The 144,179-nt window shown below is 42.6% G+C and overlaps 7 protein-coding genes and 1 gene segment (V, D, J or C); 4 read left to right on the top strand and 4 right to left on the bottom strand.

The window, feature by feature from the left end:
* plekha6 (pleckstrin homology domain containing A6) overlaps positions 1 to 49,610 on the bottom strand; it is a 77,332-nt gene extending 27,722 nt beyond the window's left edge. For 14 of the 19 annotated variants that reach the window (XM_085776637.1, XM_085776645.1, XM_085776639.1 and 11 more), the window contains exons 1-6: positions 24,398 to 24,444; positions 18,961 to 19,044; positions 11,133 to 11,247; positions 10,777 to 10,881; positions 7,190 to 7,262; positions 935 to 1,035 (exon numbers count right to left, since the gene is read on the bottom strand). In XM_085776637.1, the coding sequence (XP_085632763.1) occupies positions 935 to 1,035; positions 7,190 to 7,262; positions 10,777 to 10,881; positions 11,133 to 11,247; positions 18,961 to 19,044; positions 24,398 to 24,429 (510 nt within the window). In that variant the 5' untranslated portion in view covers positions 24,430 to 24,444. Of the gene's footprint in view, positions 1 to 934; positions 1,036 to 7,189; positions 7,263 to 10,776; positions 10,882 to 11,132; positions 11,248 to 18,960; positions 19,045 to 24,397; positions 24,445 to 39,666; positions 39,985 to 49,594 lie in introns of those variants that run through there. The other 5 variants (XM_085776641.1, XM_085776651.1, XM_085776657.1 and 2 more) reach the window with 5 other exon arrangements.
* Positions 49,611 to 56,828: 7,218 nt separating this feature from the next.
* LOC146987455 (uncharacterized) lies at positions 56,829 to 69,297 on the bottom strand. Its single transcript, XM_085776636.1, has 3 exons — positions 69,097 to 69,297; positions 68,936 to 68,951; positions 56,829 to 58,065 (listed from the first exon to the last, which is right to left on the bottom strand). Exons 1-3 carry the CDS (start codon positions 69,268 to 69,270, stop codon positions 57,014 to 57,016), a joined length of 1,242 nt encoding a protein of 413 aa, XP_085632762.1. The 5' UTR covers positions 69,271 to 69,297; the 3' UTR covers positions 56,829 to 57,013.
* Positions 69,298 to 72,253: 2,956 nt separating this feature from the next.
* LOC146987454 (uncharacterized) lies at positions 72,254 to 82,986 on the bottom strand. 4 transcript variants are annotated; one of them, XM_085778034.1, is made up of 4 exons: positions 82,720 to 82,986; positions 80,719 to 80,812; positions 80,484 to 80,590; positions 72,254 to 73,599 (listed from the first exon to the last, which is right to left on the bottom strand). In XM_085778034.1, exons 1-4 carry the CDS (start codon positions 82,910 to 82,912, stop codon positions 72,905 to 72,907), a joined length of 1,089 nt encoding a protein of 362 aa, XP_085634160.1. In that variant the 5' UTR covers positions 82,913 to 82,986; the 3' UTR covers positions 72,254 to 72,904. The 4 variants fall into 4 exon arrangements, with proteins under 4 accessions (XP_085634160.1, XP_085634162.1, XP_085634163.1 ...); XM_085778036.1 differs by lacking the exons at positions 80,484 to 80,590; positions 80,719 to 80,812; positions 82,720 to 82,986 and adding an exon at positions 76,538 to 76,809 and having other exon boundaries at positions 72,278 to 73,531; positions 73,577 to 73,599; XM_085778037.1 differs by lacking the exons at positions 80,484 to 80,590; positions 80,719 to 80,812; positions 82,720 to 82,986 and adding an exon at positions 76,538 to 76,809 and having other exon boundaries at positions 72,279 to 73,528; positions 73,577 to 73,599.
* Positions 82,987 to 87,418: 4,432 nt separating this feature from the next.
* Positions 87,419 to 93,448, bottom strand: slc2a10 (solute carrier family 2 member 10). Of its 3 annotated transcripts, XM_085776633.1 has the most exons (6): positions 93,323 to 93,448; positions 91,141 to 91,214; positions 89,004 to 90,233; positions 88,356 to 88,478; positions 87,877 to 88,012; positions 87,419 to 87,549 (listed from the first exon to the last, which is right to left on the bottom strand). In XM_085776633.1, exons 2-6 carry the CDS (start codon positions 91,142 to 91,144, stop codon positions 87,453 to 87,455), a joined length of 1,590 nt encoding a protein of 529 aa, XP_085632759.1. In that variant the 5' UTR covers positions 91,145 to 91,214; positions 93,323 to 93,448; the 3' UTR covers positions 87,419 to 87,452. The 3 variants fall into 3 exon arrangements, with proteins under 3 accessions (XP_085632759.1, XP_085632761.1, XP_085632758.1); XM_085776635.1 differs by lacking the exon at positions 93,323 to 93,448 and having other exon boundaries at positions 87,877 to 87,992; positions 91,141 to 91,437; XM_085776632.1 differs by lacking the exon at positions 93,323 to 93,448 and having other exon boundaries at positions 91,141 to 91,434.
* A 1,227-nt stretch (positions 93,449 to 94,675) lies between these two features.
* tp53rk (TP53 regulating kinase) lies at positions 94,676 to 97,833 on the top strand. Its single transcript, XM_085776631.1, has 2 exons — positions 94,676 to 94,933; positions 97,246 to 97,833. The coding sequence occupies exons 1-2, from the start codon at positions 94,702 to 94,704 to the stop codon at positions 97,719 to 97,721; spliced, it is 708 nt and encodes a 235-aa protein (XP_085632757.1). The 5' UTR covers positions 94,676 to 94,701; the 3' UTR covers positions 97,722 to 97,833.
* Positions 97,834 to 99,329: 1,496 nt separating this feature from the next.
* On the top strand, positions 99,330 to 106,481 carry LOC146987451 (Ig mu chain C region-like). The segment is given in 6 exon segments: positions 99,330 to 99,803; positions 100,726 to 101,058; positions 101,146 to 101,265; positions 102,160 to 102,495; positions 103,191 to 103,508; positions 106,134 to 106,481. Coding segments are annotated over 6 exon segments (1,845 nt in total).
* Positions 106,482 to 107,555: 1,074 nt separating this feature from the next.
* On the top strand, positions 107,556 to 129,134 carry LOC146987450 (uncharacterized). The gene is made up of 15 exons (XM_085777898.1): positions 107,556 to 107,604; positions 111,284 to 111,433; positions 111,650 to 111,769; positions 112,758 to 112,922; positions 118,089 to 118,238; positions 119,666 to 119,785; positions 120,563 to 120,727; positions 123,446 to 123,577; positions 124,360 to 124,692; positions 124,791 to 125,108; positions 126,963 to 127,277; positions 127,377 to 127,655; positions 128,315 to 128,647; positions 128,718 to 128,800; positions 128,902 to 129,134. Exons 1-15 carry the CDS (start codon positions 107,556 to 107,558, stop codon positions 128,950 to 128,952), a joined length of 2,763 nt encoding a protein of 920 aa, XP_085634024.1. The 3' UTR covers positions 128,953 to 129,134.
* A 6,986-nt stretch (positions 129,135 to 136,120) lies between these two features.
* LOC146987449 (scavenger receptor cysteine-rich type 1 protein M130-like) overlaps positions 136,121 to 144,179 on the top strand; it is a 22,636-nt gene continuing 14,577 nt past the window's right edge. The window contains exons 1-5 of the mRNA XM_085777897.1: positions 136,121 to 136,208; positions 138,108 to 138,140; positions 142,208 to 142,357; positions 142,574 to 142,693; positions 143,548 to 143,716. Coding sequence (XP_085634023.1) covers positions 136,154 to 136,208; positions 138,108 to 138,140; positions 142,208 to 142,357; positions 142,574 to 142,693; positions 143,548 to 143,716 — 527 coding nt within the window. The 5' untranslated portion in view covers positions 136,121 to 136,153. The remainder of the gene's footprint in view (positions 136,209 to 138,107; positions 138,141 to 142,207; positions 142,358 to 142,573; positions 142,694 to 143,547; positions 143,717 to 144,179) is intronic.

Here is a 144,179-nt window from a genome sequence, read left to right as displayed (position 1 = left end):
CTCCACAGGAGGAGGAGGAGGATGCTCTCTGATGATGAACCTGTAAATGGACTGAAATGTTTCTCACCTTTAAAGTTACAAAGCACTTTACAACTTCACCTCTCATTTGGCCAACACACACACACACACATGCCTCAGAGATGCTCACAAGTCTTTTTTCTTTTTTAGTAATCCCTGTCTCAACCACACAGCATAACAGCCCTGCTGCTTGAAACACTCAATGTCAAAAACACTCACAAGTTGTTGTTTTTTTAAAGTCTCAGGACTTCGATCTGAAGTCCAAGTCAGCGCTCTACACTAACAGTCAAAGGAGGACGTTTCTGTCCTCAAGACCAAGGTGTCCTCACGATCTACATCGATGTGAACAGCTTCACATCAACATTTTTATAAGAATGAGACGTGGTTTGAAAACACAGCGTGTACACAACATCATCATCTGAAAACAGAGTTATGGACTCTCAGTTCAAGGTCGCCTCTCTAACTGGGAAAAAAACAAACAAAAAAACATCAGCCCACCCCTCTGATGAGACGGAGAGCCTGCGTCCCCATGGGGCTCTTCACCAGTCATAAATAACATCATGTGACTGAGTCAGCCTCCATCAATCAGCCAGATCCTAACCAACACCCTGCTCTGAGCCACAGCCATGCAGCCAGGAACTCAGGCATCACTAAATCCTGCTTTTGCAATAAGCAGTCCCACTGCACAGGGAGGGTTCCTCAGGGTGAGACCAGTGGCTCTGTGAGGAACCACAGTCTCACTGAAACATTTCTCTATCTCTTGCTCCTTCACTTTTTAATATCTAAGACACTGTGCTGCAGAAAACTTTTCCACAATGTACATGGAACCAATACCTAATTTTACGCACATGACCTCATTAATGTTCTTACAGACATCTCAGCAGATTTTTCCCCCATCAAAAAAGATTTCACTGACCTTAAAGGCAAACTTGCGGGTGATGTTGTCCGAAGGCTGCACTCCTCCGATCCGAAAACTGAGCAGCGGCAGACTCCCTAACACCGACTCCTCCTTCTCATCTGTGGAGAGGGAGAACGTGCAAGGTGTGAGAACACATCCCGAGGACCCGTCAGAGGACAACAACAGTCACATCCCGATCCAGAACGTTTTCCCAGCATTCCCTCTGCTCCCACGGTGACAGCTGCCTAGAATAGATATCCATTATGGTCCGAGGGGTCCCTGTGATAAGCAGTGGTAATGGCTCTCTCTCCCCTCTCTCCCCTCTCTCTCACACACACACACACACACACAGAGCAGAATCCAGTGGTGATAAACAGGAGCACGGTGCCGACTAAATAATGGAAGCAGACATGAAAATTTCAGCAGTTAGAAAAGGATCATCCAGTGTGTGTGTGTGTATCTGAGAGCTCCTACCTCTGATTTCTCCAACGCTGCTGCTCTGCACCAATGCTCTCCCTCTCTCCCTCTCTCTCTCTCTCTCTCTCTGCTGCCGCTCACTGAGTGTGTGTGTTCATGTGTGGGTGTGTGTGAGAGGGAGACAGCAAACGAGGGCAAGGGGGAGAGAGAGAGAGAGAGATCTGAGGGAGGGGGAAGGGCTTGTGCAATCATACAATACACTGGAAGAGAGGGAGAGAAAGAAAGAGAGAGAGAGAAAGAGGGAGTGTGTGTGTGTGTGTGTGTGTGTGTGTGTTTGCGTGAGATAATGATCTGCCCATGTGACTCAGTGTTGCAGGAATCTCGGCCCCCAGCCAACTGTACCTGCTGCTTGTGTGCACCAATGAGATTTCATGCACACACAGAGACACACACGCCAGCGGGGACAGCAGGTAAATAGACCTGCCTCTCCCTGGCTCGTGTCTCACACACCCATCTGAATGATTTATTGTTGTCTGTATTTATAGAGTGAAGCCATGAAAACAGAAACACACAGGAAAAAACAGTGTTGACCAGAGGAAACGAAGATCGGCTTAACGATGTAAACACTTGACACATCAGATCAGATGATCTGTAGGATGTTTATTGTTTTGTTTTTAATCTATCATCAAGGTAAGGATGCATCCAGAAGGTTTCTGTTTTATTTGTCAGGGTTTGAGACAATGGATGCAGTGGTGCTGACAGCGTTAATATTTAAACAGCTGAACCAAGCCTCTGCAGAGATGGTGAGTAAGACAAATGTGTAACTTCCTCCTGAGCAGATCATAAAAGACAATAGTAATATTACAACTGAACACAACTCATTAATCCCAACATTAAAAGAATACGAATAAAAATAAAAATAAGAATAAGAATGACTTTACTAATCCCCAAAGGGAAATTAATGTGTCATTTTCATATATCATGTTATTATTTCTACTGCTGATGGATCACAGTGATCCACAGACTCACTGTGACTGTGATAGTGACTGAGGTGTTTTGGTTGAAGTCTGGTCACATTTTTCTTATTTTCAGTAAAATTCAGATCAAACAGATCTGACTGTCTCCTGATTAGAGCTGTGATTGATCTGAGTCCTCTGAGCTGAGGAGAGATCACACACACACACACACACACACACACACACACACACGAGAGAGATGCTCACAAGTTGTTTTTCAGTCTAAATCATGTTTCTTGTCTTTGATCTTCAGTCAAAGTCAAGACTCGGGACTCTAGACTAAGACTGATCCACCAAACTCCATCTGGACACAACATAACACACAACCTGCCCCAATGGTTCATCTTTTAATTTCCAATACTTTAATCTTGCTGATAAATAAACACTGATGAATACAGAACCACTTCACAAAGGCGTCAAAGAAAAAAGCCAAATCCAAGTTCCAAACTCAACAAAACTGTGCAGGGAAATAAAAAACCTGATAAAGCTTTGATGTCGTGATAGAACAATTCATTTATTTACCTTCATGTGTGTGAACTCGCCCAAAGGTTCAAGGTCTTTATTTGCACAACACTTGCACAAATAAAGAACAGTGGATGCTCTGCCGATGAGCAAACACTTCTATTACACGTCCTATCTCAAAATAGAAAAGACAAATTTTCTCACTTGAAATGTCAAAGCTGTTGTGCATCTGCATCCGACCCTTCAATCACTATAACAACCACCTTAAGCACCTTAACACCCTGCCCACTGTAACACTGGGCATCCTATAACACCCTCAACACTTTAAACACCTTGAAAACATATCAACCACCTTTAACACCCCATAAGACTCTGAACACCCTAAAACCAAGCATCCTGAACACATTCATACACTGAACACTTTGAATATCCGAACACTACCATAAACAATATACAGTAGTACCTGCCCTGAACACTCTTTACACCCTGTAACACTCTTAATATCCTAAAAATGAACATCTTGAACACCCGAAGACTCTGAACACCTTGAACGTCCTGACTCCTGACACAACAAACAATGAAGCAACTACCTTGAACACCCTAACACCGAGCACCCTGAACACCATAACACCATAACAAACACCTTGAACACCCTCATACTCTCCACTCCAGAGCGATTTGTCTTGTCAGTCATCGGTGTGTATTTGTCTGTAGAGACACACTGATGGAAACGCAGACTGAGCACCAGCCAGTCAGAGACAGGCCTGTAAAACACAGCCCACACAACAAAAGTACTGCGCCTTCTCTCCTCCCTCCTGCCCATTTTTTGGCCCTCGGTCCTCGCTGGCATAGCAATCACAGTGGTAAATTGCACTGTCACACATTCCTGCCTCCATCGCTCCCTCTCTCTAAGCCTCCTTTTCCAAAACACAGCTGGGCCAGGCAGAGAGGGAGGAGAGGCTGGAACAAATCAGACGTGTTCAGAATGAAGAGAGCAGCCCCCGGCACAAAGGAATAATGTCTAATAAGACAGAAAGGAAGAGCACTCAGAGGCCATGTGTGTAAAATGAGTACATCCTGAACATGGGTTACTGTTATGTCGTACATAGAGAGACAAGGGACAAAGATTTGTGTCTCAGTCGGCGCCACGGAAGAAGAAATAGCAGCAGCTTTTAATCCTGAAGGGGTTTGGGTGGCCACTCTTATCTCAGCTTGTTTTGTGACTTTGTCTTGTGTTCTGGCTTTTCTGCTGGAATTTGCTCAAGGTTATTTAAGGCTGAGAAGTGGGGGACAAACAGGACTGACAGAAGGTCGGGAGTGCCAGCACTGGACAGCAAGGAGGAGATAAAGACCAGAAAAACACAACACCTGCACCTGGATGATGAGGGGAGTGAACTGAAACTTGGTCCCTATAACCGTCCCACAGGGGTTTTAAGTTGCTTCCAGATAAACTTTTATCAGTTAAGAAAAATGAAAACTATTTTGGTGATAGACAAATAATGTAAATAACATTTAGAGCGGGGAAGTGGTATGGTATTTCTCCCTGTGCCTGTGTGTGGGCTCTCCAGCTTCCTCCCACCAACCAGGTTGATTAGCGACTCTAAATTGCCTGTATGGGGGAATGTGTAAGTCGTTTATTGGTAGAGCCAATGCATCAATGTCAATCCAGACTTTTCACAAAAACAGATGCTGCTAATGTTGGGGTAAATTATTGGGAAATATTTATATAGATTTAAAAAAAAATGTGATTCACCTTTGGTTTTCAATGGTGCAGTCAGAGGTACTTTCTCTCATTGAGCAGCTTAAATCAATAGGAGGTGGATAGACTATTGACTTAGTTTTTATGCTATTTATAATTATGACTGAATAAATATACATCAAGAGATACTGCATCTTTAACAATCATGACAAGATATGGAGCTGCAGCAGGCCAATGGATAATAAAAAGTAAGTAGTTTTTTTCTAGAGAGATCTATGTTAAACATTGATGACCAACATTACTGTCACATTGAAGGATAAACAGATAAGTACATGTTTCTTGTCAAGGCATTAACCAGATATTTACCTTATTCTCTGCAAATGAAATTATAAAAAACAAGCTGATGAAAATATAACTGAACATTTGAACTTTTAGAGGGAAAACTACAGTACAGATGTGTATTAGTGTGTATTAACCCAAAGACATATGTTTAATGTTTGCCATCTGAAGTGGAGATCTAGACGGTGTCAGCTGGTCTCAGAGAAAATCAGAGTAAAACCAGTGAAGTGAACTGACAGAGGTTAACGTTTTAAGACTTTATCACCTCCGTCTTGGGCCATGATTGGCTGTGTAACATCTGCTGCAGAAAACCACTGACAGCTGGAAAGGAGAGGAAATCCACAGCAGCGCAATAGGAATTGGAGATGTTGTGTCTAATTATCTTCCAAGCAAGAAGTAACAAGGCAAGGGGCAGAAATAGAAAGCTGATATTCAGATACAAGGGCCTCCGTGACCTACTCCGTGTACCTGGAGGACAGTTAGATATCACATGACACATCTGGGCGAGTCATGTGACGGCTCAAGTATCATCTGTCAGTCTCCATCCCCATGGCAACAGCTCCAGCCCGCCCTTTCTGCTGACATATTATCTCATCTTTGCCTCACAGGAGTGAAGTTATTAAAGTCTTAAAGATTCTCCTACAGCGTTTTTTTATTGTCAGGGTTCACTGGTAGGACCGCAGCCACCGTTACCATGGTGACGTACACTGCTGAAAAGAGAGCCACTGTTGTGAGGCTGCAGCCCCAGAGTCAGTTCAGTGACCCATTAATGTGTGTGTGAGAAATGCCTCACATCTCAGTGCCTGTGCATGCACGCACACACACACACACACACAGAGTAACACAGCTCTTTACATAAACAGTCATCAGCTGCTGTATGTTAACGCTCAGGTTAGGTTAATATCTCATATAAGCCATCATTCAAAAACATTCTCATAGCAGCACAACTGAGTGTTTTCCTGCCTTTGACACAACATAACATAAACTGACAGGTCGATCTATGGCGACTCTGAGAGCTCATCTTAACGCAGCTCAGGGAAAAAAAACACAGATACACACTGCAAATTCAAGTTGGCAGTACTGTGAAGGTGGAGTCCTTACCACAGCAGCCCGACTCATGTCCAACCCGTGGCCTACCATATCATCTCTCTAAATAAAGAGATGTTCAATAACTTAAAAGAATAACCAGAAGAATGAAAAGTAATAAAAGAGAAAAAATCTGCTGGGACACAAATTTACTGTCAAATTGGGCATAAAACCTAATTAAAGTCCAAGGAGTTGTCCACTTTTTAGTGTTCCCTGGATGTGTTGTCACATTGATGAATATACCAAATTTGTGTGTTTTCTTATGCTCTCTTTTTGAGCTCTCTGGGCCACCGTAGAAAAAAAACACTCAGGAAACACTACTGTCTGTAAGAAGAGCCCTCCAAACGGACAGGTAGAGGACGATGCTGTTCATAACATACAGTCCAGCACCAAAGTGCATTGCAGTTCTGGTTAAGGTTAGTTAGTGCAGTTAAAGCAGGTGCATTGGATGAAACAGAATTGATCCAGATGACCACAATGAAAATATCATCAGAAACTAAAAGATAATTATGCTAGGCATGTCACAATTACTTGTTTTCACAATTAATCGTGGTATTAAACGCCACAATTAATTGATCGTAAAGATTCCTAAATACCGTCACTTCACAAATAAGATTATGTTGGAACCTTATCGGCTGATGTGCGCAAAAAATAAAGGTGAATGCTCAGATACTGGTCCATTTAACTAACCTAACATTGAATCGGTAGGAATTTAAATGTTAGCGTGTCATTTGTATTAAAAAAAACACAAAATAAAACAAAAAAATGATTAAAATAAATGTAAACATTTGGTATAGATGACAATTTATGACCTGAATATTTCAAACATTTCCCCTGGGGATTAAGAATTTGTCCTATATTAATAGATACTTGAAATATTTTGTGTAAACAATGAGTAATGTAATTATATTTTGACTATATTTGATTTTACACATTCATAGTGTTGTGAAATTAATTAATGTATAATAATCGTGATAATCGTAGTACCGTGATTATTTCTCTGACAATAATCGTACCAAGAAAATTTGTAATCGTGACATCCCTATATGCAACTGACCTAACTGACTTGTATGTGTTGTTGCCCTGGTGAAGACTCCACTGATGAGCCGCTCTTGAGACCGTGACTCTTAACTCTTTGTATACAGAGCCTGTGACTCCTGCCACTGTATAATAGCAGCGTGAACAGATACCGCTCTGGGGTGAGGAAGTGAGGACACCTGCGGAGGAGCGACTGGAGGGAGGTGAAGCACTCACCTTTGTAATAGAAGAGACATCTGTCGGTGAGGACAAACCACCTCTTGTTCCACTGCTTCACTCCACTGCTGGCCTGTAGGAGCACACATCACACACTCTGTTATGTGGATGAGTCCAAAAAGAAAAAGGTAGGTAAGGTTGTAACAGGGTTTATTCCCACATGGTAGCACAAGCAGAATATCACCTTCTTTTTAGCTCCAGGATCATCAACTAACAGCCAGTAGTTACTTCCGCCTTTCTCTTCTTCACTCACTAACTCACAGTGCCTCCTAGTGGCGGAACATGGATGCAGGAATACTAAGTGAACACAACATCCCCCCTTTACTTAAGAACAGTTCTTCCTTCAGCTGTAATGTAATATAGAAAACATAAATCCTTTACTTGTCAATTCTTTCTCAAAGGTCTTTACACCTGAGACCAATTAATGAAATTAAGATTAATACACAGCATATGTTTCAACCTAGACTGCTTCTTTGTGTCAACAGAATCAACAACATTGTGTTTGTTCCTTTTAACTATTCTTCCTTTCTCACAACACAGTAAGAAGATCTAATAACATTCAGCTCAATCATTAATTTCTTTTAAGCAACTTATTTTGAACATTATCACAACACATCATTGTAACCACATTGTTCTTTTTTTTTTTTTTTCTTTTAAGTCTTATAGTCTTTGAGCCAAGCTGGTGGGTTATGTGCTCTAACAGGACGACTTCCGGTCTGTTGCACATTTCCAGGCTCAACAGTTCCTCCAACTTCAGTTTCTGACTGAGCCGAGTTTTCAGGAAGCTCAGCGGGTACTGAAGTCAGATGAGAAGCATGCCATGTTTTTCCATCATCCAAGATGTAGGTGCTCGGACCCACTTGCTTTTTGATCATGATGGGGGCAGAGAATTTCTGATGTCCCTTTAACACATGTACAGGTTTGCGCACCCGCACCTTGTCTCCCTCTCTGAATGAAGGAGTGCGAACTCCACGTCTGGTATCAAAGTACTTCTTCATGTGCTTTTGTCGAAGGGACACTCTCTGACGCAGCACATCATCACGTGCTGTCATGGCAGGAGGAGAAAGCACGTCGAGCTTTGTTCTCATCTTGCGGCCATGCATCAGCTCGAACGGTGATGCACCCGTCATGGCGTGTGGTGTAGCACGATACACTTGTAGGAAATCAGCTGTAGCTCTTTTCCATGCTTTGTTTTGAAGCATTGTGGCCTGGATGCAGCTTTTGAAGACTCTGTTAAACCGCTCTATTGCACCGTTAGCAGCTGGGTGGTACACAGAGGAGCGGATATGAGTGATTCCTCTTTCTTTCAGGAATGATGAGAATTCAGCAGATGTAAATTGCGGTCCATTGTCAGTGACCAGGGACTCTGGATCACCACACCGGCTGAACACACTGCTGAGAAATCCAAGCACAGTTACCGTGGTGACAGATGGTGCAAAAGCTACTTCGGGCCATTTTGAGTAGTAATCGGTGAGTGTGATTGCAAACCTGCAGTCGTAAGTTGCATTTTCAAAAGGTCCAACTATATCCATGCCCAATTTCTTCCAGGGGCCTTCAGGCAGAGACACAGGTTGCAGCGGTGCCTCAAAAACCTTTGCAGACTTGTCAGAGCTTTGACACACTGAGCATGCAGATATTTGAGAACGTACCAGTGCATCCATTCCAGGGAACCAGTACAACTCTCGCAGGCGCTGTCTTGTTCTCACAATGCCCTGATGACCTTCGTGAGCCAGAGCAGTGAGTGTGTGGCGCAAAGAGGCGGGCACCACAAGGCGCGTCCCTCGAAACACCAAATTGTCCTTCACACACAGTTCATGCCTCATCTTGAAGTAAGGCTGCAGAATTGGCTCCACGGCTTTCACAGAAGCTGGCCACTGCTGGAGGATCTGTGCACGCAGAGAAGCAAGTTCAGAGCAGGAGGAGGAAGCATCCTCAAACTCACCAGCAACAGCGTGTATTCAGGCATTTCAACCTCTTTCACGGCCTGAGTTTGCTGAGATTGACACACACGTGCAAAGTGTCCTTTTTTATTACAATTTCTGCACGTTACTTTGGCTGCTGGGCATTCACGTGAGTTGGCCAGGTGTTTTTGTGAACCACAACGGAAGCAAGCACGTGCAGATGAGGTCGAGGCAGGTTTATTAGCAGGTTTTGCAGAATAGCTCCTACGTGGCTGTCTTGGCCTGTATGCTGTATCATGAGCCTTCACAACATGAACAGGTAAGTGCTGATCACCTGCCATAGACTTAGCTTGTTCACTGGCAGATTCAACTTGAGTGGCTATTGTAATAGCATCAGTTAATGTCAGTTTATCTTTAAGAAGCAGTTTCTCCCTAATGCGGGGGTTAGCCACATGCTCCACGAGCTGGTCTCTAATCATATCATCAGCATTGGCAAATTCACATGTTGCAGCAAGCTCTCTTAGTGAAGCAATGTATTGTACAATTGACTCCTGGGGTCTCTGTGCTCTCTTCCTGAACGTGTGGCGCTCCACCACCACGTTAACGGAAGGCATAAAATGTTCATTTAATGCAGCAATGGCGGCTGCTAGGTCGTCACCTGTGTTCGGCAGAGTATGAAAGATCCGCTGTCCCTCCGAGCCCAGACAATGCAGAAGTAGCGCACGTCTCCTTGCTTCTGGCCACGCGTCTCCATTTGCACGGATGACCAGGAGGTAGTTTTCGAACATCCTCACCCACGTCTTGAAAGGAATGGCCGGCTCCCCCGGGCAAGGCAAGAAAAAATCCGGGAACGGCGCATTTACAGCCATCTTCCGCAAAAAACAAATGCAGGTTCGACTCGTCGCCAATTTGTTATGTGGATGAGTCCAAAAAGAAAAAGGTAGGTAAGGTTGTAACAGGGTTTATTCCCACATGGTAGCACAAGCAGAATATCACCTTCTTTTTAGCTCCAGGATCATCAACTAACAGCCAGTAGTTACTTCCGCCTTTCTCTTCTTCACTCACTAACTCACAGTGCCTCCTAGTGGCGGAACATGGATGCAGGAATACTAAGTGAACACAACACACTCACCATCATCATCATCACCAACAACATCATCATCATCATCATCATCCCCGGAGAGACAAGAAGCGATGACCTGATGTGTCAGGTGCTGCTCCACTGGTATCTAATACAAGTGTCCTACAGCTCCGTTGAGAGACCTGTTCTGTAAAAACAGGGTCTTGACCTGGCTTCAAATGGGAATTTATTATTCAACCTTTGAATAACTTAAGAGAAGACACTAACCTGGTGCATCTCCCTCTGTTTGTTTTACACAGTGTGACACGAGCTCTGATGCCAAGAGGTAGAAATTTAAACTCCTACATTTCAGTTTCTTTAGTTTTTAAATAAATCTTTATCCACTGATAACAGCTGTTTCACCGTCTCAGTGGGTCATTTAAATTCAGCACTGTGCTGATTTACATAAACAGCTCTTATTGTTATTCTCTCAGCTCTTCCTGTTTTATGATACTCTGTGAAAGGCTGATGTTGTTTATCGACACTGGATCCTACAGTTCCCATCACTCCCATAAACTCAGGTGAGCTCTCCCATAAAAACAGCGAGCAGAGAGAAGAGCTAGTACCTGCTTGCACAGCCAGCCCTGTTTGGCAACTGCTGCTTTGGGGTTCCTGCGCATTGAGTTGGAGCGCTTCCCGAAGGTAGCCGCCTTCCTGGGAGTACGAGACACCTGCGGGTAAGTGGACAAACAGAGGAACAAATCATTTTATTTCTATGTTATTTTCATTAAATGTCCAAAAAAAGCTAAGAGTTGATTAATTATTATTATTATTATTATTATTATTGTACAGTATATTACTATCTCCATTTCTTAGTATAACATGCAACTGTATACTCTACAGTTTTTATTCTGTTTAAAAAATGACTGGTTTACAGCTTTGCAGTTTTGTGTGTGTGTGTGTGTGTACGAGTTTGTCTCACCCTGGTGTAAGGCTGGGCCTCTGGAGAAAGGTCTGACACCATGTTGTTGCTCTTGCACTTATTAATCCTCTCAGCTGCAGTGTTCACCTTCACATTCATATCCAGATCACAGTTCCTGCAGAGAAAACACAAACACCCTGCAGTCAATTTACTGTCACCTCACAACAAAACTGTCAGACTATCACTGTGCAACCAGTCTGGTCTGGGCCGGACGAGGTCAGCTCAGCCTCCAGCCTCCGACACTGTTAGACTACAGGTACGTGACGGGGACATCTAGTGGGCATGTGGGTAGTGACCTGTCAGGAGCAGGATGACAGAGTGTGAGTCATAAAGCCATCAACTCATAAAACCTCAGATACGGACAGTTAGATAAATAATCTGTCCCACTGTGGAAACACCTGTGATATCATCTTTTGCACTGTGGCCCAACAGTGACTCTTCCTTCAAAGTCACTGACGTCTTTTTCCTCATGAATCAAAATCAGAATCAGCTGGACCAGATCAGTCAGTTCTTTGGGGGTTTAATGCATGAGTCACATAACATTTCAATTCATCTATTTCTATAACTAATTAATCTTCATTTTGTATTAGCACCATGTAATGGGCTTGTTTCTATCTATTTTCAGGACGAGTCGCTGAATCCTGCACCATATGATTCACTCTCTTCTCTCCTCTGATTCACTTTTATTATAGACGTATGAAGCTGCCAGGAATTATTAAGAAGCTGCTGTTGACACAGTAGCGAATAATAGGTTTAGGACTTCCCACCAGATGTTTGGTGAGGACTGTGAAGGTCCCTCTAAAAACTTCATTTGGTGTTTGTGTTTGCCTTGTTGTAGACATCAGAAAATTCTTGTTTTAATGTCTCATCAACACTATGATTCATACATCATCCACTCTATCCACAGCTCTATCTAGCATCATTTACACCACCGACAGCATCATCTACATCAGGGATGTCAAACTCACTCACATACATCAATATGACATTTTCTTGTGGGCCACATAAAATTGTATTGTGGGGTCAGATCTGGCCCCGGGCCCTGAGTTTGTTTCATATCATCAACAACAGTGTCATCCACAACATAATCAACAACAGCATCGTTCATAACACCATCAACAGCATCAACAGCAGAACCATCCACAGTATCAAGCATAGTATTACCCAACGGTCTGTTACATTATACCGTGGTTGTATGTCACAGGACAGTTGGGACTGGTTTTATTGATTGTTTTGTTGTGTATATTTTAGTAGAGATTTTATGCATGTTTTTATTCTCTTGTGTGTTTTAGTTATATAACTGTGTTTTCCCACTGCCTGTGAACCCACCATCTTGATGAAATGCACTGCACCTGCGAGGCTCTCCTGTTCTCCTACAGACCAATCATCGGCGGAGGAGGAGGGCCCGGACCGGAAAAAGACCGGAAACAAAAGACCGTGGAGCACCAGAACACGAGGAGAGCTTGGCTGGAGAAGTTGCCACGGGGAGACCGGACACTCGAGTCGGACGAGGAGAGAGACGAGAGGAAATCCAGACGTTACGACGTGTAACACTCGCAGCGGCAGGGCTTTAACGCTCTGCCTCGTGTGTGAGTACCCTTTTGGGATATTAGTAACGTTCTGGTGTGGAGATCGCTAAGAGAGCTTTGCCCATTTTGAACGTGTATACTGGCAGTGATCTCGTGTGTTACAGGTGGCCCTCCAAAGAAGGACGAGGCGCTGCGCACGAGTCTCCCCTCCAATCCCACTCGCCTCCAATCCCACTCGCCATCCCGGTCTGGCTGAATCCTTTTTAAACAGAGACTGCTCGTTTTATGGATTTTACCCCTGTTGGCTTTTAAACCCTTTTAACTGGACTACAGCTGTTTTAGAGGGTTTTATTCAACTGGGTCTTATTGTCATTTTAAACTGTAAATAAACCTTGTACATGCATTGGCATCTGCGCCCTCTGTTTTTTTATCTTCACTGACAGTGTGCTCCCACCCGATCTTACGAATCTGCAAATAATCCATAAACATTTATTATTCAATCTTTATTCACTATCCACTCCTTACAGTTTTGGCGTTGTCGGCAGGATCGGGTTTTAGAGCACCTGTAGTGATTGAACAGAGAGGCCACCATGATGATGCCAGTGTATCCAGGTGCCCCTTGGTTGCCAAAGTTTAAGGGACCAGGTGATGATGTAAAATACAGTGACTGGAAAGAGCAAATACAAGGTTTGTTGGGTACACAGGAGTTAAATGAAGCCAGAAAAGTTGATATTGTTTTAGGTGCATTAGCTGGAGAAGCTAAACGCCAGCTCAGTGTTTTAGAGGAAGATGAAAGGGACAATACCCGTAAAGTCTTTTTGTATTTGGATTCACTATATGGTGATAGAACTCCTACACCTGTGCTAAGGTCTCAGTTCTTTAGTTGTGTACAAAGACTCGATGAGACAGTACCCTCATACATACTTAGACTACGAGAGCTACATTGCAGGCTGCAGCGACACGATCCAGACAATGCCCCCTCCGATGCTGCTTTGAGAGACCAGTTGTTGCTGGGACTTCAGGAGGGCTCTGTGGCCCAAGCTCTGAAAGTGTATGCCCGTCGTAACCCAGATGAAACCTTTGCTGCCATTCGACAGGAAGCACTGCTTCTAGCATCAGAGTGTGGAAATCCTAAGCCAGAGGTAATGTGTGCATCTGTGAGTAACCCTTCTGTGTCTACTTCAACTCAGGATACCAACTGGAAAGAGACTTTGAAAAGAGAGATCATGGAAGATGTGAGACTGCAGATGTCTGGCCTCACGCAGGAGCTGCTGAGGGAAATAAAACCACTTCTCCAACCAACCAGCAGGGTGACACAACCCCCTGTACAACCTGCGAGAGGGCGACAACGGCCTTCAGTCTACACAAACGACTGGGATGAACAAGGTAGGCCCATTTGCCGTCGGTGCAGACAAGCAGGCCATATTGCCAGGTTCTGCAGACAATCTCCACCTGCTCAGCCGGCTTTAAACTAGCCATCCCTGCTGCTGAGGTCCGAGGGGCAGGGGTTGAGTGTGCGCCAGAAAAGAATAGGACCACTGAAGCATTTATTGGAAATTGCCCAAACATTATTGTCAAAATTGAAGGGGTTGAACTGTTTGGACTATTAGACACTGGATCTCAAGTCACCTTGATGCAACAAAGTCTTTTTGAACAACACTTCTCCCAAATAAAATGTAGTCAAACCCCTGTGTTTTTTAAACTACGTGCAGCAAATGGACTTGAACTTCCCTACACAAGCTATGCTGTGCTAGACATGGAAGTGGAGGGTATTACTATACCTGGACGGGGAGTTGTGATTGCTAAAGATGAACATTGCACACACCCACTTGTCATTGGAATGAACGTTGTGACATCATGTTGGGATATCCTCTTTAAACGGCCCGAGAAGTCTGGTTTTTCCCCACAGAAGTTGCAGAACCACCAAGCTTGGAGAGATGCATTTGCCACCTGCAATCGCATCGAGGCCACCATGAAGGAGGATGGATTGCTTGGTTATGTGCGACAAACTAGTCGACGCATAATCAAAGTACCTCCAAAGAGTGAGCTGCTGGTGTGGGGCCGGACTCGGAAGGGCCCCGATGGAAAAGACTACTGTGCAATGATGGAAGCCCTGCCTGGAGACAACAGCATTGGAGTGGCTCGGACATTGACGATGGTAAGAGACGGCAGAGTCCCTGTGAGGATTTGTAACCCCCACTCTTATTGTCTGACCATAGGCCGATATCAGAAACTTGGCAAACTGCATCATGTGGACGAGGCTGATGTGCATGGGCCGCAGAATTTGAACCTGTCCTTGAGAGATGATTGCGTCGTAGAAGTGGCATTGATGAGCACAACGCCTGATGAACCAGAGCAGGAACTACCAAAAGAGGTGAGCAGTCTGGCGAACAGACCAGATTTATCCAAACAACAACAGGAGGAGCTACGTGCTCTTCTACTAAAGTGGAAGCATGTTTTTGCACAACATGATGAAGACTTTGGATGTACCAACCTAGTACAGCACCAAATACACACCGGTGATGCACCACCTGTCCGGGAGCGGTATCGCCCCCTACCCCCAGCCATGTACAAGGAGATGAAGACACTCCTTTCAGGTATGCTTGAATCAGGAGTCATCAGAGAGAGCTGTAGCCCATGGGCGGCACCTATTGTACTGGTGAGGAAGAAAAATGGCAGCTGGAGATTTTGTGTTGATTATAGAAAATTGAATGCTGTGACTCATAAAGATGCCTTTCCCTTACCCAGGATCGAAGAGACTCTCACCAACCTGACTCAAGCAGAGTGGTTTTCCACTCTTGACCTGGCCAGTGGCTACTGGCAGGTTGAGATGGATGCCCTGGACCGAGAGAAGACGGCCTTCACCACACCGCTGGGCCTGTTCGAGTTTGAACGGATGCCGTTTGGCCTTTGCAATGCACCAGCTACGTTCCAACGGCTGATGCAGCGATGCCTAAGTGGCCATTTATCTGACTATGTGCTTGTGTATTTAGATGACATTATCCTGTACTCTCCTGACTTCACTTCTCACCTACAACACTTGGACAAGGTGTTAGAGAGACTGGGACAGCATGGACTGAAGCTGCGACTGGACAAATGCAAATTGCTACAGCATGAAGTGAAGTTTCTGGGCCATGTTGTAGACTCAACAGGCGTGAAACCTGATCCAGACAAAATCTCTGCTGTTCGTGACTGGCCTGTCCCCAACACCATAAAACAGGTACGAGCCTTCCTTGGATTAGCTGGATATTATAGACGATTTGTGCCAGGTTTTGCTAAAGTTGCACGCCCACTGAATCAGCTACTGACTGGAATCCCAGCTAACAAAAAGTCTGAAGCCCAGAAGATAAACTGGTCCCCAGATTGTCAGACATCTTTTGTTGAACTCAAAACAGCCCTGACACAAACCCCTGTCCTGGCCTATGCTGATTACTCTCTTCCATTCGTTGTTTACACAGATGCGAGCAACCATGGACTGGGAGCAGTTCTGGCCCAAGTCCAAGAGGGACGAGAACGTGTAATAGCCTATGCAAGTCGTAGCTTACACCCAACCGAACAAAATGATGCTAATTACAGCTCATTTAAACTGGAACTTTTGGCCCTCAAGTGGGCTGTGGCTGAAAAATTCAAAGATTACCTGACCGGGACGAAGTTTACTGTGTACACTGACAATAACCCTCTTGCCCACCTACAGACAGCTCGTCTAGGTGCAGTGGAGCAACGTTGGGTTGCACAACTCTCTTCCTTTGACTTTGACATCAAATATCGCTCTGGTAAGAGCAATGTGAATGCTGATGTACTGTCCAGATATCCTGTTAACCCTCTACCCACAGGTGTAGCCGACACATCAGTCGGGCCAGACAACACTCCAGTGATGGCAACCATTGAATTCACCCCAGAAGGAGGCAGTGAGGAGTGGGCTGGCAGTGAGTGGGAAGAGGCACAGTCCAGTGACCCAGACATACAGACTGTTAAAAGGTACGTGGAAACACGCGTGTTACCTGAAAAAACTGAACGTCAGGCCCTGCCTCTCAGGAGCCAGAGACTGTTGCAGCAGTGGAAGAGGCTTCATGTCCAAAACAACATTCTGTGTCGAAAAGTGTTTGATTCACAGACTCATGAAGTGAGGCACCAGATTGTATGTCCGAGTGCCAAGAGCAAAGAGGTGTGGGGGAGTGTACATGAAGCCACCGCCCATGCTGGAGTGGAGAGGACTCTTTCACGCATTCGCCAGCGCTTCTATTGGCCAAATATGGAGGCAGAGGTACGTCAACTCCAACAGGGATGTGTCGCCTGCAGCCTGCGGAGGGAGAGAGTTGAGCCTCGAGCCCCATTAAAACCAATTGAGGTATCATACCCCCTTGAAGTGGTAGGCTTAGATTTCCTCTCACTAGGCCGCCACACAGACACTCACCCAAACATCCTGGTAGCTACTGATTTATTCACCCGCTATGCTTGGGCTGTCCCTACACGAGACCAAACTGCTGACACCACAGTTAAAGCCTTATGGACCCAAATAATCCAGCCCTTTGGCTGCCCTGCTCGATTCCATTCAGATCAGGGACCAAATTTTGAGTCTGGGCTAATGAGACAGTTGTGTGATACCTATGGTATAGCCAAGAGTCGTACTACCCCGTACCACCCTGCTGGTAATGGCAGTGCAGAACGCTTTAACCAGACTCTTTTGAACATGCTCCGCTCCCTCGAAATTGATAAGCAAAACCATTGGCCTGAGTATTTACCCGAACTGGTACATGCTTATAACAACATACCCCACAGCGCCACAGGTTATGCCCCTTCATTTCTCATGTTTGGTCGACACTTGCGCCTCCCAGTGGACATTGGGTTGGGAGTTGGGCCCCAGCAGAGGAAGCATGACTTAGATGGGTGGGTTAGACATCATCAACAGAGGCTATCTGTAGCATACAGTCTTGCTAAGCAAAAGATGGACAATGCAGCTTCTCAGAATAAGCAGCGCTATGACAATAAGGCCAGAGCTTTACCTTTGTTACCTGGAGAGAGGGTGTGGTTGAGGAACAGGAACAGACAGGGACAAGGGAAATTGTGTAATTGGTGGAACCCAGAGACTTATGTTGTTCTTGAACAGGTTGGAGACACCGAACTTGTGTACCGTGTTCAACCAGAGAGGGGAGGCCGCGTACAGACTGTTCATCGTAACGCACTCAAGGTGTGTACGGCTCCCCCAACAGAGACTGTTCCACCAGCTGCCGAGGCAGCTGCAGAGACTCCGGAAGTTCAACTGCCGTTGATCTATGGATTTCCTCCGAGGCCTGCAGGAATTCCTCCTGCAGGGGAAGAACCTGAAATTGCTCCGCGGCGCTCCACAAGGGAGAACCTGGGACAACCCCCGGTGAGATACAGAGACTCGTGATGTTGCAGGGACTGGCAACATTAAAGTGTGGGAGAATGTCACAGGACAGTTGGGACTGGTTTTATTGATTGTTTTGTTGTGTATATTTTAGTAGAGATTTTATGCATGTTTTTATTCTCTTGTGTGTTTTAGTTATATAACTGTGTTTTCCCACTGCCTGTGAACCCACCATCTTGATGAAATGCACTGCACCTGCGAGGCTCTCCTGTTCTCCTACAGACCAATCATCGGCGGAGGAGGAGGGCCCGGACCGGAAAAAGACCGGAAACAAAAGACCGTGGAGCACCAGAACACGAGGAGAGCTTGGCTGGAGAAGTTGCCACGGGGAGACCGGACACTCGAGTCGGACGAGGAGAGAGACGAGAGGAAATCCAGACGTTACGACGTGTAACACTCGCAGCGGCAGGGCTTTAACGCTCTGCCTCGTGTGTGAGTACCCTTTTGGGATATTAGTAACGTTCTGGTGTGGAGATCGCTAAGAGAGCTTTGCCCATTTTGAACGTGTATACTGGCAGTGATCTCGTGTGTTACAGGTGGCCCTCCAAAGAAGGACGAGGCGCTGCGCACGAGTCTCCCCTCCAATCCCACTCGCCTCCAATCCCACTCGCCATCCCGGTCTGGCTGAATCCTTTTTAAACAGACTGCTCGTTTTATGGATTTTACCCCTGTTGGCTTTTAAACCCTTTTAACTGGACTACAGCTGTTTTAGAGGGTTTTATTCAACTGGGTCTTATTGTCATTTTAAACTGTAAATAAACCTTGTACATGCATTGGCATCTGCGCCCTCTGTTTTTTTATCTTCACTGACAGTGTGCTCCCACCCGATCTTACGAATCTGCAAATAATCCATAAACATTTATTATTCAATCTTTATTCACTATCCACTCCTTACATGTAGATTACTCACTGCAGATAAGAGTGTATTGGTGTGGGCTCTTCCAGCTGGATCACGCTCACTGCTGGTCCAGCTGGTCCACTGGGGTCATGTTGACTGAAAGAGAGAGAGACAAAGAGGAGAGGACGCAGGTCAGCACAGGGTTTTAAAAAGACATCATGGGATGTCAACTAGAGAAAAATGTATTACACCATGGTTAAAGCAGAAGTAAGTGGTCCGGTCGTTTTGGCTAATGCTGCGTTCCAGGCAGGCTTTTGAAACCGTAAATTACAGCTTCAAGTCACAACTTACGACTTTGTAGCGTTCCAGGCAACCCACTCGTGTTTTTCCGACCTGTTTTACCTGTGAAAGTCACTATAACGGCCACTCGTAACTTCCGACCTGTGAAGTCGTACCAGTTAACACGAGTTACGGGTTGCCTTGAACGCACCATAACAGTCCTCATCCCTACGTCACCACATTCACGCACATCCCTTGGCTGCACACACAGCCCTTCATGCCGTTCTCTCTCCTCATTGGATAAAACTTGTAGGATACGAGAAAAGTTTTCTATGTAAGTGATTGCTGTCGGAAGATAGAACTATTTAAGACTTATATTAACACAAAAATATCGCTTACTTCTGCTTTAAGACGTTGTTGTTTAGAGTTTACCCATCATTTCTGTCAGTGTTGAAATGAATGATGGACATTTGATGATGAAGACAGTGTTTCTGTTATAATGACAATACTACATGTTTATAATAAGACTGAATTATCTCTTGATAGGAAATTAAAAAAAAGAAAATACTGGGCTTGACTGGAGACAGCAGCACTGCAGCTGTCTGCTTGGATCAACCCACAGTGCTCTGAATCTGCAGCTGGTTCAGGGCTTCACACTCACATGCTGCTGCCCTGGAAGCTAAGGCTCCCTCAGTGTGTGTGTGTGTGTGTGTGTGTGTGTGTGTGCATACATGTGTGTGAGGATGTGTGCGTGTTTCATTGGCATGTGCCCTAGTTACCAGGCCTCTGCTAGAAGAGGAGAGAAACTGCAAAACGCAGAAGACGCATACTGAGCTGAAGTGAAACCAGAGCACACACAAGAGGAAAATAGCATAAACAAATCAAATATGTAGTTTATTTACTCGCTTAATTACTTAATTCCTCCTCTTTTCTCTGGTTTCTTGAGCGTCCCACTGGTAGATGAAACACTGCTGGGTTACCTGTGTGGCTACCTGTGTGGCTACCTGTGTGGCTCGTCAGCCTTGACCCAAAAAACAGGTCCTGGTTTGTGGTGGATGTCTGAATATGCAACGTACTTGAACATCTCTGAACTGATCTGAACTGAATCTGTCTAAAAACAAAATGTACTCACTATTTCTATATGGCACTCGTATTTTTATCAAGATGCTATGTGAACTAACAGCTCCCACTTTCTGATATACTATGTCAGCCAGACACACACCTATTTGTGTAAGTGGGAGAGAAAGGAAGAGAGAGACTTTGAGACAGAGTGATAACCTACAAACCCACATAGAGGAAGTTGCTGGGTAGAGAATAAAAACCTGACAGCAGGAACTGGACCAGGTGGACCTGCTGGAGGATTAACACGTACACACTGTGCTCATAAGAGTGACCGAGTCACAGCGGTCATAAACACAACCAAGCTTTGTCAAATGTAACTCTGATATACGCATATATTACAATGAATAGCCTACTACAGGCAGAGTTTGACATGAGCAGCAGCAGCAGCACAACATCACTAGAGATAAGTATCAACTACATCTTTCTTTCAGTTCCTGTGCAGCCCCTATATGTTCACAGTAAACCACTGAGCTGATGAAAGTATTAATAGATCAGTAAAGTGTTTAAATAGACTGAAGTAGAGTTAGTACCACTGAAGACCCACATGGATATATAGCGCCCCCCAGAGGGCAGCAGAGTGAACAGGTGATGATGACTGGGTGTGATGTGCAATGATGAACACTTTGTTGAATACCGTACTCACTGTACTTCACGTAAATACTTTATTTTACAGAAACGAACAACTTTTGCCATAATGCTATGAAGCACAGAAGCACTCTTATTCTGAAGGAGAGCTTTTCGTCAACATGATGTATTTTCTTTTATTTTGAAAATGTGATAGAAGTATTAGAAAAAAACAATCAGACCCAACTCCTCCACTGTCAGCTCATCTCAACCTGTCCTACATACATAGACCCCACGATCTGTTCTGAAGTCTGTTTGCAATATGCACAAAGAAAAATCTATTTAGAGGAGATTTGCAGCAGCTATTATTGATGGTCAAAAGTGAATTGCTAAAATTAAAGTGGTGGTTTGATGAAAACAAATTATCATTAAACCTAAACAAAACAAAATTCATGATATTCGGAAATCGTCCAATTAAGCAAGAGGTATGTTTGAAAATTGAAAATGTGGAAATTGAAAGAGTCTACGAAAGTAAGTTCCTTGGTGTCTTAATAGATCACAAGCTCTGCTGGAAATCTCACGTGAAATATTTGTGCTCCAAAGTATCCAGAAGTATTGGAATTCTGGGTAAAACTAGACATGTTTTAGATCAGAAGTCACTTCAAATGCTGCACTATGCGCTCATTGATCCGTACTTATCTTACTGTGTTGAGGTATGGGGAAACACATACAAAAGATTTGCATTTTACAAAAAAGAGTCATAAGGATGGTTCATCATGCTTGTTTTTAAAATCGGGTATTTTAAGATTTGAGGACCTAGTCAAATTCAAAACAGGTCAGATTTTGTTTAAAGCCTGGAATAGGTTGCTACCAATAAACATCCAAAAAATGTTTATGGTCAGAGAAAGCATATATGATTTAAGAGGGAACTGTAACTTTAAACAATCTACCATCCATTCTACCCTGAAAAGTTTTAGCATCTATTTTTGTGCTGTTAAAATGTGGAATAGACGAGATGAGGATATAAAAATGTGCAATAACTTAAAACAATTTAAAAGTAAGTACAAACATACACTCTTGGACAGCTATAAAGAACTGGACAGCTAATTTTACTCTTTTTATTTATAATCATGGTCTTATTTCATATTAAAGCAATATGTTTTTAATCTTCTGAATTGTATGGAACTACAGATGTACTGTATGACATGAATCACAATGTGGCGGGGGGGCTGAACTTGATAAGCTTTGCTTCCTTCAGCCCCTTCTCAAACTTGCACAGTATCATTATTGTTTTGTTTCTTGTTACATAGATTGTTTGTCTTTTGATGTGCTTGTTTGAGACAAATAAAAATCAAATCAAATCAAATCAAAGACTTTTTTTGTTGTTGTTGTTGACTGTGCCAAAAACAAACTTTACTTCTGACCAAAAAAAATACCTCCCATCCTGAGAAAGCCTGTGAAATAATTCCAAAGAAACCTAAGACAGACAGCTTATAGTTGTGACTTATATCCACATGTATCAATACTCCAGTCTGTCTGTTCTCCAGGCTTCAGTTCAGTCAGGTTGTTTCAGAGTCACTGGGCTCTGAACAACACATGCATTAACAATAAAATGTACTTTTGAATACTCAATATAATACAAATATAAAATCAAACACTCCTGGTATTTGTCCAGGGGATCAGTTCTCTGATTCAAGTCATGGAGCTGTGTGGACTGACATGTATTCGACATTAGAGCGATTTCTGCTGCAGTTGTGTTTATTGTCCAGGGTCCAGCGTGAATGGAGAGGAGCAGGGTAGCGTTAAGTGTGCTGCTGATTAAGAGTACATCTGGGATTAAGAGAATTAGAGTTAAAAATGTATCCAGCCCTCTATTATGTGCAATCATCACTCAGGCAAAAACTGCAACGAAAAAATATTTTTATTATTTGTTCCTTAAAAATGTTTGAAAATGATGTAAAGTGACATTACACATATAACACTACAGATAACATGAGGCACAATTTGGTGAAATGAGTCTTTGAGATGAGAAATCTGGACATCATCTCAATTCATCAGGCATAATAAGTGATATATTCTGAATAAAGTAATAAGTAAAACAATCAAAATGTTGTGGAAATGCTGTCTCCATCTCTCCAAAACAGTGACATGATATCAGACTGGAAAACTGGTTCGGCCTGTTTGGTTCTTGGATGGAGAGAATTGAAGAAAAGAAGATGAGACTACATTATGTGTATTCAGGGACTGGTCCAGTTCATCGACCTGAACACACAAAGTGGGTATAAACGGGCCGGCTATAGTTCAAGATGCACGGACGTCTCTCCTGCGTTCCAGCGTGACTGTGGGGGAAAATAAAGTTACATCGTTATACTGTATATCTCTCTTTATGTCTAAACTTAGTTTCAACACCATGTGACCTACTGGGCCAACTCTCTCCAAGTTTCTGGGGCCACAGGACCACATTGTCACCTACTGCATAACCCGCCACTAATGACAGCCAAAGACTTACACCCTATGTTATGCTATAAAGATACTGTTGCTTGTTTTGAATTATCACTTACAGTTAAATATGTCTCCATTAGGTACAGTTTACATACAATACTAATCCTAAAACAGGATGTAAGATCATGAATCCAACACTGTTGATCTGATATGAGCACTGACGTTAATGCAATGTATAATTATCTTTTAACTTTAACCATATTATAGCCACAAATGAACCTGTGATCATCTAGAAATAGGATCAATAACACACAGTAACAGGAGTGAGCTTGACTACTGTTGCAACTAGGAGAAACACACGGAGCAAATTCAGAAAATATATTCATCAGATGACACAACACGTGCTGCAAAGTCACACAACACAACAGAAGTGTTTACAGTAAAAAGTGATGAACCTGCTGGAACAATCTCAAACTGTGTAACTTATAAAGTTAAACACTGAATAACAAGTGAATCCCAGTGGGTTTTTATCACTTTCAGTCTGATAGAGGGAGTGTTGTATGACTTTGGCAGCATGTCTGTGTACGGTATGTGCATGAGTTTTCAAAGTTGCAGTGAGTTGGTTGTGTGACGTTGACAACATAAACACATTTCAATACACAACAACAACAGAAGCAGCATGAGTATTTATATATGATGTGATACTCACAAATGTGTCTTCTCTGTTCATGCTGGAAGCCACAGGGAGAAAATAGAGGCAAAACCAAACGGCCTCAACCTGCGTCCAAACCGGCGGCCGGATGTTAAAGTGTCAAAGGTGTCGATCACTGTGATGGTCGCACCCGCAGTGTGTCTGTCACGTGTTTCCTCTGTCCTCCACCCACGCCGTAAACCACACAGCCTAACAACACCACCACAGTCTGGTGGTGAATTTGCTGTGTGTGGCACTGCATTGCAGTCATCTCTGACCTCCAAGCTCATGGACACCCACTCCTCCGTCCGTCAGCCCCTCCCCTCCTCCTTCTCCTCCTCCTCCCTCTCTCATCCTCCCCTCGACCCTGCGTGTCACCTCCTCCTCCATCATCATGTGCCTTACACCTACCTGACTCTCCTGTCCACGCGGAACTTCAGCATCCTCCCCAGGATCAGTCATGTGCCGGCGGCGCAGGGGACGTCGGGGCGTACGAACGGAGGGATGGAGGAGAGGTGGAGAGATGAACAGAGAGGGGGAAAGCAGCAGCAGCAGCTGGAGGGATGGAGGAGGAGAGGAGGGAGATACCCACCGTCGTCCTCGTCTCTCTCCTTCAAACTGCATGACTCTCTCTCTCCCTCTGCTCATTTCCCCACCTGTCTCACCCTCCCTCTCTAGTTTTATCCCCCTCCTCCCCTCTCTCTCTCTCTCTCTCTCTCTTTTTCTCTCTCTCTCTCAGCTTATTGCCTGAGAACTGCAACACTCAGCTTATTCAGTCTGGCTGATGTACACTCTATCTCTATTATGGTCTCTCTCTCTCTATCTTTATCTCATTTGCTGGCCAACACTCTCCCTCCCTCTCTCTCTCTCTCTCTCTCTCTGCCCCCTTGTCTGTGTCACTCTCACTCTCTCTCTCTTTCTCTGGGTTGTCTCTCAGTGCTTCCTACACCAAAAACCCAGGTGGCCACAGCTACTGTAAGACCTCACAATGACAGCCTTCCTCCATCTGTGTGTGTGTGCGTTATGTGTGTGACCGCTTGGTCGGGACAGGAGTGGATGCAGAGGTGGGGGTTGGGTGGAGTGGAGGTGCTGTTAGTGTTGTAGTTGTAGTTGTAGTTGTAGTTGTCAGGAAAGCAGGAGGAGTATCATATGACTGCTGGCAGATACTGAATGAATGCCGCTCTGTCACACGGCCGCTGCTCTCCGTGACAAACATGGACGTTCACGTGGGTCGGCTGCGTTGACAACCACCCGCTCCGAACTAGGGATGTCACGATTATACATTTTCTTGGTACGATTATTGTCAGAGAAATAATCACGGTACTCCGATGATTATCACGATTAATATTATGCATTAATTAATTTCACAACACTATGAATGTGTAAAATCAAATTTAGCCTAGTCAAAATATAATTACTCATGTTTACACAAAATATTTCAAGTATCTATTAATATATGACCAATTCTTAATCCCCAGGGGAAACGTTTGAAATATTCAGGTCATAAATTGTTATCTATACCAAATGTTTGCGTTGATTTTAATTGTTTTTTGTTTTGTTTCGCTTTTTTTTTAAATTAAAATTGACACACTAACATTTAAATTCCTAACCATTCAGTGTTACCTTAGATAAATGGACCAGTATCGGTGCATTTACCCATATTTTTGCGCACATCTGCCAATAAGGTTCCAACATCAAATTTTTGTGAAAGTGACGGTATTTAGGAATCTTTACAATCAATTAATTGTGGCGTTTAACACCACGATTAATTGTGAAAACAAGTAATCACGACATCCCTACTCCGAACCAGTCGACTCTCAGGAAGTTTCCCACAGACACAAAGCCACAGTATCACATATATAGACTGAATCAGCTGACTGAGATTCCACATGAGGATGGGATTCAGTTACAAACTTTGTCAAAGATTCAGAGTTTGCAGGTCATAAAAAAATAAAATGATATGAATGTCACGGTTGTAGGAGGAAAGACCCAAATGCAGGAGCGTACAGGCAGATTTCTTGCAAACTGAGGATTTAATTGCTACAACAGCCAGGAGAACAGAACACCATGACGACAAACAATAATCCAACACGGAACTGAAAGAAACACGAGACTAAATACAACAGAACTAATCAAACCAACAAGCAGGTGAGGAGACAGGAGGGCAAAGAAACCTGATTGGTGGAGACACACAAGGAGCAGGGCTGACGATGTGAAACACAGGACAGGTGTGCAAGGAGATTGAGGAGGGAAAACACAGGAAGACAAGACAAGGACTTCAAAATAAAACAGGAAACTAGGACAAGACACAGACCATGACACAACACAGAACTTCAAAATAAAACAGGAACTAAACTAAACAGGGGAACACAGAAACTAAGAGTCCAATAACAAAACAGAACAGAAAACCGAGCCACTAAATGGCGGTAGACCAAAGGCCATGACAATGAAAATTGAAATGAATCAGCCTCGGACTGACTCGTTCTTCATCATGACTCAGTATCTGCCATAAATATTGCAATATAATTCAGAGCTTCTGTTCACACACAATAATTCAACATCCAGTCGTCTCCCTGTTCTCACTCTTCATCTGAGACACATCGGTTCACCTGTGGTATTTTATACTCTTCTCTTGCCTTCTCTCCTTCTGGTTCAACTATCCACACAAACAGTAAACAGCTCATGTGTGATCCCTGCTGGGCCACAGTCACATGTATCTGCTGAGGTTAGCATTAAAGCAGCCCCAGCAGGAGCCCCTGGGCCCAGAGCTCAGCAGGACTCACATATTAACATGTCATCTTGTCAGCACCGACCCCCCTGGGAGCCCACTGAAGCGTGTGCAGCTGGACAGTGTCTCTGCTCTGTACGGCTCCTCGCAGACGTCCGCCATTACACTGGACTGCAGCAATATGAAGCTACTGAATATCAGCTTCTTTCTGAGCAGTTACGACCTCCTGTGACGAGTGACAGCTAGTGATAGAATTGCGAACACAATAGCTCTGTTACACCTTGAGGGAATTTCTTTAGATTTGGTGAAATCATTCACCTGGACTCAATGAAAATTTGGCTAAAGGTCAAAGTTCGATGGTCAAGGTGACTACTCAAGCAAAAGGATGATAAATAATTTTTACTGTGTGTTTCCATCGTTCCTCCCTTTCTCCTCCTTAGAAGCAGATTCTCAGGTAATGAGGTGGACATCATTCAATTACAGCACTGATCTCAGTATTCTGTGACATAGCTATGTGTATTTTTCAGTAATAATAACTCCACTATTGGTCCTGAAGGTGTGAGGATGAATGTCATTATAGTCTTCAGATTGATATAAATGTAAAACCCAGCACACATAATAAAAAGCCTTTTACATGTAGTTAATTTATGACACAGTATAATCATGTAGTCAGGTGATCTCCCTGGGATAAGATGTTTTAGAGAGACAGAGCGTCACGGAGATGCCACGTTCAAAGTCATGAGTTATTCAGTCCAGTTATCACAGAGATCTCCATTAATTTGACTCAGACTCACAGCCATGAGCCTCCCCATCTGAGTTAGAGCCTTTATTCCTTAGGTCATCCCCATAGCAAGTGCCCATCAGTCTGCAGAGATGGCAAGGGGAGGGCCTCCTGCAGGAGGGTGGAGCTCCAGCTGAACAAATCCACAGTATTTATATGATGGCGATGAACCTCAGCCAAAAAGTAAGCAGCCTACAAGAGCAGATGCTGATGACTTGTAGGTGTTACAGTCATTTGATCTATTGTTATTATAAAATATTGATTCGAGCGGCTCATGCTGCTGTCACATGTCTGAGCATCATCACATGAAGTTGGTGTTACAGTCTGAGGTTGGAGGAGGATGCTGCAGCATGGGACCATGAGTTAGTGCCATCATTGTGTACAGAGCATGCTCAGTGTGGCGGACTGCCAGCAGGGAGCTGGCCACAGTCCAGAGCTCAGAGATAGCATCCTGCAGTGGCGGGGTCGGTGAGAGGGTGGGTGGTGGTGGGGGCAGTGGAGGGGCTGCAGCGGACTGGTCCTATGTAACTGTGAGGCTTAGATTACCAAACTCCTCACTTTTTATTCAAGCATAAATCATCCAGCAGAGCAGAGGCAGAATGACGTGCTGCTATAACGTCATATGTTTTACGACTACGACGTACTTTCAACTGAATGCCTCATTTTTCTTTAACTTTGTGCTGCCATTGACAGCCCCACTCACTGGCAGCTAAACTGAGCTGATAGCAGTGAGGGTCTGTACACTGAAGGGTCTCGTCCCTGACTTTATCTGTTTCCACTCTGGTTAGGGCTGAGGACATATTATGTAATCCATCAAACTTCTTCTACTTCTAATTATTGCCCCTCTATGAAAATTTCAGAACACAACTAGCCCTGCTTAAGAAACCTCAGACATAATGAATGGTGCGCTATGACCGTTCTTTGTGATTAAAGTTAGTATGCAACATAATTTTTCGTTGGAGTGTTTAAACAGTGATGAATCTCAACCATCGACAGGACATTCATCAGCCACTTTATTGTGTTTAGGCATGTAAACATGATCAAGATGATCGGCTTAGGTTCAAACAGAGCATCAGATTGGGGAAGAGAGGTGACTTAAATTACTTTAAATGTGGCATGGATGTTGCCACAGGCTGGGGTGAATATTTCAGACACTGCTGACGTACTGTGATTTTCACACACAGTGGTCCAAAAAGATGAAACTACCCAGTGAAACAAATTAGCACTTGTTACAACTGAGTTATGCAGAAGAGCTGAACACACAATATGTCATACCTTGAAACAAATGGGCTACAGCAGCAGAAGACCATGCAAGGGCCCAAGGCTGAGCATCTAAACCAACCGAGCATCAATTAAATGCACAATCCTCAGCCTTCCCGAGGATAGCTGACCATGTTCAGACCTTTATGACCACAGTGAGTGTAAACCCATCTTCTGGTGGCCACTTCCAGCTGGATCATACCATGTCACAAAGCTCAAACCATCTGAAACTGACAATGAGTTCACCATACTAAAATGGGCTCCACGGTCACCAGATCTCACTCCAGGAGGAAACCTTCTGAGGAGTTTTTCCAGTGCCCTGTTGCATTTATGCCACAAACAATTAAAGCAGTAAAGCGGTCAAACATGGTACAAGCAAGGAGAGTACAATATACCATGATGTCTTTGGACACCACTGTTCATAACTGTTCTGCAGTCTGGGGTTTTTATGTTGTATTTTGTGCTCCATTCACACCACACATGTTGGTTAACCTCAGTCCAAACCCGCATTGATGACCAAAGGAAAATCCCTGTTCCTGAATACATGGTCTGCATTTGACCACATGTTCATTCAGAACCTGGATCTGTCAGTCATATTAGTCAGTCAGTCAATCAGTCCATCTCCACTGAGCTCAGATAACAGATGTTCTAGATGTTGTACTGAATGGACCCTACACGTTTACTGACTGAACAATGGTACCTCGGTCTGTATTAATGATAACATTATTCTGAATATACTTGCTCTGCTGGAGCTCTTTAAAACATTTATTCAACCTCCCACAGGTAAATGAAAGCATCACACAGGCTGCCTTTTACAATTCTACTACAGTATAATTACGTCTTTTATTACAGTTCATCCAAATACAATGAAAATCACCATGAAATGACTATTTCATAAACACCACACGGCCTTCAAAAAACCAAAGGCAGTTAAATGAAAGTAGAGGCCAGTAGCCTAATGTAAAACTGAAACCAGGCACCCTAAACATTCAAATATACTGAGGATAAAAGCAGATCTGGTTTGATCTCAGCGTTTGGACTGAACCCGCTGTCTGCAGTCAGACCTGGTTTGACCCTCCCTTTGTGTTTCGGCCTGCCCCTCCTCACAGCGTTTAGACCTGGTCTGACCCTAACCTCTGTGTTTAAACCTGGTCTGACTCCCCTCCCAGCATTCAGACCTGGTCTGACCCTCCTCACAGTGTTTAGAGCTAATGTTTATGCATATCGATCCAGCCATGAGCCAACTGATTCCACAGCTATGCTCTGTCTGACACCAGTCTGATCAATAGACGTGGGCTGGACGCTGCTGACCAGTGTAATGCAGTGAGGGAGGTGGAGCAACGTTGGGTGAACCCCGGACATCCCACGCTCGGGCGACAGGAGCTACCACATAGTTAAATGATGTTTCTGAACTGTTAAAAAGCAGATGCTTTGTTAATCTGTTTCTATTTCTTACACACTAACTGTTTAATGCTGAAAAAAATGTCTATCTGTGCTCTAATGAGGTGGATGGGAGAGCTCTGATGCTTCATTAGCTGGTACTGATAACATGCAGGACAGCGAACTGTATTTAAGCAAACAAGTGAGACTGAGTTCATATGGAGAGGCTGACGATCCATCACTGACCCTCTCTATCAGTCTGAAATACCACTGAGGAACATTTCCAGGAACTGCATTATTAATGCTCATCTGCACAATCACTAAATGTCATTTTCCTCCAGTATTATTAACATCCTGTTCAAAACTATGTGGGAAATGTTCTGGCTGTGGATAAATATTTAAAGAATCAGGTTCAAACGAGAGACAAATTCATATTTAACCCTCTGTCCTGAACCTTGACCTCAGTGTTTGGTGCCTGACCATGATGACAATGTGACACAGATGAGATGTATGGAGGTTTTTTTGTTTCTTTGTTTTTAGGACTGATCTGAGAGACACCCAGGATCAGTTTGTTCCTCTGACATGACGGCTTCCCCACAGACTCAGACTCAGACACAGCTACAGTCCAGTCAGCAGGAGGCCAGACTTGTACAGGAAGCACCAATAGCCTCCACACCACCACCACCACCACCACCAACAACAACAACAACAACAACAACAACAACAACAACAGGCTGCATGGTCAGGTGGTTGTCTGATGCTGTTCTCCATGTACAACAGATGCTGCTCATGAATCACCTGCTGGCCTGGATTCATCACTTCTCAGCGGCTCTGCTCCAAACACAGGCTGCAGACGTCTGCCCCAGTTGGCAACAACCCTTGCAGCTCTCACAAGGTGAAAGAGTCTGAGCCATGCCGCCCCCTAGTGGACAGAGCAGAAAGAACTGCACAGTGATAAATACTGTATGTCCCATGGATCTATTATAAGATAGTATAATACACGGGTTCTCAACTAGTCTCACTCTGGGCTCCACATTGTCCCATGGTCATTAAGTCGTGACCCACTTTTATAGAATTCAAACCAAGATTTATTTTTTTTAAGCCTTTAAAAACTCATTTTGCTCTTTATTGAGCAAAGTGCATTTCAGAGCACATGAATGAAACTGAGGAGTTACCATGACACCTGCATGTACGAAAGTGAATAAAAAAATATCAAACTGCACAAAATGGAGACCAACAAAACAGTATATTTGATTTCTAATGCATCTCTGCATTCAGAGCATATTCACAAAAGTGAATAAATATCAAATTGCACAAAATAAAGACACACAAAACAAAACAAGATTCACTGCATTCAGGCCACATTAGAGCAAATAATAAGAAACTGAGGAGGAGCATTACAACTGCATGTGTTCACGTGACCCGTGCCTTTCAATATAAGTTATTTTTCAAAATAAAAGACATGTCTAACATCAGATGTGCATTAAATATTATTTACTTTTTTGATCAGCTGTCCGTGACCCATCCAGAACGGGTCCGCGACCCATCCAGAACGGGTCCACGACCCACCAGTTGAGAACCACTGGTATAATACATCCATGATATGTCCCCTTTAGGGTTTCCTCTGAGTGATTTTAAATCAAAGTCAACCTAAAACACGTTCATTTTGGCTGCTGTTGACTGACACTCCAACGGGCCGAGGTCTGTGATACTTCACTCTGCTACTACTCAGAGCAGAGATGAGCTCATTGGATGTGCAGAGGAACAGTGAGACCTGTAGGAGACAACAGCCTGAGGATGATATACAGGAGCTAAAGGGAGACGTTCGGCTTTTGCTTTGTCACGTTTAGTTCGGTGTTGGCAAATCGACTTGCATTTATAATCACATTCACCCATTCACATACAGATTCATAAAGCACTTCTGTACCTACCTATAACACATTTCTAACTCGCCACTAGCACATTTGTGCACCAATGCAATTTGGGTATGAACGGACAAACGGATTAATCCAGGTGTGTCTGAGTAGTCACAATGATCAGACACACCTGGATTAATCAGCAGCATTAAGTTCAGGAAGTAGTGGAGCTGTGCAAAGAGCCCATTGTGCCACTGGCCTCATCAATGGGCTGTGATGACTGGTCCCCCCGAAACATTAGTACAGTGTATGGCTACATGTGTGGATGTATTGTTGTTCGTTTGTTTGTGCTGTATTTATTCTATGCTAGCCGTACAACAAATTGCCCCGCATAAGAATAATAAAGTTTACTATTTTGTGTTCAGTATCTTGCACATGGCATGTAGACATGAAGCTGGGGATCGAACCACTGACCTTCTGGTTAGTGGGTAAACCTCCTGAGCCACAGCCACCCAAACGTGACATCAGAGTTTAGAGTAGAAGTAAGCATGTCTGTTTTCTGATGTCTCTATGTCTGATAATCTGCTAGTTTTGTTTATTTAAAACTTGAGTTGAGTGAACTCAGCAGTTCATGCATTCAGCTCTTTCAGGTCAAAAGACTTGAAACTAAAACAGAACTGACATAATAGATTGAGTTAATGAGAACAGCCAATTCCTTAAATTCCTGTCTCATGTATCAGCGTAGAGCTCACATGGCATCTATTGCAGAGGCAGCGATTATTGATTATTGGCTGCTAATTACATTGGTCCTGGTGCATGCCAACGTTGTTTTTTACATAAAGTCTATGGGGCAATCCTGAAACAGTAGGGGTTCAGGACATGGAAACCAGATGGAGCATGTTTTCAGGGATAATGCTCCTATTGGTTTTAAACCTGTTACTTTCACTGTGGCTTTTGTGTTGTGATTTTTTGTTTTAGAATCAAAGAAATAAACACATTTATTTTGTTTTTTGGTCAAATCAGTGCTTCAGTGCTTCAAGTTGTTTTAGAGTGCAAATGTGGAGCAGTACACACAAAGTATGTGTTGACATAAAACATCTGCCTTTGAATACTTCTGTAGTATTTTAACTCAAGTGAAAATGTGACTGAGCAACATTTTGTTATATTTGACTGGGAGGACCTGATGATGCTCCCAGACTTTAACCCTCCTGTTGTCCTGCTGGGTCAAGGAAGGAAGGACAAAGGGAAAGAAGGAAGGAAGGAAGGACAAAGGGAAAGGTGGGAGGAAAGAAGGAAGGGAAGGACGGAAGGGGAAAAGAAGGAAGGGAAAAGGAAGTAAGAAAGAGGAAGGGAACAGATCAGGTCAATTGGGTCAAAAAGGAAGGAAGAAGTAAGGACGAAGGGAACGAAGGACTGAAGGAAGGAAAAGGGAAGGGGAAAAGGAAGGAAGGAAATAAAGATGGAGAGAGGGAACAGATTAGGTCAAGGAAGGAAGCGGAAGGATGGACGAAGGGAAATAAGGGAGGAAGGAATTGGAAAGAAAGAAAGATGGAGGGAGGGAACAGATTGGTTCAAGGAAAGAAGCAAGGAAGGAAGTATGGAAAGGGAAAAGGATTGTGGAAAGAAGTAAGGGAGAAAAGAAGGAAAGAGGGAAGGATGGAGACAACAGGAGTGACATTTTAACTCAAAGAATCTCTACAGCCCATTGGTTGATCCGCTTAAACTCTTATGTAATGACCTGTGCTCACCTGTGGTAGTGTTTGTGTTAGTGCATGTAATTAAAAAAAGAGAGAGACTTTACATCCCAGCCAGCAGACCACTGTCATCTGCTTCAACACAAACACAAAGCACATGGTTTTATACAACAGTAAATACAGACTTGGTCCAGTTATCCATCTCAGTCTCAGATCCTATAACATCTTACATTATGCGGACTTCACGTGTTACGTAACAACCAGTAGCCCCTCTGATCACTGACACATGGACTCTGTTTAGACTGTGCATGTATGGGAGTGTGTTCATGTGTTTGTGTCTGAGTCTCATGTGTCATGGGGTGGGTGGGGTAGAAGGCCTGACCACTGTGACAGAAGGAAACAGAGTGTGTAGAAAGTGAAAGAAAGAGAGAGATGGAGTGAGTGAGTGTGTGTGTGTATGTATGTGTGTGACAGAGAGCAAGAGAGATAGAGAGAGAGTCACACACGCACGCACACACACTCTGTGGGGGATGTGATCCATATGTGTGGTATGATCGGCCTCAGGGGAACGGGAGCCAACTGGACTGTTTCTACCTCTCTCTTCTGTTTAAACCCTGGCTGCTGGTCAACTGTCAGCAGGAGAGGGAGGGAGGGAGGGAGGGAGGGGCAGGAGGAGAGCAGGGGGAGGGTGAGAGCGAAATCTGAAAGTGATGGAGGCCAGGGGAGGAAAGGAGGAGGAGGAGTGAGTAGGGGGAGGAGGAGGCAGGCAGTGAGTGCAGGGAGGGAAGAAATTTGGAGGGAAAAGGAGAGAGGAACGTAAACAGAGGTAAGGCTCATATACGCATATAGGGTGAATTCGCCTAATGTGGGACATTTTTTGCAATTTAGACTTCTGGTGTATTTTGCGATATGAAGCAAACACTTTCAATCTACATCCTGTACCATTCTGAAATCCTTAGGTTGTGATCTAATGGAATCCAAAGAGAAAATTAATTCTGATATCACACTCCTAAAAGAAATACCATACATATTTCAACTCTGATTGCAAAGTTTTTCGCGGCAATCTCCGTTCCCTAATGTGGGACAGTCATGCTCCTAATGTGGGACACTAAAAAGTCTGTTTAAAAGTCATCTTAATTTACATGATAAATGCTAGATTGCAAACCAGTGTTCAATAATATCACTTATTGTCCTAGTTCTGCTTCATCTTCTATAGTATTAATGGTTTTCTACCAATTGTGTGGTGGACGTGACCTTTTTCCCTGCGCCAAAGAGTGGACTTAGGGTCATTCCCAGCCCTGGTCAACAACTTCAATTGTGGGACGCCACCATCCTCAGTGATCTCCCTATATTCAGTAATGTCTCCCCTCATACTGTCTTTTTTCCACTGGTTGAGTTCTCTTGCTTGATTCTTTTCCTTTCTTTTACAATGTTTTCTTTCCCTGATTTTGTCTCATTGCCTTACTCTTCTTTTCCACTGTGATCTGAAATATATATAATTTAATTAATCAATAATGTGCTATCCTTTGATTACTTCTAAACTCAAACATTTTTCATGAACATTATCAAAAAAGACAAGATTTAGAAACAAGAAAGAAAAAAATTCAGAGCCATTTACCCCTTTAACAGTATTATGACCACTTCCAGTTAATAAATATACATTTATTTTGTTGTAAAATATTCAAAACAATGCATTATAACAATAAAACCATGTAAACAACCATTGTTATTGTTCAACCTATTAGAAAAGCACTGTCCCACATTAGGAAAAACCACCTGTCATACTTTAGGAAGGCATGTTTCCTAAAGTGGGACGTAGAAATGTTGATCAAAATTATAAATCTTGAGAATGGTTACACCATATTAAGATATATTTTAATGCATCAACATATTATAAACACATTTTGACAAAAAATTGCAATAATTTTGTTTTTTTAATAAATTATGGCCTTAACATTATTTTTGTCCAAACCCTACTAGCATGTTGGTGGTCTTCACACAGGGTGTCTCCGGTTTGAAGGCTGTCCCTCCCAAATCTATGATTGAACATTTGAGATGTCATGCGATTTTGATCATGCAATATCACAGCTTGTGTGAGACCACATTTACATTAACTTTCATTTCATTTCTTTCATTTAACACACACACACACACACACGTTTGTCTTGGTGTGCAATCCTTCAGACAATATGTCCAGTCAAAATCGGATCCTCTCATCACAGGTTTCTAAACCCAATCGATACCACTCGTAATGGTCCTAAATGATTAATTCTCTGGTACTTCCCAGGGTTAACTTTCATTAAGAGCCTAATTTAAAGATGTGCTCAGTCATGTTTCAAGGACAACCAGAGATAAAGACTGTCAGCCCATCTGTCCACCTCCCTGAAGGTCCTGTGGCACCTTCACCTTCCTCCATCCCACCTCAGCAGTGAATATTCATTTGGCCGGAGGAAGCTAACGCAGTTTAATCAGTTGCATCTGTGAAAGTGCACTTACATAAATGCTCAGGATGCACAGTTAATTCATAATGCATTTCAAAATGTCATGTCATAAATGAATAAGCTAAATGATGCCTAATGTATTTCGATCTGAGTTAAAGCAGAAGTAAGCGATCCGGTCGTTTTGGCTAATTCTGCGTTCCAGGCAGGCTTTTGAAACCGTAAATTACAACTTCAAGTCACGACTTACGACTTTGTAGCGTTCCAGGCAACCAACTCGTGTTTTTCCGACCTGTTTTACCTGTGAAAGTCACTATAACGGCCACTCGTAACTTCCGACCCGTGAACTCGTACCAGATCGATCTGGTACGACTTCACAGGTCGGAAAAACACAAGTTACGGGTTGCCTTGAACGCACCATAACTTCTTGTCAGCCGATGGAGTTAGCAGCCCCCGCCCTCGTCATGGATCTATTGGTCCTCGTCCCTACGTCACCACATTCACGCGCATCCCTTGGCTGCACACACAGAGAGGACTGCCCCTTTATGCCGTTCTCTCTCCTCATTGGATAAAACTTGTAGGATACAAGAAAAGTTTTCTCCTGGGCTCAGAGCAGAGCAGAGTGACTGACAGACCCGTGTTTCGGTCCAAACACTCTATGTAAGTGATTGCTGTCGGAAGATAGAACTATTTAAGACTTATATTAACACAAAAATATCGCTTACTTCTGCTTTAAGTTGATGTATAGTAAATTGAAATGTAACAATTGGTGAATTGGTTCATATCGCAAGAATGTGATGTCACTTGTGGTACAGTAACAGCTGTGAGGAATTTCTTCCAACAAACCACAACAAAGATATCTCCTGTATGAGGCTCTGGATTATTGACACCTGAAGCTGAAGCAGACAGCCACAGTTACTTTATAAAGACTCTGAATGACTGTGATGAGTCTGTTTTCATGACGACAGTGTAACCTGTTTCACTCGTGGCGTTGTTTCAAATTAACACCGAGCACAGTTTGTGTTTCCATGCTATGTAATGTAATAATAATGATAATGATAACAATAACTTTATTTTCTATAGCGCCTTTCAAACGTTTCAAAGGTTATAAAGTGCTGTGCAGAACAAAGGGAAATAACAAGCAATAAAACCGATAAAAGAATAATAACTACACAGAGGACAGACCAATAATGGAACCATAGGAACTATATGCTTGAAAAACAGGTGGGTTTTTAACAACTCAACAGACTCTAATCACTAAATGAAGACAGGTCAGGAGGAAGGGAACCTCAAGAAAACAGTCCATTATCTTTGTTTTCCAATACATTCAGGGATTGACAGAAGGCCTTGGTCAGTGACCTGAACTGTAAACTAAAGATCTCACTTATTCTGAAACGTAATTGATGAGTGACAAATGTGATTTTGTACGATGTTTTTCTATCATGCTGAATATTTCTCACAGCATCGCTGAGGCATAATAAAGGTGTGGAAACATCAGAGAAACAAGATGTGCCATAGCAATAAACAATGTTGTCACGAAGAACAACAGCAACACTGATCTGTTACTAAAAGGCTCAAATCTGAGGTTACAGCTGATTTCAGAATTTCTGCAAATGAATCCACTTCTAGGCAGCAACCTGTATGTTGATAACGTCTCCACCACTCAGATAATAAACACGTGTTTATCTCAAGGTGAAAACTCAATATAAAAGCAGCTTTATTCTCAGTTCAGTGGTGAAGATCACAAGCTGAAACATTCTCGTAGCTGCGCTCACACACACAGCTCTGCTCTTATGAACCACAGGTCACATTCACCCATGAATGAATGAATGAATTTATTTATTTCGGTATATCAAGCTTAAATAACCGAAAGGGTGTAGGTTGAAGCCAAAGCTTATATACCCCTACCCCTTTTACCTTAAAAATTAAAATAATAATAATAATATATATATATATATATATATATATATATACAGTATATATACGCATTAATACAATAGGATCAGATCACAGACATTTGAAATTAATCAGTACACTTAAATTTCTGATCACAACAAAATAAAGAATTGTACACAGCGCATAACCCAAAATAGTACAAAATCATTGAACTTAATTTTCCATACTGTAACGAGAAATTATGTTGTTCTTATAGTTCTTGTAGTTTTTTAAAGCTGACTAGTACAGCATAATTTAATATTTTCAGGACAATTATTCCAGATGTTAACCCCTCTAACAGAAAGACAGTGATTTTTTACAGTAGTTCAAGTCTTTGGCTTCTCAAATAATAGTGGTCTTCTCAGGTTAGAACTGGAATCCTTCATTTTAAACAGATTCTGGATATCTGGAGGAAGAAGTTTAGTTTTTGCTTTGTACATGGTTTGTACTGTAATGTAATCAACTAAGTCCCTGAATTTCAAAATGTTCAGGCGACTAAATAGTGAGTTGGTCGGCTCACGGAAACCCATTCACAGTCACTCATTCACACAGCGCCTTTTCTGCCACAGCCACCCTCCAGCATTTACTGGCCCAGCAGAGGACCGAGGACGTGGATTACGCTGCTGGTCCGAGACCCGACTGAGACGACAATCTGAGCTGACTGTGCCTGCCATCATCCTCTGTGATCTGTAAAGTGATCAGCTCTGAGCCTCACGGAGGAGATCCAAAATAAAGATACTGTTCATTTTCAGTGGCACATTCCTTAACAACGAGACAGACAGACAGACCTTTTCTTTTTAAAACACCTAAAGTTGAGTTACCTTTTGTATTTTAACACTGCAGCTTTTTGCAGTTCCCGGTTCAGACCACATCCAAACTACTTTTGCATCTTATCAACCGCAGAGTAGACAATCTGCTTCCTATTTATACCGGCTCACACATGCCCAGTGTTCGTGACCGCTCAGGTATGTGTTTGCATTCAGGTGTGATAGCCCGTTGTGTTAGAAAATGCTGTTTAGAAATTAAAATGCATTGTGGGTGCAGCCTGAAGCTTCGAAGTGCATGGACGTGCAGTATCGTGCATCTGTGAGAGATGTGTGGCCTCTCTCTGTTGCAGTATCTCAAAACTTTTCATGAAAAAACAAAACAAAAAGGCTTCTGGACGAGGTCAGCTCCTGCTCACACAACCATTAATCAGATCAACACAATAACATTAACACAATGTCACTGTGTATAATCACACACACACACACACACACACACAACACACACAGTGTTTCCTCTCTGCATAACTCTATGAATGCAAACAAATGTGTGTTTACATGAAAAAGTTTGGAGAGCACACACACACACACACACAGTTTTCTATCCTGTGGTCACAACCCACAGATGTGACTTTATTTAGTCCGTCACATCAGCAGCGAGTCTGGTTTCAGCTGCAGGTCATACACACACACACACACACACACACACACACACACACACTCAGCTATGCCTCCTCAACAGAAACTGAGTACAAAGAGCAGAAACTGGAGATCCCCTCCCTCTCTCCCTCCACCGTCTGAAATAAAGAACACGTGCAGCAGCAGCAGCAGCAGCAGCTCTTACCTTCCTTCACCATCCCCTCCTCTGCTTTCTTCTCTTCTGCTCTTTGTTGCTCTCTCTCTCTCACTCTGGTCTTCCTGGCGGTAGCAGACGCCTACAACATGCTGGGGCTTGGCTGGAATGGGCCAGTCTGCAGAAAGTCCCACTGGTCTGAGAGGAAAATAAGAGAGGGAAAGAGAGAGAGAGAGGGAGAAAGAGAGTGAGTGAGGAAAAGACAGGAAGGGATTCAATCTGCATGTGAGCAGAGAATCGAAAGAAAAGAGAAATCTGAAACCTCCAGAGCTCCAGAAACAATCACCCTGTCCCTCCCTCCCTCCTCCTGCTGTCTCCCTCCATCTCCCTCTCTGCTTCCCTCCCTTTTCTCCTCTGCCTCATCTCCCCCTCATTCATTTAGCATGCGAGTCAAAGCACTTAGCCCTTCATCCTGTCCATTTTTCACTCCTCTTCCTCCCTCCCTCCCTTTGCTTTCCCTCTCCTCCCTCACCTCTGTTATTTCTCCCTCAGTCCAGAGAAAGAGGGGAAAGCTCCATATTTTCACAACACTTGGAGTTTGAGAGTCACAGAGGGAGCAGAGGAGCTGAACGTCACTTTTTTACCAGTCTCAGGCAAAAACACAGACAAATGAGAAACGGTCCATTATCTTCATGTAGTTCAGTGGAGCTGAAAGGTTTTCACACACCACTGAAGGAAACAGGAGCAGCTATGTGCAGAACGGGACCACATCTAAAGGACGAAGATGCTGAACAGTCACAAACCTGTGTGGTGTTGGTTTGAGAAGATCATCCACAGGTTATCATCAATTGATTTTCACAAAAAAATATGAATTACTGTAATGACATGTCACAAACAACTCTGAGATCTTTGGAAACAACGACATGGACGTGACTAGGTGGTGGTGCCAACTGCCGGCAACATGATAATGGATCTCAGTCTGCAGCTTCGCCGTTCTTCATTGGGAGTGCTTTGCAACTAATCAACTGCAGAGTAGATAATCTGCTTCCTGTTTACACGGGCTCATTCATGCTGAGTGTATAGCTAATGTGCACGCAGTTCTGATACAGAGCTTAAGCACTTAGACGCAGATTTTTGAAATTTAGTTTTTTTTTTTAATGCAAATGAGAGAAATATCGTTATGATCTCCCTTACAGATTATCAGTAGGTATCAGTGGCAAAAACAATCATGATGAAACTCTGTTGGATACTTTATTTTCTATTTTGCAAAACTCATTTTTGTCACATTAATCTTTTTTTTTGTCATGTTATGTTAATTGAGAACAATTAATCCACAGAGTTTATTAGAAACCCATCAATAGCTGTTAATATATTTCAGTCTGGACAAGTGGCAGATGATTCAGTTTAACCTCCAGAGACCAGATTGACATCCAAAGTCTGTGGTTTAGACAACAGGTTCAGGTTAGAACATGGTGTTTTATGTTAAATCTCTAAATAAATTGGTTTGAAACCAGCTCAGCATCTTTCTCTAACCTGTCTGAAGCCCCCTACTGGCTAAAGAGTGGAGCCACGTCCACATCCACAGTCTCCTCTGTGTCTAAGTGAGCGCACATGAGTCACTGTAATTATGGCTGTTGCTGTTAGTCAGCATTAGTCAGCATTAGAAAACGCAGGTGTTTAGGGAGAAGCCCCTGCGGCTGAAGAGATAGACAGCAGACGGAAGTGAGGGATGTTAAGGTGGTTGGATGAAGCACATGACTGGAGGGATGCAAGTGATCCTCCACCTCCATCCTACCCACGGCAACTCAGATAGGTCCACACATGCCTTCCAGTCTCTCTCTCACACACACACACACACACCATTTACGTCTAATCACCTCACCTGGCTGAAGACAGACTTGTGCGCCCACACACCTCTGCTTTGATTCCTCTTCTAAGAGTCAGAGGCTCCTGAAGAGACCTCAAAGAACAACATCATGTCTAAACATGTCTGATATCGAAACAACCAAGTCAGTGGGCAGATAAAGAGCAAATAGAGCAGCCAGAGAGAGTAGCCTACCTGACATTGCCAAACTTCTGGCTAATACAAAAAAAAAAGCTCAGAGAAGCCACCTGTCACTCAAAGAAGACACATCTTTGTTATTGATCATTTAGGCTCTAATAAAATGTAAATGCAATCAGATATACCAGTCAGGTAGAGTACAGCTGTGGCCAGACCGAACAACCAGTAACTAAGAGACCTGAGCAGATGCCACTTGATCCAGCCTTTATATATTAATATGTGCACCCTCACTCATAGACAGGCATTACACAGTCATATGCAAACGCACACACACACTCATAGGCATATACAAGCTAATACACACACATTCATAGAAAGATAATAATAATGAGTTTATGAGTTTATTGCAGGAGATTCCGTTACCAACCCAAAGTAATGATAGTAATTATCTGTTTGTGTGTGTGTGTGTGTGTGTGTGTGTGTGTGTGTGTGTGTGTGTGTGTGTGTGTGTGTGTGTGTGTGTGTAGTCCCAGAATAGCTCCTGCATGTTCCTCCGCTCTATAATCAATGTGTTCCATCATAATTTGCTGTGAGAGCTGCAGGCTCCACCTCAGGCAGAGCAGAAATGTCTCACACACTGTGGGAACAGAGAGCGCTGAAACATTTCAGGGATACTGATTCTGCTTGTTTTGTTCTCAACTTTCCAAACCGTGCACAGTGCATCACCTCTCTTGCAGCCTCAGGATGCTGCTGATGTTTGTTCGGTCAACCACCTGCTCCATTCTTTAGTCCATAGGAAAATAACTGTTTCAGCCAGGTCAAATTTAATTTAATTTTCGTGAATAGATAACAGGAGAACTTACACAATAAGGTAGGCTACATTGTGTAAGTTCTCCCAGGGCCGTTGTATAGGGGAGAAAGGTGATGATAACTCTAGGGGCCCAGCGCCCAGTGGGGCCCATAAAAACCCCAGTAGTCTAATCTTTGTATGACTGATTTATTCTGCGTAAGACCCTGACTAATACTCATAGTACACTGTAAAAACTCAACAAGAAGAATTTGAAGGAATATTTGTCTTATTTCTTGTCCAAATGTCTCATTTCTAGTCAAAACTAATCTCTTTCCACTTAAAATCATTAACCTAAAAATTAACTTGTTTTTAGATCATTTTCACTTAAATTCACAATAAATAGAAAAATCTGCCAGTGAAAGTAAGTTTTTTGTGCTTGTAATAAGGAAGAAAAACTTGCTCCACTATCAGATTTGTTCTACTTATTCCAAGTGAAAATATGCTTGAAAGAAGTAAAAAATGCCTAAAAACAAGCTACTTTTAATATGATGTGTCTTATTTTAAGTAGAATGATATTTGTTTTGACTAGAAATTACATTTTGACTAGAAATAAGACAAATATTCTTGCTCAGATACTTGAGTTTTTGCAGTGTAATGCTGCATTAGCATCAAAACAAAGTAGGCTAAATAAAAAACAATAATACAACGTAGTCTAAGAAAAAAAAAGGAAAGGTTAGGGGGAGTGGGCCCAGAATTCCTAGCAACGGTCCTGAGTTCTCCTATCTATTCACGAAAATTGATTATTTCGTTCAAAAGTAGGCTACGTTTTTCATTCATAATTACCCCCATCAACAAACTGAAGTGTTCTGGTTAGCTCTGAATTTGCCGTTCCTATCATTCATATCGAGCGGGCAAGCTCGGTGGCGGCTGACAGGGAGTGTCGACACCGGCTGTCGGCTCAGGTCGAGGTGGCGTCTGTGAAAAGTCACCGCGGTGCAGTGAGGACTGTGAGGACTGCATTCACCTGCAGTCGGAAAAACGGCCGTCGGTAACTGTCATTTTAGTCACAGAAGTCCAGATAAAGCCGGTAAAACGTGGGTCAGGTCAACAATAGGCTATGACATCGCCATGACAACATATTGTCACGTGTATTGTTTTGCCTCGTGCTGATGGGCCACTTGTTTACATAAAGGCTTGTTTAAGCCGTTACCTGCAGCGGCTGTTGTCCGTCTGCCATCTAACCGATTTCATGTGAATGCAGCATAAAAAATACGGCTGAGTTGCTTGCACCACTAGATGGGAGTAATTCTTACACAATATACCTTTAAAAAAGTAAATTATTCCATTTGCATAATCACATATTCATTTTCTTTTTTTCTCGAAGTTTCAAATTATACTTTCTTCCATTGCCAAACATCTATACCAACGGTAGCATGATACTCTAGCTATAGCTACTATAATGAACTGAGACTATCCTGTAAAATATGAGTCCATACATCATCTTTGTAGCAGGTTATTATGACCAACTGTTGCATTTTGTTGTTAGGCGACACCTGGTGGCCATAGTAAGTATGACAGGAGCGAAGGTAAAAGTGGGGTTATGTAGCATTAAGTGTTCACAGTGGGGAGTTGTGGTGGATGGATTAGTAGTCAACAAATGTGACACAAGAGTGATGAATGGAGGAACAGCCGTTTCAACAGTTCGCATTTTGGCTAGCTGAATTTAATCACACACACACACACACACACACACACACACAGTGAGTAAGTTCATCTGCAGTTGCGTAAACAGCCATCAACTGCCAACAGAATAAACATGGCCTGGTTAAGGTACTGAAATATAATTCTTTTCAAGTATTTTGTATGCATTTTGGCCTTTGAGTACTTCTATTATAAGCGTGGTATTAAATTCTGCAAATTATAGGTTTAAACAGGTGAGCTTTAATGATTATGACTATTATTACTACTGTCACTAATTCAATGTCTGGTAAGTTAGTTCTGTCTACATCACCACCAATGTTTATATTCATTTCTATTTACAGTGAAATACTGAAGTAGAACTGTCATCCATTAGAAAAGCTTTAGATTTCTTCAAAAGTATCCTTTCAGAAGTTTCACTGAAATCACACACAAATGACTGTGTTGACATGTTTATATGTCACATAGTCTGAGTCCTAGTGTCTTAACGAAAATCATCAAAACAATATTATTGTGGTTGTGGCTGTTTTTTCAATCGGATCAGTTGAGTGAAGACGTGAAAACATGAACTCAGCTCCGGCTGAATTCCCTTCACTATCACTAAACCTCCGGCAAAATAAATCCCGTGGCTTGGCTGCAGAGCACATGGATTTAAAATTAGATGACCTTTGACCTTGTCTGAGTTGAACAGAGGATTGCGAGATGTTCTGTCAGAATGAGTCTGCGGCTCCTCTGTGTGCAGTGACCTGACAGACGAGCAGATTCATGCCTAGTATTACTGTTTATCAGTATTTGTTTAAACAGTTCAGCTCTTTGCTGTTCATTGTTTTTTTTAGTACTATTGGCAAATAACATTAGACAGTCTACTTCCTGTTTATGCCCGAACAGCATGTGATTTTTGCATCGTTTCGGATACAAGGAGGCTAAAATGTTTTGTTAAACAAAGTAGTGAGTATGTAATGTAACCAGAGAGAACACAGTGAGAACATGGGAGACAAGACGTCTTATACTCTGAGAACTACTCAGCTGATGAGACGCAGGTGGCAAGGGGGGGGGACGCAAGCATAGGAAGTAAAATTAATTTGTGGGGTAAGCGATTTCAAAATAAAACAGGAAACACTACAAAGAGTGCAGGCGGGGATGTCACAGCGGCTTTGGTTATATAACCAGGCTGGTGAGGGCGGGGGAGAGGGTTTAGACCTAATGACACTGCAGATTTGTTGAGCAGCTGCAAACAGGCACATAAGTCTGATTGTTGACTGTTTATCTGCCCTGACACCGCCTCACTGTGCTGCTGCTGCTGCTGACACACACACACACACACGCACACACACACACACACACAGCCTAGCTTAAACCCCAGTTTGGCCATCTTGCAAGCAGCATCTTTAGTTGTTCACTGCAGTGTAATAAGCTGCAGAGTCCTGACATAATGGGTCCTCATACAGAAAGAGAAGAAGACTGAGATGTGTTCCAGAGCAGTTACAGCTGAGCCATAGATGGAGATGTTTCCATAAGACTGTCTTATTTAAAGATGCATTGTTTTATCACCACATATTTCATTTATTTTCTATGATATCTGTTTGTTGTAGCTGCTGCACTGTGGATCTTTGTTGTGGTTAAGTTTAAACCCCTCACAGATTCAGGATCAAGGTCTGGTTCTACACAGAGTTTACTTACTAAATAATAATAATAAAATACAGCAGGTGTAGCCTACAGGTGAATTCAATCAAGCATCAATACACAGCCAGAATCAGGAATGTGTGACATTAACTTGAAATGGACAAACCACCGCACACTGACATAGACTGTACTATTTGGAGCGAACTCATTGTCCGGGCTCAGGGTGGGCGGGGCAATCTACTTTGATTGACTGGATTAGGAGAGATGGAGATGTAGAGAGAGTGAAAGAGGAAAAGAACAGCATGTCTAACAGCGATATTAATACCCTAACCCATCCCAACACATCCTGACAGAGACATTAAGTGATGTTCATTTCTGAATAGCGAGTGAATAATTAATGAGAAGACATTGGCACTGCCCCACCACCACCACCTGCCCCCCTCCCTCTCCTCAGGGACTTGGTAATGGCCTTTTGTCTCTTTGTGCGGTGCCTTCCAGTGTCAGTAATGACTGCATGCCTCAGCTGAAGACCTGCCGTTACCTCAGAACTCTCCTGTGGGAATGACTGAATATTAGACGCAATAATGCACATATTTTAATGCTGATTATTTTATTTGACTGATTGAAGATGGTTTTGGGTTTGAACGAGGGGGGGCCCTCTCTCTGTGTGGAGTTTGCATTTTCTCCCTGTAGGCCCTACATGTGGGTTCTCCAGATTCTTCCAGTCTAAAGACATGCAGACTACTGGTCTTTATAAGTATAAACATTAAAGTTATAATGGATGGATGATTCAGGTCTGCATGTATAAAATCACTGCTTTAACCCCCACTTCAATACACAGTGTACAGTCAGATACAGCACCGGCTACATTAAGAGGTGAAACAGGAGATTCTTTCTTTTTTTTAGACTCCACCCTCTCAATCTTTCATTTCCTGACATCAGTCTCCATCCTGTAAGTCTCCTCCCATTCACCCTAATAAGCCCCCCCCCCCCCTCCCTCTTTCTCTCTCCCTCTCTCCCTTTCTCTCTCTCTCTCTCCCCATGTCCTCCTCCACCCCGCCTGCACACAGCCTTTGTCCCTAGTCTCTCTCTGCCAAGGGGGACTGCCCGATTATTATGGCTGTTGCCATGGTTGCAGAGGGTGTGTGTCTGTGCGTGTGTGTGTGTGTGTGTGTGTGTGTGTGTGTGTGTGTGTCTGTCAGCAGGAGAGCAGGTACTTAACCTTTTCACTCTCACGGAGGCCATTAGCAAATTAAAAACAGAATACGTATACCTGCCGACTAAAGATGCGAAGGTAAACAGATTCATTCTGTGATGGGAAATCATCACAAACACACACACACACACACACACACACACACACACACATCATATGGATTAAGTATGTACTTAATCCAAGGCAAACTCTCCCCCCAAGACACAGTGTAGGAGGAGAGTGGGTGTTAGGAGCCCCCACTCCAGTCAGGGACCCCACCCACCCCACCCACACGGGCTGATGAGTGTAGCTGCTAATAGGTGAAAACAAGCTTAGAGTCAGATGAGGGGACAAGACGCCGGCAGGTAGAGACACCAGGGGACGGGAGCAGATGAGCACAGTGAGGGGGGACAGATACCGATTAACTACTGATGATAATGATGGGAGTGGGCAGGTGGGTGGTGGTGGGTGTGGAGCCCTAGATAGATAGATAGATAGATAGATAGATAGATAGATAGATAGATAGATAGATAGATAGATAGATAGATAGATAGATAGATAGATAGATAGATAGATAGATAGATAGATAGATAGATAGATAGATAGATAGATAGATAGATAGATAGAGTGCATAAAAACAGCGTAAAAGAAACATAACAAAATTATTCAGGCAATAAATATTACACAAAGATAGACACCCTCCCTCCCCAGAGATGTGTGTTTACTTTGTGTTGTACGTTAATAAATGTGTTCTTGTGCTGCCTGAGGAAAACCACGAAACATACGGCACTGATAGGTCCCTGGAAATAGAAATGCGTGTGTGTCTGTGTGCGTGTGTGTCTTCTGTGGCTATAATTTGCCACCACAGAGACACAAACCCAGCAAACCACACGCACGTACACACAATCTCTCTGTCAGGCTGCATCTTCCTCATTTCTCTCCTCCACTTACTAACACACACACACACACACACGCCCACACACACACGCCCATCAGAGTGAGGCTGAAGCCTGAATCAAAGCCCCCTCATCCCGCTTTGCCTCTGATCAGCTCTGCTTGGAGGATTGGAGGGAATTGGCCTGGATTATCTTAATGCTGCCATGTGGCATCCAGCACAGCACCCTGCCACATGACACACAGACACACCCACAGGAGGGCCACTCTCTTTATGTTCATGTCAATGAACCTACACACAGTCTAAGATGTGATCCTATACTGTTGCTGCAAAATAAACAGAGAAAACTTGTTACGCAGTTACGGCATCAGGGAAACAGCCTGGTGAGGGATAAATATGAGGAGAATATACAGTATGTGTCTGTTTAAAGCAGCTCAGCTCTCCCTATCTTCCCACTTTTGTTTGGTCAGAGCTGCTTCTATGTCCCTGAGGTGTTTTGGTTCAACTTCTGTCTGAAACCAATGGGGACACCGTTTCCCCACCTGCAGTGAGGATAGACAGTAAGTAACAAAGTAGTTTTATGTCAGTACTGTAGCCTACATATTTTTTTACTATATATTTTACATGTTGCTTTTAGTCAGCGGTAATTTATTTTGTTTTATTTTGAAAATGTGATGTATTGTGAACATAATCAGAGCCCACACCTCCACTGTCAGTTGTGTCAGTGGCCTAATGATGCTATAGGTTGCTCAGAAGATCCTTGATCTGATCTGAAGCCAGAAACATATAAGAAGAAAGATTCATTCAGTTATTTAAGTTTACTTTATGGTTTGTTATTTTACTTGCAATTACGTATTAAAGAAGAAAGATTCATAATGTTGGCTGAGTTTCCTGCAAACAAATGTCATCACTGCCTAAAAGACAGAAAATGGAAAGGACAATGACTCCGATGACTATCCCATAGCCTAATCTGTTTATTCACATGGTCCAGTCAGTAGGTTGTAGAGTCATCATAAGACAAAACATACTCTTGAATACTTGAGTATTTGGAAAAAAATCTCATTCATTGAACCTAATTAAAACTCTGACTGATCAACTTTCACTTGTAACCAGATAGTCTCTGTACTCTGACTCCAGTCCTGCATCCCAGCAGCCGCCTCCAGTGACTCAGATGAGACCCACATCCTGTCCTCCTCTTGGCACCCTGCAGATACACGCTGTAAGATAACACAAGGCCTGTGTGTTGGTCCGTGTCTCTCTCTCTGAGCCAGACTAGGATCTGCAACATCAGTCTTTCTGCCCATAACTTTGGCCCCGCACCGTGTGGTTGCCATGGCGACCGAGAGACGAGCTGCCAGTGACCATCAGCTCAGGTGGCAGCCGTTAATGGCCTGTTGGCTGCTGTCCACCCCATCACCACCACCACCCTCCCCACACACACACACACACACATAGAGCCTGTCTGCTGTTTCTGTGTTTGTGATGTAAACAGAGGAGGTGCCCTTTAACACGAATGGTGTCGCACACTGTGTTCTGGCCTTCACGCACACAAACACAGACACACACACACACACACACACACACAGAAAACTAATGCCTGAATGAAACAGCAGGGTGCAAAGTCAATACAAGACAGGTGCACTGCATACAAATCAAAAATCAATAACTATTTAATCATCATTTGATTAAATATCAATGTCAAAGCAGAGTTGTTCAATTAGAGCACAGACTGAATGAAGCACACACACAAACACACACAACAAGCATGTCACTTACCAGTCACATGTAGAAAAGACTGCCACGTCCCTCTGCTGTGTGTGACCATGTATTCCACCGTGTGTGTTGGGATGCCGCCGCTCCAAAAGTCCATTCAGGCTGCAGTCACAACCACGCTGAACGTCACACCGTCTAACAATAGATCCTCCAAGAAGGAGAGCCCCAATCAGCGGCTGGATGCAGGACAATAATAGGCAATCTCTCCTCAAGACTGGGATGGATAGAGGGAGGAAAGGAGGCTACGGAGCATGCCTGGCCTGAAAATCCCTGGGTATTATAAGATCACATGACCTGCCATCCACCGTCAGTCACAGAGCGAGCGCAGGGAGATGAAAGCAAGGAGAGAAGGAGGCAGGGAGAGAGGACAAGAGTGAATGGGTGCAGGGGGGTGACATCACATCGCTGCTCAATTCCCCCTTTTCATTACAGTGACGGAGAGACTGAGAGGAGGCGTGAGCCAATAAGATAAGAGGACTGTCTGCTGGTCTGAACCCCTCCCTGAGCCAACAGCAGCAGCAGCAGCAGCAGCAGAAACAAACATGGAGAGAGGGAGAGACAAAAGAAAAGAGGAAGGAGCAAGACAAGACGTTCCCCGTGAGACGAACGACAGCCAACCTGTTCTGATTTACATAAACACACAACAAGGATGTACTCACACGAACATTTTATCATTTCATTGTTTTTATGATTCTTCACCAGGATTCAGATCACATTCATCATTTTGTGTAAAGGTGACAGTCAATCAATTTCCCACATGTTAAAAAAAAAGCCTAAGCCTCCAAAGTCAAGGTTAAATCACAGTGAATTCAGGAGGAAGAGGACGCACACAATAAACACACACATCAGTTCTGTGTTGTGTTTTGTGATATTGGCCAATTGAAAACCCAGTAGATTTGAATTTTTTTCTTAAAATCCTTTTTTTTCCCCCCATACCCTTATGCTTGTAAAGCTGTTATATTATATTATAATAGCACATAATTTTCTTTTTTTTTCATTATTTAGACAGCTGTTTTGGCAAAATGATTTTCTACTCTTGAATTCCATTAATGATTGTAATGATTCCCACAATAACACAAGGTCTAAAGACACCATCCCTACACCCCCTCCCCCCAAAACAATTGGAAATTGAAAGCATCAGAGGAGCGGTACTTTCCTCCCCAACAGAGGGTGCCAGCACTCCACTTCAACCCAAGCCTTTGATTTGTCAACCATTTCCTCCCAGTACCACGGCATGGAGGAAATACTTGGCAGGGAGCTCAGCTGGCTCTCTCTCTGTCTCCTCATCTGAGAGAACCACTGCAAAACATGTCTCATCCCAGGAGGCCATTATAGTATCAACTACATACCTTCAGGCTCTAAACTAAAGGCTTTAAAAAAAAAATACTTCAGAGGCGGCTGCAGGTATCATCCATTAATAAACATAACAGATATTCTATGTTGCCTTACATGTCTCCTGCTTACAACTCTTTTATGTTGCCCACAACCTTTTTATTAGGCTATATGTGCAAAACAAACATGTGGGATTGTTTGATCTTGGCAGAAGTGCTGAATGTGCTTATGACTGAACATGAAATATTTCGGAGCTAACACCCATACCTGTAACTGCAGGTGTTTTACTGTAGGGCAAATAATCAAAGCTGTTTTGAGGACAGTCTGCTGGCTCCTCTTCCGGCCCCATCAGATCAACCGAACAAGCGCTATACAGAGGCTGATCTTCTTTGAATCAGCACAGGTTAAGATACTTTCCAGCCAGGTCATGTGCTGAATTACAGAGGAGAGGAGGTCCTAAGGCTAGGCATCATGATTGTTCAATAAGTACAAATATGAAACAATTTTTGGCTGTTGTTAAAACAGAAAGGTTTATTTTATGACTCACAAACTGAGAAAATCACAGAATGTTACAATTAAAGCAGATATCAGTGGAATGTTTTTGTTAATATAAGTCCTAAATAGTCCTATTTTCCGTCAGCAATCACTTACATGAAGTATTTCAGCCTAAACACGAGTCTCTCCGTCACTCTGCTCTGCTGTAACCCGAGGAGAAAATTTTCCTTGTGGGATACAAGTGTTATCCAATGAGGGGAGAGAACGGCATGAAGGGCTGTGTGTGCAGCCAAGGGATGCGCGTGAATGTGGTGACGTAGCACGAGGACCAATTGATGCCTGACAAGGGCGGGGGCTGCTAACTCATGGTGCGTTCAAGGAAACTCGTACTTTGTGTTTTTCCTTCCTGTGAAGTCATACCAGTTCGATCTGGTACGAGTTCACGGGTCGGAAGTTACGAGTGGCCGTTATAGGGAACTTTCACAGACAACAGGACGGTAAAAACACGAGCTACGGGTTACCTGGAACGCTACCAAGTCGTAGTTGTGACTTGAAGCTGTAACTTACGGTTTCAAAAGCCTGCCTTGAACACAGCATTAGCCGAAACGGCCGTGCCACTGATATCTGCTTTAAGTAAACAAATCTTCCATGTTTAAAGGGACCCTGAGGAGTTTGCTTTTGGTTCTAAAATAGTCTCATATTAATGTGGATGAATCTACGTCACCCACACTTGTTAATGGGTCCATTTTCGATAAATACATTGTTTTGTCTTTATAGTCAGTTTGATATCATTATTTAGTGGGCTCGCCCAGCTTTCACTTCGCTTTCTGAAACTCCTCGTAGTCCCTTTAAAGGGATAGTTCAACATTTTGGCAAATTGGCCCATTGCCATAATCGTTATAGTCATAGCAGTAGGTTTGTTACCTTTAATTGTCGGTGCAAGCTATTTTTAGAACAGTGGAGCGGAGCGGCAGGCTGCTCAGAGCTACGCTATGGAGGCTAAAGGAATTTCTTGGTTTCCCTCATCAAACTCATCAAATACAAAATCCAAAAACTTGTTGTTGTGACCTGCACAATCACCACGCTATGAGATAATAACAGAACGTTACGAGACGTTTCGAGGTAAATACAGGGTACAGAGTCTGCTTGCTGAAAAACTGTCCCTGAACACAACTCGCATCAGCGGTTTTGCATGAATTTACCTCTAAAACAACTCCGTCTCGTAGCGTTCTGTTATTATCTCATAGCGTGGTGAATGTGCAGCTCACAACTTGTCCAGGACAGCGTTTTGGAGTTGTTGGGTTGTGTATTTGATGAGTTTGATGAGCGAAACCAAGAAATTCCTTTAGCCTCCGTAGCGTAGCTCTGAGCAGCTCACGGCTCTGCTCCGCCGTTCTAAAAATAGCTTGCACCGACAATTAAAGGTAACGAACCTACTGCTATGACTATAGTGATTATGGCAATGGGCCAATTTGCCAAAATGTTGAACTATCCCTTTAAGATAAAAAATGACACAGATATTAAGGAAGTAATTTGACAGACGATGCCCCATCTGTATGACTGAGGCTACCGCTGCTTCATGATACAAGTCCTCTATCTCTGTCTACACAAGACAAATCGTTGCATCCTGTTTGAACTGAAATTGAATGTTTAACCAACAACTCCAACAGTTCAACTCTGACTTTCACGCCACAGTGGAGCCCAAACTGTTGGATTTATTCTCCAGGTTCTACTGACAGTCGGGTTGTTTCAGAGTCACGTTCTGTAAGTACAACAATGTGCTGACATAAAAAAAATGTAGCTTTGAATATTGAAGTATTTTTAAAATCAAGTGCTCCAGTACTTAAAGAGACCCCGAGGAGTTTGCTTTTGGTTATAAAAGAGTCTCATATTAATGTGGATGAATCTATTACTTGTTAATGAGTCCATTTTCGATAAATATACACTGTTAGAAATTACAAGGATTTCACAATAATTAACAGTATTATTTTACAGTAACTTGTTGTAATTAAGTTTTCCTGTAATTTCCCGATGAATACCTGTAAAAACTACAGAATCCTGTGATTTTACAGATTTTAACTGTTATTTTACAGTTAAATACTGCAATCAAAAAACTCCTGTTATATCACAACAAGGTCTGTAATGTCACAGCAACACCGTAAAAACATGCAAGGATTTCACAGCATTCAACAGTTTTATCACAGTAAAATATTGTTTTTTCAAATATTCCATGGTCACATGACACCTAACCGACGCACTGAACCAACTGAACCTGAAGATGCCATTTTCTCTTCTGGACTGAATGGAGAAGGTGAGCTGCATGCATAACTCCAATGTTATGGGTTTTTTACTTTCAAATGAACGTATATTGCATGACACATTTCATATTTTTTTAAGCAAGTGCCCGAAAGGTTGTCTCATAGCATTTGCTAATAGCTGTCTTTTCATTAATGCTACCCAACTACTAACATTAGCTGCCGTACATCATGCTTTTGCTGAACCGTATAAAGCGTTAATGTGTTAAGATTATAGGCTAAAGGTCATAATGACTCAACATTTGATCATATAGTTGGGTTTGGGCTTTTTTTGAAGAAAGTGGGACACCTCGGCCGTATCGATCCCATACCAGCTAGAACATTTTCTCATATACAGTATATGTGTGAAATTAATTTTACATTTTTTATTTTCCCCTACTTGGTCATGTCAATGTTTTTACATTCAAATGACACCACCACGGCCCTGACGGACGTCGATGTCCCCCAGATCTGAGATGTTGTGGCCTGCTGTGATCCAGACCCTGACGAGTCTGCCTGCATCCTGCTGCTCCTAATGTCGGACTTCAAAAAGCCGAAGGAGAATTTAATGCTTGAAGCTGATGTAAGATTTTTTTTATTCAAAATATTATTAAAATGGAAAATAAGTGATTACATTAGACGCCATGTATTACCTTGTATGAAACCTCTGACCAATGAACAATATTTAATGTTAAATATCTGCTATGGTGTGTTTACTATTTTACAGCCATGTGCCACTGCCATGGACGTCAATACTGCAGAACTCCCCAGCACCGCCTCCTTGATCAATCAAGGTAAAGTTTCTTGGATCTGTTATCCACATTTCTAACTCAGTATTTTATTTTGATTCTAGGAATTTACATGGCCACAATGAACATTTGTGGAGCACTTTATATTTGAAACAGATCTCAAAGTGCTCATGATGTTTTATCGGTTCATTTCAGGTGACATGATGAAGCCCTCTGGATGGCTGATATCCATCGAGGGACATGTGATGGGCCCACCCTGCTTTCTTCAGCAGCTATTGCATCTTCAACCTTGAGTATCCTGTCGCTGGACAGTCACTAAAGGTATTGTATAAAGATCAGATTTGATCTTGTAATTCATATTATAGTATAGGTTTCTAATTCAGTGATCAGCAATCTTGATGTTTTTCATGCAAGTAACCGTTTAGATCCCAATATGTGGTTAGTTTTTCGGAATGATCAAAGGAGATCCAACAAGTTTGGATTATAAGTCTATTAGGGTGTGATATGGGAAAATGCCTTGACAAATGCTGCCTGCAATACATAAGTCTATTTAAAACTGAAACTATCTTTGCTTGTTAACAGGTGCTTCTTGGACATCGAGGAAGAAGTGGACCAAAGACCAAGAAGTGGACAACAATGAACCCTTATGTGAGCACCCTTTTGAGGAAACTACCCCTTTCTGACATCCCTTCATTGCTCTCTCCCTTCTCTTATTTTGCCATGTAGGCCTCATTCCTATCCTCTTACTGTTATTGTGACACAGCTAGGTAGTGAATTCCACGTTTCTGTACAATTTCTCTGTATTTTAAAGGGATAGTTCACCCAACATTGAAATTTCACTCATTATCTCCTCCCCCTCATGTGGACTAAGGGTTGGGAGAAGTTTCAGAGTCCTCCGTGGCTTCTCTGAGTTACAGGGGGTCTCGGCGTAGCAGTGCATGTCCATATGACGGTTGCAAATGGATACCAACTGTCTTTGTAACAAAAAGACACACCAAAAAACATCCAGATACCTCCATGCTGCTCGTATGTAATGTCCGTCTGTATTGAATAAGTTAAATAAGTCTATTCTTCAAGCTTGTTTTGTAGCGGAAGCTTCTAGAAGCTCTTCTTCTCTCGAAGAGGACAGATCCTGGTTCGTCCAAATTTGACGGACCAGGAAGAGGAGCTTCCGCTACAAACAAGCTTGAAGAATGGACTTATTTAATTTTTTTGGGGACAATTTCGCATTTCGGGGCTTCAATACAAGACGGACATTACATACGAGCAGCATGGAGGTATTTGGATGTTTTTTGGTGTGTCTTTTTGTTACGAAGAAAAGTGGTATCCATTTGCAACCATCATATGGACATGCACTGCTACGTCGAGACCCCCTGTAACTCAGAGAAGCCACGGATAATTCTGAAACTTCTCCCAGCCCTTAGTCCACATGAGGGTGAGTAGATAATGAGTGAAATTTCAATTTTGGGTAAACTATCCCTTTAAGATGGCTTTGGAAAGTTTATAACTGTTGAATTTCTTGAATTCTTGAATATCTTGGCATTTACTGTATGTATGTATGTTTTATTTGTAAATAAATATGCCATTGGGCTAACAGTAAATTGAAACTTTGTCTGCATTACTTATATGACTTCCACAGTATACATTGTAAATTCACAATAAATTACTATGAACTTGTGCATTACATTTACAGTACACACTGTAAAAGTACAGGGCCTTGTTGTAATGATGTACAGCAAAAGGTTGTAATTCCCCAGTAATGTACTGTAATATCACAGTAATTGCTTTGTCATTGAAGCTGTGAAGTTACAGTATACAGCTGTGCTTTTACAACAATGCATTGTAATATCACAGGTATAAAATTACAGTAAATTGCTGTGAGTATATTTCACAGTAACCTTATTGTGAAAGTCATGCAAAATTTATCCAATAATTTATTGTAAATTCACGGCGAAAATCTTTACAGTGTATCGTTTTGTCTGCATAGTTATTTTGTTATTATTATTTAGTGGTCGACTCGCCCAGAATTTCCTAGTTTTGGTTTCCCGGACGCTGCCCGGCGGGTCATGGGAATAACGCTGCCAGATCGCTAGTTGGCATTGTTCATGGTTGGAACTACGACGGTATCTGATCGTCTTCTAACAACCGACTTTCATTCTTGATCAATGAAACCATTCTTTGCAAATGCTTTTGCTTTTGTCCGTCTTGGATTGGGCCGGTCCAAGAATGTTACCATACGCATGGAGGCTCATGGGAAATGTAGTGTAAAAACACTTTGCTTTCTGAAACTCCTCGTAGTCCCTTTAAACTCAGTTTAAAAATACAACAGCTTACAATTGTATCAGAGTCATATTTGCCCAGAGGATTTGTACTGTATTTGTACAGGTAATTGTCCACCTTTGGTGTCTGGCTCTCTGGGTTCTTGAATAATGCACTAATTTGGTTCCAGTTTGAGGACAAAAACAGCTTTCCTCTCTCTATTGATGAATCTGTATTTGAGTAATCATTTGGCCGATTTAACAGCTAAAGGTAATGAGACAGACTTGTGAAACCTATCTGGTTACCTGCGCTGCGACGTCCAGACATTTGTGCTGAGCTTCCAGCTTTGCAGCGTCACTTTTGCTTTTCTTTCCAGGACACTTGTGGTTCTTGAGGTGCGACAGCAAACTAAATGTTTTCTCACACTCACTGCAGCTGAACGGTTTCTCTCCCGTGTGGACTCTCTTGTGTTTGTTCAGATTTCCCTTCTCGCTGAACCTTTTGCCACACAGTGAGCAGGTGAAGGGTTTCTCTCCGGTGTGGACCCTCATGTGTCTGACCAGCGTCCCTCTTTCGTTGTACCTTTTCTTACACACGGAGCAGCTGAACGGCTTTTCTCCGGTGTGGGTCCTCATGTGCGCAGCTAGGGTTCCACTTTGGGTGAAGTTTTTACCACAAACCACACAGCTGAAAGGTTTCTCTCCTGTGTGTTTCCTCATGTGAATATGGAGACTTCCCTTCTGTCTGAAGGTCTTCCCGCACTCGGCGCAGTCGAACGGCCTCTCCCCTGTGTGACAGGTGATGTGTCTCTGCAGGGCCGTGCTGTGCTTAAAGGTTTTGCTGCACGCTGGACATTTATAGAGTATTTTCTGGGATCTCCACCTATGAGAGGCGGCTTCGGTATCTGACGGTTGAGATCTGATCGACTGGTTCCAGGTGTCCTCCAGGACTTCAGGCTCAGCTTTAAAACAATGAGAAAGGAAAAACTGACCGTTACTGGTTGCTTTTAAGAAGCCAGCTACGTCCAAGTCGAAGGTTGGTTCTTCTGCCTCTCCAGCTTCTGTCTGCTGAGCTGGACCAGAGCCTCGACTCTGATGAAGCTGAGGGGACTGAGGATCGTCTTCTTCATCATCATCGTCTGACTTCACAGAAACAGCAGGGAACTCATCATCGGCCCCCTGCAGCCCTTCCCCACGGCCACGACCAGTCCACTCCTCCTCTGGTTCCTCTTTAACGTGAGGGAGTTGCGTTTGCGAGGCCTCCTGATCCAGACGGGGGCTCGGGCTCGGCTTCTCAGAAGGGATTTTTGCATTGACGATGCATCGCTCGACATCCTGACGCACACCTGTGGTACAGAGATACAGGTGAAAAAGTTCAAAGAGAACTTTTTCAGGACCGCTGTATGTCTGCAGAATACAGTTCATGTTATATTTATTGCCCTGGTTTATTCCACCTAAGTGTCTGGTGAAACTTTTCCATACATTAATCTTCAAACATGAGAGACATGAGGTTGCTGATAGGGATGTCACGATTACAGAATTTCTAGGTACGATTATTAGTCAGAGAAATAATCATGGTACTACGATTATCACGATTATTATACATCAATAAATGTCAAAACACTATGAATGTGTAAAATCAAATATAGTCAAAATATAATTAGCCTACATCTAATCTCTTAGTATAGGACCAGTTATGAATCCTCCAGGGGAAGTGTTTGAAATATTTAAGTCATTAATTGTCATCTATACCAAATGTTTAAGTTTATTTTAATCATTTTTCTACAATACAAATGACATGCAAACATTTAAATTCCTACAAGTTCAGCATTTCTTTAGACAAATGGACCAGTATCTGTGCATTTACCTTTACTTTGGTGCACATCTCCCGATATGGTTTCGATACATAATCTTTTTCAGAAAGTGACGGTATTTAGGGATCTTTACGATCAATTAATTGTGGCGTTTAATACCGCGATTAATTGTGAAAACAAGTAATTGTGACATCCCTAGTTGCTGATTTAAGAGATTTTAGACACTTAACGAAGAACGTGTTGCTATTGATTAGATTTCAGTGCATCCACTTGTGTTCATGTTTTCATTCATTCAATTTTCATCCATTTGTATTTTCATACTTGAAAATTGTGATAAAACAGATTAATTTGCCCCAAACATAAATTTGACAGGGTAAGAAATGTTTTTTTGTTTTTTTTAAAAACCTAGATATGACTCACTATAACTGAACTGTTTGACCCTGAGTAACATGTAAAAAAAAAAAAATGTGTTGCCCTGAGCTGGATGTAACCTGCTGCTCTTGTTGCCTAGCTACCACCAGCCACTGTGGTTGCCCAGCTACCACACAAAGGGCCCTAACCTCTTGCCATAAACCTGCATTTGTTTTGTAAACACCATGGATCTATAATACATCCATGGTAAACACTCAGTGGTTGGGGACACTGACTGCAGTACAGTAAAGAACATGAAGGAATAAAATGGTGTGAAATTTAGACCCACTTCAAATATATAAAATATAATATTGTGTTTTTGTTTTGTTTAAGTCAGTGGTGTTACATCATCACATGTCATTCATTACCCAGCTAACCTTTGGCTAACACGTTTGTTTTAGTGTGTTCAACATAAGGAGACAGAACGAGAAACTTACATGTAGGCTACTTTAACTGTATCAAAATAAGGTCTGTCGATAAAATCGCTTATTAAGAGAAGAAGTTGACTAGTCCAGGCAATTTAGCTCAAGGACCCAAAAATAGAACTAATTGTCACAGAAGGTTTTTCACCATACATCATTTCTATGAGGTGTCTAGAACAACATACTAAAAGTCCTAAGAAATCCTCGTTGGGGAAATATATTTAATTTGCATCATTATTTACTGTATAAAGTCTATGGTGCCGACAACAATACACCCCAATGGGGCTATTTTTTTCCTTTACTCCTATCACAATGAAACTTTACATGATGAAAGTATCCATGAAATGTAAACTTTTTTGTATTACAAGTTTCTTTGAAAATGAATTTGAATATGCAAATGAGCCTTATGTAACCGGTTCGTGGAGTACTCTGCGTTGTTGTGCAAATAATCACAGTCCTCCTTGAGGTTATTTCTTTTATTCCTGACCAGTTGAAAGAAATAAAAACAAAACACAATCAGCTCCGTCTCCCCAACCCCTCTCAACAAACTGACCAGACGAGAAGTGACCAGTTAAAAAAAGTAAACATACCTGACCAGTTGAAAGAAATAAAAACAAAACACAATCAGCTCCGTCTCCCCAACCCCTATAAAGGAAACATGACAAATGTATATATAAATTGGAAAAACATAAAAAAAGAGACAAAATAAAAACACCAACAGACACAGAAAAGAAAGAAAACTCACCTCTCAACAAACTGACCAGACGAGAAGTGACCAAAACAAAACCAACGGTTACATTTATATATGGGGGTGGGGCCGCCCAGGGAGGAATGCAGGGGCAGGGGGCCCCAAAAGAAAATAATACAAAATACAAATAAATAAAATGAAACGTCAGGTAATAAATAAAACAAAATAATAAAAAATGAATGAATAAAAAAACAGATAAAAATATATTTAAAAAAATCAACTACAATTTTATATAATTATATTTAATATTAACCCTGTTACACTCACCCCCCCTAGAATTATATAAAATTCTTAGTAGCATATCAAAAATAACACATACAAAAACAGGCCTAAATATATAAACATACACTCAGCAACATAAGCTTCCCATGGAAAGGATAGGAGAATAAGAGGTTCGCTCGGCGCCTAGCAAAAGCTCAAATTACTCCACAGACAAAATGAAGTGCCTTATACACCACACAAACAGGCCAAAAATGTGTTTCCAAGACCATAAAAAAAATAAAAGGTTATCAAATTGGTGGTAATCACATCAATATAAAGAGAGACCAAGAATAAAGATTACAATATATATCACTTTTGTACAAATTAACCTCACATATGTTAATGAACCTCACATATCACACATTAATAACAGCATTAGAATTTTGCTCAAATCCTAACAAGGTCTCAAGCTGTGTCATGGACTCAATGAGACGACACACAGGTCTGATTACTCTGCCAAACCGTGAGGTGAGTCCATCTTCTACATTACGTCTCAGAAAAGAACCTGAACTGGCAGGAGGTGGACATGGCAGGGGAGCAGAAAAAACTTGAGGTTGGTCTAGGACACTAGCAGGTGGGGGGTCTATGACACCAGTGGGAGCGGCTGGGGCCAGGGAGGCCAGAGGGGGAGGGGCCAACAGACTGTCCTGGGCAGGGGGGTCGTCAATAGAGGACTGCTCGTGCACCCATGAAGCGGTGCGGCCGTTTTCCCATTCACTTACGTTTAAGAGGGAACCAGCCAGGGACGGTTCAGCTGCTGCAGCTGCAGTGTCCAACGCAGCCGTTTCAGTATCATGCCAACCAGATTGGGAAGGGACATCAGCTACACTACGGGCAGGTGTGGACAGTGGAACAGCGACATCATCATGAGTGTCATGAGTGTCATTCAAAGGCAAAAAGTTGACCTGGAGCAGTAAATTTCGATGGACAACGCGCTCACATCCGTCCTGATCTCTGATACGGTAAATATGCAAAGCAGGTTTTGCAGCAACCACAGTACAGACGGACGGCTTCCACTTATCAGAAAGCTTGCGTTTCCCAGTGACACCTTTGTTCGCCAGCAGCACCCGATCCCCGACAGACAGAGACTGACCTTTGACCCGTTTGTTGTACTGATCACACTGATGTTTCTGCTCAGCTGTGCAGTTTTCCTGAGCAAAAGCCATGGCACAGTGCAGATCTTCTAAAAGAGACTTCACATACACATCATAGTCACACACAGTCACGTCACGGAACACATTCTTAAACATGAGGTCGACTGGCAGCCTGGGGACCCTTCCAAACATCAAATAGAAAGGTGCAAACCCTGTGGTCTCATGAACAGTGCAGTTGTAAACAAACGTCATGGACTGAATCATCTGCGGCCATTTCTGTTTGGACCGAGGAGGAAGAGATCTCAGCATGTTGCCTAAGGTGCGGTTAAACCGTTCAGTGCAACCGTTTCCCATTGGATGATATGGTGATGTATGTGACTTTTCAACCCCTGACAGCTTCAAGAGTTCAGCAATCAGCTCACTTTCAAAATTCGCTCCCTGGTCAGAATGCAAGCGCTGAGGAAAGCCATAGACACAGAAAAAGTTGTCCCACAGTTTCTTTGCCACTCTCTTGGCAGTCTGATCCTGACAGGGGAACGCATGTGCAAGCTTCGTAAAATGATCAGTGATCACCAGAACATCAACAGACTTGTTATCACTACCCTCAGCTGACCAAAAGTCCACACATACAAGTTCCAAAGGAGCAGTGGTCTTAATGCTCTCCAGCGGGGCTCTAGCAGACGGCTCAGGGGTTTTGCTGAGAACACACCTGTGACAACACCTCACATAATCGCGCACGTATCTCTCCATATCATACCAGAAAAAGCGTTGGCGAGCCAACGAAAGTGTGCGGGGCTGACCCTGGTGGCCAGCATGGTCATGAACACCACACAGGGCGTCAGCTTTCAACGAATCGGGCACAACAAACTGAAACCGCTTATGCTTGGACAACGGGTTCTTTGTGACCCTGTAAAGGATGCCATTCAAGAGTGTCAGTTTTTCCCATTGTTTGAGGAGTCTGATGGTGAGTTGACTTTCATTGCAGCGTTCACGTCTGGAGGGCCTACGCTTCCGCTCAACGTAGTAAATAACCCTGGAAATGACTGAATCTCGCTGCTGATGAGACTGAAGGTCACTGAGAGATAAAGAAGGAAGCACATCCTGACCTGAAGGTGTTAAAGTGGTCAGATGATCGGCAAGGGAGGCTGCTCGCTGTCTAGGGGCAGAGTCCCAGTCATCCAAAGAGGAGAGGATAGAAGAGACGTCGTCCTCAGACAGAGAACCATTAAAGGCAGCTGAAGGAGAAGAATTATCCAAGGACAGAGGTTGACAGGTAAGACGGAAGGTGTCCTGCACACAGCCGCAGTCGACATCCTCAGCCTGACCAAGTAGCCCAGAGTAAGGTTCACACAACAGCCTCTCCTTTAAAGGCCTCACAAAAGGATCCCTGCTGAGTGCATCCGCTACTACATTCAAGCGACCAGGAATGTGCTTGATTTCAAAGGAATATGGAGCCAGCTTAGAGACCCAACGCTGCTCACAGGCATCAAGCTTCGGTTTGGTCAGTATATATGTGAGTGGATTGTTGTCTGACCACACAGTGAACTTATGACCCTTGAGCCAATGACTGAACTTTTCGCACACAGCCCATTTCAGAGCTAAGAATTCCAGCCTGTGAGCTGGATAATTAGCTTGACTGCGAGTGAGGGATTTGCTTGCAAAAGCAACGGGTCTCGCTCTCTCCTCGCCAGCCGGCACTTGTGAAAGTACAGCCCCTAGACCATCAAGAGACGCATCGGTGGAAAGGATGAAAGGTCTATCAAAGTCTGGGTGTGACAGTACCACACTGTTGAGGAGCGAGTTTTTCAGACCTTCGAAAGCGGCCTCACAAGCAGGAGTCCAGTCTTCTGAGGTCAGTTCACGGAAAGTTCCAGCTCTACGTCGGCCGAAGGAGCCTTTAGTTTTTCTCTTCTGACCAGCAGTAAGAGCGTAAAGTGGCTTAGCGATGGAAGAGCAGCCAGGAATGAAGTGTTGGTAATAAAGCACCATGCCAAGAAAAGACTTGACTTTCCGCTGAGATGGAGTGCAACCATCGTCCTTCATGAGATCTTCTTTCCGAAAAGCAGAGATCACTTTCACTTTCTCTTGGTCAACCGAAACACCACTGTTGTCAACCACATGACCAAGAAACCGGACTTCCTGAGAAAATGACACTTCTTCTGTGCTAGCTTCAGGTTGTTAGCCCTGAGACGTGAAAAGACGGTGTCAAGACGTTTCAGGGCCTCTTCCTCAGAAGGAGCAAAAACAAGCAGGTCATCCAAATAACAAAGGAGGCTGGAAAAGTTCAGATCACCGAAGACACTGATCATCATCCGCATAAAGGTTGCCGGACTGTTACATAGGCCCTGGGGAAGCCGGTTATACTCATAAAGGCCCATGGGTGTTGTAAAGGCTGTGAACCGTCTGTCAGACTCATGGAGGGGGATGTTGTAAAACCCCGATGTAAGATCCATGGTGCTGAAAAAGGCGTTCCCCCCAAGAGCAGCAAGACAATCAGCCTGGTGGGGCAGCGGGTGTGCGTCTTTGACAGTCTTGGCATTGAGCCAACGGAAATCAGTACAGATCCTCAAATCCCCAGACTTCTTCCAGACCAGGACCAGTGGTGAGGCATATTCACTAACAGACTTACTGATGATGCCTTTCATCTCCATCTCAGACAGCGCCTCTCTCAGTTTGTGATAATGTGCTGGAGGAAGACGGCGATAAGGCAGCCGGAAAGGGCGATCATCAGTAAGATGGATACGATGGACAAAATCCTTTGCCTCCCCACAATCCAGCTTGTCCTTGGAGAACACATCCTGGTAAGTAAGCACAAGATCAGCCAGCCTTTCTTTCCATTCATTTGACACATCACAGCCCTCAAGATCAATGTCAGCCAAGCCACAGGCTTCAAGTTGCTGAGAGGGAGGAGAAGCAGTGTCTGAAGCGGAAGCACAGTCATGAACCTGACCAGACTGAGGCCTACTCACACCCTGGGAGATAGGAAGATCCTCCACTGCAACACATGGAGAAACATCTGCCACCTTTGCATTCCTGCGCAGTGTGACAGGGCTCATAGTAGGATTAAGAATTTTCATAGGGACCCAACGGTCGCCCCACATAGGTGCTACAACCCGACCAACAATGATGTCTTTTGGAGCAGAACGAGAAGACGTGGGCTCCACTATGACAGCGCTCCCCGGTGAAACAGGAGCGTTACCAGGCAATTTACCCCACACCAAATACTCCTGCTGGGGAGCAAGAGTGACAGCCTGCCGCAGCTTAACAGTGCCAACTTTCTCAGGTAGTTCAGGACCTGACCAGCGGGTAATACAGCTGAGTAACTGCAAGAACTGTTCACATTCAGGGTCGGAGTTCCTGGAACGAATGAGCTCCCAGTATTTCTCATCTGATCTCAGCCCCTGTATTAATGGTCTGATGATATTACTTCCAATGATGAGGTCGTCTCTCTGACCTGGAACAAGAAAAATAGGCACAATGAATTTTGAACTGAAAATCTCAACAGTCAACTCATAAATGCAACTGGGTTGTGTTGTGAGACCACCACAACCAACAAGGACCACTTTCTCAGGAACAGACAGAGGACTCAAGAGAACACCCGCAGCTTTAAGCTTGGACTCCCCCTCTGCACTGAGCGTGCACGACATACTCCCAGAATCAAGCATACCTTTCAAAGTGGTCTGACCCCCAACGGAAACCGGAACATAGAACAAATCACTAGCCACTTCAACTCTGTGAGAACCAACAACAATCACTGTATTGTCACTGGGAAGATTACTACAGCAATTCACGTAAACTGACTGCACATCCCTATCAACAGCGAGGGTTTCACCAGCAATGCCCATGCTACCCCTCTCAACACACAGGCGCCCTAGTTTAAATCAGCCGGGGAAGGAGAAGGAGGCATTGCAGCTGTGGAGCCGGAGAGCTGTGGACACATCTGTCTAATATGGCCAGGGAGAAAGCAATGGTAGCACAATCTGCACTTTCTGCAGTGAGCTTGGGTTGAATGGTCGCTTGAACTGCAAACTCTGCATGAAGACGGTCCTGAGCGCTGCTGATTACGGTGATGATTGAACTGCCTCTGGGCGTGCTGATAGCTGACTGGCTGAAAGTTGGCAACCCTCTGGCTAGTAGCAAGAGAAGCATTACAAAGAGACAGAACTTTGTCAAACATGGCCACGACCTGCTGGACGCCAGACTCTGCAGCTGGCTGAACAGCGGCAGCAGGGGGCGGGTCAGAGGCACTTGCACATAGTGGGTTCAAAGAAGCGGGTTTGTGCGGATTCACCATTTCGCCCGACCCAAGATGACTACAGACCAAGAGTGGAGGAGGCAAAGATGTAGGTGTGAGCCCTGACTGACATGCTGATGACTCACCCTGAGACAACCCGGAGCTGGGAGGGTTAAAAGACTCAGTGACTGGACTCTGATTGTAAGCTGACAAACCCACTGCATGATGAGTCTGGGCTGCTGCCGTCCTCACACGTCTTGTATGGCTGTCCAGACGCTCCTGAACCTCGGCTGCAGTCCATTGCTCTGGAGCCTTCAGTTGAAAAGACATGGCAAGACCTGGATCGGGGCAATGGTTGATAAACATCATGACTACCTCTGTGCTGGGGTCCTCAACAGACTTACCTCTTCTACGAAGGCACTCATCAGCGGCATCAATGGATTTGTTAAGGCGGATCCAGTAATCCATAGCACTCTCACTGACACGAGGAATAGTGCTGTAGAAATCTCTCATGGGCAGGTTAGAATATGACAGTTCGCTGAAGTTACGCTTTAATATGTCAAACACAGCTAAAGGCAGGTCAGATGCACTCAGTCCACTACAACTGCGAAGGGACACTTTAACCACATCTCTGGCTCTACCTGTTAGTCTCGACATTATCAGATCACACATTTCAGCAGGTGTGTCACATTTCACTCTTTTCAGGTAACAGTTCATCATATCCTCCCATTCATGAACAGAGAACAAATCAGTGTGATCACCTCTGAAGTAAGGTGGTGCTTTGACGTCAGACTGCACAAGGACCTTGAGCTGCGACAAACTAGCATCACTGGACAACTGACTCGTGGAAGACTGGACCTGATCTGCATTGGGCTGCTGCATAGTGCTAAGGTTGGCTGAAATAGTGTCTCCTATTTTCTTGGCTAAATCTGTGATTAAGGTACCAAGGGCCTCAACGGGGACGACTTGTGTAGGCTCAGGGGCAGACTGGGTAAGTGGCGTGGAGCTAGCAGTGGGAGCTAATGACGGGTCAAAAATGGACTGATCAGGTGCGTAGTTGAGAGCACCGGGGGACATGGACCTACCTCTGCCAAAACACAGTGAAGCAATCTGCTGGCCCCTCCCCAGTGTGACATCATGCCCATGACCAACGCCACGACCAAAGTTGGTATGAACCCTAAAAGTGCCCTCCCCTGCCATTATAGCCAAGTAGCAAAGAAAATAAAAGAATTTTTTTTTTTCCAAACAAAATAATAACACAGGAAGGACAATACACACACAACTTTTTTTTCACACAAAAAACAAACACAGACAATACACACAAGACACAAGACAATAAAACTTCTTTTCTTCTTTTTTACAAAAAAAAGAAAGACAATTTTCCCTTTTTATCCTTTTCTTCGCTCAATAGGAGTAAATAAAAATACAACCCTCACTTAATATCAGCTAACTCAGATGAAAATGTTGAACAGTTTCCCAATGAGAGTTCATACAGTCTGATTAACTTCAAACATCGCGTATAGCGGCTTTAATCCCTGGGGTCAACAAACCTCCGGCTAGAGCCGAGCGTCAACGAAGTCAGCTGGTGAGCGAAGCCTGCGCCAGACACCGCGGAGAAGAGCCGGTTCATCAGCAGCAGCCGCTGCCGAGCAGCATCACTGCCTGCCACCGCCGAGGAACAGAGCCGTGGAGCCGCAGAGCTGAGAGCCAGGACCGCCGCCGCCACACCGAGAGAGGAGAGGAGGAAAGCCCCGAGACCGGACCGCAGCTAGCGAGCGTTGCTCTCCGCCGACACCGTGGAGGATGGTCGCGAGACAGGACCGTTGGCTAACAGCCGTTAGCTCCCCGCTGACACCGTGGAGGATGGTCGCGAGACAGGACCGTTGGCTAACAGCCGTTAGCTCCCCGCTGACACCGTGGAGGATGGTCGCGAGACAGGACCGTTGGCTGTCAGCCGTTAGCTCCCCGCTAACACCGTGGAGGATGGTCGCGAGACAGGACCGTTGGCTGTCAGCCGTTAGCTCCCTGGTAACACCGTGGAGGAGGATCGTGATACAGAACCGTTGGCTGTCAGCCGTTGGCTCCTGTCGATACCATGGAGGGGAGGAGGGGAGAGAGCCCGGAGCAGCACCCGGTGGATCAGACGACACTGACCGGAGATACGACGGGTCACGGCACCAAGTGTAACCCGGTTCGTGGAGTACTCTGCGTTGTTGTGCAAATAATCACAGTCCTCCTTGAGGTTATTTCTTTTATTCCTGACCAGTTGAAAGAAATAAAAACAAAACACAATCAGCTCCGTCTCCCCAACCCCTCTCAACAAACTGACCAGACGAGAAGTGACCAGTTAAAAAAAGTAAACATACCTGACCAGTTGAAAGAAATAAAAACAAAACACAATCAGCTCCGTCTCCCCAACCCCTATAAAGGAAACATGACAAATGTATATATAAATTGGAAAAACATAAAAAAAGAGACAAAATAAAAACACCAACAGACACAGAAAAGAAAGAAAACTCACCTCTCAACAAACTGACCAGACGAGAAGTGACCAAAACAAAACCAACGGTTACATTTATATATGGGGGTGGGGCCGCCCAGGGAGGAATGCAGGGGCAGGGGGCCCCAAAAGAAAATAATACAAAATACAAATAAATAAAATGAAACGTCAGGTAATAAATAAAACAAAATAATAAAAAATGAATGAATAAAAAAACAGATAAAAATATATTTAAAAAAATCAACTACAATTTTATATAATTATATTTAATATTAACCCTGTTACACTTACACTAATCAAATATGCCCAAAATACACCCGAATAGGCTTCTTTTTGTCCTTTACTCCTACCACAATGAAACTTTACACAATGAAAGTAGACATAAAAGTAACATTTTTTGTATTAGCCTACACGTTTCTTGGAAAATGAATTTGAATATGCAAATGAGCAATACACTAATGGAATATGCCCAAAATACACTCGAATAGGCTTATTTTCTTCCTAAATAATGATGCGAATTAAACATATTTCCCCAACTAGGATTTCTTAGGACTTTTAGTATGTTGTTCTAGACACCTCATAGAAATGATGTATGGTGAAAAACCTTCTGTGACAATTAGTCTGTCGTAAAACGCTATTTTGCCTGGACTATAGGCTACCGGTAACTTAGAGTTGAGCTCAGGGCACGGAGTCACGGACTGCAAACAGCTGATAGATACATCACTTCTGGACACGTGTTTCTGTCAGTCTGACTCTGAACTGACTCCGGTTGTTGTTGTTGTTGTTGTTGTCTGATATACTGCTAAATCTGTCTGTAGCTCTGCTGCTAAACCAACAGCCTGATGAAGACACCACGGACCTGCTGCTTGGTGCTCTGAGTCTGAGACTGAGACCAGCACCCTGACGCCGGGCAGCCCCCGCCGCCCCTCGGCTCCCGGCGGCCTGCGCTGCCGGTCGATCTCCTCCTCATACTCGGTGATGGTTCTCTGGAAGAGGCCGATGATCTCCTCCACGGCCACGGCCAGTGTCTGGTTCACGAAGGCTCTCAGCAGCTCCATGGTGGACATGTCGATGGGGAAGAGAGAACTAAAAGACCTGCACACCGCAGCCTGCAGCCTGCACCGTGTCAAAGATCGCCTACACAGAAGATGATGTTACATCTGTTACATCCAGGTAGCGCCAGTGAAATGAAATGGAAATACTTCCTGTCTTTTAAGGGGGCGTGGCCCGTCACGTCACAACAACAACAAATCGTCAGATAGGCCTAGATCATAGACTGTAAAAAGAATAGAGAGAGTTCGAGGAAAGTTTTATTGGCGCTCTCATATAGAAGACATAGATTGGGAAAAAGCATGGCTTTTGCCTCACAAATACTGTATTCATAACAAAGTTAAAGAAACTCATTTTAAAATTCTCCACAAAATATATCCTGTTAACATTTCAAAATGTATAGATTTGGACAGCTCCTGTGTTTTCTGTGGCCATACTGAAGAAACTTTAAATCATCTGTTTTTTGAATGTAATGTAACAATGAAATTTTGGTCAGACTTGTGTTCTTATATTTTCTCCCATGTAAACATATCATAGGCTACTGCTTCTCCCTTAAATATGTTATATGTTATTATGAAAATAAGAAGAACAGGTGTCTTCAGTATTTAGTTAATTTTTTCATTTTATTTGGTAAATACTTTATTCATAAGCAAAAGTTTGCAACCTCCAAACCAACCTTTTCTCATTTTTTAATTGAATTCAATTCTCTCTATAAATCCCTAGCCTTAGTTAAAAATAAAAAGAACACAACTTTTTTAGAAAACTATGAAAAGATATTTATTGTACTTCCTGACATTTAATGGAATTTGTTAACAGTGATTATTACACACCTATGTATTGACATGACAATAATTATTTATTTTTGTTTTGTTTCTGTTTGTTTATTTTTTTTCATTTTCTATTTATTTGAATGAGATCCTTGCTGTATTTATTTATTTTATCCATTGTCTTTCTGAATATGAAACAGCTCTCGTGTTGTGTTATGTGTCAGTGTTTGACACTTTTTGTACACTTTGAACACTTAAATAAAGAAGAGAAAGAAAAAAAAAGGCCTAGATGGAAAGACTTATTGGAACTCCCTCTTCAATGATATAAACTGGAGTAGAGCTTGGCTTGTCCCATTAAAATTTTTAATTTCTAACAAAATTAGAGAATTACATCTCAAGCTTTTACATAACATCTATCCTACTAATGTATACGTATCCAAGTTTTCTGACATTGATGACAGCTGTACCTTCTGTAAGAACGATAGAGAAAGTATCATTCATTTATTTTATAAGTGTCCATTTTGTATCACTTTTTGGAAAGATTTGGAATTTTTTCTTTTAGCTAAAACCACAGTTAGGTATCACTTTGATGAGAAAATTATCATTTTCGGCTCCTCCTTTCACAATAATACATTTAACATAATGAATCTTTTCATATTACTAGGTAAATTCCATATTCATAAAGCCAAAATGTCTAATACAACCCCATGATTCCCATTATTTTCAGTCGAATTAAAAATGTATTTTGAGTCTGTATTACATGTTGAATCAAACAAGAAATGTATATCAGCGATTGAATTTTATTCAAATTATATTAAGTAATCTTGTCTGCCTTAATAACTTGTTCTATGTCTTTAATTTCATTTTTTAAGGTCTTTTTTTATAATTTATTTCTTTTATTAGACATATTTATTTATTTACTTATTATTCTCTATATTTCTTATATTATTTATCTACTATATATTAGTTCTTTTAATGTTTTGATAATGTTTGCCTTTGTCATGTCTTGGAATGTCTGTCGCTTTGTTTTTTTGTTCCTTGTTCAATTGGTGATGTTATTTGATGATAAATAAATATTATAAAAAAAAAAAAAAAGGCCTAGATAGAGTTTGGATTTACTGCTCGATTTATATAAATCTGCTGGTTTAAAAAGGGATCAACACAGAGCAAGATCACTTAAATGACAAACAAATAACTCAATGACACACTTGTACTTGTTGCTGTCTTTCTTATGTGTGTACAAGTGAGCGCATAAACCGGAGTCAAATTCCTTGTATGTCTGTACGTAGCCTACTTGGCAAATAAATCTGATTCTGATTCTGAACTCAAAGACACAACAACAGTAACATTATATTTTAGCAAATACATTTAATTTCAGTTTGCCCTATTTATTCATGGTTTCAAAGTGACTGCCACAGTGAAACAAGAACCTACAGAGCAGAGATCTGTGGTTTGAGACCTTGTAAGAATTTGTTTTAAAGTTGAACTGCTGTCACATGGAGCATTAGCACCACCTACTGTTGTGTAATCATCAGCCCAGAATACAGTAGTCTGATCTTTTCAACAGCACAGTATTTTGCAGATCAGTGAAGATGTGTTACCCCCCATGATTTTGTTATCTAGATCCATGACTTTAGTCTCTTCTTGCTATTGCAAACTCATTAATTGGAACCTCCCTTAAAATCGTAAGGGCCAATATGAACACATGGTCCACAGTGTGGTAGGCCTGCTGATGGGAAAGTGAAAGTTGTTCAGTCACATTTCTAAAGTGGAGTATAAGATAAAAAGAAAAAATAAGTCCTGAAACATTGAAAAGTACATTTTGTGTCAGCATATTGTTGTGCTGCGCCACATCTTCAGATCCTAATGACTCTGAAACAACCTACGGGCTGTCTGGCTGTAGAACTGCTTTCTTCATCCTGCTCCTTTTCATTCATGGTGAAAATGTGGTCATTATGTAAATATGTGCAACCATGTGAGAAATGAAAACTTAATTACACTGTAGAATATGATACAAAGACTGTAAACAGTAACGTAGCCAACCACAACAAGAAAACAGCAACTACCACAAGCTCTTCAAAATTTTATTTGGAATTGAGTAAACATTACATATCTCAAGTTTAAAGCAGAAGTAAGCGATCCGGTGGTTTTGGCTAACTTCTTGTCAGCCGATGGAGTTAGCAGTCCCCGCCCTACGTCCCTACGTCACCACATGCACGCGTATCCCTTGGCTGCACACACAGAGAGGACCGCCTCTCCTCATTGGATAAAGGTTGTAGGATACAAGGAAAGTTTTCTCCTCGGCTCAGAGCAGAGCAGAGTGACTGACAGACCCGTGTTTCGGACCAAACACTCTATAGAAGTGATTGCCATAACTATTTAAGACTTATATTAACAAAAATATTCCACTTACTTCTTTAATTGCATGTTTTTTTCCTGCAGTGAAGTCATTACATCAAAACAAAACATCTCTGGTGAAGAATCACGTAGCATCATCAGGACAGCGGAAGACTCAAACGTGACCGAGAGTGGAGAAGTTGCTACTAACTGATTTTTCTCCAGTGATGATGAACACAGTGTTTGGACGACTACACTGTCGTCAAAATAAAATAAAAATATTCAGCCGAATGAAAGTTCTCCTTTTAAGTAAGGAGTCCTTCATAGAAATTAATCTACTTGGTACAAAAACAAAACTCTTTTCATGTAATAATTCTAATTCACTCCCGTGAGATGAAGCAACTCAGATGTTGCTTTGTCAACAAAATACAGTTCAGTAAGTTTCTGTCTGAGTTGTAGAGGCTGTAACAAAACATTTGGAAACGAACAATGGTTTCATATATGTGACCACAACCTTTCAAGAACTATCATGTCACCAACATCAGTGTCATTTGCTGCTGCTGAGACCTGCATCCTGCGACGCCTCAGTGAGTCCTCCGTCATCCACGCTCCCACCAGTTGGTTTCTCCGCTCCGTGCTCCATCACGTGCTGCTGAAAAAGAGCAGGGTGATCGAAACATTTCCAACAGAGTGAGCACCTGAGGGGTTTCTCTTCAGTGTCAGAGCTCGCATCACTGCTCTGCTGCAGTGGTCTGCTGTAAGGTTTCTGCCTCGCGTGGCCCCTCTCATATGTCACAGGTCCTCCGCCAGCTTTACAGATGTTCCTGCTATTCAATCCTGCGTTCAAATCCTCTGTGCCCTCCCTCAGCGGCCGAGAGATGTCCAAACTACTGTGATCTCTGGGTGCTGGTACGGCATTGGCTGCTTCTGCCCTTGTACTGTCTTTTACATCAGCGGGTGTTTCCATTGGACCATCGCCTGTGTACTCTTCAATCTTTAAAGAGATGTGGGGGAGATTAAGGACGACAGGCCCCTGCAAACTTGGGGGCTGCTCTCCCCACGGACTGGTCCACACTTCCTCCTGTTCCTCTTTAATGCGTGGTGGCTGTGGTTCCTCCTGCTTCACAACGGGTCCAATCCCATGCTGCTGCTGCTGCTGCTGCTGCTGCTGCTGCTGCTGCTGCTGCTCCTCCTCCTCCTCCTCTGGGCAACTCTTCACCTTTATAATCAGAGAAGAGACATCTGCAGGAGAAACAGACAAAGACACAAACATCAGGGACCTTTTGTCAACATGTTGCCTAGTTGGGCAGACTGAAAACATAATCTCATCACTATAAAATCCTTCTTTACTTCAGAGAGAGGAGAAATGGTGCTGAAATGCAACTTGATCATTAAAGCAGAAGTAAGCGATCCGGTCGTTTTGGCTAATGCTGCGTTCCAGGCAGGCTTTTGAAACCGTAAATTACAGCTTCAAGTCACGACTTACGACTTTGTAGCGTTCCAGGCAACCCACTCGTGTTTTTCCGACCTGTTTTACCTGTGAAAGTCACTATAACGGCCACTCGTAACTTCTGACCCGTGAACTCGTACCAGATCGAACTGGTACGACTTCATAGGTCGGAAAAACTCGAGTTACGAGTTGCCTTGAACGCACCATAACAGTCCTCGTCCCTACGTCACCACATTCAGGCGCATCCCTTGGCTGCACACACAGCCCTTCATGCCGTTCTCTCTCCTCATTGGATAAAACTTGTAGGATACGAGAAAAGTTTTCTCCTGGGCTCAGAGCAGAGCAGAGTGACTGACAGACCCGTTTTTCGGTCCAAACACTCTATGTAAGTGATTGCTGTCGGAAGATACAACTATTTAAGACTTATATTAACTCATTGAGTGCCGCGCTCCTTTCCAAAGTTTTAGTCAAGTGTACCGGCAAATTAGACCATATTTGACTTTTTATTTTAGAGCCATAGTGTATTCTATATTATTGCCACCAACACATACTGTAGCTCATTTGAAAGGTTTAACTTTATCCTTCAAATGGCCACAAACCGTTTGTTTCTACGTGCCTCCGTTCCTGAGAAAAGTCAAGCTAAACATGGCTGGGTTTCACCAAAATCCCTCCTTTTTTTCTAGAAAAGGAGATAGAGCGTCTTTTATGAAAGCTGCGCTGTTTGTGTCTGTCGCTCTTCAGACACTCGCATTTCTGGATCAAAGGGCTCATATAAGATAAATATATACAACAATGGTTGTTCTATTCACAAAACCACCATCGGGGGCGGGGGGGGCGCCACTAAACAGCAATAACACAGACGCACCGTGCCGTGTCACAGCCTCTCGCCGCGGAACGTGAGGCTCTGCCGGCCACAGCGGCTCGCGAACACCGGTCCCGCCGGTGGTCGCGGTCCGTCTGTGGTACGGGTCGGTGGTCCCGGTCTGCTTTGGTCCAGAGACCATCAGATTTTACCGCGGGAGGACTTTGGGGAGGACACGGTGTTGCTCCAGATGAAGACCGGGCGGGACAGTGGGCTGAGAGCTTCCTGGTTCAGCTCCCAGCTGCTGCAGCCTCGCGGGTGAGAGCGGAGCAGCAGCGGAGCAGCTGCTGCATCTGCATGCAGAACTCCGTTTGCAGAAGCTGAGTTATGATAAAAACTTCCAGATCATGAGCTGTCATGTGACTTTGATCGTCATCTATTTCAGTTCTCCTCGTCGTAGAGTCCCCAAATTTACATATAATGTGTATTAAAGTGTCTATTTTCATAATTTAAAAAAAAAGCAAAAAACGAAAAATTTCGTTTTTGGCACTCAACGCATGGGAACGAAAAACGAGAAATTACGTGGTTGGCACTCAATGAGTTAACACAAAAATATCGCTTACTTCTGCTTTAACACTTCAATTGCCTAGTTATAGCTACTGTATGTTACTGGCTTGAAGAGAGATCACCTCTCTTCACACCCACAATACTTCTCAGCTTTGTGTCTGCAGCTTCAAAGTAGGCTGACCCAAGTGAATTCACAACTTGCCTCCCCTGAAAACACTTGGGTGTCAGACTGATGACATCTTTTGGTGCTTTGTTTGTTTGTTTGTATGCATTTCATCAGTGCATTGAGCCCTCATGCCTGCTGTAGCCTACGTTGCCCTGCCTTTGCTGAGTCCTGGTATTACACAGCGTTACTCCAGTCACAAGTAGTCCGCTCTAAAGGATGTGCCTCTTCATGCAGCTATGTGTTGTAGGCTTTTGACCAATTTCATCTTTTCTTTTTTTGTTTTAGCTTCAGCTTTCATGTGATTTCTACTCAGGGAGAGAAAACCGACACAAATCCTAAAACACCACTGTTTTGTCTGGGCCGCCTACTGTCTGGGAAGTGGGAACGACCAGCTGTTTTGTTGCGGACCGGGTCCGAAGCCAAGTATTAGCTGGCCGTTGTATAGGGGAGAAAGGTGATGATAATTCTAGGGGCCCAGCGCCCAGTAGTCTAATATTTGTATGACTGATTTATTCTGCGCAAGACCCTGACTAATACTCATAGTACACTGTAAAAACTCAACATCTTTCCAAGAATGTTTGTCTTATTTCTTGTCCAAATGTCTCATTTCAAGTCAAAACTAATCTCTTTCCACTTAAAATAAGACCCATCACCTAAAAATTTACTTGTTTTTAGATAATTTTCACTTGTTTCAAACAAATTTTCACTTGAAATAAGTAGAAAAATCTGCCAGTGAAAGCAAGTTTTTTGTGCTTGTAATAAGGAAGAAAAACTTGCTCCACTGTCAGATTTTTTTCTACTTATTCCAAGTGAAAATAAGCTTGAAAGAAGTAAGAAAAAAAAAAGTGTCTAAAAACAAGCTACTTTTAATATGATGTGTCTTATTTTAAGTAGAATGAGATTTGTTTTGACTAGAAATGACATTTTGACTAGAAATAAGACAAATATTCTTGGTAAGATACTTGAGTTTTTGCAGTGTAATGCTGCATTAGCATCAAAACAAAGAAGGCTAAATAAAAAATGATAATATATACGTAGTCTAAGAAGAAAAAAAAGTTAGGGGGAGGGGCCCACTTTAGTATTCTTTAAGGGGGCCCAGAATTCCTAGCAACGGCCCTGGCTGCTGCTGCTGACATGACCGAGCTAAACGGAGCAGCAGCAGCGTGAACACGGACCGACACGGACCGACACGGACCTTCCCTCCGCAGTCTGATCTCGGGCAGGAACAGGGAGTCCAGCAGCTCCTGGTACCGGTCCAGCTCCGCTTCATAGTCGGTCACGGTCCTCAGGAAAAACTCAAAGATCTCCTCCACCGCCAGAGTCAGCCGCTGCTCCGCGAACCGCTTCAGTGAGTCGAGAGCGGACATCGTGTTTGGTGTTTAGTTAGTTAGTTAGTTAGTTAGTAGCCAGTTTGTTGTTAGCCTCGCTCGCTCATATGAGCCTCGGTCACAGAGAAAACACTGCAAACACCGCCACAAACTCCTTCTTCTGTTGTGTTTTATTGCAGTTTCCTCTCCTACCCATTTCAGGGAGCATTACCGCCACCTACTGAGCGGGTTTAGGACGAGAGTACTGCTTTACACTTTTTCTCGATTGCTAAGACACATTTCTCGAAAGCTTCTCTCATTTTCTCTAAACTGTGAACACAAACCCCAATTTTCAAGCTACATTCACAAAACCTCAGACTCTTCTTGCAAAACCAAACGTTCACCTCAAAACAGTTCAATCTGCGCCACTACTGAGCAGTCACTAAACACTACATAGAGAAATAGAAAACACAACGCTCAGCACATGAAGCTGTAGAAATAAATGTCTATCCTTAACTGTAAGCTAAATGCATGTTGCAAAACAGAAAACCTGTGCATTTACTGTAGCGCTTCTCTCCTTCCCTTTCTTTCACCCTCCTCCCTCCCTCCCCACATCCATTTCATCCCCTTTTCCTTCCTTCTTCTTTTTTCTTCCCAGTTCATCCCTCCCTCCCTCATCCTTTCTTCCTTCACCCTGTCGTCTCTCATCTTCTCCTCTTGCAAAACAAAAAATCTGTGCATTTAGCACTTGTACATAGTACAGTAAAAAAAAAAAAGTAGGCTACAAAAAACAGAAATCCTGTTCATTTACACGTAGCACTTGTACAGTACAAAAACAAACAGAAATCTTGTGCATTTAGCACTTGTATGCAGTAGGCCTACATACAGTAAAAAATAAAGTACAGAAATATAGAAATGAGAAGTGCATACAGTAACTCAGCCACAGCATCATTTCTCTGTACTGGATCAGGCCACAGGACTTCATCCTGAACCAGCTTACAGTATATGTGCCCTCACATCATTGGACACAAGTGTGATCAATTTTGAGTTGTTGTGTTCAACCGGTGAAACTTGTGCTTTACTTGTGTTTGACTTCTGCCACCTGTGCTCAGCATTATGCAACACAGGTGCATCACAATGAAAATGTGTTGGTAAGTTGAGTCTAAACAGGTGAAAAGTGCTGATGGTTTTGACAAAAGAAGTGACTGATTCAATCAGTGGGTTCAGGCAACTGAGAATTTGGTTCAGACAACAGGGTTTAGTGTTTTAGCAACTGAGGAAAACTGTATTTGATGAAACACTCAGCAAACTAACCTCTCACCACAGGAAGTGGTGGAAGGGGGGTGGAAGGGTCCCTTAATTAACGTTAGTTAGCACATTATTAAGCATTAATATATAACTAATGTATAATTAATGCTGAGTAATGGATACATAATGATAACTAATTACATTATTATGCTCAATAATTTATGAACTAACTTTGAGTAGTAAACGTTAATTAACTGCTTACTAATAGGCAACATTAATTAATGTGTTTTCTAATGCTAAGTAATACATAGTAATGATTGAATCTGTAAACAGTTAATTAATGCTTAATAATGTACTAACTAACGTTAATGAAGGGACCCTTATTGTAAAGTGTTACCGAACTTTCATAACTTTTTCCCACTTTACCCCAAATCCATCACTTTATTTAAAGGGACAACGAGGAGTTTTGGAAAAGCAAAGCGTTTTCTCACTACATTTATGAGCCTCCGCGCACCGTGAAATTCTTTGACCGGCGCAAGACAGACTCATGTTTTCATTCATCAATAATTAACAGGGATGCAAACGGGTCAGGACCAAAAAAGAGAGGAATTTCCCGGGGGGGTGCTCACCATTAACAAATAAGTACATTACAATATCACGGAAACGTACTCAATTTCCATTACTTCAACCCCAACCAGTATTGAGTGCATATAGATGGACATAGTTTTCAGAAGGCCAACATTTCTATATTAAAAATGCTTAAAAAAAAAAAAAAATTCCTTTGCAATATTCCCATTTGCAGATACTGATTTTTAGGTCTTCACTGAATGTTACTCAAAATTATTACTATTAAAATAAACTGAATAAATAAAGACATGGGATGTTTCATTCAGTGTGTAATGGACATATATATAATGTGTTAGTTTCACTTTAATTGAACACATTCTACATCGCGGAGGCGACGTCTTTCCAAACCGGCGTCGCCGTCGCACCAACTGCACGCGGATACGCGCCGCTTAACGAGCGCGCATGTCGCGTCTACATCGGAGGTCGGCTGTTATCAGTATAATCAGAGACCATGAATGAGTTCGCCTCAGTTTCACATGATTGTCACTGTCAGCCTGTTAGAAAAACATTTTACTGACCCCAGCTGAGACGCTGAGACCCCCCCCCCCCCCCTCCCAAAAACAAAAACTCTTCGGATCTGAACGATTCACACAAGTCACCTAATTGGTCATGAAAAAAGCGAGTTTCGCTTTTCGGCGCGCTGTTTGCATCCCTGATTAAAGTCAGAGGTTCAAAGATGATCACATACGTCGTAGTTCCGACCATAAACGGCGGTTCGGCGGCGTTATTCTCATGACTCGCCACGAAACCGAAAGTAAAGAAACGCTGGTCGGCTCGACCAGCATTTCCGCCACCACTAATTATAACAAAATAACCATAGAGACAAAACAATATATTTATCGCAAATGGGCCCATTAACAAGTGTGGGTAGCGGAGATTCATCCACATTAACGTGAGACTTTTAAATAACCAAATAGAAACTCCTCGTTGTCCCTTTAAAGGGATAGTTCACCCTAGAATGATATTTCGCTCATTATCTACTCACCCTCATGTTGACTAAGGGCTGGAAGAAGTCTCAGAGTCCTCCGTCCCTTCTCTGAGTTACAGGGGGTCTTGGCGTAGCAGTGCATGTCCATATAACGGTTGCAAAGGGACACCAGAGCTCTTCGTAAAAAAACACACACAAAAAAACATCCAAATACCTCCATGATGCTCGTATGTAATGTCCGTCTTGTGCTGAAGCCCCAAATTGCGTAATTGTCCCGAAAAAAATTAAATAAGTCTATATTTTAAGCTTGTTTGTAGCGGAAGCTTCTCGAAGCTCCTCTTCCTGGTCCGTCCAAATCTCGCGTGATTTGCGCCGGCGTCAGTGCGGTTACTGCGAATCACGCGAGATTTGGACGGACCAGGAAGAGGAGCTTCGAGAAGCTTCCGCTACAAACAAGCTTAAAATATAGACTTATTTCATTTTTTTCGGGACAATTACGCAATTTGGGGCTTCAGCACAAGACGGACATTACATACGAGCAGCATGGAGGTATTTGGATGTTTTTTTGTGTGTGTTTTTTTACGAAGAGCTCTGGTGTCCCTTTGCAACCGTTATATGGACATGCACTGCTACGCCAAGACCCCCTGTAACTCAGAGAAGGGACGGTGGACTCTGAGACTTCTTCCAGCCCTTAGTCAACATGAGGGTGAGTAGATAATGAGCGAAATATCATTCTAGGGTGAACTATCCCTTTAAGGAGCTTAAAAAAAGTACACCTATAGCCTATTATCAGGAGAGTAGGAGAAGAAGAGGAAAAGAGAGGGGGTATGAGGGCAAGAATTAGAGAGGAGAGGAGAGGAGAGGAAAACAGAGGGAGAAACGATAGCCTAAAACAGTGTACCGTACATTAAAAACCTTTCATTCCAAAACCACCTCAAGGCCTGGAAAACTGTTAATTTCCTAACATTTCCTTGAATTTCATGACGGTTGGAACAATCAATCAGTTGCAAGCCAAAATACTATATTCATACCAGGACGATGATCCATGCTGTACTCTTGTTCTGGAGTTTGAGAAAGAGCGTCTTGCTTTGCTGGAGGTCTGCGGTATCCATCGTCTCTCCTCTTTTTCCTATGGTACCTGGAGAAAAAACAACAGAAATGTACAGTTGGACTGATCCATATCATCATGGCATTAAAGATTGTTGGATATTATGGCAATGCAAGAAATGAAAACAAACCCAAGGGGGCAGCTCTGATAATTCTTACCTTTCCATCTTTCTTTTGAGGTTCTGTCTTTTTTTTGTGAACGGAAACACAGAAGGCACAAAATCAGGACTGCTCGAGTCCAACGACGCCTCACCTGTAAATAAAAGACACACCTTTGTATACTAGTAGCCAAATCAAACACCATGAACAAAACAATGAAAAAATTAATTATGCAATTGAAAAATATATAAATAATCTGAGGGCACACCAGGCGACTGTCAAAGCCCTTCTTCCTCCCTGTATTTAATGGACATCATGTTTGTTTGTTTCTTACAGCTTTCTGAATTGGGTCGTGCTTAGAAATTGCTTTAGCTCCACACTTAATCCGTTCCACAACTTCACTCCTCATATACAAAAGCTTTTTAATGTTGTATGGACACATAGATGTTTTAAATTTAGCTCCCCCCTCAAATTATAGCCCACTTCTCAATTAAAAAACATGAATATGTCCAGGGAGTAGTTGGTTTATTGCTTTACACGCTATTTGTGCCGTTTGAAATGGAGCTAGATGAGTGGATTTAAATATTTTAGATTTTAAGAACGGTGGATTTGTGTGATTTTTATACCCGGGACCGTCCAGCATTATGAATTATTGTTCCGGCTCTTTTCTGCAGTGTAGATAGTGAATGTAATGTATGGAGTGATCTGTCGTCCAGAATGGGTTTTTGCATTTCTCATAATAACTGTGATGCTTTTTTTTAAGTAGCCTATATTTATTGGCTTTTCATGCCTTTAGTTGATAGTACAGTTGAGAGAGACAGGAAATGGGGAGGCAGAGAGAGAGGGGGATGATATGCAGGAAAGGGCTGCCGAATGTGGGATTCGAACCTGGACCGCCTGCAGCAAGGACTTTAGCCTTAACACATGGGGCACGTTTAACCTTGTGCACCACTTGGCTGTGATGCTTTTTGACAGTTTATTTTGTACATGTTTTATGTGAGATTTGAGCTTATTTATTATCAAACCAAGAAACGTATTTTCATAAACTCTGCCATGTCGACACAAACCGTCTACCTGTCTACCTTGTTTCCTGTTTTATTTTGACGTTCAGAAGTGTCCCGTCTTCCTGTGCCCCCTGCTTGTGATCTACTTGTGATTACCCAACGTGTTTTACCTGGGTTGATTTCTCCACTGTGCCTCTTTCTCCTTGTGTATTTATTTAACCCCTGTCTTTTCCATTGCTCTCTCTGTCGTATTGTCTGTGTTGCTACACTACACCTCGGGTCTCTGAGCGTTATTCTCTGTGTTCCTGCCACCACAGTGTTTCCTTTCCCTGTAAGTAAAATATCTTTCCACACTGAATCCGTCTAAGTTAAGAGTCTGCATCTTTGGTCCTGTCAATAACTCAAACCTGACAGTAGCTGAGTATTACTTTTTGATTTGATTTTTATTTGTCTCAAACAAGCACATCAAAAGACAAACAATCTATGTAACAAGAAACAAAACAATAATGATACTGTGCAAGTTTGAGAAGGGGCTGAAGGAAGCAAAGCTGATCAAGTTCAGCCCCCCCGCCACATTGTGATTCATGTCATACAGTACATCTGTAGTTCCATACAATTCAGAAGATTAAAAACATATTGCTTTAATATGGAATAAGACCATGATTATAAATAAAAAGAGTAAAATTATCTGTCCAGTTCTTTATAGCTGTCCAAGAGTGTATGTTTGTACTTACTTTTAAATTGTTTTAAGTTATTGCACATTTTTATATCCTCATCTAGTCTATTCCACATTTTAACACCACAAAAATAGATGCTAAAACTTTTCAGGGTAGAATGGATGGTAGATTGTTTAAAGTTACAGTTCCCTCTTAAATCATATATGCTTTCTCTGACCATAAACATGTTTTGGATGTTTATTGGTAGCAACCTATTCCAGGCTTTAAACAAAATCTGACCTGTTTTGAATTTGACTAGGTCCTCAAATCTTAAAATTTTACTTCTACTCATATTAGGTTTAATGATAATTTGTAGATAGATAAGAAGATAACCAACATACCTGATATGAAGTGGGCGCTGCAGACGCGAGCATGTTTGAGGTTGTCTTCAGTCAGGTCAACACGTCTGATCGCTCTCAGCCACAGACGTCGTCGGTTGCTCTGAAACGGCTGTGAACCCGCCGGTATCCTGTAAAACTTCAACCCGCCGGTCGTGTATCGATTCTTGCAACCGTACACGCAACAACAACACATTTTGATGCTGGAAACTTGTTGTTATCCACTTTTAAACAACCGCTGCCTCGTCTGTGTCGTGCAGAGTAGATGGGGAAACAACTCCACTTCCGTTACCAGAATGCGCGCGCATACATACGAGGACTACGTCATCGTTGTACAAAGTTCTTCACTGTTTTTTGTTTTTTCATTTGTACAATTATACTGAGTTCTTAAGTAGCCTAAGTATGTATTCCCAATTACACCTAAAGAGTTTGCCATAATATTTGACGCTATACCTGCGGGACTGTTGATGTTATTAAGAGGTGATAATAGACCACAGCGAAATGTACATTTTGAAGAAAAATTTATGTTAGATGGTATTGATTTAACAGATAAAAAATGCACCAATAGACATTTGAGGAAACTTTCCCAAGAAATGAATACCCCAGCAGCTAAACTGTTGTGGAACTCAAAATTTGTGGACATAGATATAAACTGGAACTCAGCATGGACTTCAAGTAACAAATACTGTCACAAACAAAATTCAGGAAGTTTCTTTTAAAATTATACACTCAATTTACCCGGTCAATCAGGCCATCTCTAAATTTAAAAATATTAATACTGTACTTTTTGTGAACAGGAGGAGGAAAATATTTGTCATCTTTTTTTTGAATTAATATAATAAATGAATAAATTGAATAAATGTCATTATACCCATTTGTTTTGGATAGAACTAGAAAACATGTTTAAATGTTTGACAGGCATCAAGATTAAACTAAAAAAAAAAGATATAATTAAAAAACTTAAGGGAAAGGAATTGTTTTTGTTGAATCTTTTTATTTTACAAGGAAAATATTATATCCATAAATGTAAATGGTCATCCAAAAAAACATATTTTTATGAGTTTAAAATAGAAATCAGATATTACATGCAGTAATTTTGGGTGATGTTCCCATTTATTGTAACAAAAAAGTTGGTTATAGGCTATAGCTCATGCTATAGCTACAAAAGAGAAAGTTACCATAAGTTGTGGTGGACTGGCGCAAAACAAAGAGCAGTGGCTTTCTCTAGCTGTCGGTAAGAACCATAGACTGTAAAAAGAAGAACTTAGTGCTTCCCCCACCACCATCCAACTGATTTTCACCTCATTTCATGCATCTGCTGGGTGGTTACAAAGATACATTTACCTTCTTTGGTGGTTACTAATCAAACAGAAATGGAGCTATACTACACCCTTGTGGTCAAAATTAGGTATAAAAAAATAAAAAATAAAGAATGGCATTCTTCCAGTGTTGGATGCACCCCAGCTTTGATGCTATTCTTTAGTGATGTGTCCTTTGCTTAACCCTTTCACCTCTGCCCTGCTAAAATAAATTTTCATTAAAATTTCCGTGACAACCTCATGAGTCAGTGTCTGTTTTACTAGCTTATCTAGACTACAATTTCATTCCCCTACCCTTCTCTGAGCTGGCACACATAGAAACTTGCCCTTGATGTTTACACCTGTAGCCTACAAAGTTTCATATACATCTGCCTGACACTCGATGTCCACAAACCATGGATGTATTAGAAAAACACATATAGGTTGATGTTGGCATTAACAACTTTATTTCATATTAAACTTTAGACTGCTCAGTCAGTAAGCTTTATTTACAGACATGTGCTACAAAACTGCTTCACATGGCATAAATGGGTCAAATCAATCAAACTGAAATCATGTGGGAATACAGTGTCCAGTAAAACACACACCAGGGGCCAGCTGCATAAAACTGCGCAGATTCATAACAATCTATGTGCATGAAACCAGAAATACTATAAATACACACTTTTTTTTTAACAGAATTATAAAGCTGTCCGTTCACATGGTTCCACTTTATAAATGTAACTCACATGTGCCCATTTCCTTTCCCACTACGAGCATAAATGGATCAAGACTCTGCCACAGGTTTTCAGATACAAAGAAGAAACACAAGGATCAATTTCACAGATTGTGAACCTGAGACAGAAATGGGCATCAGTTTACTTTAGTACAGTCACTGCTAAGTAAAGTCCTGTTTTACCCTGAGCTTCAGTTATTGACTAGACATATTAAAAATGTGATAGGGCATATTTGAATACTATAGTGAAAAGACTTGCAGTTAAAGCAGAAGTAAGTGATATATTTGTGTCAATATAAGTCTTAAATAGTTGTATCTTCCGACAGCAATCACTTACATAGAGTGTTTGGACCGAAACACGGGTCTGTCAGTCACTCTGCTCTGCTCTGAGCCCAGGAGAAAACTTTTATCGTATCCTACAGTTTTTATCCAATGAGGAGAGAGAACGGCATGCAGGGCTGTGTGTGCAGCCAAGGCACGCTGTGAATGTGGCGACGTAGGGACGAGGACTGTTATGGTGCGTTCAAGGAAACTCGTATTTTTCCGACCGTGAAGTCGTATCAGTTTGATCTGGTACGAGTTCACCGGTCGGAAGTTACGAGTGGCCGTTATAGTGACTTTCACCGGTAAAACAGGTCGGAAAAACACGAGTGGGTTGCCTGGAACGCTACAAAGTCGTAAGTTGTGACTTGAAGCTGTAATTTACGATTTCAAAAGCCTGCCTGGAACGCAGCATTAGCCAAAACGACCGGATCGCTTACTTCTGCTTTAATTAAAGGGAACCATGGTAAAGGAAATATTGACCACGAAACAATTTTTTTTTCCTATTCATGTAATGTAATTTTTGCTAGACAGAAAAACATAGTACAGTGCTCTGTGACATGATTTTGTTGTATGCTAAATTAATTATCTTGGTTTACTTTGTGTGCTTGTGCTTTTAATCCACAGATTGTCTTCACGTGGTCAAAGGAGTGTGTGACACTCTGTGTAAATACAGGAAATGGCACACTGTGTGTAGGCTACTTCTCATTTATACATCTGGCCACAGGTGTGCAGAGATCACATGAGAACCTGTTTTTAACAGATTTGTCTACGTTTAAAGTAACTCAGCGGACAGACATGTATGGGGATCTCTACTTTTGAAACTACAGGTCTCATTTTACTGATGACCCACCCACCCCTCAAAGGGCTGCAAATACCTGAATAAAAACCCAGTAAAGCTTCACTGATTAAGCTTTGACAGTCTGAAAAGACAAATCAACATTCTTCACATCTGCAGTTATGTTGCTGAGATTTTGATCTTTGACAGTTTGACAGACACAAAGAGTGACAAGAAATCACAGCATGAGGTTGTCACATGGTACATACTGTATTTAAACAATCTCCAATGGTCTGTGCAGCATCTTACAGTAAGATGTAGGGCTACTATATATTGTGTTGCTAGGTGACATCTAGTGGTCACAGTCATTATGACAGGAGCAACAAGAAAAGTGCAGCAATGCAGTGCAGGGATGACGTATAGGAGGAGGTTGTGGATGGATCAAGTATTCAAAAGTACATTTTTATATCAATGTGTAGTTGTTTTGTGTTCTTAGCCTGCAGAATTTCAAAATCAGATACAGTGCCAATAGAAATGATCATAAGATTAATGATTGAATCAAGAGAGGAGCCAAAATAATTCTACTCAGAGTACAGAGAACTTTATATGTAAGTTTCCGAAAAAGGTAGGTAAACGTATTTCTCAAATGAATGTATTTTGTAACAAGTCACACCTGCCGATCCTGCCAAATAAACAGATATCAGACACATCAGTGCAAAGTGGGGGAACAACATCATATTGTAAAAAAAAAAGAAAAAAAAGAAATTGAATCTCAAAAACATTGTCAGATTGATCTGATCAACTCACACACTGAAACACACGCCTTATCAACAGGTTTCATGAAGACACACATTTTAGAGTTTCAGTCATAGCTGTGGGAGTAATAATAATAATAATAGGGCTGTCAAACGATTAATTTTTTTAATCGCGATTAATCGCATTTTTCCCATAGTTAACTCGCGATTAATCTCTATTAAAAATATTATATATGGCGCTTTGGACTTTCAACACTCTAAAGTGTTATAATCTCTAGACAAACAACTTTTAGACCAGACCTAGTAGGCCTACCTAATCATAACACATGATGCATGAAACTCACACAGAATTGAAACAAATTGCATCCAGTGGAAATTGCCCTTTACTTTGCTACGTCTCTGCCTGGCCATGTGCATTTGTTGACAACAGACGAGGTCAAAAAATCAATACATCACCACGTGCATTTGTTGACAACCGATGCCGTCAAAAAAATCAATACATCACCACGTGCATTTGTTGACAACAAAGCCGTCAAAAAATCAATGGATGGAGCTGTGGATATTTTTTAGACTGTGTATATTTGTGTAGCAACCAACTTGAAGGTGCCTTACCGCCATCTACTGGACTGGAGGTCCCACACTCCAGTCCTCCAGTCCAGCAGACAGAGGACAAAATGGGCCGCGATTAACTGCGATTAAAAAATTTAATCGCGTTAATTTTTTTAATTAATCTCATCGCGATTAACGCGTTAACTCTGACAGCCCTAAATAATAATAATAATAATAAACTTTATTTATATAGCACCTTTCAAAAAGAGTAGGATGGACCTCTGCCGTCGTGTCTCTGATCACCCTGAGCTGCTCAGCTGACAGTGCACCCTCTGGTACTGTGGGGAGGTCTGTCTGCGGCCGATGAAGCCACAACACTGTTGACTATGGTGAAACCTACAGAACAAGACACAGCGCTGTCTCAGCATGGCACCACAGACTCCAACTCAATATGACACAATTTTACTTGAGTTAAACTGGAGTATTTCATTTGAAAAATACTTAAGTATATTTTGCTGACTGAAAGCCTCTCTTTCAAAGTAAGAGTCCTTCGTAGCTAGTAGTTGAGTCAAAAGTAGACAGAGAAAAATCACAGAAAAATATTTGTCTTTTAAGTATTGTGGAGTTAGGGCCAAAAGTATCTAACATGCTAACAAATAAACGCAAGTTTAGTATGTAAATATAACTTATTACCTTCCTGGACAGTTGTAATGTGGAGCTCACCTGTTCAAACGTAGCTCTTGATCTATTTCCTCCAGACTCTTCCCTTTGGTCTCTGGCAGAAGGACGTAGAAGAAGACTCCCGCTACCACAGCAGTTACCCCGTACAGGAAAAACATCTTTGACAGACCAATCCAATCTGTGGACCAAAAGCACAGTACACTTCCTGATCACCTGAAATTCACCTGTAACTCACCTAAGCTTGATACGAAGATTCAGTCACCGAACCAAGTCATGTAGGGACAGCTACCTCAAGATAGTCCTGACTCCTAACTCTGCATTTTCATCTGTCTGTCTTGTAGCATCTTTACCAGCTCACCTTTACCCCAGTGGATCAGTCCAAAAGTGACCGTTTTTCCAGACAGACAGGATAGGACTTCTACATTCTGAGTGGTCAGTCAATCAATATAATCACTATAATCAATATTTTTGTTAGGTACAGCTGCACCTGTCTTCGAGGTGAACGGTGTGTGGGAACTCACCGATAACATTAAGGAACGTGCATGTGACCAACAGGTTGGCAGCCCAGTTGAAGCAGCTTGTGAAGGCAAAGGCTCTTCCTCTGACAGCAGCTGGAAATATTTCACTCAGGAGAATCCAGGTCACTGAAAGACAAAGATTTCCCAATTTGTAACAACCCAGAGGAAGAGGTTAGACTACTACACTGTCTTCAGGAGAAGAATCTTTATCCTAAGAGAATAGTAGTGTTCAAGTATGTCTGTCTTAGCCTCGTAAACCAGCCTCTCGCGGAAGTGCATTTCATTTCATTTCTCGGGAGAGTCTGGCCTCATCCACATTCTAAGCGTTTGGACTGAAACCCTCAGAAGGCCGAGCCAATCAGCGTCGCCCGCTGTGATTGACACAACACGTTGGCCAATCAGGGACCGACTGGTGCAAAGCCCCGTCACTACACCAACTTGCTGATTGGCTAAATGGGGTTGTCTGTCAACGCTACTACCAAAGATATTAAAACCGTCTTTGCTACTATCCCGCCCACCCCAAACGCTTGCAGGGGGGATGAGGCCAGACTCTCTGAGAAATGAAATGAAATGCATTTCCGCAAGAGGCTGGTTTACGAGGCTATGTCTGTGTAGCTTCAATGAATATGATATAATATACGGTATACAAACTTGGTCCAAATCCAACGGAGTATGCGATGACCACAGCCATCATACAGAGCATAACGATCCAGTTCACGATGGTGCTGGAGGGTTCTGGGGGATCCAGAGGTTTTAGTCCAGAATGATCAATTACGTTTTCATCTTGTGTGTTGTTACTAAGAAGCCTCAGGCTGTCACCAAGAGGCCTGTCAACAACTGACCTGTGACCAGCAGGTAAGTGAGGTAGGTCTGTCGTGTTCACGCTGAACTCTGAATCGCACGACCTCTGAGCGTTCATCGCCGACCGTCCACTGAGAAGTCCGATGGTCATCAGACACAGAGCCATCACGCAGCACCCACTGATGAGCAGCGGCCTCCTGCCCAGTCTGTCTGAGAACACCATGGAGGTCAGAGTGGCCATCACTTTGACCAGCCCGAGGCCCACGGAGGCCAGCACCGCCGAGGCATTGCTCTGAAAGCCCACTGAATGGAAGATGGTGGAAGCGTAAAAGAGGATGTTTGGCTGACCAGTGAACTGCTGGAACAGCACCAAACCCAGTCCGATAACAGTCCGAGTCCTCATGTTGTCTTTCCGCTGGAACAGGGAGCAGCTGTCATACTGAAACTTCTTGGTGTCCCTGCTGGAGTCAGCGGGGCTCATGAGGTCTCTCTCAGCCTGACAGCAGTCATGGCTTCCAGAGTCCTTAGTGTTAGAGGGGAGAAACCAGATAGAGACCAGCTGAACCAAAGTTGGGACCACAGCAAATCCAAACATCCACCTCCACCCTCCTGTGGAATCAGAGAGGAAGTAGTTGATGGCATAAGCTACAAGGATGCCCACGGTGATCCCGGCTTCGTACAGTGTTACCAGGAAGCCCCTGCGATCTGGGGGAACCATCTCAGACACAAAGATGCAGCAGGACATGGAGGAGATGCACATGGCGAAGCCCACTGTTATCCTGCCAACCACCAGAGCGAGATAGGAACTGATGAGCAGGACCAGGCTGCCGGTCAGGATCAGGATGTTGCTGAAGAGGATGGCTTTCCTGCGTCCATGGCGGTCAATCAGGCAACCTCCCACGGTGGAAGCCAGCAGAGCTCCAATCAGTAAAGAGCTGACCAGAGCCTCCTGCTGGACACATGACAGCCTGAACTCTACCTTCAGCTGCAATAAGGCACCAGAGATTATGCCCAGCTCATAACCAAAGACCAGGCCACCCAGAGTGGACACCATGCAGGTCAACAGGAGGATGGAGAAACCTAGGGGTCAGAAGACAGGATTGAAAATACCACGCCAACCATGTTTTAAAACCTTTGGGTGATTACGTAGCATTATAACATTAAACTAGAGTTGAGGTTAAGCTGGAGGGCACATGCACACAGAGTATCTGGGAGCCACACGTTACCATAAATATTTGACATCAATACGCTCATATTATATTTGTGCTGTGTTTTTACTGTATGTTTTTATATCCTACAGCTGTAAATTCATTCAAATCATCCAGGTGTAAACTTAATTGTTGATGTTTTGACAAGGTTAGAACAATGAGAGATGAAACAAGCAACACTTTATTTCGTGCAACACAACAGTGATTTATTCTTTATTATATGTTGATAAAGATGTAAACTAACCTGACACAGAGTATAACATCCATGACATTCTGCATACTCCTTTGCAATACATAAAGTAAAGTCACGGTTTGTGGATTTACTGTGTCCCAGCAGTTTCCAGTCCAGGTTTAGTAAATACATCCAATCTCACAGTGGTGAGTATAAATAGTATTTGTCATGTTTGTTTAGTCTCCTCTTGAATAATGAGCCTTGAGTCACCTGAACTGCTCTGCAGCTGTTCAACACATTATCCTGTGAGTATCTGATATGCAGGTTCTATTCATACAAATGTAAATGAAGGAAACCAACATGCAAATGAAAGCTGCTGAGGCTCAGTTCACTGTTTTCACACTCACATACAATTCAAACAAAAACCTGCCAAATAATTCAGTTAACTGTAATGTAATTAAATGTAGTTTTAGAGACATCAGCCATGTCAGTTATTATCAGCTTCCACACAAGAACATATGGGTCCCTGCACTGTCTTTAAGGGCACATCTTTACTTAACACCCGAGTAGAAATAAACATGGTTGAGATTAAAGTTGCTTATCTTACCCATTGCTTCTGATCCGTCATGAACACATCTCAGTCGGACTGCGGGACTGGACTGATTAGGGCGAGCGCGTCATCTGCAACAGGGACGGAAACATGAAATAACAACAGATCCATCCTCACAGGGAGTCTTGTGTCCTGTAGTGAAAAGACAGAGGAGCCCACAAGAGCCTGTTGCAGTCCCATCACCATGGTAACCTTCCAAATGATTGCATGATTTCATTAGGGAGTCCACTTGAGGTGGACCAAAACAAAACACACTTGTGTCGAAATCAGTTGTGTTGTGTTGTGTATCATAGGTCGACAGTGACTGACTGTCTCCACATGAGGCAGTCACTGTTCCTTCATGATGAGGAACTCTAGGACCATGGTTGATGTAGGACTGACAACAGATCACATCCAAAGACTGGCAACGATCTTCTATTGATGCTGCCTTCATGTGCTATGGTAATTATGGTAAATACCAAAAGACGAGGTGAAAAGTGCACATGAACACCATCTCATGTGGTATTTTCCACTGGGCAACTCGTAGAATTTTTTGATGCCCGAGTTGCCGAGATGAGAATAACCTTTGACCTTTTCAACATGGCGGCGAGCATCGCAAGATTCGTTAATGGTAAGCAAGGCAAGGCTTTAGAAAACAGTTAGCAGCTATTCACTTTATGTATGCGTGCATGTAGGCTACAGTAAAAAAAATGCTTTTAAAAAGCCAAATAGCCAGAGCTAAATCTCCATGAATATTAATATTTACCGTTTGAGTTTTGATAATTCATCTTCTTGCTGTAAGAGATGAACTTGGCAATCCAAGATGGTTTTACCCCATAGATATATAGCCTACACGTAGATGCCGCACGTGTATATATCTATGGTTTTACCCAAGTAACAAGTCTGAATCTGTGTGTCCACCATCTTTATTTTCTCTGTACAACAACAAAAGCACATGAACACAACGCACTGGTAAATACCAGTTCACAAGTGGAAAATACCATCTGTACCATAGCACATGAAGGCAGCATGAGTCCATCACATGTGGATTCCCTAATGACACCTTGCAAACAGCTGTTGTCCTTCAGATAGTCCCTGATCATGCTCAGGAATCGGTTTTTCCACCATGTTTTCCCATCACAGCCTCGTCACTCTGGACTCAAGTGTTTGAGTCTGGTCCAGACAGTGAGTATGAATAATCCTCCTGATGCACAAAACTCAGGGACAACTTTGATGTGTCACATTAGCACCGTGACTTCTGAGCTTCAGACCTTGTTCAGGCTGGATACAATTACAGAGCACCCCACTTTTTAAATTCCTCCTGCCTTTTTAATCCATGGTCTAACACTAAAGAAGAACTACTAACGAACAGCAACGTCTGTGCACAGAGTGAAACAGGTCTGAATTTTCACATTTGTCCTGTGTCATATGCACAGGTACACAAACCTGGACAAAGTTTAAATATATATTGAAAAGGAATGCAGAGTTTACAAAAAACTATGACTTTTCAACAATGTAGCATTAAAGGTATAAGTATATTTTCTCTCAGTTAGTCAAGGTATTTCATCAGTGATAAAGTTAATAAATGCCTTAATATGCCACAAACACAAAAAATTGTAGGCTGCAGGTCCTACGAGAAGCAGCCAAGTGTCAAAGCTGGTTTATCCAGTGGTGGAGGAAAAAATAATAATCCAGTAGCCTATGTGAAATCCTCAAAACCACAATGTAAACATCCTGTATTCAAACCTTAAGTCAACAGTAAAATGTTATTGCCCTGCAGTATGAGGGATAAGTGACAATTATGCAGCACAGTGTCAGTGTTACAACATTGGCACATGATAGGGGAGACAGGGAATCATCTATAAAACTATACAGTTTTGCAGTAGAGCTGTCTCATTCAGTTTATTGTTAGTCTAGATATTTTTCCATGAAGATTAGGAGAGACTAAACCACACGTTTTGTTTGTGTTGCAGATATAACACCTAAAGCAAACACACATTGAACGTGCCTTTTTTGTGTAAAAGATGTAGAAATGTCAGGAATGTTACAACCATCACTGTTCGTGCATTTGAGCAGCATCTCCGCGTCGTCTGGTGGAGTTTGAACTAACTAGTGTTGTTTGATCTGCACTATAATTGACTATAATTGACAGAATAAATATATTTATACTCCAGTCGCACTCCTCCGCAGGGACACTCACCCGTCTTTCTCTGGTCTTTGTCTGAGCAGAGACCAGATCTGCAGAGTCCTCTCCGTGGTGCTTCTGTTGTTGTGGACTTGTACAGACCCGTTACTTATCGGGACCATAGAGCGAAGGCAGAGGCCGCTGTGACGCGGGGCGGACAGATGCAGATCAGAGGGCTCCTCTCCTCTCCGCTGTGTGCGCTCAACCTGCATCAACCTGCACTTTGTCGACCCTGAGACCTCCAGGGAACCAAAGAGGACTCTCCGCAGACAGTGGCCGGGTTAACGGGCTGAAGATGCTGTTGGAAAAACCGATGGTCCTCCAGGAAGTCGAGGCTACGTGGCAGCCGCGTCAAGTTACCAGGAGGAAAAACTTCTTGGCGAAGTTTTGACGCCAGAGGTCGACATCTGTCCCAGATCCCAGGGATGACTCCAGAGGGTCCCGAGGAGGAGCAGCACCGGCCACAAGAGAGCCAGTCTCAGGAGACATAAGGCTGGGGCGAGGAGAGGTCACAGGGCTGAAATCAACAATTGACATAAAATCACAAGTAGAATTTATTTAGAACAAAAAGCAGATCTAGCCTACTGAAACGAGGAACTGAGAGAGGCAAGGATACGATTCAGACACAGGCTAATACATTCCTGACTTTAATTTTTTTTTTTAAAAATAAAAGTTTTTTTCCAGCCTTCCAGCTTCCAATGAAATTGAATCTTATTATTTTGGACTTTGTCCATAATGACACAGCTCACAGCTGGTAGGGCTCGTGACATTAATGAAACAATCTTAAGTTTACCACAGAATAAGACAATATGATTTGCCTCTGGATATATCACATTCATGCCATCACTGTCTGTTTAGCACAGGAATTCAGTCATATCCACCAGAATACAACACAGGCAATAATTAATGAACAGCTGGCATGTACACCAAGCAGGTGTTACTGTAACATACAAAGTCAATGTCTGCAGGTGGCAATGCGTCGCCTAGCATTGTCACCTGCTGAGCAATTTGCAACAATGTAATTGTAATTGCTGCTAACACCCTATGGAGGTTATTGTCTATCGTTTTAAATGTCTGAGTGTAATTTTGTTTGTGTAGGCTACCATGGGACCACGGATGGAAACTAGCTTTCTAGCTAAATCCGACATATTAATCCTACTTTTAGATAAATATGCGTTTACTTAGGTTTGGATAGGATGTATAAAATGTGTCTGGCCTACTTGGAGTTTCAATCTGTAGACGAAGAGTTTCACAACTAGAATAACTTTTTTTCCAGCTGCGGTGAAGGTGTGGTTGCAGCGGCGGCCTGCAGGCGGCAGCACGGCGACGCAGAGCGGAGGAAGTGGCACCGCCGCCGCGGCTCAGCAGAGGAAGGAGAAGCAGCAGTCAACAACATGGCTCAGGAGGAGAGCAGCAGCATGGCGGCGGCCCCAGAGTTACTCCGTAGGGCTGAACTCATAAAACAAGGAGCAGAAGCTCGGGTGTACCGGACAGCGTTCCTGGGGAAGCCGACGATAGTGAAGGAGCGGTTCCCCAAACGGTACCGACACCCGGTGCTGGACGAGAAGCTGACCCACCGGAGGACGGTGCAGGAGGTCCGCTCCATACTGCGCTGCCGCAGGGCAGGTACGAGTCCCACCGGAGCCCCGGAGCTCCACACAGGTCCCGGCAATGTTCCCTCTCATTTACAAAACTCCTGAGCAGAAATTCAACTCCCCTGATGAGCTGCTGGAGCGACTGTACACAGTACACAGTACTACACAGTACACAGTAGGACAGTACACAGTACGTCCACATGCTGGTGCTCTGGCCTCACCTCTCCAACTCCAAATATCAATACAATTGGCTATTACTATAATGATTAATAACAGATTATTTTGACAACATTACCTAGGCTGCTCCATATCTAGGTCAGCTACAGTTAATGAGAACAAAATACAATATTGTTTTGGCAAAATAGATTTTGCATTTATTGCCATATGAACAATATGAAAAAAATAACTAACATCAAGTTGGTGTCATCAAGTCTTGGCACAGAAGCATTCTTGATATGAACAGTAATAATAATTCTCAAGCAAAAACTTAAATCGTAGTTGCACTACAGACCACGGTTAAAGGCCCCATGCTGTGCACTTTTCTCTGGGTTTATTTACCTGCTGATATCCCTAACAAGATGTATCATTGGTTTTGAGTACCTGTGATCTGCTTAATATCGTCTATATTGCCCCTTTCTGTTGCCTCTTTCTGGAGTTCTAACAGGCACAGGTCATTTGGCCAATCAGAAGAGAGAATTAGAACCTCTCCTCTGATTGGCTGACTGTTTTAGAGTGGCATGTGGTCGGGCCAATCACAGGCAAGTAACTGAAACCTAAGCTGCATTCATAGAAATTGAAAAATAACAACTGGTCACGGTGGGCGGAGTTACCTTGTGTGTGACATCACAGAAAGGAGGAAGTGCTATCTGCTCGTCTTAAAGAGAATGTTCCTACAAATGGGCGGTGTGTGTTTCTCCGTTTATGACCAGTTTGATGCATGGGACAGTATATACGTGGCCCAGAGACCTCCCCAAGCATGAAAAAATAACCAAAATCACATTTTTCATGCCATGGGGCCTTTAAGGTCAGACATTTCACAATTGGAAGCCACATTAGGGAGAAATAAACAGTTTAAGTCTATTTTTTTTTCTTACACTGCAAAAACTCAAAAGTTTTCCAAGAATATTTGTCCTTTTTCTTGTTAAAATGTCTCATTTCTAGTCAAAACTATAATTTCTTTCCACTTAAAATAAGACTCATCACCTAAAAATGTTCTTGTTTTTAGATAATTTTCACTTGTTTCAAACCAATATTCACTTGAAATTTAGAAAAATCTGCCAGTGAAAGCAAGTTTTTTGTGCTTGTAATAAGAAAGAAAAACTTGCTCCACTATCAGATTTTTCTACTTATTTAAAGTGGAAACATGCTTGAAAGAAGTAAAAACTGTCTAGAAACAAGCTACTTTTAAAATATTATTTTAAGTATAATGAGATTTGTTTTGACTAGAAACGACATTTTGACTAGAAATAAGACAAATATTCTTGGTAATTATTTGAGTTTTTGCAGTGTAGACTACATGTATTATCATGTTTTATTAACTTTGTTTTGATGTTAATGCAGCATTACTATGAGTATTAGTCAGGGTCTTATGCAGAATAATCCAGTTACTAGACTACTGGGTTTTTTATGGGCCCTACTGGGCACTGGGCCCCTGGAATTATCATCACCTTTCTCCCCTATACAACGGCCCTGAGTGAATGTGTGAGGTCTCAAGCCCACTGATTGATTGACAGCTTTGTTGTTCATTCTGAAAACCATCGGCTACTGTGTTCATGTCAGGGCTGTTCACACACTGACCACCACTGTTGGAGTTTGAGATCATAGGTAAAAACCTACACTGTCAACATTGTCACCATATAACTACAGTAACAGTAGGCCTAAATGTCTTGGAGAGGACACATTTCAAATGTGGTTGAAATTTAGGAGTGTAAATGAAAAGTATCATTAATATATGTGATATTAGAGCGATTTACTGGACCACGATTCAATGTGTGCAGATATCATGTCCGCTTCCTGTTTGGTGATGGTCTGTATTTTGCTTATCAGTCAGCAAACCACATGTCTCAAACTAACACAAGTGTGTTTATCTGATTCCTCTGAGACACTGAGCTCAACTTCTTCCACAAACTAGGGCTGAATGATATACACTAAAACATTTAAAAGCAATTATTTTTGTTAAATATCGTGAGAGGAGTTGTCATTTTCATTTTTCATTTCATTTTCACAAAAAAATTTAAAATGTTAATGTGATTTTTGTGTAGGCCATGTTCCCTTACTTTCATCCAGAGAATATAATATACCGTCTGCTAAATGAAAACCTCCTTCATCTTCTCTTCCTTACAGGTATATCTGCCCCTGTGGTCTACTTTGTGGACTACACCTCCCACTGTATTTTCCTGGAGGAAGTTGTTGGTTCCTCAACTGTGCGTGACCACATCGCCACCGCACAGGAGTCTAAATCCTGTCAGGACCAGAAGCTGGAGCGGCTGGCTCAGAGGATGGGCCAGATCCTGGCCAAAATGCACGACGAGGACGTGGTCCACGGAGACCTTACCACCTCCAACATGCTGCTGAGATGCGGCTCGGAGGAACTGGTCCTCATTGACTTCGGCCTGAGTTACATCTCTGCTCTGCCGGAGGATAAGGGGGTGGACTTGTACGTGTTGGAGAAGGCATTCCTCAGTACTCACCCTAACACAGAGGCTCTGTTTGAGAAGCTGCTGAAGAGCTACACGGCAGCGTCCAAGAAGTCATCAGCAGTCATCAAAAAGCTGGATGAGGTCCGGTTGAGGGGGAGGAAGAGGTCAATGGTGGGCTGAAGAACTGAGCTTCGTACAGGAACGAAGCTATTTGGAGGTTTTGTCTGAAAACATGTTAAGATTATTAAAAAAAGACTGTTGTAAATGAAATGAAAATAAAAATGTGACTTGTTGTAAAAATGGACAGAAGTTTTCAACTAATTGGGATGATATTGGAACAAAAAGAGACTATAGTCCACCATTAGCAGGACAGAGTCCTTAAGTCAAATACAACACCTAAGCGAAAGTTCAATCAAATTCTTAAGTCGGAGTTCCAAGGTGCTGGAAGTATTTAAAGTAAATTAGGACTTAACTATTGATCCAGGTGAACCAATAGCTGTGAACTGTGTTAAAGACAAGAGAACAAATGTCATGTATCACTGACTATGCGCCCCGTTATCTCACCTAGTAGCAATACATGACCCAAATAAAACATTATCATACAAACAGTTTCTGATCACATTACTGGGAGCGAAGTCTTATTCAGCATGTTAAGCAATAATCATATTAAAATGACAAGTATTTGGATTTTAGTTTCACCACACAAAATATCCTTACTGGAGTTTTTGCAGCATTTCCCTGTAGTTTTTAGCTTCTAGGTGAATAATGCCCTGGTGTTCTGGTGTGTGTGGTGTAAACTAATTAGAGACATACAGGTGTCACTTGGAGAAAGGTAGAAACATTAGGTATGCTTATGGTATTGAGATAAATGAATAGTGTAAAGTGTTTGGATGAGTGCAAACACCTCAGTGGGGACAAAACGTCATGACGTCAGACATCATGAAGCTCCTACCACTTATGCATAAATGTCCTGATCAACTTGTACCAAAAAAACTTTGGTGGCCCCCTAAACAAGATTTTTGTTTGTGGCCCTGCACTCTAAGCGCAAACACCAAACCACTGGTTAAAACTGAATACAGACGTGTTTATGCCCTCTGAGGTTTGAGGCCATTTTCTCTAATTTAACATATTTTTTAAGATACTTGCAGGTGTAACAATACTCAAGTGTTTTATGTCTAAATATTAGAACCTCCGCTGTAAGCACACTGAGGCCAGTTTGTCCTAGAACACTGTAGAAAGAAATAATTTAGGCCAAATGCTGGAAAATTGAGGTCTGCTTTTTGAAAAATTTCAAATCCCTTGTGAAAACACACCTTCAGTCATGAGAATGAACTGTTTTGGTGCTTGAAATAGGATATGAATACAGTAATAGATAAGTGTAGAAAACAAGTCTAAAATGACATTTTGTAAGATTGCTTTTTGAGCACAAATGTTGTCATTCTGCCGTTCTATTTTCACCAAATGTCTCAAATGTGAGATAAAAGAAGCTGAATATTGACTTCACATTACATATAAAGCTCATAGCTGCACGTGCAGACCTCAGGATGTTTAAATGACTTGATGAACCCCGGGACCTTTCTGATCATGTGGCCCCCCACCTAACGGCTGTGGCCCTAAACAACCGCATAGAGTGTTTATGCCAGGGGCCGGCCCTGTGTGAATGACACTTTTGTTCAGCAGGTGACTCATCTTAAAGCACATGTGGTTCTGCAGGGGCCAAAAGTCAAAGTCCTGCATGCCTGACAAGTTAACGCACACCTAAGTGTTTGCTAAGCCACCATGTGATCCAGTCATTTTGAATCTGCTGCAGTTCACTTTCATTATTGCCTCAGTGTGTGGAGCTGCAGCTGAACATGAGGACTGTGATCCTGGTGACTGCTCTGCTGTGTGGAGGTGAGCTGCTGCAGGTGTCTGCAGGCTCCTCGGCCGACTCCAGCAGGAGGAAGCTCAGTGTGTTGGTGGGAACGGACGCAACTATCAGCTGCCTGTTCCGCAAACTGGCCCAGCAGGTGGAGTGGAGCGCGCTCACCGTGGAGTGGAACATGGTGGACACTAGACACGCAGGGAAGAGGACCGTGTACACATTTGAGGACGGGAGAGCCCGTGTGGGCAGGGACGGCTCTGTGGTGGACCGGACGGGGCTGCTCCAGAGCAACGCGTCTCTGCAGCTGCACAATGTGACCGTGGGAGACGAAGGGCTGTACACCTGCAGGGTAATCACACCGGTGGTCTACACAGAGACCACGTCCCTGGAAGTGCTGGGTAATCCTCTTCTTCATCCTCACATTCCACATAACTAGCTGTGGCTCGGTTCAGGGCCGGCATCCTGCATCCTTCTTGTCTTGCATTTGTTGTGTCACAGACAGCAGTGTGACTACATGTGCACTTCAAAGACTCTAACATGTAGATCCCTCAAGATTCATTGCATGCTGCTGCTTATAATGTAATCAAACCGCCTCTTTTCAATGTTTCTGCCCAGTTTAACAGCTAAAAATGTGGATTTTTGTCAAGGCTCTTAGGCAACACAGCTGAACTTTGTGAAGCAGGTAAAAAAAATAACTTAAAATGAAAGAGGTGACACTTTTTTTATTCAAAAGTCACAATTCAGCAATCCACAAAATGTCCCACCACTTTTTACTGTTCCTTGGAAACGCTTCCATTGTGTTGTCTGAATTTGCATGTGCATGTGTGTTTTTCACCGTATTGCAGAGTTCATCATCACAGACGAACCGCCTTAAAGGTGTACAGAAAAGAAAACTGAATTTGAGCCCACTCTGGATCATAAAATTAATGTAATAACTCATCTTTCAGACGATGGAGGCCAAACTTTGTGCAAAATTCTATTTTTGAGTAAATCCGGGATGAAAGTGTGTATTTTTATTTTCGCATTGGATAATGCAGGCAGGCGCACGGATTATACGTCAGCCTGTACACGATTCATCAGCCACGGATATTGGATCCGTAATCCGTCATTCAAACGTCTGAGACACACACACACACACGGAGCTCGGACTCCCTCCAAGCTTTGAATATCCCGCCCGCTCGATAACGACCAATCAAATTCGTTTTCCTTACTCGGGTAAACTCGTGTTGCAGCTCGTGACAACTCGGCGCGACAAACAGGACAAACGGCCATTTCTGTACACCTTTAACAATCACCTGTGACTCTCTCCCTGATCCCCAGCCCGGCCCTCAGTGTTGCTCCCAGAACAGGCGGCAGTGACACGGGGGGAGGAGAAGACCATACAGTGTGACATCACAGGCTTCTACCCAGAGAAGCTGGACGTCTCGTGGTACATCCAAAATGGCTCCCGCACTCACCACGCGGGGGTCAGCGAGCTGTCCCGAGTCTGCACGGAGATGGCGGTTGGCAACCCGGACGGCACCTACAGCATACGCAGCAGCATCACCCTGCAGTCCTCTGTTGTGGTGTTTGGAGAGGTCCGCATCATGTGCCAGGTGGAGCACCACACCTACGCCCGGCCCTACAACAGATCTGTGACCCTCACTGTTCAAGGTGGGTTTGCGCTTCTGTGGATGTGAAATGTCCTCATTGCGTAGCCTACATGGTGATGGCACCTGACCTCTCTCTCTGTCCCTGCAGCTCCATCACAGCCACCCTACAGTGCTGTCACTCTGATCGCTGTCACCAGTGTCACCAGTCTGCTGCTGGTCACCTCCGTCATCGGAGCCGCTTTGCTTCTCCACACGTACTTCTGCAAAGGTGAACAGACTGAGGCTGCACCATGCAGGTCACAGTGGATCTCATGTTCATAGTGTGACAGTATGAAAGAAAGACTGCATAGAAATGCAGAGTGGGCTGTTGTAGTGTTGCCGTGTTGCCATGCTTCTCATACCTACAAATCCAAATTAGGCAAAGGGAAAGGGGCATGCATGAAGCCGAGACTGGCTTGTGGCAGGAATACGCTCAGCTGCCTGTCACTAAACTCACACCCACACTCTAAATTATACAGAATGTTAAGCCTTAATAAAATGGAAACATCAGTGTAATAGAAAAAACTCAACCCTGTGCATTCACCAAAAAGGAGGGAATCAACTCTAGAGGCCAAAACTGTAACATGTTGTTTTTTTTGCTGCTGTAAAGTTGGATGTTTTAACATTGGAGTCTATAGGGACTGACTCACTGTTAGAGACACACTCTCGTGACCAGTAGAGGAACTGTTTCATTTTTCTGCCTTGCAGTTTGATGCTTTTGTAAAACTGTTTGCACTGGTTTAGTTGTATTAATGCATATTTGTTTATTTTAAGATGATTTTTCTCTAATGCAGTTTTATGTGGTTTCTTGTTACCTTTCACCTACAGGGTGCCATGTCACAACAAATGGTCATTTATGCCACACAACCAATTGGCTGCACTTCTATTTTATTCTATTCTAGTTGAGTCTAGTCTATTCTATTGTAGGTTCCCCACCAGCCTGAAGCAAAAGTTCACCTACAGTCACCTTTCCATACAACTGTGTACATTGTTTCAGAAACTTCTACTTTGCTATGATGGAGAGATTTATAGAGATGTATTTAATGACAACAGAACAAATCTGGTTATGACCTACTGACTGTGAACTATTAATTAAGCAAAAAAAATGAATCTGTTTCTACAGCTCCACCCACTGTGTCTGAAATCAGACAGCCCGCCATCATATACGTTCAGGAGTCGACCCAGCTTCGGTGCATCATCCGAGGCGTGAGGCAGCGGGAGATCAAGGTGAAGTGGTTCAGACTGAGGAGCGGTCCGGACTCGGTGGTCTCATCAGAGTCGGCCTCCCCGCTGCTCAGTGAGGATCTCAGCGAACAGGCCTGTCTCCGCTCAGAGGGGAAACACCACACCTCGGTCCTCACCGTGTGTCTGAGCGTGACTGACGACCAGAGCAAGTACCAGTGTGTGGTGCTGTGCAGGGGGAGGAGCTTTAACAGAGAGACGACAGTCAGGGTCAAAGGTCAGTCACTATAGCTCCAAGAGCTTGTTCTTCATATGTCACAGTTTGAAGTCTGGAAATGTTTGACCCCCTAACCCTAAAAAAAATAGCCAGAGGAGTAGGTTCATTACCTTTGATTGTCGGTGCATGTTGTTTTGAGATCTGCGGGAAAGAGACGTGAGCTGCTCAGCGAACACAATGAACGATACAAGTCCCCTGTCCCTCATCAAACTCATCAAATATACAGTCTGACAACTCCAAAACGCTCTCACGGAGAAGTTGGTGACCTGCACATCCACCACGCTATTAAATAATAATGTAACATTACGAGACAGAGTTGTTTTCGAGGCAAATGCGCAGCCGGAACTACATTTCAGACACGGCTGCTGGGCGGAGTGATTTCAAAAGCCAAGTAGTTCATAGTAGTACATTATTATACATGATTATTTCATAGCGTGGTGCAGGTCACAACTCGTCCACAAGAACGTTTTGAAGTTGTTGGATTGTGGGGACCAGTAGCGTTACCTCAATTGTGTTCGCTGAGAAGCTCCTGTCTCAGCCCCGTGTATCTCAAAACAACATGCACCGATAATTAAAGGTAATGAACCTACCCCTATGTCTATAGGGATTATGGCAATGGACGAATTTGCCAAAACGTTGAAGTATCCCTTTAATGCCCTGTCCTCTCCTCTCATCAAACACTCGCACACCTCCAGTGGAGCCATCTTTCCTCCAGATCTCCAGCATCCCTCAGGTCCCCAAGGTGGAGAGGCTGCTGGTTCTCTGCTGTCGGGTGGAGAAGTTCTACCCCCAGGAAATCAGCCTGGAGTGGTCCAGGAACGACGGGGAGGAGGTCCGCACCGTCACACACTTTGGTCCGTTCTCTGACCACAGCCGTCTCTACAGCGTGTGGAGTAAGATCCAGCTGGTCATGGCCCGAGAAGATGAGAGAGCCGTCTACACCTGCCGCGTTTACCACTCCAGCTTCCCATCTCCAGGGTTCAAAGATGTCTTGTACCACATCAACACTCAAGGTACTGGCAGCAGGCAGTAAGAAAGTAAATCTGCATTTTAAACTCATGTAGTGCCTCCGAAACATTATAAGACCTCTACTAAAAACCTGGGATCGTATAGACTAAGTAGCTCTTAGTGACGTACTTCTAAGAAAAAACTTAGAATTCCTTGAATTCTAAGAAAATTTGTAGAATTTAAAATTAATTAATTTTGTCAATTAATTTCCTTAAAATTAAGACTGTGACATTGTAAAGATAAAAGTTGTTCAAAAAGCATTTAGCCCTTAAGAGGTAACAAACTTTAAGAGGAGGGAGGAGGACTGTTAAGTGGCCAAGAGTTTCAGAGAAAGAAATAGCAGAAAGACAGAGAGATCTGAGAAATGTTCTCCAAACACTGAATGACAACAATTTAATGAAACGCTACATATTAGGCTGTGCAGCGATAATGTTTGTGGTCGACCTCCCACAGTGAAAAACCACAATAACAGCAGGAATGAAGGTGATCACACCATTATAATGTTTAACTTGTAAAATGCACCAATGCAGCACTAAAAAGCTGTGGAGCTGAGCAGAGTACAGGCCTGGATTAACAACCAGCAGTTCTGCTGCCCCATCTGGACAGTATGACAACTGAGTATTTCTAAATCTGACAGACGTTTCTCACCATTAAAGCAGAAGTAAGCGATCTGGTCGTTTTGGCTAATGCTGCGTTCCAGGCAGGCTTTTGAAACCGTAAGTTACAGCTTCAAGTCACGACTTAACGACTTTGTAGCGTTCCAGGAAACCCGTAACTCGTGTTTTTCCGACCTGTTTTACCGGTGAAAGTCACTATAACGGCCACTCGTAACTTCCGACCCGTGAACTCGTACCAGATCGAACTGGTACGACTTCACAGGTCGGAAAAACATGAGTTACGAGTTGCCTTGAACGCACCATAACTTTTTGTCAGCCGATGGAGTTAGCAGCCCCCGCCCTCGTCATGGATCTATTGGTCCTCGTCCCTACGTCACCACATTCACGCGCATCCCTTGGCTGCACACACAGCCCTTCATGCCATTCTCTCTCCTCATTGGATAAAACTTGTAGGATACGATAAATGTTTTCTCCTGGGCTCAGAGCAGAGCAGAGGGACTGACAGACCCGTGTTTCAGACCAAACACTCTATGTAAGTGATTGCTGTCGGAAGATACAACTATTTAAGACTTATATTAACACAAAAATATCTCTTACTTCTGCTTTAAAGAGGAACAGGGTTTTTATCTGAACTATGCTACATTTTTACCTTAATTAAACAGCTTTTGAGTAGTTGGGATGGTTTAATAAATTGTAACTGGTTACGAGGGAGAATGGAGGCTCTCTGCCTTCCACGTGTGTGTCACTTATTACGTCTCTGGGCTGAAAACCAACCTTGTAAGAACAGCGCTGCCACCCCGGTGTCCCAGCTCTCCTCTCTGCGCACCGTGACACAAACACACAACATAAGACGTGATATCTTGTTTAGATTAAACTACACAAATATACACGGTGGAACATCGTATATGACATGTAACGTCATTTACTGCTCTATTAATTGCTTTCTCTCCGGCTCGCTTGGAAACAAATGCACATGGCCAGAGGAGGGTTGGCAAAACAGAGGAAAAGCGACCGGACTTACATAGTTCCTCTTTAACCAAACTAAAATACGTATGGTCCAATTTAGGTCCTGTATAGTTTTATAATCCTGAGGGAGAGGGACAAATGTCAATTTAAAGAAAATGAATCACATATGGTAGATTCTTGTTGGTATATAATGTTGCATAATTACTTTTTCATAACCACACTCATGGCTGCTGAAACAAATTTTAATCTACCGCCAGTCTGCAGGAACAAGGCCTATCAGTCACAGAGATGCTGAAGAGGAAACAGTGATAACCGTGACACAAGATATTTTGTGCTGATACTAAAATGAAACAGTGATAATCACCATGGGTCAAGGTCTTTGCCCTGTGAGAGGAAGCTAGAGAACCCACAGAGAGAACATACAAACTCCACACAGAAAGGACTGAGGCCCAATCAACTTTCTTCCACATACTGATGCTCAGTTTGAACTTCAGTCTTCAGGAGTTCATCTTGATCATGTATCTTAAATATCACTTTTTGAAGGCTCTTTGACATATATTTGGGTGTTTGGTTTGTCTTCCAGCCCCCAAAATGTGAGAATTGACAAAAAAAATCTGTAATTTGCAGGCTCCCTAGCTGAACAGGGCTGTTTTGAGCGGATGAAACGAGCTGTGATGTTTGATCCTTTAACTTGTGGAAAAGGGGCAGAATATGTCTCCTTTAATGCACTGAGTTGCTGCCGTGTGATCTAATAACAAACAGTTGAACGTGTATGTGAGTGTACAGTATATTTGTAATTATATATGCCATATGTCATTCTTAACCTCAGTTAATAGGTGGAATAAATGGGAAGTTGTTTCTTCTCTTGAAATCATTTAGGTTTCTTATGTTTCTCCATTTAAACAACATGCTAATTTAATGTCTTAACAAGGTTATCAGTGTTAATCTGCTGCTTCACACTGATGTAGTTTTTTTTAATTTCAAAGTGGAGAACTGAAGAATGTGTTCATGATGCTCCAGTAACTTCTCCCTGTGTGTCCCAAACAGGAACTCCTCCAAATGTAATGTTCATCGACTGTGAGCCGCTGTGTCCTCTGCTGAATGAAGAGTGCATCCTGCACCTGTGCATCAAGGATTTTTGTCCCGAGGACGTCTCTGTGACTTGGACCAAAGACGGGGAGACACTTCTCTCCGGTGTCTTCAACACACCCCCCAGCCTCAACATCAATGGCCTTTACTCCATGTTCAGTTTTCTCAGAATCACTCCCAACAAGGACGTCCAGGGCTCAGAGTTCAGGTGCCGGGTGGGCCACAGCGCCCAGACAGAACCTGAGGAGAGACACTTCACTCTGCCACACCTGCACTTAACTAAATAACTGAATAACTTTGTACATTTGGGACATGACAACCTGGTTCTGTAGTGAGGGAGATGGCAGGCCTCTTGTGTTTTTACATCCAAAGAACATTGGATGAATGTTGGGTTAAAAGGTCACATCAAAAATCATCATGTAAGTTCTACTGTGAAAAATGTGTGATTAATATCTGTGTGTTCACAGTTGAATGAGTTATGACTGGTGAGGAGTGAGTTCTCAAAAGTGATATTATGCATTTGAAAGATTAATAATTAACCATCAAAGATCCATGCCGTATCCACAGTATGGCTGAAATTTAGCAGTTACTGTATGCTAAGTCCAGCATTGTCCCAACTCAAAAAATGAATAAATGAAATGAAATGAAATATAGTGACTGTCGTGCCCTCCTTTAGTCGCTCTGCATGGGTGTAGGAGACTGTTTGTGAAGCGCTCTGAGAAACAAACTACTGTCCATATGCTTGTCCACATTCGGGTGATGTTCCAGTTAATAGTCAAAAGTTACAACAAAAACATAACTGCAGTGATGCAAAAAAGAAATGATAATGCAATGCTGCTGGAAAACAAAAGGAGTGAGGTGACTGAGCGAACAAGCGAGCGGTAAAAACCGCATGACCTTCCATCCCATGATGCATCACCTCATTACCTACATCCCTGCTTAGAAAGAAGCTGCCATCTGTGGAGACCTGACGTAGACAGACAAATAAACAGATGTGGCTCCTATTGGCTACATAGGCTGCACAGCACAAATTTGTATATGGACTGTGAAAGCAGGACAAGCAAGCTGTGAGATAAATAACCCACACTTATCTGCTGCAACATAAAATGACTACATTTGTAAGGGGCTTTCTAGTCATAATATATAATGTACTATGCATGGTTAATCAGGGGACATACAGGAGAAATAAGGGTTAAATCTGACCTCTGTAAAAGACAGGAAACTCTGCCCTTAACTCTTTTTTAATCTTTAATTTGTTTTGCTTCTAAGAAATTGCCAATCAGCTTGATCAGGAAATAGACAGAAACACAAAATGTTGTTAAAAGAGGGAGGGAGAGAAGGGGGAGTCAGACGGAGACTGACACATAGAGCTGTGCTGACATGGCTCACCTACGGGCGCTGCTGCTGCTGCTGCTGCTGTGGACTTCAGGTAGAACTTGTACTGTATTTTTTTTTTGCAAATTGTAAATGTATTCAAATGGTATAATAACAATGTAATGTAGTAATCACAGGACATGACAGAACCACAAGTCATGTCATTATAGTTGCCCAAACGTTACTATATAAATAAATAACATGGAATTAATATAGTAATGGATGTAGAAGCTGCACTTATGGGGGCAAAGGCTAGCAGACATGCCTGTAACATCTTGTATACACACATAACACAATAAGATGTTTTTTTAACATGTGTGATGTGAGTGACTTAGAGATGGAATAGGTTTTTCTGCTCTTATTTCATTTGAGTTGAGTAGTGCATTAAAACACCAATTGTGGAAAGGAGGTGATTTCAATATGCTGATCTTTTACAACCCACCACATTAACACTTCTTCATTATGGGGTGCCGTGGGTAAAGCTGCTCACGCTGAAAATAACAGCAACATTTTGTCACATTTAGCCTCAAACCATGTTTAAAAAAGTGGTGTGAATTTTTGAAAGTCACTTTTTAGCACATTTAACACATGCTAACTTTATGAAATAGTTACATCTAAATATTAAATGTTACACCTAAATGTTAAATGTTAAATATAAATACTAAATCTAAATGTTAAATCTAAATCTAACATTTAACATTTTAATTTAGATTTTTTAGATTTAGATATAGATTTAGTATTTAGTTTTAACATTTAACAATTAGGTGTAATATTTAATATTTAGATTTAACTATTTAATACATTTCAAACTTAACAAATATTTTGTTAAATGTGCTAAAAAGTGACTTTCAAAAATTCCATACCAAAAATAATAAAAAATACCACTTTTTTTAAACATGGTCAAGTCAAGTCAAGAGATCTTTATTGTCCCCGGAGGGCAATTTGCGGTGCAGCCTGCAGCAAAAAAAAAAAAACACAATAGTGTAATGGTTTGAGGCTAAATGTGACAAAATGTTGCAGTTATTTTCAGCATGAGCAGCTTTACAAACGGCATCCCATATTATGGTCTGTAAGTAAAACTTGCATTTGTAAAGTAAGTGCAGTGGCCAAATAAATGTGGTGTAGTATAAAGAACAATATATATTTTTTAAATGATCTACAAACAAACACACACACATGAGAAGGAGCCGTTATTATGTTGGTTATTACTAGTTATTATCTTCCTGCTTTCCTGTTTCTCTTCACTCTGACAATGTTGGCAAATGAATCACATTATAGGCGGCCTACTGTTATTCAAGTTTACTGTTTGTGATGTTATGTTCTGATGTGAAAATATGACCCTTCATTATTTGGCATTTTGACTGTTCTGCACATGAAAAACAACAAACTGCACATTTAGCCTACATTTTCACACACACATTCTAAATGTCTGTAACATTCACATGCTGAAACATGTGAAAGTCAAAATGTTTTGGAAGTTATTTTAAGGACTCTATAATGAACTGGATTAAAGAACTTGTGAGAATGCACGAGTCCAGGTGATGTTCCTTCTAGTTTCTTTGTTGATTAAGAATATTGAGGGTGTGAGTGTGATAGATGATTATGTGTGTATATGAAATGTGTGTGGAAGATCTTTACTGGACTATGGTGTAGGCTACTGATCTGTACTGGTCTATATACTGGTCTACTGTATAACAGACCGTTGCTAAGTAAAACAGACTGTTGCTACTAGGGGTGCCGCTCTGATCAGAGTAGCACAGAGCAGCCCCAGAGCGATCTATGGCTCTGAGCAGCCCTTGTTCGGTCTTTTCCCCACACCTTGTTGAGCAACAGTAAGCTGTAGATAGAGCATTAGTACCATAAGCACATTATAGAGGTGTTGTCTCAGTCTGCAGCCCCATCTCTGCTCCAATTGAAATGCTGCTTCAAGTGGATGTTTCTGATTTTCTCCTTAGGACTCCAGGCTGCAGTAAACAACCAGGCAACAGGTAAACAGAGAGCAAGAAGAGAGATAAAGGTGCCACTGATTGAGGCAACAGTGTGTCATCCAGGGCCTGGGCCTGTATTCACACAGCATTTGGTCTCCTTACTGATATTCTCAGTATATGCTCTGGGCTGAGGTGTGAAAAGCTCCACCATCCCCTCTTACAATGAATATGGGCCCTGGTTCCAGCTGGATGCTGACAACAAAACTTAAACCATGCTCCACAATTATTTTCCCAAACAATGATCTAAAACCACTGTCTCTCTCTTTAAAGGGATAGTTCACCCAAAATTCAAATTTCACTCATTATCTACTCACCCTCATGTCAACTAATAGCCTTGTAAACCAGCCTCTCGCGGAAGTGCATTTCATTTCATTTCTCGGGAGAGTCTGGCCTCATCCCCATTCTAAGCGTTTGGACTGAAACCCTCAGAAGGCCGAGCCAATCAGCGTCGCCCGCTGTGATTGACACAGCACGTTGGCCAATCAGGGACCGACTGGTGCAAAGCCCCGTCACTACACCAACTTGCTGATTGGCTGAATGGGGTTGTCTGTCAACGCTACTACCAAAGATATTAAACCGTCTTTGCTACTACTCCCGCCCACCCCAAACGCTTGCAGGGGGGATGAGGCCAGACTCTCTGAGAAATGAAATGAAATGCATTTCCGCGAGAGGCTGGTTTACGAGGCTAGTCAACTAAGGGCTGGGAGAAGTTTCAGAGTCCTCCGTGCCTTCTTGGAGTTACAGCGGGGCTCGGCGCAGCACTGCATGTCCATATGACGGTTGCGAATGGGCCTCACTTTTCTTCATCCAAAAAGACATACCAAAAAACATCCAAATACCTCCATGCTGCTCGTCTGTAATGTCCCTCTTGTATTGAAGCCCCAACATGAGAAATTGTTCCGAAAAAATTAAATAAGCCTATATTTCAAGCTTGTTTGTAGCGGAAGCTCCCAGTGTCTCAGTTCACTTCTTTGCCTGTACACAGTTCCGGCAGAGCAACACTGGGAGCTTCCATACAAACAAGCTTGAAATATAGACTTATTTAATTTTTTCGGAACAATTTCTCATGTTGGGGCTTCAATACAACAGGGACATTACAGGCGAACACTCTGGAGGTATTTGGATGTTTTTTGGTGTGTCTTTTTGGACGAAAAAAAGTGAGGCCCATTCACAACCGTCCGTATGGACATGCAGTGCTGCGCCGAGCCCCGCTATAACTCCAAGAAGGCACGGAGGACTCTGAAACTTCTCCCAGCCCTTAGTCCACATGAGGGTGAGTAGAAAATTAAATTTGAATTTTGGGTGAAGTATCCCTTTAAAATGATACTTCTGGCTTTTAGAAGTAGGATTGTGTGAGGTAATTATCTACGGTGGGTGTCTTACCTGTGGACACAGAAGCTGTGTGATGAGATGCCAAGTGGCTAATGCATGTTCTGCTGCCATCCCCATCACAGCAGCTCATTTCTCAGCTGCTGCCTTTCCAAACCAGGAAAACACTGGCTATTAATCAGAACCTCACACAACTCCACATCTAATGAATGCAGGCTTCATGAATGGAGATATGTTTAATGTGGATGGCCTCTCTCCTTATTTCCTCTCTCCTCACAACTACTCCTGCATCTCTCCTCCTGTCTGTTCTGGCACAAATAATCATATGAAGAAATCTGGTTAAAATGGGGTGCTGAGATCTGTATTTGATTGTTTGCATGTTGTATCCCATAATCATCCCTGTCCTGCTCCCCTCAGACATTCAGTGTAAATCTACAGTCAAGACTGACATTGTGCTGTTGGTGGATGATTCTGGAAGCATCAGCATGGAGCTTTTTCGTGACATCCTTAACTTTCTTTCGGCCGTCACTGGAAGCTTTGACATCGGCCCGGACAAATTCCAGTTTGGTAATATTTTTTTATATTCCAGACATTTGTTTGGATTATGTCTTGTTGTTGTGTTTCTACTTTAGTTCCGTTTTTTTCTTCAATGCTATTTCACTGTTTTTAATTTATGTTATAATAATATGTTTCTAATGCTTGTACGTAAGTCTCAAGCAAGCACTTTGTGTTGTCTTGTAGTTGAAATGACAGACAAAAACACATGCTCTGCCTTACCTGTAGGTCTGACGATGTACAGTAATGACCCAAAAACCATTTGGGAGCTGAATACCCACAGAACCCAGCAATCCCTGCAGAAAGCCATAGCCAACCTGAAACACAGCGGCGGAGGCACCGAAACAGGTGATAAACCATCATGTTGTCACGTTGTCCAAACCAGATTCACACCAGAGAGGGGCTGTGGCAGTACTTTGGTTGAGTACAATAATTGTTGAACAAAGTGTGAACAGGACACAACAAGAAACTTTATTTAAATTTTCAATGTTTTTGAGTTCCTTCAGAAAAGAGACTTCAGATCAAGTTGTTAAAAAGTTTTTAACTTAGTCTGTCACCATAAAAAGCAGCAGAGGGTCTAAGGACAGAGGATGTTGTTACGATGCCATGTAAAGCCCTTTGAGACAAACTGTTTGTAAAAACGGGCTATACAAATAAAATTGCCTTGCCTTGCCTAGCAGCAGCAGCAGCAGCACAGCACTTAAAATGACATGTTAATAAATGACAGTGTTGATTTTGTGACAGTAACAGTGTTATAGTATTAATAATAATAATAATAATAATAATAATAATAAACACCTTAGGTTACAGGTTGTATAGATTGGCGTACAGATTCATACTAGGTACATTGGTACAAGGAAAACATACTTTATAAATAGGCCTTAACATGATTAGCACATTAATGATTTGGCTAACAGTTATAATCATGAGAAACATACAGAGACCAGGAGGCTGAAGCTAATATGTACTTTCACAACAACTGGGGCTACAAGTAGCCTTAACTCTGGACATTGTTTTTTTGTTTTTTTCTAAGTGTTTTTGGGGGCTTTTTTTGCCTTTAATGGAGTCGAGAGAGAGACAGGAAATGGTGGCAGTGAGGACTATAGCCTCAACACATGGGGCCGGTGCTCTACCATCTGAGCTAAAAAAAATTGCCCCGTAAAGACAAGACATAGTTTAAAGCTACAAAGGTGTTACTGTTTCAATTTATATAATAACTAAAATAAAATGATCATTTTGATTATTCTTTTTGTTTGTGCCCATGCTCATTTTCAAGATTTTACCTTCTGATTTGCACTTTCTGACAAAATCCGTCTATTACTGTACTCTCATACAGGAAAGGCTCTGGACTACATCTACCAGAGGAGCTTTCAGCCTCATGTGGGAATGCGTACAGAGTCCCGTAAAATTGTTGTCCTGATCACAGACGGAGAGTCTCAGGACGATGTTAGATCCCCATCACAGAATCTAAAAGACAATGGCATTGAGATCTACACTGTCGGTGAGTGAGTGGTAATGTGCAAAAAATCTTGCACCAGCAGGTGAACGCACATTTGAACCAGCATATAACATCAGGAATTATGAAAAGATCATAATGATGTAGGCTATGCAGACTTCATGTTGTTGCTGATTTTCTTAGTAAAATAAATAAATAATTACAGCTACATGCTCATCAAGTCCATGTTAAAATTTAATTTAAAGGTGCAATATGTAAGAATGTGGCCAAAAACGGTTACTGCAGTCAAATTCAAAACACAGGGATCTCATTTTTTCTCCCAGTCGTAGCGGCAGCTCAGTGGACCAGACTGGAGGCTGAAATGCCACTGACGCCGCCGTGACTAGGAGAGAGGGCTAGGTCTTAAACATGATTTGCAGTCTGCAAAAAATGATTTTTTAATGCGAATACTCTGGCTGTACAATTGTTGTTGGTGAGTTCATCATGTTATATGAACATTATTCCTGAGTATAGCGACTATCCTGCCCTCTTGTAGTCACTCTGCATGGGAGTGGGAGACTGTTTTTGACGCGCTCAATAAACACTGTCCAATGCGCTGGTCCAGGTTGGGTGAGGTTCCCGTTTAATAAACAAAAAGGTTACAACAAAATATGACTGAATTAATGCAAAAGAAACTAATTAAGTGCTGTGGCTGGAAAACAAAGGAGTGAGCGTGGCGAGCGGTAAAAGCCGCGTGACCCTCCACCCCATGCGTCCCCTCAGTGGCGCCGCCAGGATTCAATTTCAATGTACGCACAGAAACGGCAAATAGGCTGCAACAATTTTTTTTTCGGGGGGGGGGGGGAGGGTCGCTGTGCCCATCATGCCACGTATCAATGGGACTTGTCATAATATACTGCACAACTGAAAATATTGTTGCGACCCCGCAGTAATGTTGTTGTGATGTTTAAGTTGTGTGATTCCTGACTGACTGTGAATGTGTACGGGCAGGTAGGGTATGGTTGGATGAGAAGCTGAGGGGCCGGGGTGAGTGTGAGGAAGACAGTGTGTGTAGGTGAGTGAGGAGGAGCAGAGGAAAAAGTGAGAGAGCTGTCAGATAAGTTTGTGTTATGTTGTTGTAGTTACGTCGGGTCAGACGCTACAATATCAATAACAACATGTGCTTAACATAGACGTCGGACGCGAAATAGCCGCGGAGCGGAGCCAGTTTCCTTTCGGTGCCGTTAACCGACTGTGCCAGATGCGCCAGAGCGCGCACCTCTGTGCCAGGCTCGCGCTCTGCAGCGGTTTGTGTTGATTCATCTTAACAGAGCGCGTGAGAGATTAACACACACAGGCTACACACATACGGGTTACACATACCCACAGACACACAGCTGATGGGCCGAGGCTCCCCCAGTGGGGGCTCAACCTGGAATCGGCACTTATGAGTCCATAATCGCGGTGCAGACGAGTGAGTTTGGAGCTAGAGAGGAGAGACCTTCATTATCGCTGCTCTGCTGCGTGTTTGTGATCGTGGGTTTGGATCTCTCTCTTTTTTTTTTTAAATGCCTGGAAAAGGCTCAACTGTCTTTTTGACATTTCTATACTGGACCGGGCGTAATCATCACATAGCGGTAGTGTAATAGGCGCCAGAAATCAAAAAGAGACAGATGACATGATGTAAACGACAATCACTGGCTTTTACGTTAGGCTTCCACTGATTGGTTTAACAATCAATGAACTCAGCACGTTTAGCCTGTTACAAACAACAAGCGTCTTTATCACACCCGCTCAAAATAAACAAAATTGCTTCTTTTTTTTTTCCCACCTATGAAAAAAATTGTACGCACAGTGCGTACAGGATTCCGGCTGGCGGCGCCACTGCGTCCCCTGACTTCCTGCCCCGTGCTAGTAATAAAGGAAACTCTATACTGCCACCTGTGGAGACCTGACGTAAACCCCAAAGACAGACAAATAAACGTATGTGGCTCCTATACTGAGTCTCTGTGACATATTAGGAGGATTTTACGGCCAGTTGCTTTAGATTTCTTGCATACTGTACCTTTAACTCCACTTTTACTTTTGAGAAACAAGGTGAATTAAAAGCCAGGTAGGTTATTAGCCTACAGTGTGATAGGAGGACATATGCTCATTAGCACTTGAAACAGAAACAGTCATGACCAACCTACTATTGTTAGAGCAGCAGGCTCCACATCACAGAAAGAAACCTCCTCCAGGCAGAAGATCTCTTGCAGGAGACTGGTCCACTGACCTGTTCAGGTGCAGGTGATCTCTACAGGGGAGTTTATGGCTACTGAGACCTGTCATCGGGAGATCAGGGATCGGGCAGGTGTTTCACAACCCTGTTTTAATTATAATTCCTCAAACGCTGATGCTCAGCAAACTGTGATTAAAATAGCATTTCATGAGTTCGCTGGGTTTCTTCATGTAGGCTAATCGGTGCAACTGATTGCACACATATGTAGCCTATGTACGTGCGTCCGGACCCTGCATCCACCAATGATTACACTTTTATCAATCACAAAACCTCACTCTAATAATGTTCAGATAATTCAGGGGTTCCCAAAGTGTGGTACGCGTACCCCTAGGGGTACGGCGTCCAGAGCATTTGGACCTGAGTGAGTAACAGAGTTACACAGAACTAGACGCACGTAGGGTGAATTTAGCCGTAAGAGTTTAAAACGGCGATATTAACGGCAACACTCCTCTCTCATCTCCTCTCTTTTTCTCTGCTGCCTGCGTGTGTGTGTGTCGTGGGGAGGAGGGAGGGGGGAGCCCCGCCCGTCAGACGAGAGGAGGTGTATTGTAATGAATGTAATGAAACAATAGCAAGACATTAGACACTGAAATTGCTTTTCATTTAATAAAAAAAAACTAAAAACATATGTTATAAGTCCTTTTGATTATAATAAAAATAAAATAATGGAAAAAAAATAAGCTGCTGATTTATTGAATATGATGTCATATTGAATTTATTTTCCTGGGTATTGGTATTGAGTTTGAAATTTTAGTATTGTGACAATCCTACAACTCTGTAAAGACACATTTGGCCACAACAAACACCAAAACAGCCAGAAACAACTAAAATGCAGGAGAATATGTGTAAAATGTCTTTGTACAAATTGAAGAGAGAAATTGAAATGATTTTCATTTTGTAATCAGTTGTGTTACATTCTATATGACCACTTTTGGAGAATCATCAACACGTATGAGGGGGGGGGGTACTTGTGGTATGGCAAAAAGACAAAAAAGTTTGGGAACCACTGAGATAATTGATGGTGCTGCCCTCTCCCTGTTGAATGTAGTAATGTCAGTAAAGTTCCTCTTCTTGGTCGTCCCATGTCTCTCTGTCGTAAAGTGGGCAGGACGAGGCCTCTAAAGCAGGAATCTATCGGGGCGTGCCATTTAAATTTTCAGCCAGATTTATCAACACCACGCCAGTTTTACACCAAAATCGGCAACGTTTTGTAAACCATAGGTGACACCTTGGGCATGCTGATCTACACCAGATCCTATGCAAGTTTGATAAATGAGGGCCATTGTGAGGAAAACATATTTGAATGACTTTGCAAACCTTTTATTGTTTCAAGTCTCATAGTCATCTCACTTTTTTTTTTCTTTCAGGTGTGGGAGATGTGTCCATTCTAGAGCTGTTGTTAATTGCATCTGAACCCAAAGAATCTCACATGCACGTGACTGATTCCATTTCAACGATCACAGATGACCTCACCATGAAGCTCTGTTCCAGTAAGTAAGTAGGCAAACATACAGCAGAAACATTCAAAACAGGGAGTGGAACAAAACAACCCTAACCCTATGAAACAGAGTGCGTCTGGTGTTCACTTATAGCCTGCCACCTAATTTACCTAGTTTCCAGTGACTCCCGGTCAACCATGTAGAGTATAGCTACCTCCTGTTCTTTCATAGATGTGTACTTAAGAGAGGTATGTTCGCTTTGTAATCCAATTTACCTGTTATGTGCCAATATCCAGAAAATAGACCTATTTCTCAACTTATTCTTATTCAAAATCATACAATGAAGTAACATAATAAACCCCTGTGTGGGGAAAGCTATAGCCTTTCAAGCAGGGTGCAACTTGCTGGTGGGAATGGAGGGGATTCAGGCTCTTACACCTGCCAGAAATTGATTCCAGCTCCTCATGTTGCACAAAAGGGGGTTTCTGCCTCAAAATTACTTTATGTTCTTCACCAAACATGGTCTTTTGTCTTGGTGTTTAGCCAATGAGTGGCAATTTGTCATTGGCTATACAGCACAGAGCAGCCCCAGAGCGATCTATGGCTCTGAGCAGCCCTTGTTCGGTCTTTTCCCCGCACCTTGTTGAGCAACAGTAAGCTGTAGATAGAGCATTAGTACCATAAGCACATTATAGAGGTGTTGTCTCAGTCTGCAGCCCCATCTCTGCTCCAATTGAAATGCTGCTTCAAGTGGATGTTTCTGATTTTCTCCTTAGGACTCCAGGCTGCAGTAAACAACCAGGCAACAGGTAAACAGAGAACAAGAAGAGAGATAAAGGTGCCACTGATTGAGGCAACAGTGTGTCATCCAGGGCCTGGGCCTGTATTCACACAACATTTGGTCTCCTTACTGATATTCTCAGTATATGCTCTGGGCTGAGGTGTGAAAAGCTCCACCATCCCCTCTTACAATGAATATGGGCCCTGGTTCCAGCTGGATGCTGACAACAAAACTTGAACCATGCTCCTCCATATTTCCTTTACCCTAACATCCTTTACAATGATCTAAACCACTGTCTCTCTCTTTAAAGTGACATTTCTGCCTTTTAGAAGTAGGATTGTGTGAGGTGATTATCTATGTCTTACCTGTGGACATAGAAGCTGTGTGATGAGGTGATAAGTGGCTAATGCATCTTCTGCTGCCATCCCCATCACAGCAGCTCATTTCTCAGTTTGTGTGTTGATGCCCATGCTGCCTTTCCAAACAGAACCTCACACAACCCCACATGAATGCAGGCTTCATGAATGCAAATATGTTTGAAAAGTTACAACAAATGTGGATGGCCTCTCTCCTTATTTCCTCTCTCCTCACAACTACTCCTGCATCTCTCCTCCTGTCTGTTGTGGCACAAATAATCATATGAAGAAATCTGGTTAAAATGGGGTGCTGAGATCTGTATTTGATTGTTTGCATGTTGTATCCCATAAGCATCCCTGTCCTGCTCCCCTCAGACATTCAGTGTAAATCTACAGTCAAGACTGACATTGTGCTGTTGGTGGATGATTCTGGAAGCATCAGCATGGAGCTTTTTCGTGACATCCTTAACTTTCTTTCGGCCATCACTGGAAGCTTTGACATCGGCCCGGACAAATTCCAGTTTGGTAATATTTTTATTGTCTCGTACTACTACTGCCTCTTTGTACGACACATTGTGAAAGTGTATAGGGCCTACACACTGGCCTTCAGAAATTACTATTAGTGAAAGTGCAAAATCATGGATGTAATCAGAGCAGGAAAAAAAGGCCTCTCTGATTTTATTAACACTGTTATAAAGAAATCAAATGTACACAACTATATGTTTCTCCTCTGATGCATTTAGTCTCTGTGTTTGTGTCAGTTTGTCTGTGTTGTTACTCTTTCCTCCAGTTCACTCCCCTCTCTCCAGATGTTTGTTTGGATTATGTCTTGTTGTTGTGTTTCTCCTTTTGTTCCTTTTTTTCTTAAATGTTATTTTACTGTTTTTATTTTTGTCTGTCATACAGTGCTTTAAGTGGGCCGGTACTCACCGGTACGGAGTACCGGCACTTCTAGATTTTAACCCCCGGCGTACCGGGACTTTTTACGGCGTACCGGGGAGTACCGGGAGTCTGGACATACTCTGTCCTGTTCTCATTCTCTCTGACCGATTTGTGATAGTGATGCCTCTTTCACCCTGAGCGCCACGGTTCTGTTGCCCTGTTCTCCGCTGCTCCTCTGTCTCTCACTGAGGGGCGGGGCTGCCGCGCTGTGCGCTCTCTCATCCATGACTCTCTCACATGCACGTACGCCGCTGCCTCGTCATAGTATAACTCCATGTGTCCAGACGAGATGTGAATGTGGAGCGACTAAAACCTTCGTGAGTTACAGTGTAAAGCCATTTACATGACTTTCCAGTGGTAGCCTACCAATAAGTAGCCTTCCACTTACTGTATTCAACACGCTTAAATGTGAGTCATATTTCCCAAAATGCTTAACACTACTCGTTAACAAGAGCAGAGTAAAATGAAAGCTCTTACTGAGAAACACTGTGAAACTGTTGCTGTCAGCTTGTTAGAACAATGACAGCTGTCTGTGGAGGCTGTTTATTTGGCCACAAATCACAAAAACTTCTTGATTTTAGTGAAAATTTTAATTTGGCAATAATTTAGGACAGCAATTAGGGAAGGATAGAGATACTTTATGAAGTGGGTAAACTTAAAATAACAAATACTGATTCATTTGTCGTCATACATTATTCACAGATGGATTTTAACAAGAAAATACTTTTTAAAAATCTTTCTGGAAAGTTCAATTGAACGTTTTTCTTTTTTTAATCAACATCATATTTGAATGTAAAGTAGCCTGTCACTTAATGATGTGCTGGTATCGACCGCCCACCGCCTAATTTACCAGCCAACAGCTGAAAAGGGGAGTACCGGCACTTATTTTTTCCCACTTAAAGCACTGCTGTCATAATATGTTTCTACTACTTGTAAGTCTCAAGCAAGCACTTTGTGTTGTCTTGTAGTTGAAATGACAGACAAAAACATATGCTCTGCCTTACCTGTAGGTCTGACGATGTACAGTAATGACCCAAAAACCATTTGGGAGCTGAATACCCACAGAACCCAGCAATCCCTGCAGAAAGCCATAGCCAACCTGAAACACAGCGGCGGAGGCACCGAAACAGGTGATAAACCATCATGTTGTCCAAACCAGATTCACACCAGAGAGGGGCTGTGGCAGTACTTTGGTTGAGTACAATAATTGCTGAACAAAGTGTGAACAGGACACAACAAGAAACTTTATTTAAATTTCCAATGTTTTTGAGTTCCTTCAGAAAAGAGACTTCAGATCAAATTGTTAAAACATTTTTTATTTTAGTCTGTCACCATAAAAACTATGAAAAGCGGCAGCGGCAGCACAGCACTTAAAATGACATGTTGATAAGTGACATGACAGTGTTGATTTTGTGACAGTAACAGTCAGTGTAATATTATAATAACAATGAACACAGCTGATTGTGACAGGTTGTGTTGACTGGCGTAAAATCTGGGTACATTGGTACAAGGAAACAATGAGTGAATGAGGAGAAATTAAAAATACTTTATAGGCCTTAGTATGATTAGCACATTCATTATTTTGGTTATTATACCTAAACAGTTATTATCATGAGGAACATCCACAGACCAGGAGGCTGAAGCTAAAATGTACTTTCACAACAACTGGGGCAACAAGAACTCCATCAGATGCCAAAACTGAGCAACTCAGCAGCATTTTAAAAAGTGACAAGACATAGTTTAAAGCTACAAAGGTGTATTTACTGTTAAATTTTTTTATTACAACTAAAATAAAATGATCATTTTGACTGTTCTTTTTGTTTGTGCCCAACTGCCCATGCTTATTTTCAAGATTTTACCTTCTGATTTGCACTTTCTGACAAAGTCCGTCTATTACTGTCATACAGGAAGGGCTCTGGACCACATCTACCAGAAGAGCTTTCAGCCTCATGTGGGAATGCGTACAGAGTCCCGTAAAATTGTTGTCCTGATCACAGACGGAGAGTCTCAGGACAATGTTACATCCCCATCACGGAATCTAAAAGACAATGGCATTGAGATCTACACTGTCTGTGAGTGAGTGGTAATGTGCAAATTTCCCTGCTTCACCTTGGTCAGGGGGTCAGTTCCAGAGAGGTTAAGAGTGGATAAACGAACGTCTCCAAAGGACTGATGTTTCAATCATGATGTGGCCACAGGAAGCAGCATCTTAACATTGACAAATTACTGATTTGTTGATTCAGTCAGTTCTTTTGTGTAATGAAAATCAAGTGAGGAAGGACACAGGTCTTAGGATATTGGTATAAAAAGTGGACTCAACTAGACTCAGTTTTCTGAAGGAATCTGAATCAGTAGGATCAGTGTGCGAAATACCCATCAATATTCGGGGGGGTCCCTAACTCGCGATTGTTGCGCAATACCGTTATTTTTTTTTCTTTTTATAAAGTAGGACTATAACATTACAATAAGCCAAGAAAATTAGCCTATAGCCTAAAAAGGAGAGGCAAAGTTGTGCATTACAATGCAGAAAGTAATTGACGATAAATAGACGGTAATTCAAATAAATAAAAGACAATAATTGGCACCACACTGGCGCACTTGAACAATGAATAAATGCCAGGTATAGGAGACTGGCGCGCGATCAGGGCAATGCAGAAACGAATAGACAATAAATAAAATACAACAATTAAAATGAATGAAAGACACCAAACTCGTGCACTCGAATAACAACCAACTGTATAAATCTGGAGATCGGAGACTGACGTGCAATTATGTGCACGACGAGATCCTCAGCCTGCAACTATGACCGATCATGTAACCTTATCTAACCATCCATCTAGCAAATACGTTTAAACACAGCATTGAACACATCCACAAATCACATTCGTATAACGGGCCATCATAAAAATTGAAAAAGCACAGACAAATAGCTCACAACAGGTGCCTGGCCAAACAACACCACTGGGGGTTCAGGCCATAGTATGCTGAAGCAGGCTAGCCTCTTACCTCAAGTTATTTTCCTGCCTTATGTCAAGCCAAGGGTTGCGGTATTTCCATTACCCCACCTGCTTAGGTGTAAAAAAAAAAAAAAAAGAAAGAAAGAAAAAGAAAAGCGGCCAATCACCAGTGCTAGCAGCAGGGGCTGCGGCTACGTCTTCAGAGCACTCGGCCTCAACTTCACTTTCTTCGCAGAGGGTGGAGAGGAACGGGATCCTCTGTTCTGATAGCGAGTGGGCTCGACTCCTGCGCTGGGCTGGCGCACATGGCTAATTTGCATAATGCGCAGGTGACATGGTTCAGCTTAATGTTAAACGAATAAATGTTTTGAATTATGAATACTGGACATGGTGATCTTAAACACATTTAATTGACCACAATAAAATTATTGTATTATATTATTATTATTTTTTTTTTGACAAGATTGAGACCCCCCTCAGATTTTGCTTTTGAGTCTTTCAGGGGGTCTCAAGGGGTTAATCGGGGGGGTCCGACCCCCCCAACCCCCCCCGTATTTCGCACTATGAGTAGGATCCTCTGAGGAAATTAGTTTGTTACAATGGCCTTCATTTAGCTATCAAACATGCATACACTGAAAAAATGGGTGTACGCCAAATCTCCCGCAAGGATTGGCGTTTATCAATCTGAACGTGAGCATACAGTAGGGTATGCAAAAATCTCGCACCAGCAGGTGAACGCACATTTGAACCAGCGTTTAACATCAGGACAGAGGATGTGTCGTTTAATTATTAAAAAAACATAATGATGTAGTGATGCAGACTTCATGTTGTTGCTGTTTTTCTTAGCGACATAAATAAATAATTACAGCCACATGCTCATCAAGTCCATGTTAAAAATTTAACTCCACGTTTACTTTTGAGAAACTAAGTGAATTAAAAGCCAGATGTAGACAGACAGATAGGCTATAGTGTGATAGGACGGATGCTCATTAAACAGAAACAGTCATGACCAACCTACTATTGTTAGAGCAGCAGGCTCCACATCACAGAAAGAAACCTCCTCCAGGTAGAAGATCTCTTGCAGGAGGCTGGTCCACTGACCTGTTCAGGTGCAGGTGATCTCTACAGGGGAGTTTATGGCTACTGAGACCTGTCATCGGGAGATCAGGGATCGGGCAGGTGTTTCACAACCCTCCATCAGCTGAACCATGTAATCAGTGCTGACGGTTATAAAGTCACGTTCACAGCAGTAATTATAATTTCTCAAACACTGATGCTCAGCAAACTGTGATTAAAATAGCATTTCATGAGATCTCCTAGGCTGGGTTTCCTTAATTGGTGCAACTGATGTACACATATACATGCGTCTGAACCATACAGTCTATGGTCTGAACCCTCCATCCACCAATGATTACACTTTTATCAGTCACAAAACCTCACTATTAATGTTCAGATAATTGATGGTGCTGCCCTCTCCCTGTTGAATGTAGTAATGTCAGTAAAGTTCCTCTTCTTGGCCGTCCCATGTCTCTCTGCCGTAAAGTGGGCAGGACGAGGCCTCTAAAGTAGGAATATTTTGGGGCGTGCCATTTAAATTAGGGTCATTTTCAGCCAGATTTATCAACATCACACCAGTTTTACACCAAAATCGTCAACGTACACACCTTTTGTAAACCATACGTGACACCTGGGGCATGCTGATCTACACCAGATCCTATGCAAGTTTGATAAATGAGGGCCATTGTGAGGAAAATACATTTGAATGACTTTGCAAACCTTTTATTGTTTCAAGTCTCATAGTCTATTTGAGATCTCACATTTTTTTTCTTTCAGGTGTGGGAGGTTATGTGCCCATTTCAGAGCTGTGGTTAATTGCATCTGAACCCAAAGAATCTCACATGTACTATGTGCCTGATTCCTTTTCAACGATCACAGATGACCTCACCATGGAGCTCTGTTCCAGCAGTAAAAGTAGGCAAACATACAGCCCTGCACAGAAAACATTCAGAACAGGGAGTGGAGCAAACACTTTATAAAACAGTGTGCGTCTGGCGTTCACTTAGCCTGCCACCTAATTTACCTAGATTTCCAGTGACTCCTGGTCAACCATGTACTTTCACAGATTGTAGAGCGTACCGTAGCTACCTCCTGTTCTTTCATAGATGCGTAATTGAGACAGGTATGTTTGCTTTGTAATCCAATTTACCTGTTATGTGCCAATATCCATTTCTCAACATATTCTTATTCAAAATCATACAATGAAGTAACATAATAAACCCCTGTGTGAGGAAAGCTATAGCCTTTCAAGCAGGGTGCAACTTACTGGTGGGAATGGAGGGGATTCAGGCTCTTACACCTGCCAGAAATTGATTCCAGCTCCTCATGTTGCATGAAAGGGGGTTTCTGCCTCAAAATTACTTTATGTTCTTCACCAAACAGATAATTCAGATACACTTAGGTCTTTTGTCTTGGTGTTGAGCCAATGAGTGGCAATTTGTCATTGGCTATACACCAACAACAAGACAAAAGACCGAGGTGTATCTGAATTATCTGTTTGACTCCCTGATGAAGGCTTGATGCAGAAAGCGTCATAGTCATTTTAAACATGTCACTGTGACAGATTAGATTAGATTAGATGATGTCAGATTAATTAAAGGCATTTTTATTTACTCAAGAGAGTGCCTTGGAGTTTTTCTTTGTTTTTCCAAATATTTGTTCACAACTACTTGTGTCAGGGCATGAATGAGCTGTTTCTCTGTCTGCAGAGTCTGTCCGGCTGGTGAATGGGACCAGTCAGTGTTCAGGCAGACTGGAGGTCAAGTTTAACCAGTCTGACCAGCGCTGGTCCTCAGTGTGTGAAGCTGATTTTGACCAGCAGGATGCAGAGGTGGTCTGTAGGGAGCTTGGCTGTTTAGCTCCTTCAGTCCTCCAGGGGGGGCTCTATGCAGGGGCACAGGCCCCAATGTGGACCGGTGAGTTGCAGTGTGAGGGCAATGAGTCAGCTCTCCTGGACTGTAGAAGCTCAGACTCAGCTAGAAGCAGCTGCTCACCTGTCAACGCTGCTGGACTCACCTGCTCAGGTAGAAGTGGAGCTGCAGCTTTGATTTGTGTCCTTTTACCCTGAGCAGAGTCATTATCACTTGATGTTTTTGCTGATGAGTCTCCTCTTTGTGTTCAGAGCCTGTCAGGTTGGTGGGAGGAGCCAGTCGCTGTGAAGGTACACTGCAGGTGAAACGGAAAGTGTGGAGACCAGTGCAAAGTGATGACTGGACCCTGAAGGATGCAGCTAGAGCCTGTAGAGAGCTGGACTGTGGCTCTGCTGTTCAAATAAGACAGGGAAAGTCCTCAGAGGGCCTTGTATGGGTGATCAGGTCTGACTGTGTTCAGTCTGAATCTAGCCTGAGGGAGTGTTCATCCTTGGAATTATCTCGCTCTCGCTCTGGCTCTCGCTATCCCTCTCGCTCTCGCTCTGACTCCCTGAACATCACCTGCTCAGGTAAGCTTATTAGAGACAATAATTTCAGTGTCTTTCTTCCTCTGTCACAGGGACTGTGGCAGAAATGTACAGTGACACGTTCTCACTTCATAACTTGATCTGCTTATTTGGTAGAAGATGTTGAGACAGCATCATAAGGTAGAGAGTGTGCGAAACCTAAAGTTCCTAGGAGTCACAAATGTCCACAGCACATATAAAAACTCAAATAATGAGTTTGGTAACTGGGGATTAGCTGATTTGCAGTCATGAATGATCAAACAATGTTCTTACGATCACATCAAATAACTTTTATGAGGTGTTCACCTACCAGTAGTAGTAGTAGTACTGCACTGGTCGTACACTGTAGTATTATTAGAATTAGGCTCATGGGGCGGTGTTTAGCTCAGTTGGTAGAGCACCCGCCCCATGTGTTGAGGCTATAGTCCTCACTGCAGGTGGCGCCGAGGGGCCCTATTCTGTGTGCCATCTCCCCCCTCTCTGCCTCCAATTTCCTGTCTCTCTCTGAACTATGCTGTCATTAAAGGATGAAAAAGCCCAAAAAATATATTTAAAAAAAGACTTAGACTCATTTTGTAATGATTCTGTGATGTTACCAACAAGTGTCTTTTATAGAAGAAGAACTTTATTTGTCCCCATAGGGAAATTGGTTTTCGACATAACCATGGACGTTTGGCACCAACTTAAACACAACATAGTGAGACACAGCAAAAACACACACAGGCACAGCACCATAGAGCCACCTCCTCACGCTCACGCCTTGAATTAGGTGCAGAGTGGGGAAAGGGAGGAGCACTACTGCTGGAGTAGTGCACAAAAAAGAGAAGGAAAAAAAGGTGCATCAGCTGTTCAGTAGCTTGATGGCTTGTGGGAAATATGAATATTATATCTGGATATTTTTTTTGTAAATGAGGGTGGGCGGTGTCATCGCCCAGACGGCAGCAGTTTGAATGAGGAAGCAATGGGGGTGCTTCTGGTCAACAATGATGTTGTCTTCAGGGCTCTGCCCTTGTAGATGCACTCCAGGCTGGGAAGTGCAGTCCCTATCAGCTTTGATGCAATTGTGACTGTCTTTCTCAGAATTTTCTTTTTTGTCTCTGTGGCGTTTCCAAACCAGCAGATGATACAGAATGTTAAACACTTTAAATAAAAGCACAGTAACACATTTCCAACATTTGATTGTGAACGTTAAAAGACAGCAGATGGGCAGCGAGTCTTGTGCAGCGCCCGGCGCAGCAATAATTTCAGGAGCCAGCCTACAAAAACACTTTGCTTTCATTTCACTTTCCCTCCAGTAATTACTTTTGTATATTTGTCCAATATAAACTCACAGAAAGCTAGCTGTCATGCCAGGTGAGCAGAGCATGACCCACCCTACGCTGCCTCTGATTCACCACCTGTTGTTCTTACCCACTTCCAACCAGGCTCTCCCCTGAGAGGCAATGAGCACTACTCAATCAAAGTCACACCTGGACATATCAAGGCCTCACTGAATCGTCAAAATGTGATACAGCACACATGTAGAGACTTATCGTATTTGTTGAGTTTATTGTCGTATCTCATGACCTGTTTTTACACAAATTGCTTGGTTGCAATTTATGTTACAGAACTATGATGTTATGGTCAGTTTTTAGCCTTTATGCAGACGTTCAAGAGTTACCTGAGTGGATATACAGCATATACCTCAGTATCACGCAGACTAATAGGCTACTACTCATGTTATGACACCTGGACTGTGAGTTGCATTGGTGACAGAGAAGGAAGTAATTTCTGGACACATACTGATGACTTCAACATTTGGCAGCCTGGAGAAAAAGGGTCACTGTTAAATATAAATATGTCTGTCTCTGTCTGCAGAGTCTGTCCGGCTGGTGAATGGGACCAGTCTGTGTTCAGGCAGACTGGAGGTCAAGTTTAACCAGTCTGACCAGCGCTGGTCCTCAGTGTGTGAAGCTGATTTTGACCAGCAGGATGCAGAGGTGGTCTGTAGGGAGCTTGGCTGTTTAGCTCCTTCAGTCCTCCAGGGGGGGCTCTATGCAGAAGCACAGGCTCCAATGTGGACCGGTGAGTTGCAGTGTGAGGGCAATGAGTCAGCTCTCCTGGACTGTAGAAGCTCAGACTCAGCTAGAAGCAGCTGCTCACCTGCCAAAGCCGCTGGACTCACCTGCTCAGGTAGAAGTGGAGCTGCAGCTTTGATTTGTGTCCTTTTACCCTGAGCAGAGTCATTATCACTTGATGTTTTTTGCTGATGAGTCTCCTCTTTGTGTTCAGAGCCTGTCAGGTTGGTGGGAGGAGCCAGTCGCTGTGAAGGTACACTGCAGGTGAAACAGAAAGTGTGGAGACCAGTGCAAAGTGATGACTGGACCCTGAAGGATGCAGCTAGAGCCTGTAGAGAGCTGGACTGTGGCTCTGCTCTTGTAATAAGTCAAAGGAATTCCTCAAAGGGGTCTGTGTGGAAGATCAGGCCTGACTGTGTTCAGTCTGGATTTACCCTGAGGGAGTGTTCATCATTGAATTCCTCTGATCACACCCTGGAAATCATCTGTTCAGGTAAGCCTGAACATCAGTGGCACCATGTGTGACAATGATCTTTACAGTGTCACAAGGACTGTGGTTGAAACCTTTCCAAAAAACTCTAACATGATCAATTTGCATCTACTATGCCCTTATTATTCATTGTATTAGTTCTTCTTCTTTTTTAACTTGATAACTATTATTTATCATATTTATATTAACATTTACACATTTATCCCCATCTGAGTCAAAATTGTCCATAACTGAAGTACCAGAGACTGCCACACAAAGCCTGGCTATAATGCTGATGGACCTGAGAGCAGACCACAACCCACCTGACAGGTTCTGTCATGGGCACTCTTAGTTGGTTGGGACAGAGCCTTTTCCATTGTTTCCCCAACCCTCTGGAAGTCCTTCCTTCCAAAAATCCACAACTAGGACTCTCTGCACTCATTTAAAAATCAGCTCTAACCCCACCTTTTCAAGAAATCATACAAGTCCTGAAACCCACTGCATCTCAATTTGTGTTTGTGTTTGTTTTTTCATTTTTAATTTTAGGAAATGCTTAATGTAAAGCATATCTGTGTGCCTTAGAAAAGCGCAATAAAAATCTCATGTATTATTATTATTAATAATATTAAACTCTACTTGGAAACTGATTATTAATATTCAGCCAATCATCTTTCTGTTTACAGACTTGCTGGTTCAGCCAATCATCTCTGTGTCCTCGTCCGAGCATGGGGTTTCCGAGGCCCATCAGCTGAGGGATTCACGTGTGTTCATGGGCTCCAACTTCAGCATCAGTTGCTCCATCGAGCCACAGTATCCAGGAGGCTTCTTCCAGCTCAACTTCTCCTCCTCTGACACAACATACGACTACAACCAGCCAGCTGTCAATCACTCTGCCAACTTCCTGATTCCTGATGCAGATCACACCCACCAAGGAAACTACAGTTGTGTGTATCACATTGAGATGTTTTCCCACAACTTTTCCTCTGAGAGCTGTCAGCTTTTCGTCACTGTCTCAGGTAAGCTGAAGCACAGAGTCAAGTTCAAGTTCATGGATGGGTTACCTGACGGTAAACTGTGTTTTATCAGATCCAACTGGTCCTATCATCCGACTGGTCGTCCTGCCACTTAGTCTGCTGTTGATGACTGCTGTCATCTATTTCATCAATAAGGTACCGTGCACATCTTTGTTGACCAACATGAAGCTTGTTTATTGAACTGAAGACTGAGGCGATGCACCAACTCACATCTGTGTGTCACCCTGTGTTTCCAGGCCACCAGGGGGCAGAAGCCAGGCCCCACAGGAAACCATGGTAGCCATTAGCATAAATACCATGTTTTCACAGCTGACAGAGGACCATGTGGAGAAGGAGACACCCGGGCAGCAGAGTAACACCTCCAAGGAGTTTGCATCAGATGCAGATTGATCAGCTACCACTCATGTGTCTATCAGCTCAGTCAAGTTATCTGACATATTTACTCAAATGTTTCCTACTGATAAAAGTTAAAGCAGAAGTAAGCGATCCGGTGGTTTTGGCTAACTTCCTGTCAGCAGATGGAGTTAGCAGTCCCCGCCCTCGTCCCTACGTCACCACATTCACGCGCATCCCTTGGCTGCACACACAGAGAGGACCGCCCCTTTATGCTGTTCTCTCTCCTCATTGGATAAAGGTTGTAGGATACAAGGAAAGTTTTCTCCTCGGCTTACAGCAGAGCAGAGTGACTGACAGACCCGTGTTTCAGACCAAACACTCTATGTAAGTGATTGCCGGAAGATATAACTATTTAAGACTTATATTAACACAAAAATTCCACTTACTTCTGCTTTAATGCAGCATTTTCAGAACAGTTGTTTGGTGCTTTTATTCCCCTGAAACTGGTGGGGTTTTTTTTTTGTTTTTTGGGGGGTATTTTTTGCATTTATTTGATAGGATAGTTGAGAGAGACAGGAAATTGGGAGGCAGTGAAAGGGGGAATGACATGCAGTAAATAGCCACCAGATGTGGGATTCGAACCGGGGCCGACTGCAGCGAGGACTATGGCCTCTGCATAAGGGGCACCTGCTCAACCGACTGCCCCGCAGGTGGTATTGTTGTCATGTAATCTATTTTAGCACTGTAAATCCAATAAATGTTAAACTTTTTATTCAATATAACACCTGTAACCATAACTAAGTTAGACTTGCATGTTTTAAGTTTGAAGAAGTTTGTTATTTTGTATCATGGAAAGAATTAGAGCTTTTAGAAAGCAGAGCCTAAAAATAGCATTTTTAACTGAACAGGTTTTTTTGCTAAGCTTTTTGAGACTTGAGAGGAAGTGCAGCTTTATTTTTTAAAGACATGCTGTATGTAATTGAAGGCCCAGATCTGGATTTGGCAGTGGATAGTGTTTCCACTCAGGTCATTCACACATTTCTTACTGTAGACTTCAATGTTGATCCATAGCATAGAGGTATTGATGCCTAAACCACAGCCACAGCTATCAATATCATAGTGGAGGTCTTCAGAGAAAGGATAGGAGAGAAATGGGAGTTAACTGGAGGACTTAAGAGCTAGTGTGAGAATGCACAGTGTGATCAGATGAAGCATAGATGGATGTGGTTCCACAAGGAATAACTTAATAATAAAGCACTGTATATGTACTGTATATAGATGTATAGATTTTTATTACCAGATTTTACTTTTGTTTAAGACTGCTTTGTAAATTATGGTTTAATGAATTGTTTAAATGATATTCAACAGTATCTGTGACTTTTCTGTCCACTCATTGATACAGTACATGTCAATATATTTCTGTGACGTGAGAGTGAACAGTCATGTACAAAACATAGTGCTCCTATGACCCCATTGCAGGATTTATTTGTTCTGAGTATTTTGAAAAATGAATGAGAGCAAAGACAAATATAAATCACATGGTAACTACAGTTAATGACTTTGGCTCACGAGGCCTTGTCTTGGCCAGTGTTGGTGTTTTGTATAAATCTCTCAAACATATTCAACCAGATGATCAACATTTCTTAGAAAACATATTTTTGGATTACGAAACATTGTATTTATCACAAGTAAAATCTGAGAAAATATAAAAGCTCTGCTGCTGACATTGAGATGCAGAGACAATCTAGACATAACTGCCAATATGAGCTTCAGTTTTTTCACTTCATCTTCTTGATGCACATCAAACATCAGAAACATCAGTTCTCAGAACAGTTGAGTCTCAAAGTCACCTGTACTGAAACCTGCAAAGTCAGTCAGTCACTTCCACATTATCACCAGAGAATTAAGCTTTTTCACCAGATCTTGTACAAAATGTAAGCGCATGATGAAAGTTGCAGAAAGATGTTTCTGTGCATGTGTGAACTATATCTAAGTGACTGAGAACAGAAACTGTAATGAAATAGGTTGATTGTGTCTGTGAAGTCAGTGAAGTTCTGTCATTGTGGCTAAATTTTACAAACTGAAAGACACCGTTACATTAAACATCTCTGTCAGACACATTTGGCGGAAATTTGTCGTGTGGTTTACGACACATACAGTATCTTCATAGTAATTTTCTCAATACGTAAAAAATATCACAGATTATTTAGACATATAAGGCATTGGAAGGCAGAGCAGCAGACTATGTCAGCTCACTACACGCTCATCAATAACACTGTAATGAGGACAGCTGTAATACTCAGGGAGAACATTCATAATGTGAAACAATGTCAACATTAGGAAGATATCTGAATCTGATATTTTAAACTGAAAAAAATATTTGAGGTTGTTGCAGCAGAAATTTAAAAACAAAAATGGAATGATTAAAAGCCTCAGTAGGTTTGATGAACAGGCAGCTGCTACTGAATCATATGGTATAACATGACTACAGTGATCACCTGCAGATGAAGCAGCCGTTATGGCACCTCTGAACCCCACCCTGGTTTCACATGCGTCTAAATCAGAAAACAATGAAATGAAACTCCAGCCCAAAGCATGAAATGTGAGTCTGTACTGACAGATAGACACGGGCAATACAGTAGGTTCCCGTAGAGGATGAAGAGGAGGATTCTGTCAGAGAGAGAGACCGTGATCAGCTGAAGTCTCTGTTGGTGAGGATCATGGGGGCCAGCAGGGTCCAGATGTACAGGGTCAAACACACCCAGCTGGAGGTGATCTTCACCCACACTGCGGGCCACTTGCTGGTGATGGTGTAGTCTGCATCAGGGCTGTGAGGGAAACATAACAGTCTGTCAGTCATCATCATTTATCTCAATTAATCACATTCACAAGAGGAAAAGCACCTTGCACATCTGTAACACAGAGGCTGAGGAAGATAACCCAACAAATGTACTTTTGAATACAATGGGCTCTACTTTCGTGAACTAGGTGCAGGCGGAGAGGATCAGGCCTGCGCTTCGCCTTCGCTTCGCCAACGGGGAGTGGTCAGGAGCAGATTGCGATTTTCCTTCGAGACGCAGCGGAGCGCATCCCGCCTACTTCCCTCCCACCGGCGCAAATGGCATAGAGGGAGGAGAGAAGGCGTGGAGTGGGTTTGACACAGCCGAGTCAGATCTTCACCAATCAAATGAGCTCCTCTCCTCGCCTTTAAATCCGCCGCGCGCGCAAGGCGGACGTTTGATTTCACCGTGGAAGAGAAGATTTGAATCAGCACCTATAGATTACAGCATAGACATTCAGCACATCTATATCGACTGTCCCGTCACACTAATGACAGATCAAAGGCTGCACAGATGAAAGATGAGGATGGATTACTGCTGTGTTGACACTACACGATTATCTGCTATATTTATGTATTTACTTATTGATTTATTGAGCCGCATCGTCACGCGACCATAACAAATAAAACTGAAAACAAATAAACTATCATCTCTCACAGCCAACCACAATCAGCCTGGCATCATAGTGAGCAGATATTAACATCTCCATCTCAGGTAAATTCTAAAGAAAAAAGAAAAAGAGAGACGCTCCGCGATGCATCCGTTACGCACAGCTGTTTGTTTATATTGTGATCTGTGCACACGTGTTTAAATATAGGTTACTAAATATGAGTGTCTTTATTAATGGAAAAGTGGTGTGTGTGTTTTGTTTTTTGTTTTTTTTTACTGGGCAACAGCTCTCAATCTGTCAGAGCAAGTGAGACGGGAGGAAACTGATGTTCTGGTCCAGTCCAAGCTGGCAGTGTCCAGTCGTGCGAACAGACCTCACGGGCTGATGATGCAAAAGTAGTCTGGGAGGGAGGAGGTTATGATGTTATCCAGGTTTGCTCTGACAGATTGAGAGCTGTTGCCCAGTAAAAAAAAACAAAAGACAAAACACACACCTGTTGCACTGGAGGAAAATGCCACTGCGCCAGCTGCGCCAGGGCTCGCCTCGCTGCGCCCCCCTGAGTTGCGCCAGGAAAATAGGGCCCCATAACTTTTTGTCAGCCGATGGAGTTAGCAGCCCCCGCCCTCGTCATGGATCTATTGGTCCTCGTCCCTACGTCACCACATTCAGGCGCATCCCTTGGCTGCACACACAGCCCTGCATGCCATTCTCTCTCCTCATTGGATAAAAACTGTAGGATACGAGAAAAGTTTTCTCCTGGGCTCAGAGCAGAGCAGAGTGACTGACAGACCCGTGTTTCGGTCCAAACACTCTATGTAAGTGATTGCTGTCAGAAGATACAACTATTTAAGACTTATATTAACACAAAAATATCGCTTACTTCTGCTTTAAAGAGGAACAGGGTTTTATCTGAACTATGCTACATTTTTACCTTAATTAAACAGCTTTTGAGTAGTTGGGATGGTTTAATAAATTGTAACTGGTTACGAGGGAGAATGGAGGCTCTCTGCCTTCCACGTGTGTGTCACTTATTACGTCTCTGGGCTGAAAACCAACCTTGTAAGAACAGCGCTGCCACCCCGGTGTCCCAGCTCTCCTCTCTGCGCACCGTGACACAAACACACAACATAAGACGTGATATCTTGTTTAGATTAAACTACACAAATATACACGGTGGAACATCGTATATGACATGTAACGTCATTTACTGCTCTATTAATTGCTTTCTCTCCGGCTCGCTTGGAAACAAATGCACATGGCCAGGAGGAGGGTTGGCAGAGGAAAAGCGACCGGACTTACATAGTTCCTCTTTAACCAAACTAAAATACGTATGGTCCAATTTAGGTCCTGTATAGTTTTATAATCCTGAGGGAGAGGGACAAATGTCAATTTAAAGAAAATGAATCACGTATGGTAGATTCTTGTTGGTATATAATGTTGCATAATTACTTTTTCATAACCAAACTCATGGTTGCTGAAACAAATTTTAATCTACCGCCAGTCTGCAGGAACAAGGCCTATCAGTCACAGAGATGCTGAAGAGGAAACAGTGATAACCGTGACACAAGATATTTTGTGCTGATACTAAAATGTCAACAGTGATAATCACCATGGGTCAAGGTCTTTGCCCTGTGACAGGAAGCTAGAGATCCCACAGAGAGAACATACAAACTCCACACAGAAAGGACTGAGGCCCAATCAACTTTCTTCCACATACTGATGCTCAGTTTGAACTTCAGTCTTCAGGAGTTCATCTTGATCATGTATCTTAAATATCACTTTTTGAAGGCTCTTTGACATATATTTGGGTGTTTGGTTTGTCTTCCAGCCCCCAAAATGTGAGAATTGACAAAAAAAAATCAGTAATTTGCAGGCTCCCTAGCTGTTCTGAACAGGGCTGTTTTGAGCGGATGAAACGAGCTGTGATGTTTGATCCTTTAACTTGTGGAAAAGGGGCAGAATATGTCTCCTTTAATGCACTGAGTTGCTGCCGTGTGATCTAATAACAAACAGTTGAACGTGTATGTGAGTGTACAGTATATTTGTAAATATATATGCCATATGTCATTCTTAACCTCAGTTAATAGGTGGAATAAATGGGAAGTTGTTTCTTCTCTTGAAATCATTTAGGTTTCTTATGTTTCTCCATTTAAACAAAATGCTAATTTAATGTCTTAACAAGGTTATCAGTGTTAATCTGTAGTTTTTTTTAATTTCAAAGTGGAGAACTGAAGAATTTGTTCATCAAGATGCTCCAGTAACTTCTCCCTGTGTGTCCCAAACAGGAACTCCTCCAAATGTAATGTTCATCGACTGTGAGCCGCTGTGTCCTGTGCTGAATGAAGAGTGCATCCTGCACCTGTGCATCAAGGATTTTTGTCCCGAGGACGTCTCTGTGACTTGGACCAAAGACGGGGAGACACTTCTCTCCGGTGTCTTCAACACCCCCCCCAGCCTCAACATCAATGGCCTCTACTCCATGTTCAGTTTTCTCAGAATCACTCCCAACAAGGACGTCCAGGGCTCAGAGTTCAGGTGCCGGGTGGGCCACAGCGCCCAGACAGAACCTGAGGAGAGACACTTCACTCTGCCACACCTGCACTTAACTAAATAACTGAATAACTTTGTACATTTGGGACATGACAACCCGGTTCTGTAGTGAGGGAGATGGCAGGCCTCTTGTGTTTTTACATCCAAAGAACATTGGATGAATGTTGGGTTAAAAGGTCACATCAAAAATCATCATGTAAGTTCTACTGTGAAAAATGTGTGATTAATATCTGTGTGTTCACAGTTGAATGAGTTATGACTGGTGAGGAGTGAGTTCTCAAAAGTGATATTATGCATTTGAAAGATTAATAATTAACCATCGAAGATCCATGCCGTATCCACAGTATGGCTGAAATTTAGCAGTTACTGTATGCTAAGTCCAGCATTGTCCCAACTCAAAAAATGAATAAATGAAATGAAATGAAATATAGTGACTGTCGTGCCCTCCTTTAGTCGCTCTGCATGGGTGTAGGAGACTGTTTGTGAAGCGCTCTGAGAAACAAACTACTGTCCATATGCTTGTCCACATTCGGGTGATGTTCCAGTTAATAGTCAAAAGTTACAACAAAAACATAACTGCAGTGATGCAAAAAAGAAATGATAATGCGATGCTGCTGGAAAACAAAAGGAGTGAGGTGACTGAGCGAACAAGCGAGCGGTAAAAACCGCATGACCTTCCATCCCATGATGCATCACCTCATTACCTACATCCCTGCTTAGAAAGAAGCTGCCATCTGTGGAGACCTGACGTAGACAGACAAATAAACAGATGTGGCTCCTATACATAGGCTGCACAACACACATTTGTATATGGCCAGTGAAAGCAGGACAAGCAAGCTGTGAGATAAATAACCCACACTTATCTGCTGCAACATAAAATGACTACATTTGTAAGGGGCTTTCTAGTCATAATATATAATGTACTATGCATGGTTAATCAGGGGACATACAGGAGAAATAAGGGTTAAATCTGACCTCTGTAAAAGACAGGAAACTCTGCCCTTAACTCTTTTTTAATCTTTAATTTGTTTTGCTTCTAAGAAATTGCCAATCAGCTTGATCAGGAAATAGACAGAAACACAAAATGTTGTTAAAAGAGGGAGGGAGAGAAGGGGGAGACAGACGGAGACTGACACATAGAGCTGTGCTGACATGGCTCACCTACGGGCGCTGCTGCTGCTGCTGCTGCTGCTGCTGTGGAGTTCAGGTAGAACTTGTACTGTATATTTTTATTTTGCAAATTGTAAATGTATTCAAATGGTATAATAACAATGTAATGTAGTAATCACAGGACATGACAGAACCACAAGTCGTGTTATTATAGTTGCCCAAACGTTACTATATAAATAAATAACATGGAATTAATATAGTAATGGATGTAGAAGCTGCACTTATGGGGGCAAAGGCTAGCAGACATGCCTGTAACATCTTGTATACACACATAATAACACAATAAGATGTTTTTTTAACATGTGTGACTTAGAGATGGAATAGGTTTTTCTGCTCTTATTTCATTTGAGTTGAGTAGTGCATTAAAACACCAATTGTGGAAAGGAGGTGATTTCAATATGCTGATCTTTTACAACCCACCACATTAACACTTCTTCATTATGGGGTGCCGTGGGTAAAGCTGCTCATGCTGAAAATAACAGCAACATTTTGTCACATTTAGCCTCAAACCATGTTTAAAAAAGTGGTGTGAATTTTTGAAAGTCACTTTTTAGCACATTTAACACATGCTAACTTTATGAAATAGTTACATCTAAATATTAAATGTTACACCTAAATGTTAAATGTTAAATATAAATACTAAATCTAAATGTTAAATCTAAATCTAACATTTAACATTTTAATTTAGATTTTTTAGATTTAGATATAGATTTAGTATTTAGTTTTAACATTTAACAATTAGGTGTAATATTTAATATTTAGATTTAACTATTTAATACATTTCAAACTTAACAAATATTTTGTTAAATGTGCTAAAAAGTGACTTTCAAAAATTCCATACCAAAAATAATAAAAAATACCACTTTTTTTAAACATGGTCAAGTCAAGTCAAGAGATCTTTATTGTCCCCGGAGGGCAATTTGCGGTGCAGCCTGCAGCAAAAAAAAAAAAAACACAATAGTGTAATGGTTTGAGGCTAAATGTGACAAAATGTTGCAGTTATTTTCAGCATGAGCAGCTTTACAAACGGCATCCCATATTATGGTCTGTAAGTAAAACTTGCATTTGTAAAGTAAGTGCAGTGGCCAAATAAATGTGGTGTAGTATAAAGAACAATATATATTTTTTAAATGATCTACAAACAAACACACACACATGAGAAGGAGTCGTTATTATGTTGGTTATTACTAGTTATTATCTTCCTGCTTTCCTGTTTCTCTTCACTCTGACAATGTTGGCAAATGAATCACATTATAGGCGGCCTACTGTTATTCAAGTTTACTGTTTGTGATGTTATGTTCTGATGTGAAAATATGACCCTTCATTATTTGGCATTTTGACTGTTCTGCACATGAAAAACAACAAACTGCACATTTAGCCTATACATTTTCACACACACATTCTAAATGTCTGTAACATTCACATGCTGAAACATGTGAAAGTCAAAATGTTTTGGAAGTTGTTTTAAGGACTCTATAATGAACTGGATTAAAGAACTTGTGAGAATGCACGAGTCCAGGTGATGTCCCTTCTAGTTTCTTTGTTGATTAAGAATATTGAGGGTGTGAGTGTGATAGATGATTATGTGTGTATATGAAATGTGTGTGGAAGACCTTTACTGGACTATAGTGTAGGCTACTGATCTGTACTGGTCTATATACTGGTCTACTGTATAACAGACCGTTGCTAAGTAAAACAGACTGTTGCTACTAGGGGTGCCGCTCTGATCAGAGTAGCACAGAGCAGCCCCAGAGCGATCTATGGCTCTGAGCAGCCCTTGTTCGGTCTTTTCCCCGCACCTTGTTGCGCAACAGTAAGCTGTAGATAGAGCATTAGTACCATAAGCACATTATAGAGGTGTTGTCTCAGTCTGCAGCCCCATCTCTGCTCCAATTGAAATGCTGCTTCAAGTGGATGTTTCTGATTTTCTCCTTAGGACTCCAGGCTGCAGTAAACAACCAGGCAACAGGTAAACAGAGAGCAAGAAGAGAGATAAAGGTGCCTCTGATTGAGGCAACAGTGTGTCATCCAGGGCCTGTGGGCCTGTATTCACACAACATTTGGTCTCCTTACTGATATTATACTGTATGCTCTGGGCTGAGGTGTGAAAAGCTCCACCATCCCCTCTTACAATGAATATGGGCCCTGGTTCCAGCTGGATGCTGACAACAAAACTTAAAGCAGAAGTAATAAAAAAAGATATTTTTGTGTTAATATAAGTCTTAAATAGTTATATCTTCCGACAGCAATCACTTACATAGAGTGTTTGGACCGAAACACGGGTCTGTCAGTCACTCTGCTCTGCTCTGAGCCCAGGAGAAAACTTTTCTCGTATCCTACAAGTTTTTATCCAATGAGGAGAGAGAACGGCATAAAGGGGCAGTCCTCTCTGTGTGTGCAGCCAAGGGATGCGCCTGAATGTGGTGACGTAGGGACGAGGACCAATAGATCCATGACGAGGGCGGGGGCTGCTAACTCCATCGGCTGACAAGACGTTATGGTGCGTTCAAGGCAACCCGTAACTCGTGTTTTTCCGACCTGTGAAGTCGTACCAGTTCGATCTGGTACGAGTTCACGGGTCAGAAGTTACGAGTGGCCGTTACAGTGACTTTCACAGGTAAAACAGGTCAGAAAAACACGAGTGGGTTGCCTTGAACGCTACAAAGTCGTAAGTCGTGACTTGAAGCTGTAATTTACGGTTTCAAAAGCCTGCCTCGAACGCAGCATTAGCCAAAACGACCGGATCGCTTACTTCTGCTTTAAACCATGCTCCACAATTATTTTCCCAAACAATGATCTAAAACCACTGTCTCTCTCTTTAAAGGGATAGTTCACCCAAAATTCAAATTTCACTCATTATCTACTCACCCTCATGTCGACTAAGGGCTGGGAGAAGTTTCAGAGTCCCTTCTTCAGAGTGCCTTCTTGGAGTTACAGCGGGGCTCGGCGCAGCACTGCATGTCCATATGGACGGTTGCGAATGGGCCTCACTTTTCTTCGTCCAAAAAGACACACCAAAAAACATCCAAATAGGCCTACCTCCATAGTGCTCGTCTGTAATGTCCCTCTTGTATTGAAGCCCCAACATGAGAAATTGTTCCGTAAAAAATGAAATAAGTCTATATTTCAAGCTTGTTTGTAGCGAAAGCTCCCAGTGTCTCAGTTCACAGAGCAACACTGGGAGCTTCCGCTACAAACAAGCTTGAAATATAGACTTATTTCATTTTTTCGGAACAATTTCTCATGTTGGGGCTTCAATACAACAGGGACATTACAGGCAAGCACTCTGGAGGTATTTGGATGTTTTTTGGTGTGTCTTTTTGGACGAAAAAAAGTGAGGCCCATTCGCAACCGTCCGTATGGACATGCAGTGCTGCGCCGAGCCCCGCTGTAACTCCAAGAAGGCACGGAGGACTCTGAAACTTCTCCCAGCCCTTAGTCGACATGAGGGTGAGTAGAAAATTAAATTTGAATTTTGGGTGAAGTATCCCTTTAAAATGATACTTCTGGCTTTTAGAAGTAGGATTGTGTGAGGTAATTATCTACAGTGGGTGTCTTACCTGTGGACACAGAACAGCCAAGTGGCTAATGCATGTTCTGCTGCCATCCCCATCACAGCAGCTCATTTCTCAGCTGCTGCCTTTCCAAACCAGGAAAACACTGGCTATTAATCAGAACCTCACACAACTCCACATCTAATGAATGCAGACTTCATGAATGGAGATATGTTAAATGTGGATGGCCTCTCTCCTTATTTCCTCTCTCCTCACAACTACTCCTGCATCTCTCCTCCTGTCTGTTCTGGCACAAATAATCATATGAAGAAATCTGGTTAAAATGGGGTGCTGAGATCTGTATTTGATTGTTTGCATGTTGTATCCCATAATTTATGGAGGTTATTTTCTATCATAAATCAAGAGCATATTATGTTGATTTGAGAGCATTACTTTTTGATTTGACGTTCAGAAAACTCTGCTCTCATATTCAAATTTACTCTGCTCGCGCTCAAACTATGTGCTCGATGTTTAAACCTGTGCTCTCGGATTCAAAGTTGCCCTGCTCGTGCTCAAACTTTGCTTTCGCATTCAAGTTTGCCCTGCTCGTGCTCAAACTGTGTGCTCGCACTTGGTCACAGCTGCCTGCGCAGAGTGTTTCCTCTTGCGCGGAGGAAAGTCCTGCTCTCGGATCTCTGCTCTGCTCACGGAGTTTCTGTCAACTGTCAACCAATAGAAGACCGGCTACTGTTGACCAATCAGATCATCCCTACTTCTATGCTTCTTTGTGGGTGCGTTCACTGTAATTCAAGGAGCGTCACATACGGGCGGGCACTCTTTCTACCGGGTTTATCTATTTCCGCCCCACAGGCTGTTAAATGTGGCGGCTCCCTTTATGTTTTGACAACTTTTGGAATAAAATATCAGTTAATTAATACACGAGCACCCGTGCTTTTCATTACAATAGGTAGCTATATAAACATAAACTAGCAGTAGTAGCGGATGGGTGCCTTATGTATGTTTTTTTTTTTTTAATCCACGTTCATCGGTATATATGTTTTATAGTCTAAATGCCAAGAGTAACTTGTAAGTGCTGTGATGGTACAGTGGTTAAGGCAGATGACAGTACCTCTTTTTGTTGATCATGGGACCGCTGGTTCGAATCCCGGCCCTGCCGGCACCCTCATGTTATGCTATTTGATTTTTATGATTTTTTTTTTTCATTGAAACGCTTAACAAGAGATGGTGGGTATGCCAAATATGCCATGATGATAATAGTAATAATCAGTGCTTTCCCAAGAAGAAAGAGACTGAGTGAGCGGGGAGACAGTCACCATGGCCGACCGAAGTACTCAAGTAAGTTTATTGTTTCATGTTGCCAGATACCTACTATATTGTACCTCTTTCATCTTTTTACAGTCTATGCTTCCATATCGTTTCAATATAGGCTACAATTTGTAGTGTCAGGGAAGCTAATGCTAAGCCTAATGTGGCCATGCATAAATCAGCCTCGCTTTCAAAACACACACTTGCGTTGCACTGATCCAAAGTAGTGCGCCCCCTGGCTTTGACCCCCGGGTGTCACGCACCAAAATTATTATCATCATGGCATATTTTTTTAATTTTCATTTCATCATGTTTTTAATCACGCATGGTAACCCACCATCTCTTGTTAAGCGTTTCAATGAAAAAAAAAAAATCATAAAAATCAAATTGCATAACATGTGGGTGCCTGCAGGGCCGGGATTCGAACCAGCGGTCCCATGATCATCAAAGAGAGCTACTGTCATCTGCCTTAACCACTGTACCATCACAGCACTTACAAGTTACTCTTGGCATTTAGACTATAAAACATATATACCGATGAACGTGGATAAAAAAAAAAAAACATACATAAGGCACCCATCCGCTACTACTGCTAGTTTATGTTTATATAGCTACCTATTGTAATGAAAAGCACGGGCGCTCGTGTATTAATTAACTGATATTTTATTCCAAAAGTTGTCAAAACATAAAGGGAGCCGCCACATTTAACAGCCTGTGGGGCGGAAATAGATAAACCCGGTAGAAAGAGTGCCCGCCCGTATGTGACGCTCCTTGAATTACAGTGAACGCACCCACAAAGAAGCATAGAAGTAGGGATGATCTGATTGGTCAACAGTAGCCGGTCTTCTATTGGTTGACAGTTGACAGAAACTCCGTGAGCAGAGCAGAGATCCGAGAGCAGGACTTTCCTCCGCGCAAGAGGAAACACTCTGCGCAGGCAGCTGTGACCAAGTGCGAGCACACAGTTTGAGCACGAGCAGGGCAAACTTGAATGCGAAAGCAAAGTTTGAGCACGAGCAGGGCAACTTTGAATCCGAGAGCACAGGTTTAAACATCGAGCACATAGTTTGAGCGCGAGCAGAGTAAATTTGAATATGAGAGCAGAGTTTTCTGAACGTCAAATCAAAAAGTAATGCTCTCAAATCAACATAATATGCTCTTGATTTATGATAGAAAATAACCTCCATAATAATCATCCCTGTCCTGCTCCCCTCAGACATTCAGTGTAAATCTACAGTCAAGACTGACATTGTGCTGTTGGTGGATGATTCTGGAAGCATCGGCATGGAGCTTTTTCGTGACATCCGTGACTTTCTTTCGGCCGTCACTGGAAGCTTTGACATCGGCCCGGACAAATTCCAGTTTGGTAATATTTTTTTATATTCCAGACGTTTGTTTGGATTATGTCTTGTTGTTGTGTTTCTACTTTAGTTCCGTTTTTTTCTTCAATGCTATTTCACTGTTTTTAATTTATGTTATAATAATATGTTTCTAATGCTTGTACGTAAGTCTCAAGCAAGCACTTTGTGTTGTCTTGTAGTTGAAATGACAGACAAAAACACATGCTCTGCCTTACCTGTAGGTCTGACGATGTACAGTAATGACCCAAAAACCATTTGGGAGCTGAATACCCACAGAACCCAGCAATCCCTGCAGAAAGCCATAGCCAACCTGAAACACAGCGGCGGAGGCACCGAAACAGGTGATAAACCATCATGTTGTCCAAACCAGATTCACACCAGAGAGGGGCTGTGGCAGTACTTTGGTTGAGTACAATAATTGTTGAACAAAGAGTGAACAGGACACAACAAGAAACTTTATTTAAATTTTCAATGTTTTTGAGTTCCTTCAGAAAAGAGACTTCAGATCAAGTTGTTGAAAGTTTTTAACTTAGTATGTCACCATAAAAAGCAGCAGCAGCAGCACAGCACTTAAAATGACGTGTTAATAAATGACAGTGTTGATTTTGTGACAGTAACAGTGTTATAGTATAATAATAATAATAATAATAATAATAATAAACACCTTAGGTTACAGGTTGTATAGATTGGCGTACAGATCCATACTAGGTACATTGGTACAAGGAAAAAATGGAGTGAATGAGGAGAAATTGAAAATATTTCATAAATAGGCCTTAACATGATTAGCACATTAATGATTTGGTTATTATACCTAACAGTTATAATCATGAGAAACATACAGGGACCAGGAGGCTGAAGCTAATATGTACTTTCACAACAACTGGGGCTACAAGTAGCCTTAACTCTGGACATTGTTTTTTTTGGGGGGGGGTGACATGCAGGATACGGCCGCCTGCAGTGAGGACTATAGCCTCAACACATGGGGCCGGTGCTCTACCAACTGAGCTAAAAAAAATTGCCCCGTAAAGACAAGACATAGTTTAAAGCTACAAAGGTGTTACTGTTTCAATTTATATAATAACTACAATAAAATGATCATTTTGATTATTCTTTTTGTTTGTGCCCATGCTCATTTTCACGATTTTACCTTCTGATTTGCACTTTCTGACAAAATCCGTCTATTACTGTCATACAGGAAAGGCTCTGGACCACATCTACCAGAGGAGCTTTCAGCCTCATGTGGGAATGCGTACAGAGTCCCGTAAAATTGTTGTCCTGATCACAGACGGAGAGTCTCAGGACGATGTTACATCCCCGTCAAGGAATCTAAAAGACAATGGCATTGAGATCTACACTGTCGGTGAGTGAGTGGTAATGTGCAAAAAATCTTGCACCAGCAGGTGAACGCACATTTGAACCAGCATATAACATCAGGAATTATGAAAAGATCATAATGATGTAGGCTATGCAGACTTCATGTTGTTGCTGATTTTCTTAGTAAAATAAATAAATAATTACAGCTACATGCTCATCAAGTCCATGTTAAAATTTAATTTAAAGGTGCAATATGTAAGAATGTGGCCAAAAACGGTTACTGCAGTCAAATTCAAAACACAGGGATCTCATTTTTTCTCCCAGTCGTAGCGGCAGCTCAGTGGACCAGACTGGAGGCTGAAATGCCACTGACGCCGCTGTGACTAGGAGAGAGGGCTAGGTCTTAAACATGATTTGCAGTCTGCAAAAAATGATTTTTTAATGCGAATACTCTGGCTGTACAATTGTTGTTGGTGAGTTCATCATGTTATATGAACATTATTCCTGAGTATA

This window comes from Trachurus japonicus, chromosome 5 (assembly GCF_045865225.1).
Source record: "Trachurus japonicus isolate A0001 chromosome 5, Traja_1.0".
In the NCBI taxonomy this organism is placed as follows: Eukaryota; Metazoa; Chordata; class Actinopteri; order Carangiformes; family Carangidae; genus Trachurus; species Trachurus japonicus.
This window is presented reverse-complemented; position numbering and strand designations above follow the sequence as displayed.

Bases quoted from the DNA above. Each gene is read 5' to 3' on its own strand.
- LOC146987450 (XM_085777898.1), top strand. From the start codon at position 107,556: ATGGCTCACCTACGGGCGCTGCTGCTGCTGCTGCTGCTGTGGACTTCA. The intron at 123,578-124,359 runs GTAAAAGTAGGC...GGCATGAATGAG, and splicing joins CATGGAGCTCTGTTCCAGCA to CTGTTTCTCTGTCTGCAGAG. The intron at 125,109-126,962 runs GTAAGCTTATTA...CTCTGTCTGCAG, and splicing joins CCTGAACATCACCTGCTCAG to AGTCTGTCCGGCTGGTGAAT.
- LOC146987454 (XM_085778034.1), bottom strand. From the start codon at position 82,912: ATGTGTTGTTGTTGCGTGTACGGTTGCAAGAATCGATACACGACCGGC. The intron at 80,813-82,719 runs GTATGTTGGTTA...TTTTATTTACAG, and splicing joins CAGCGCCCACTTCATATCAG to GTGAGGCGTCGTTGGACTCG. The intron at 80,591-80,718 runs GTAAGAATTATC...TTTTTTCTCCAG, and splicing joins CTCAAAAGAAAGATGGAAAG to GTACCATAGGAAAAAGAGGA.
- tp53rk (XM_085776631.1), top strand. From the start codon at position 94,702: ATGGCTCAGGAGGAGAGCAGCAGCATGGCGGCGGCCCCAGAGTTACTC. The intron at 94,934-97,245 runs GTACGAGTCCCA...TCTTCCTTACAG, and splicing joins ACTGCGCTGCCGCAGGGCAG to GTATATCTGCCCCTGTGGTC.
- LOC146987455 (XM_085776636.1), bottom strand. From the start codon at position 69,270: ATGTCCACCATGGAGCTGCTGAGAGCCTTCGTGAACCAGACACTGGCC.
- slc2a10 (XM_085776633.1), bottom strand. The intron at 88,013-88,355 runs GTGAGTTCCCAC...TTTGGTCCACAG, and splicing joins CACGTTCCTTAATGTTATCG to ATTGGATTGGTCTGTCAAAG. The intron at 87,550-87,876 runs GTGAGCTCCACA...CTTGTTCTGTAG, and splicing joins CAAGAGCTACGTTTGAACAG to GTTTCACCATAGTCAACAGT.